Below are 144,179 nucleotides of genomic sequence, written 5' to 3' on the forward strand. Positions count from 1 at the left end.
TGGTAGTGAAATGTTTAAATTCCTTTCTCATTTTTTTGTGTATATTCTATAGCTATTTTATTTGTGATTACCATGGAGATTACATTTATACCCTAAAGTTATAACACTAATTGGAATTTATATTAACTTGACTTCCATAACATACAAAAACTCTGCTCTTTTATAGCACTACCCACACCCTTTTTAGTTGTTGTTACAGAATTACATCTTTATACATTGCATGCCCCAAAACATAAACTAATAATTAATTTAAATGCATTATTTTATTAAATTATGTAGAAAACAAAATATTTTACAGACCATTGCTACAATAATATTAGCTTTTATAATTGCCCAAGTATTTATCTTTATTCAATCTTCATTTTTTTATATAGCTTTGAGTTACTTTTAGTTACTGTATAGTAACCTTTTTCAGGGAATGTCTAGGGTAATAAACTCCTTCAGCTTTTCCTTATATGGGAATGTATTAATTTCTCCCTCACTTTTGAAGGATAGTTTTGCCAGGTGTAGGATTCTTTGTTGACAGTAAATTTCTTTTAGTATTTTGAATATATTGGCTCACTGTCTTCTGGCTTCCAAAGTTTCTAATGAGAAATTTTCTGCTTATTTTATTGAGGATCCCTGGTATGTGATGAGTTACTTCTCTATTGTTCTTTTCAGGATTTATTTTCTCTTTCTCTTTGCCTTTAAAAAGCTTGATTACAATGTGTATTGGTATTTTTTTTTTTTAGTTCATTTTACTTGGAGTTTATTGATCTTCGGGGATGTTCATATTCATGACTTTCATCAAACTTGGGACATTTTCAGCTATTATTCCTTCAAATAATCTTGCTGCCCCATTTTTTTCTCCTTCTGAAACTCCCACAGTGTGTATGTTGTTCTGCTTGCTGGCATCACAGGTCCCTTAGGCTCCGTTCACTTTTCGCCCATAGATTTTTCTTTCTGTTTCTCAGACTTGATAACTTCCTTTGTCCCACCTTCAAGTTCATGGATTCTTTCTTCTGCTCGTTCGAATCTGCCTTTGAATCTCTATGGTAAATTTTTAATTTTAGTTATTGTTCTTTTCAATTCCAGATATTTTTGGTTTCTTTTTGGCTTTTCTATTTCTTTATTTCCATTTGTTCATTCATTATTTTCTTGACTTTCTCCATATCTTCCTTTAGTTCTCTGAGTATCTTTAAGATAGTTGTTTAGTTATTTTAAAGTCTTTGTCTAGGAGATCTTCCATTAGGTCTTTAAATGGTACTTTATATTGACTTTTATTTTCCTTTAAATGGGCCATACTTTTCTGTTTCTATGTATGTATTGTGATTTTTTTTGTTGTTGAAAGCTAGACTTTTGGATCGATAAGTTTACTTTCTCTGCCTTGTATCTCTGGTTGGCCCTAGATCAAAGATAATTTCCTGACAATCAGCTCTTGTACACCTGCATCACTAAGGGGGGATGTCTCCAGTTTTCTATTCTGCCACCAAGCTTTCTTATCAGCACCTGGTAGAGGTCTATGAAAAAATCTTATTAACAAATGCAACCTCTCTCCCTCCCACCCTGGTCTGGACCTCCTAGCTATGCCACACTGTCATGCTAATCCACACTTGGCCTTTACGAATTAAGATTTTAGCTAAATGCTTTTTTTTTTTTTGAGATAGTGGCTCTTTCACCCAGGCTGGAGTGCATTGGCATGATCTTGGTTCACAGCAACCTCTGCCTCCTAGTCTCAAGCCATCCTCTCACCTCAGCCTCCTGAGTAGCTGGGACTACAGGCACACACCACCACACTCAGCTAAATTTTGTATTTTTTGCAGAGATGGGGTTTTGCCATGTTGCCCTGAGCTTAAGCAATCCACCTGCCTGGGCCTCCCAAAGTGTTAGGATTACAGGAATGAGCCACCTTGCCAGGACTTTGCTGAATTCTTACTGATTTATGTGGCAGTTCTCTCCTATGCTCTGCCAAAAGTAAAATCGTTCATGTGTTCTGTTTCTCTTTGTTGGGGTTTGTTCTTCTTTGGAATTCAGTTTGCTTTAATTGCAACCTCTGATCTCTTTTTGGGATAAACAAAAGTTATGTTTTTGTAGATTACCAACTTTTTCCACACTGTTAGTGTAGAAGTGACCTTCTCTTGTGTTTCTGTAGTCTAAGCAATAGTGAAAGTCTCCAGGATTTACTTTTTTTTTTTTTTTCTGAGGTGGAGTCTCGCTCTATCACCCAGGCTGGAGTGCAGTGGCGTGATCTCAGCTCACTGCAACCTCTGCCTCCTGGGTTTTAGTGATTCTCCTGTCTCAACCGCCCGAGTACCTGAGATTATAGGTGCCTGCCACCTTGCCCAGCTATTTTTTTTCTATTTTTAGTAGAGACGGGATTTTACCATGTTGGCCAGGCTAGTCTCGAACACCTGAACTCAGTTGATCAACCTGCCTCGGCCTCCCAAAGTGCTGGGATTACAGGCATGAGCCACCATGCCTGGCCTCCAGCATTTACTTCTAATGCTTCACTCATTCAGGAAATATGATTGAATTTATATTGCTAAGGCAGCAACTGGGGTTAAATGGTGAATAAGAAATAAGTGAATATGATTTGGAGAAAAAATTGACAGGAATTAATGTTCATTTAGATGAAAGGATGAAGAAAGATGAGAGACCAAGAAAGGTGAGAGATGGGAAAGTGGGGCAGGGGGCGGGGTGGCACCCGGGTAGGTCAATGAATAGTAAGAAAGCCGTAGGCCAACTGATTGGTCTGCATGTGGCAGAAGAGTTGTAAAGAGGAGAGCTGTAACAAAATGAGCCGGGAATGACTGGCTGTAGTCCAAGGGAGTAGTATTTGTATTAAGATTTTTTGAAGTGCACAGTTTCTGTTAATGACAATGTCTGGTGTACAGCCATTAGAGTGGGTGGCTGTGGTATTGAGGAAAAAAAGATCATTAGGATGAGAAAGATAAGAAACTTAGAGGCTAGAATGCTTATGGTTTACCCAAGTGGGTGTTGAAATCACCACTGATGATATCAGAAAGAGGATAAGGGAAGAAGACTGTAAGCCATGAGTTAACATTTTTTTCTGAACAAAAGAGTTGAATGGAAGGTTAATAGGGGCAGAGCTGAATGCTTTGGGTGTCAAAGAACAAGAAGTTTGCAAGGGCAGGGAAGGAATGGCCTAGCAGTGACATTTAGGAACAATAATACTTCTCTTTTTTCTGTTAGTGAGGTATGTAGAGCTTTGGAGAAAATAACTGCACTCTTGGGAGGGCTACAGGAGAGGCAGTGTTCTCAGAAGCAGTTGTCAGTTTTCAGTTAGGGCAAAGAGGTAAAAGGAGACATTTTGAAAATGATCTGGCATCCAGGGCAGTCTGTTTTTGTTGTTGTTGTTGTTATAGATGAGTGTATTGTTCTTATGAAAAGTGGGCATTCATAACATTTTAAGTGTTACAGGCATGTTCCTTCCATGGATTAAAATAGTAACCAGAACTCTCTATTTGTATCTCTGATGTCTTTGTAGTCGGGCTTAGGGGAGTCAGGTGGGAGACAGAGAGCCAGTCCTGGACACAGTTCCCTGTTTCTCCTGAAGCAACAACATTTTGTGCAGGCACCATTGTGAGCGTTTCTGTACTAAGCCTTGGGCTCATGGCCACCTGATGGCAAGACAAGCCTCTAACAGCATGGCGGTGACATGGGCTCCAGGTTTTATTGCGGCTGCAAAACCAGGTTGCTAATTAGGCCCAATTGTGAGAGTAGTTTTTGTGATTCGGACACCTGTCCACTAGGAACTGGACTGAGACCACCAACTCATTTCCCACAGGTCACGGAACAGCTGTCAGATGGTATAATTTGGTCGAGTTCATTTGGAGCTGTTTGCAGAAGCTCTCTGAAGCATTATGCTCTACATAATGTGCATGATTAACGCTTGTTTATTTGGATAATCCTGTGTTGTAACTAAAGTGGTGGCCTATTTTATGCCAGTTATAATATACCGTTCCATTCATGAGACGGAGTTCCATTGAGGGTATGAAGTAGAGCAATAATGTTCAATCTATTTACTGGGGAAGCAACTCATTGCAGCCATTCTGCAAGCTGCTTGCTCCATTTGAGTGATGATTCTGTGCTTAACCATTCTGAGGAAGGGATCTGGGCTCATTTCCATTCTGAAGGGTAGGTGGGAAATGAATTTGAAAACAGTGGTCATTTTGACAGCAGGGATGTTTTACTCCAATTGCCTTTTCTAGGAGGAAGAATGCGGCATGTTATCTGTCCCTAGGGAAAAGCCTTGCTGACTTGTCAATCTTCAATCTTATTGCTAGCCAAGTGCATGTTGTTTGCAGTGTTGGAAACCTTGCCTTGTATGCCCCAGAGGCTGTCCCACCACCTCTCCTTTCCTGTCACATACACACAAAGGCTATTTTTTGAAAACAAGAAAGAGCTCTGAACTAGAAATTCTGATTCAAGTTTTGCCTCTGTCTGTAATTGAGTATGACCTTGGACAGATCACCTAGGTTCTTTATTGTGTGTTTTGCAAAATGTTGGAGCTGCATAGGTCCTCTCTTGGGTCCCTTCAGCTGCATTATCCCATGGTTCTGTGGTCATATTCAGTTAGTATTAAATATACATGGTAGCAAGTCCCTGAAAGTTGTTGCTTATTTATTGTCATGTCCCCAGGTGCTTGCTGGTTTAGAGGGAGACAAGTGTATTTGTGATATTTGTAGATATTTTGTTTATCCTAAACACATGTTAGGCAAAAGTATGTTTTTGTCTATTTTGTTTTCAATGTTTGTGCCTCTTCCTTATTATGAGTAATCTTTCTCTTTTACTTTTCTGCCTTCTTCTCTTCTCAGTAAAGTTGCTGATTATCAGAGCTTAGTGAGAATTCGAGTTAGTGCGTTTCTTCTCCTGGTGTTATATATTTACATGTATAAATGTTACACATATTACCTCTGTAATTTATTGAATGCTGACCATATGCCTAATCACTGTGCTAGTCACTTCCATTTGTTACCTGACTTAATTGGTATAGCAATCTTGAGAAGGAGGCACTGTTGTCTTCATTTAATACATTTCTTTATTTATCTACTTATTCTTTTTGGAGACAAGGTCTCATTCTCTCACCCAGGCTGAAGTGCAGTGGTGTGATCTGAGTTCACTACAACCTTCACCTCCCTGGCTCAAGCAACCCTCCGTCTTTGGCCTCCCAAGTAGCTGGGACTGCAGGCACATGCTACTGTGCCTGGCTAATTATTATCATTATTATTATTATTATTATTTGTTTTTCATAAAGACCAGGTTTTGTCATGTTGCCCAGGCTGGTCTCAAACTCCTGCGCTCAAGCAGGACCTCCCATCTCGACCTCCCAAAGTGCTGGGATTATAGGCATGAGCCACCGGGCCTGGCCATTTTATACATTTAGAGGAATTTAAAGCTTAGGTAGTGTAATTAGAACCCAACTCTGTCTGATTCCACATTTCCTATTCTTAATCTCTACAGTAATGCTGATGGTTTTCATTGTTAAGGGGCTTTCAGACCGTGGCCTGCAGTTTTGGTGGGGTCTGTGAAACTCTGGACATCAACTTTATTAACCACTGTCTTCCAAATACTTTTGACTTATGAATCTCTTTCACAGTCACTTATAATCTGGCAAATCTCCTTAAAATTAAAAAAATTTTTTTGTTGTTGTTTTTGCATGGATATTCCACAGAAATGGTTTTAAGCAAAAATGTTTTTATTTAGAAGAGTATATTTTTAAAATTTGGATTATAAAATTCATCTAAGATTCAACCCAAATGGCTTCATATTATAAAGACAAATTTTGACATTTTAAAATATGTATGTACATGCAGATAACTTTATGTGACAAAAAATTATTTATTGGCAAAGTAATAAATATAAAAAGTCTAACTTAATTTTATTATTAATTTTTATTATTTTAGGTTCAGGGGTACATGTGCAGGTTTGTTATATAGGTACATTGTGTGTCATGGGGCAAACTTAATTTTAAAGCATCAAATACATAAAGCTACTTTTATGACTTTCTTTTGTATTTTGTATTTAAAATAACTTAATTTACTTTACCTAATAAGAAAGAATACTTTTGGTTGCTTTCTATAAGCTTTCACATCTAAAGAGCACATTTATAGTATGGTCAGCCTTTATTTATAGTGTGGTCAGCCTTTATTTCTTACAAATGCAAAAACAAATTAGTAAGTACAGTATTTTATCCTTTTGATTTTTTTTAAGTTTTAGAGACACCTTAATGTGCTATTTGAGAATTATAAGCAGATGGTTGCAACTTATTGATTAGGTAAAAAAATCTTCATAGCATTCATTGAACTATTTTTATTATTATGCTCCTCATATTAATTTGCTGTATATAATGGTAGTGTCCCTTATAATTTTTTTAAATTTTTAATTTTTGTGGGTACATAGTAGGTATATATGTTTATGAGGTATATTAGATGTTTTGATACAGGCATGCAATGTATAATAATCATATCATGGAGAATGGGGTATCCATCCCTTCAAGAATTTATCCTTTGTGTTACAAAGAGTCCTATTATACTCTTTTAGTTATTTTAAAATGTACAATTAAATTATCATTGACTATAGTCACCCTGTTGTGCTATCAAAGAGTAGGTCTTATTCATTCGTTGTTTTTTTTTTTAGTTTTGCTCTTGTCACCCAGGCTGGAGTGCAATGGCACCATATCGGCTCACCACAACCTCTGCTTCCTGGGTTCAAGTGATTCTCCTGCCTCAGCCTCCTGAGTAGCTGGGATTACAGGCGCATGCCACTACACCCAGCTAATTTTTGTATTTTTAGTAGAGACGGGTTTCACCATGTTGGCCAGACTGGTCTTTTTTTTTTTTTTCTTTTTTGAGACAGAGTGTCGCTCTGTTGCCCAGGCTGGAGTGCAGTGGCGCGATCTCGGCTCACTGCAAGCTCCCCCTCCTGGGTTCACGCCATTCTCCTGCCTCAGCCTCCCCAGTAGCTGGGACTACAGGCGGCCGCCACCACGCCCAGCTAATGTTTTGTATTTTTAGTACAGACAGGGTTTCACCGTGTTAGCCAAGATGGTCTCAATCTCCTGACCTTGTGATCCGCCCGCCTCAGCCTCCCAAAGTGCTGGGATTACAGGCGTGAGCCACGGCGCCCGGCCCAGACTGGTCTTGAACTCGACCTCAGGTGATCTGCCCGCCTTGGCCTCCCAAAGTGCTGGGATTACAGGCATGAGCCGCCGTGCCAAGCCAGTCTTACTCATTCTTTCATTTTTCTTTTTTACCCATTAACTATCACCATCTCCCACCTACCCCCTCACTGCATTTCCAGTCCCTGGTAATCATCCTTCTACTGTCTCCTTAAGTTCAATTGTTTTGATTCTTAGAGCCCACGAATAAGTGAGAAAATGCGATGTTTGTATTTCTGTGCTTGGCTTATTTCACTTAACATAATGATCTCCAGTTCCATCCATGTTGTTGCATAGGACAGGAGTAGTATTGTGTATTGTGAGTACTATTGCAAAGGACAGGAGTACTCCATTGTGTATATGTACCACATTTTCTTTATTCATTCATCTGTTGATGGAAACAGATTGTTTCCAAATTTTGGCTGTTTTGAACAGCGTGGCAACAAACATAGGAGTGCAGATATCTCTTCGATATACTGATTTTTTTTCTTTTTGTTATATGGCCTGCAGTGGGATTGCTGGATCATATGATAGCTCAATTTTTAGTTTTTTAAGGAACCTCCAAACTGTTCTCCATAGTGGTTGTACTAAATTGCATTCCCACCAACAGTGTGCAAGAATTCTCCTTTCTCCACATCCTCGCTAGCACTTGGTGTTGCCAACTTTTGGATATAAGCCGTTTTAACTGGGATGAGTTGATAACTCATTGTGATTTTGACTTACATTTCTCTAATGATCAATGATATTGAGCACCTTTTCATACGCCTGTTTTCCATTTGTATGTCTTCTTTTGAGAAATGACTATTCAAATCTTTTCCCCAGTTTTGATTGGATTATTAGATATTTTTCTTATAGAGTTGTTTGAGCTCCTTATATATTCTCGTTATTAATCACTTGTCAGATAGGTAGTTTGCAAATATTTTCTCCCATTCCATGGGTTGTCTCTTCACCTTTGTTGATTGTTTCCTTTGCTGTGCAGAAGGAAACCACTTTTTAACTTGATGTGATCCCATTTGTGCATTTTTGCTTTGGTTGCCTGTGCTTGTAGGGTATTACTCAAGAAAGTTTTGCTCAGTTCAATGTCCTAGGGATTTTCTCCAATGTTTTCTTGTAGTAGTTTCGTAGTTTAAGGTCTTTAAGTCTTTAATCCATTTTGGTTTGATTTTTGTATATAGTAAGAGACAGGAGTCTAGTTTCATTCTTTTGCATGTGGATATCCAATTTTACCAGCACCAGTTATTCAGGACTTTGTCTTTTCCCCAGTGTGTGTTCTTGGCACCCTTGTCAAAAATGAGTTCACTGTAGATGTGTGGATTTGTTTCTGGGCTCTCCATTCTGTTCCATTGGTCTATGTGTTTGTTTTTGTGCCAGTACCATACTGTTTCGGTTACTATAGCTCTGTAGTATAATTGAAGTCAGGTAATGTGATTCCTCCAGTTTTGTTCTTTTTGCTTAGGATAGCTTGGGGGGTATTCTGGGACTTGTGTGATTCCATGTATGTTTTAGGATTATTTTTTCTATTTCTGTGAAGAATGTCATTGGTATTTTGATAGAGATTGCATTGCATTTGTAGATTACTTTGGGTAGTATGGACTTTTGATTCTTCAGTCCATGAACATGAAATATATTTTCATTTTTTTGTGTCCTCTTCAATTTCTTTCATCAATGTTTCATAGTTTTCTTTCTTTTTTCATAGTTTTCATTATAGATATCTTTCACTTCTTTGGTTAATTCCTAGGTATTTAATTTTATTTGTGGCTATTGTAAAGGAGATTTCTTTAAAATTTCTTTTTCAGATTGTTCACTGTTGGCATATAGAAGTGCTACCAATTTTTGTATGTTGATTTTGTATCCTGCAACTTTACTGAATTTGTTAATCAGTTCTAATTGTTTTTTGGTGGAGTCTTTAGGTTTTTCCAAATATAAGATCATTTCATCTGCAAACGAGGATAATTTGATTTCTTCTTTTCCAATTTGGATGCTTTTTATTTTTTTCTCTTGTCTGATTGCTGTAGCTGGGACTTCCAGTAGGATGTAGAATAACAGTGATAAAAGTGGGCATCTTTTTCATGTTCCTGATCTTAGAGAAAATGCTTTCAATTTTTTCCCCATTCAGTATAATAGTAGCTGCAGGTCTGTTGAATATGCAGGTATGTTCCTATACCCAGTTTTTGAGGGGTTTTATCATGAAGTGATGGTAAAATTTTCCATCTGATTTTTCAGCCTCTAATGAAATAATCATATGATTTTTATTCATTCTTTTGATATGACATATTACATTGACTGATTTGAATGTGTTGAATCATCTTTGCATCCCAGGGATAAATCCCGCTTGGTCATGATGAATGATCTTTTAAATGCATTGCTGAATTCTGTTTGCTGGTATATTGTTGAGGATTTTTCATCAATATTCATCAGAGATACTGGCCTGTAGTTTTCTTTCTTTGATTTGTTCTTGTCTGGTTTTGGTATTGGGGTAATTCTGGCCTCATATAATTAGTTTGGAAGTATTCCCTCTTCTTCTATTTTTTGGAATAGTTTGAGTGGGACTGCCATTAGTTCTTCTTTAAATGTTTGGTAGAAATCAACAGTGAAGCCACCAGGTCCTGGGCTTTTCTTTGCTGGGAGAGTTTTTATTAGTCCTTCAATCTTGTTACTTGTTATTGGTCTGTTCAGGTTTTGGATTTCTTCATGGTTCAGTTTAGTAGGTTGCATGTATCTAGGAATTTGTCCATGTCTCCTAGATTTTGTAATTTATTGGCAAGTACTGCTCACAGTGGCCAGTAATGATCCTTTGCATTTCTGTGTTATCAGTCATAATGTCTCTTTTTTCATCTCTGATTTTATTTATTTGGATCTTCTCTTGTTTTTTCTCAGTCTGGCTAAAGGTTTGTCAATTTTGTTTAACTTTTCAAAAAAACAACTTTTTGTTTCATTGATCTTTTGTATTTTTTTTTAAATATCAACTTCATTTATTTCTGATCTGATCTTTATTTCTTTTCTTCTACTAACTTTGGGCTTGTTTTGCACTTGCTTTTCTAATTTTTTAATATGCATCATTAGATGATTTATTTGAAATTTTCCTTGTTTTTTGATATAGGTACTTATAGCTATAAACTTTCCTCTTAATACTGCTTTTTGTTGTATCCCATGGGTTTTGGTATATTGTGTTTCCAATATCATTTGCCTCAAGAAAATTTAAAATTTCCTTCTTAATTTCTTCATTGGCTTACTTGTCATTCAGAAGCATATTGTTTAATTCCCATGTATTTGTATAGTTTCCAAAGTTTCTCTTGTTATTAATTCTAGTTTTATTCCATTATGGTCAGAGAAGATACTTGATGTTATTTCAGTTTTTTGAGTGTTTTAAGATGTGTTTTGTGACCTAACGTGTGGTCTATCCTTGAGAATGATCCATGTGCTGAGGGAAAGAATGTGTACTCTGTGGATGAAATGTTCTATAAATATCTATCAGATTCATTTGGTCTATAGTGCAGATTAAGTCTGATGTTTCTTTCGTGATTTTCTTTCTGGAAGATCTGTCCAATGCTGAAAGTGGAGTGTCAAAGCCTCCAGCTATTATTTTACTGGGGTCAGTCTCTGTGTCTCTCTTTAGCTCTAATAATATTTACTTTATATATTTGGGTGCTCCAGTGTTGGTTGCATGTATGTTTAGAGTTGTTATATCCTGTTGATGGATTGACCCCTTTGTTATTATATAGTGACTTTCTTTGTCTCTTCTTATAGTTTTTATGTCAAAATCTATTTTGTCTGATATACATACAGCTACTTCTGCTCTGTTTTTGGTTTCTATTGGCATGGAATATCTCTTTTAATCTTCTTATCTATAGTCTATATGTGTCTTTATAGGTGAAGTGTGTTTTGTATATGCAACAGATAAATTGGTCATGTTTTTTAAATCCATTCAGCCACTCTATGTCTTTGGAGAGTTAGTATGTTTACATTCAGTGTTACTATTGTTAAGTAAGAACTTACTCCTGCCATTTTGTTATTTATTTTCTGGTTGTTTCGTGGTCTTTCTTTCCTTCCTGTCTTTCTCTTAATGAACGCGATTTTCTCTGGTGATATGATTTTGTGCATCCATTGTATGTTTTTTGGTTTGAGGTTACCATGAGGCTTGTAAATACTATGTTATAACCCATTATTTTAAGCTGATAACGGCTTAACATTGTTTGCACAAGCAAGCAAACAAACAAACAAGCAAAATGAAAACCAGTAAAAGCTCTACACCTTAGCTTCATCCCCTGTTTTTTAACTTTTTTTGTTTCCACTTTTTTTGTTCCTAAAGATCACTTTGTTTTATTTCACTGTACTAATTTCTTTAAACAAAAACTTTTATTTTAGATTCAGGGATACATGTGCATGTTTATTATATAAACTTGTATCATGGGGGTTTAATGTACAGATGATTTTGTCACTTAGGTACTAAGCCTAGTACCCAATAGTTATTTTTTTCTGATCCTCTCTGTCCTCCCACCCTCCACCCACAAGTAGGCCCTAGTGTCTTTGTTCCTTTGTGTCTAAGTGTACTCAATATTCAGCTCCCACTTGTAAGTGAGAACATGCAGTATTTGGTTTTCCGTTCCTGTGTTAGTTTGCTAAGGACAATGGCCTCCAGCCCCATCCAGGTTCCTGCAAAAGACATGACCTCATTCTTTTTTATAGCTGCATAGTATTCTGTAGTGTATATATACAACATTTTCTTTATCCGATCTGTCATGATGAGCATTTAGGTTGGTTCCATGTCTTTGCTATTGTGAATAGTGCTGCAGTGAACACTCATGTGCATGTGTTTTTATGGTAGAATGATTTATATTCCTTCAGGTATATACCCAGTAATTGATTGCTCAGTTGAATGATAGTTCTGTTTTTAGCTCTTTGAGGAATTGCCTCACAGCTTTCCACAATAGTTGAACTAATTTACACTTCCACCAACAAGTGTTTCCTTTTCTCTACCACCTTGCCAGCACCTGTTATTTTTCAACTTTTTAATAGTAGCCATTCTAACTGGTGTGAGAAGGTATCGCATTGTAGTTTTAATTTGCATTTCTCTAATGATCAGTGATATTGAGCCCTTTTGCACATGTTCGTTAGCCACATGTATGTCTTCTTTTGAAAAGTATCTGTTCATGTTCTTTGCCCACTTTTTAAAGAGGTTGTTTGCTTTTTTCTTGTAAACTTGTTGAAGTTCCTTAAAGATGATGGACATTAGATTTTTGTCAGATGCATAGTTTGCAAATTTTCTCCCATTCTATAAGTTGTCTGTTTACTCTGTTGATAGTTTCTTTTGCTGTGCAGAAACTGTTTAGTTTAATTAGATTCCATTTGTCAATTTTTGTTTTTGTTGCAATTGCATTTGGTGTCTTTATCGTGAAATGTTTGCCAATTCCTATGTCCAGAATGGTATTTCCTAGGTTGTCTTCCAGGGCTTTTATCATTTGGGGTTTTACACTTAAGTGTTTAATCTATCTTGAGTTGATTTTTGTATATAGTGTAAGGAAGGGTTCTGGTTTCGATTTTCTGCATATGGCTAGCCAATTATCCCAGCACCATTTATTAAATAGAGAGTCCTTTTCACATATGGCTAGCCAATTATCCCAGCACCATTTATTAAATAGTGAGTCCTTTTCACATTGCTTGTTTTTGTCAGCTTTGTCGAAGATCAGATGTTTGTAGGTGTGTGGTGTTATTTCTGGGATCTCCATTCTTTTTGTACCATCTAGGTCTTGAAAAGTTGTTGTAGTTGTTATTTTTGACTGGTTAATTGTTTAGCCTTGCAACCTAGGATAACAGTAGTTTACACACTCTAGATACAGTGTTATAACGTTCTGTGTTTTTCTGTGTACTTAGTATTATTGGTGAGTTTTGCATCTTCAGGTGACTACTTATTGCTCATTAACATCATTTACTTTGTGATTAAAGTACTTTCTTTAGCATTTCTTGCAGGACTGGTCTGGTGTTGATGAAATCTCTCAGCTTTTGTCTGGAAAAGTTTTTATTTCTCCTTCATGTTTGAAGAATATTTTTGCTAAGTATGTTGTTCTAGGGTGTTATGGTTTGGCTCTGTGTCCCCACCCACGTCTCATCTCAAATTGTAATCCACATGTGTTGAGGGAGGGAGCTGGTGGAAGGTGATTTGTTCATGGTGGTGGTTTCTCCCATGCTGTTCTCATGATAGTGAATGAGTTCTCATGAGATCTGATGGTTTTATAAGTGTTTGGAAGTTCTTCCTTTACTCTTCTTTCTCCTGCTTCCTTGTGAAGAAAATGCTTGCTTCCCCTTTGCCTCCTGCCATGACTATAAGTTTCCTGAGGTTTCCTCCACCATGTGGAACTGTGAGTCGATTAAACCTCTTTCCTTTAAAAATTAGATATTTCTCAGATATTTCTTTATAGCAGCTTGCAAACAGACTAATACAATTAATTGGTACCAAGAGTTTGGGGTACTGCTATAAAGATACCTGAAAATGTGGAAGCGACTTTGGAAATGAGTAACAGGCAGAGGTTGGAACAGTTTGGAGGGCTCAAAAGAAGACAGAAAGATGTGGGAAGGTTTCAGACTTCCTAGAGACTTGTTGAATGGTTTTGACCAAAATGCCGATAGTGATATGGACAATGAAGTCCAGGATGAGGTGGTCTCAGATGCAGATGAGGAACATATATTTAAAAGGGATGCAGAGCATAAGATTTGGAAAATTTGCAGCCTGACAATGCAATAGAAAAGGAAAACACATTTTCTGGGTAGAAGTTCAAGCTGGCTGCAGAAATTTGCATGAGTAACAAGGAGATGAATGTTAATCCCCAAAACATAGGGAAAATGTTTCCAGGGCGTGTCAGAGATCTTGGCAGCAGCCCCTCCCATCACAGGCCCAGAGGCGTAGGAGGAAAAAATGGTTTTGTGGGCTGAGCCCAGGACCATGCTCCTGTGTGTATCCTTGGGATTTGGTTCCCTGTGTCCCAGCCACTCCAGCTCCAGCCATGGCTAAAAGGAGCCAAGGTACAGCTTGGGCCATTTCTTTAGAGGGTGCAAGCCCAAAGCCTTGGTGGCTTCCACGTGGTGTTGGGCCTGCAGGTGCACAGAAGTCAAGTATTGAGATTTGGGAATCTCCACCTAGATTTCAAAGGATGTATGGAAATGCCTGGATGTCTAGGCAGAAATCTGTTGCAGGGGCAGAGCCCTCATGGAGAACCTCTGCTAGGGCAGTGCAGAAGGGAAGTCTGGGGTTGAAGCCCCCACACAGTCTCCACCGGGACACTGCCTAGTGAAGCTATGAGGCCACCAGCCTCCAGACCCTAAAATGGTAGACCCACCAACAGTTTGCACTGTACATCTGGAAAAACTGCAAGCACTCAACATCAGCCCATGAAGGAGCTGCCCAAGGCTGTGGGAGCCCACCCCTTGCATCAGCATGCCCTGGATATGAAACATGGATTCAAAGAATATCATTTTGGAGCTTTAAGATTTAATGACTGCCCCCTGGATTTTGGACTTGCATGGGGGCCTGTGCCCCTTTGCAAGAAATTGTTTTGGACAATTTCTTCCATTTGGAATGGGAGCATTTATCCAATGCCTGTACCTCCATTGTGTCTTGGAGATAACTAACTTGCTTTTGATTTTACAGACTCCTAGGTGGAAAGGACTTGCCTTGTCTCAGATGAGTCTTTGGACTTGGACTTTTGCGTTAATGCTGGAATGAGTTAAGATTTTGGGGGACTGTTAGGAAGGCATGATTGTGTTTTGAAATATGAGGACATAAAATTTGTGAGGGACCAGGGGTGGAATTATATGGTTTGGCTCTGTGTTCCCACCCAAATCTCATCTCAAAGTGTAATCCCCAGGTATTGAGGGAGGGAACTGGTGGAAGGTAACTGAATCATGGGAGTGGTTTCCTCCATGTTTTTCTTACGATAGTGAATAAGTTCCCACATGATATGATAACTTGATAAGTGTTTGGAAGTTCCCACTTTGCTTTTCTCTCTCCTGCTGCCTCGTGAAGAAAGTGTTTGCTTTCCCTTCACCTCCTGCCATGATTGTAAGTTTCCTGACGCCTCCCCTGCCATGTGGAACTGTGAGGCAATTAAATCTCTTTCTTTTATAAATTACCCAGTCTTGGGTATTTCTTAACAGCAGCATGAAAATGGACTAATACATAGGGTTAAGGTTTTGTTCCTTCAGCACTTCAAATGTTTCATTCCACCCTCCCCTGGCTTGTTAGGTTTCTGAAAAGCTTGCTGCTAGATGTATTGGAGGTCCATTATATTTGTCTCTTTTCTCTTGCTGCTTTTAGGATCCTTTATCCTTGATCTTTTGGAGTTTGATTATTAAATGCCTTAATGTAGTTTTCTTTGGATTAAATCTGCTTGGTGTTCTATAACTTTCTTGTATTTAGATATTGATATCTTTCTCTAGGTTGGGGAAATTCTCTCTTACTATCCCTTCAAATAAACTTTCTACCCCTATCTCTTTCTCTACCTCCTCTTTAATGCCAGTAACTCTTAGATCTGCCATTTTCAGACTATTTTCTGGGTCCCGTAGACATGATTCATTGTTTTTTATTCTTTTTTATTTTATCTCCTCTGGCTGTGTATTTTCAACCTATCTTCAAGTTCACTAATTCTTTCTTCTGCTTGATCAGTTCTGCTATTAAAAGACTCTGATGCATTATTCAATATGCCCATCGCATTTTTCAGCTCAGAATTTCTGGTTGATTCTTTTTAATTATTTTAATCTCTTAGTTAAATTTGTCTGATAGACTTCTGAATTCCTTCTCTGTGTCCTCTTAAATTTCTGTGTTTCCTCGAAACAGCTATTTTGAGTTCTCTTTCTGAAAGGATACATATCTCTGTCTCTCCAGGATTGATCCCTGGTACCTTATTTAGTTCGTCTAATGAGGTCATACTTTTCTGGATTGTTTTGATACTTGTAGATGTTATTCAGTGTCTGGGCATTGAGGAGTTAAGTATTTATTGTAGTCTTCATAGTCTGGGCTTGTTTGTACTCATCCTTCTTGGGAAAGCTTTCCAGATATTCAGAATAACTTGGCTGTTGTCATGTAAGCTGTATCTGCATTAGGGAGCACCCAGAACCCAGTAACACTGTGGTTCTTGCAGACTCATAGAGGTACTGCCTTGATGGTCTTGGGCAAGATCTGAGAGAATTCTCTGGATTACCAGGCAGAAACTTTTAATTTTCCCTTACTATCTCTCATACAAACAGAATCTCTCTCTGTTTTGAGCCACTTGAACCTGGAGGTGTAGTGACATAAGCATATCCGTGGCCACCACCTATGACTGCACTGGGTCTGACCTGAAGCCACTGCAGCACTGGTTCTTGCCCAAGGCCTGCTGTAACGACTCCTTGGCTACTGCCTATGTTCACTCAAGCTGTGGGGCTCTAAAATCATCAGGTAGTAAAGCCAGCCAGGCCTGTGTCCTTTCCTCCAGGGTAGTGAGTTCCCCAAGACCCCAGGCAAGTCTAGAAGTGTCATCCTGGAGCCAGGGACTATAGTCAAAAACCTTAGAAGCCTACCTAGTGTTCTATTGTACTACAGTTGAGCTGGCACTCAAACCAGAAGATGTAATCCTTCCCACCCTTTCCTCCCCTTTCCAAAGGCAGAGGAGCCTCACTGTATGGGCACCACCACCAAAGGCCGCAGGGAGTACCACCAGACTGCTGCCAATGTTCCCTTAAGGCCCGAGGGCTGTTAGTTCAGCTTGTGGTGAATACTCCTTGGCCTGGTACTCACATTTTGGGGCAGGGGGCTCCCCTCTGGCCCACAGCAGGTCCAGAAATGCTGTTCAAGAGCCAAATCCTAGAATCTGGGACCCCAAGAGCCTGCTTGGTGCTCTAACTCCCATGGCTGGGCTGATACCTAAGATCCAAGACAAAGTCCCCCTTACTTGTCCCTCTGCTTTTCTGAAGCAAAAGGAGTTTTGGCCTGTGGACACTCAGCTGATAATATGCTGTGTCTCACCTGAAGCCAGCAAGTCTCAGAGGCTTACCTCAGCCCCTCGATGTAGTACCTGGGTATTGCTGCTGCTTATTTAGGGTCTGAGGGCTCTTTGGTTAGCAGGTGATGAATGTTGCCAGGACTGGGTCCTTCCCTTCAAGGAGCAGATTCTCTTCCAGCCCAAGCTGTGTCTAGAAATGTCTGGGAGGTAGGGCCTGGAAATGAGGTCTCGTGACTCTGCCCCATGCCGTATTCACCTGCGGCTGAGCTGGTATCCAAGATGTGACCCATTCTTGCCTCTCCTTTCCCCAGGTACGAAGGAAAAGGTGTCTTTTGGAGTTAGGAGATTTGCAGCCTAGGGTTAGCGGAGGGGTGATGCCAGCACTCCCTTAGCTGCCCCAGCTGGTGTCTCAGTAGGTCATGTGCCCCACCAGTCCACTGTCTCTGGGCCTGGTTAAGCCCTAGGATTCACCTAGGTGTTGTAGTCCTTGTGGCCTAGATTGCCTTTCAGATTTATTTAGAGCCCCAGGGCACTTTAGCCTGTGGTGGCGAGGCTTGCAGGTGGTGAGGCTTGTGGGAATTCAAGTTCCAACCACTGGGATCAATGAATGCACCCTGGGTAGAGCTGGTTTAAATACTCTCTCCTTGGGTGGGCATCAGCTGAGTTTGGTCTGGTGTTCCTTTCTGCTATACCAGGACAACACTGAGTTCAGTGTCTCACCACTGCCAGCTCTCCCTTCCTGGCAAACAGAACTGCTCTCCACCCCACACCACTGCTCAGGGAGGGATGGCATTGGTGATTCAAGCCTGTTTTTTTCTATCTCTTCAGTATCTCTTTCACAAAGCTAAAACTAGGTACTGTGAGTGCTCACCTGATTTTTGTTTCTTATGAAACTGTTTTGTCGTGTAGATAGATGTTAGATTGGTGTCCTTGCAGTGGGGGACACAATTGGTGGAGTCTTCCATTCCACCATCTTGTTCCTAATTCTTTTTTTTAATGACTAGTATTTAGTTATAAATTAAATAACACATGACTAAAAATGAAAGCACCCAAAGTTGCATAATAGTCAAATCCTCAAGGTAGCTATTGGTTTTAGCTAAATGATAAATGATGAGGTAACTAGGACTTCAGCAACAGTATTCACTGTTGATCTTGCTCATTTGACATAAACCCCCACACTCACACCATTCAGGTTCACTGGGAAAACGATGTAAATATTTCATGCATTGTTATTCTTGAAAAATAGAAACAGAATTGATGCTATTATTGCCTTTAAACTTTTAGGGATTTGAAAACTGTTGACTGGGAAGCATAGTTGTAGTTGGCATATATTTTACTTATGTATAAGGTAGACTTGCTGTACAGGCTGCTGTAAGATGAAAATTTGGGTATAGGCATGGAGATTTTTCCCATTTTCCAATTCCATTTTTACCTTCCTCATTTTCAATCAGCTTACATCTTCCACAGCAGTAAGGAGGAGACTGGTGAAGTAGGGCCAGTTGTAGTCAGTCTTTTCCTTTCTGCAGCCTAGAAGGCGCAGGCTGCATCCCTGCTGCCCAGGTGTCTGCTGGCCTGGCTTCATCAAGCAGCCCTTTCTTCTGCACATGCTCTCCTAATGGCCTCTTTCTGCTTTCCTGAGTGACAATCAAACTGATTCTGAAGAATATGCTTATGTTCACATTATCACATAAATATGAACAATAGTGAGCAAAGATCCCTCCTTTCTGAGTACAACAGTTTTCTGAGGACAATATTTTAATTTTTTTAAATGGACACATTATAATTGTACATATTTATGGAGTACAATTTGATGTTTTGATACATGTATATGTAGTATAACAATAAAATCAGGGTAGTTAGCATATTCATCATCTCATGCATTTATCAACTCTTTATGCTGAAAACATTCAGAAGCTTATCCTCTAGCTATTTTGCAATATACAATACCTTACTGTTAACCGTAGTTCCTCTACTGTGGAATAGAACCCAGAACTAATTCCTCCTATTTAATGTAACTTTGCACCTATTGATCCACCTCTCGCCATCCTCTTTTCCCCCACATCTTCACAGTCTCTGATAATCACTATTCTACTCTCTATGATTTCAAGATGGTTTTATTATATTCCACATAATAATGAGATCATGCAGTATTTGTCTTTCTGTGTCTGGCTTATTTCACTTAATATGGTGTCTTCCAGTTTCATTCATGTAGTCAAAATGATGGGATTTCATTATGTTTTATGGCTGAATGGTATTCCATTATATATATCATATTATGTGGAATTATATATATATATCAATGGTATACAATTCATTGAATGAAAATACTATATCCATTATATATATGCATTATATATAATGGTATGCTATTAAGCCATAAAGAGAATGAATGGATAAAGAAAATGGTATATAAATATATATCTATTCATTCATTGTAGGAAACTTAGATTGATTCCATATCTTGGCTATTGTAAATAGTGCTGCAATAAACATGGACTGCAGATATCTCTTCAACATACCGATTTCATTCCCTTTGAATACGTATTTAGCAGTGGGATTGCTGGATTATATTGTTCTATGGCCAATTGAGTTTCAACAAACGTGCCAAGAATACATGTTTTATTATTCTTTATTATTCTATTTTTAATTTTTTGAGGAACCTCCATACTGTTTTCCATAATGGCTGTAGTAATTTATAATCCCACCAACAGTGCGTAAGAGTTCCCTTTTCTCCACATCCTTCCCAAAGCTTGTTTTCTTTTGTCTTTTTTTATAGTAACTGTTCTAACTGGAGTGAGAAAATATCTCATTGTGATTTTGATTTACATTTTCCTGATGATTAGTATTGTTGAACTTTTTTTTTTTCATACACGCATCAGGCATTTGTGTATCTTTTTTTTTTTTTTTTGAGACAATGTCTCTCTTGCCCAGGCTGGAGTGCAGTGGCATGAACATGAATGACTGAAGCCTTGACCTCCTGGGCTCAAGTGATCCTCCCACCTCAGTTTATCAAGTAGTCATAGGCACATACGACCACACCTGGCTAATTTTTTAATTTTTTTGTAGAGACTAGGTTTTACTTTGTTGCCCAGGCTGGTGTCAAATTCCTGAGTGCAAGCAGTCTTCCTGCCTTGACCTCCCAAAGTGCTGGGATTACATGTGCGAACCATTGTGCCCAGCCTTGTGCATCTTTTTTATTTCAGAACGTCTGTTACGGTCTTTTGCCCATTTTTAAAGTCAGACCATTGTTATTATTATTGCTATTGAGTTATTTTCTTTTTATTTATTTATTTAGAGGCAAAATCTCACTCTGTTTCCCAGGCTGGAGTGCAGTGGTGCAATCATAGCTCACTGTAGCCTTGAACTCCTGGGCCCAAGTGATCCTCCTGTTTCAGTCTCCTGAGTCACTGGGACTACAGGCACATGCCATAGTGCCTGGATAATTCATTTAGTTTTATTTTTTGTAGAAATGAGGTCTCCCTTTGTTGCCTCCCAAACTGCTGGAATTATAGGCATGAGCCATTGTGCCCAGCCATATTTGAGTTTTAAACATATATTTTGGATATTAGCCTCTTGTCGGAAGCACAGTTTGCAAATGTTTTCTCCCATTCTGTAAGTTGTCTCTTCAGTCTGGTAATTGGTTGCTTTGCTGTGTAGAAGCTTTTTAGTTTGATATAATCCCATTTGTCTATTTTTTGCTTTTGTTGCTGTGCTTTTGAGGCCTTAAGAAATCTTTGCCAAGCCCGATTTCATGAAGCATTTCTCCTGTGTTTCCTTCTAAGAGTTTTGTAGTTTGGGGTTTTACATTTAAGTCTTTAATCCATTTTGAGTTGATTTTTCTATGTGGCGAGAGGTAGAAGTCTAGTCTCATTCTTCTGCATGTAGATATGGAATTTTCCCGGCACTCTTATTGAAGAGACTGTCTTTTCTTCAACATGTATTCTTGGCACGTTTGTTGAAACTCAATTGGCCATAGAAGCATGAAGTTGTTTCTGGGCTTTGTATTCTGTTTCCCTGGTCTATGTGTCTGTTTTTATGCCAGTAGCACATTGTTTTGGTTACCGTAGTTTTATAGTATAATTTGGAGGCAGGTAGTATGATGCCTCTAGCTTTGCTATTTTTACTCAGGATTGCATTGGCTATTTGGGGTCTTTGTGGTTCCACAAGAATTTTACTTTATTTTATTATTTTATTTCATTATTATTATTTTTTGAGATAGAATCTCACTCTGTCTCCCAGGCTGGAGTGCAGTGGCACGATCCTGGTTCACTGCAACCTCCGCCTCCTGGGTTCAAGCAATTCTCCTGCCTCAGCCTCCTGAGTAGCTGGGGATTACAGGCATGCACCACCATGCATAGCTACTATTTTTGTATTTTTAGTAGAGATGGGGTTTCACCATATTGACCAGGCTGGTCTCAAACTCCTGACCTTGTGATCCACCAGCCTTGGCCTCCCAAAGTGCTGGGATTACAGGCGTGAGCCACCGTGCCTGTCCATGAATTTTAGAATTGTTTTTTCTCTTTCTGTGAAGAATGTCATTGGTATTTTAATGGAGATCGCATTAAATCTATAGATTGTCTTGTGTAGTATGGCCATTTAAACCATATTAAGTCTTCTGATCCATGAACACAGGATATCTTTTCATTTTTGTGTCTTCTTCAATATCTTTTATCAATGTTTTATTGTCTTCAGTGTAGAGATCTTTCACCTCCTTGGTTAAGTTTAGTCCTAGATATTTTAGTTTTGTTGGGTCTATTATAAATGAAGTTGTTTCCTTGATTTTTTTTAGATAGCTCACTATTAGCATATGAAAATGGTATTGATTTTTGTATGTTGATATTATATCCTACAATTTTATTAAATTTGCTTATTCTGTTTTTTGGTGGTGTCTTCAGAGTTTTCTGTATAAGATTGTGTTGTGTGCAAACAGTATCAATTTGAGTTCCTCCTTTGCAATTTGGATGCCTTTTATTTCTTTCTTTTGCCTAATTTCTCTGGCTAGGACTTCTAGTGTTGCGTTGAATAGAAGGGGTGAAAGTGGACACATTCTTCCTTTGTTCCTGATCTTAGAGGAAAAGCTTTCAGCTTTTCCCTATTTAATATCATGTTAGCTGCGGGTTTGTAATATATGGCCTTTCTTGTGTTGAGGTACGTACTTTCTGTATCTAATTTGTTGAGAGTTTTTATTATGAAGGAATATTGAATTTTTATTTATTTATTTATTATTTATTTATTTATTTATTTATTTATTAAAATAGAGATGGGATCTCACTATGTTACCTAGGCTGATCTTAAACTCCTGGGCTCAAGCAATCTTCCTGCCTTGGCCCTCCAAAGTGCTGGGATTACAGGTGTGAGCCACCATGCCTGGCCAGGAATGTTGAATTTTGTCAAATGCTTTTCCTTCATCTATCAAAATGATCATGTAAGTTTTGTCTTTCAGTTAATGTTGTGAATCCCATTTATTGATTTACATACATTGAACCATTCTTGCATACCTGGGATGAATCCCACTTAATCATAGTGAATGATTTTTTAATGTGCTGTAGAATTTGATTTGCTAGTATCTTGTCGAGAACTTTTCCATCTATGTTTATCAGCGGTATCTGTCTGTAGTTTTCTTTTTTTGTTGTGGCTTTGTCTTGTTTTGAATTAGGGAAATGCTAGCTTCATAAAATGAATTTGGAACTATTCCTTCCTCTTCAATTTTCTGAAATAGTTTAAGGAGAATTGGTATTATTTATTGATTAAATACTTAGTAGAATTCAGCACTGAAGCCATCAGGTTCTAAATTTTTCTTTGATGGAAGACTTTTTGTTACTAATTAAATTTTCTCACTCATTTTTGGTGTGCTTAGATTTTCTATTTCTTAATAATTTAAACTTGGTAGGTTGCACATGTCCAGAAATTTATCCATTTCTTCCATGTTATCAAATTTGTTGGTATACAGTTGATCATAATAGTGTCACAATCTTTTGTACTCCTGTGGTGTCAGTAGTAACGTCTTCTCTGGTTTTATTTATTTGAGCCCTCTTTGTATTTAGCCTGGCTAAGGTTTATTGATTTTGTTTATCTTTCAAAAAACACGACTCTTCATTTCATTGATCTTTTGAATTGGGTTTTTAGGTCTCTATTTCATTTATTTCTGCTCTAAGCATTATTATTTTCTTCCTTCTACCAACTTTGGGTTTACTTTGTTCTTGTTTATCTAGTTCCTTGGGATACACTGTTAGGTTGTTTATTAGAAATCTTTTTCTCTTTTTTGATGCAGGCCTTTATGCTATAAACTTTCCTCTTAGAATTGATTTTGCTATGTTCCATAGGTTTTGGTATGGTGTGTTTCCATTCTTGTTTGTCTTAAGGAATTTTATAATTTCTCTTTGAATTTCTTCCTTGATCTATTTGTTATTTAGAAACTTTTTTTTTTTTTTTTTGAGACATTGTCTCCCTCTGTTACCCAGGCTGGAGTGCAGTGGCATGATCTTGGCTCCCTGCAACCTCCGCCTCCCAGGGTCAGGCAATTCAGGCGATTCTCCTGCCTCAGCCTTCCAAGTAGCTGGGATTATAGGTACCTGCCACTAGGCCCAGCTAATTTTTGTATTTTTAGTAGAGACGGGGTTTCAGCCTGTTGGCCAGGCTGGTCTCAAACTCCTGACCTCAGGTGATCCGCCCGCCTCGCCCTCCCAAAGTGCTGGGATTATAGGCGTGAGCCATTGCGCCCGGCCAGGAACATGTTTTTAATGTCCATATATTTGTAAAGTTTCCTGAGTTTTTCTTGTTGTTGATTTCTAGTTTTATACCATTGTGTTCAGAAAAGATATTTGATATGCTCTCTACCTTCTTAAATTTTTTAAGAGTTGTTTTGTGACTTAACTAATGATCTATCCTGGAGAATGTTCCATGTGCAATTGAGAAGAATGTATATTTTGCAGCTGTTGGATGGAACATTTTGTAAATGTCTGTTAGGTCCATTTTGTCTATGGTACACTTTAAGTCCAATGTTTCTTAGTTGACTTTCTGTTTAGATATCTACCCATTGTTGAAAGTGGGGTGTTGAAGTCCCCTACTATTATTGTATTGGAGTCTATCTCTCCCTTTAGATCTAATAATATTTACTTTATGTATTTGCATGCTCTGATGTTGAGTGCGTGTATATTTATGATTGTTATATTCCCTTGTTGAATTGATTGATCCCTTTATCATTATCTAATGACCTTCTTTGTCTCTTTTTACAGTTTTTGATTTAAAATCTATTATATCTGATACAAGTATAATTACTTCTCACTTTTGGTTTCTGTTGGCATGGAATATCTTTTCCTATCTCTTCACTTTTAGTCTTCAGTGGTGAGGTGATTTTCTTTAATGGTGCGGTGAGCCTCTCTAGTAGGCAGTAAAATGCAAATGCATTTTGTCCTTTTGAGGACAGTCTTTCCTAGAACTTCTGTACTCTTTTACTCTGTTCCTCAGGCCTCTGTGTAGGTATCTCCTTGATTTTGCTTTCACTGCTATCCTGGGATTGCTTTTATTCTCTCTTAAGTTTTCTCTCTATTTCCTGTATAGTATGTCTTCCTGTTTCTTGGTTCACTCCCTGATTTTGGAGGAGCACATTTTTCAGTAGCTTCCTGAGAAAGTGCATGGGAAGTATATTTTTGGAAACTTGCACATCTGAAAGTGATCCCCCCTCCCCATACTTACTGATAATTTGTCTGGGTGAATCTAGCTTGGGAATGTTTTCCTCTTAGAAACTCAAAGTACTTCTTTATTATTCTTTAATTACTGTTGATAAATCTAATGCCCATCTAATCTTTATTTTTTTTGTCTTCATGCTTATATATCTTTCTGTTTCTAGCGTTGTGAAATTTCTGATTGATGTGGCTTTACTGTGTTTTAAATCACTGTGTCATGTGCTTAGTAGGTCCTTTCAGTCCAGAAACTCTTGTCTTTCAGTTTTGAAAATTTTTCCTAAATTATTTCTTTGATTATTTTCTTCCCCTCCATTTAACATATTTTATCTTTCTGAAACTTCTATTATTTGGAATATTGGATCTCCTGGACTTTAATCAGTTCTTTAATATTTTATTCTTTGACTTTTTATTCTACTTTGTGGGAGATTGTTTTATTTTTGAATCGTAGATGTTCTATGAAAGTTCATTTCTGCTATCATGATATTTAATTTCAAAAATGCTTTACTTGTTTTCTGAATCTTGCTACAGCATCATATTCTTGTTGTGTGAGTACAATATTATATTCTCTTATTTTTTCTGAGAAGATTAAATTAAAGGTTTATTTTATTTTTACATTTATTTATTTATTTATTAATTAGACTTTACGTTCTGGGATACATGCGCAGAATGTGCAGGTTTGTTACATAGGTATACATGTGCCATGGTGGTTTGCTGCACCCATCAACCTGTCATCTACATTAGGTATTTCTCCTAATGTTATCCCTTCCCTTGCCCCCCATCCCCCAACAGCCCCTGGTGTGTGATGTTCCCCTCCCTGTGCCCATATGTTCTCATTGTTCAACCCCTACTTTTGAATGAGAACATGTGGTGTTTCATTTTCTGTTCCTGTGTTAGTTTGCTGAGAATGATGGTTTCCAGCTTCATCCATGTCCCTGCAAAGGACATGAACTCATTCTTTTTTTTGCTGCATAGTATTCCATGATGTATATGTGCCACATTTCCTTTATCCAGTCTATCATTGATGGGCATTTGGGTTGGTTCCAAGTCTTTGCTATTGTGAATAGTGCCGCAACAAACATATGTGTACATGTGTCTTTATAGTAGAATGACTTATGATCCTTTGGGTATATACCCAGTAATGGGATGGCTGGGTCAAATGGTATTTCTAGTTCTAGATCCTTGAGCAATCACCCACTGTCTTCCACAATGGTTGAACTAATTTACACTCCCACTAACAGTGCAAAAGTGTTCCTGTTTCTCCACATCCTCTCCAGCACCTGTTGTTTCCTGACTTTTTATGATTGCCATTCTAACAGGCGTGAGATGGTATCTCATTGTGGTTTTGATTTGCATTTCTGTAATGACCAGTGATGATGAGCTTTTTTTCATAAGTTTGTTGGCCACATAAATGTCTTCTTTTGAGAAGTGTCTGTTTATATCCTTTGCCCACTTTTTGATGGGGTTGTTTGTTTTTTTCTTGTAGATTTGTTTAAGTTCCTTGTAGATTCTGGATATTAGCCCTTTGTCAGATGGATAGATTGCAAAAATTTCCTTCATTATATTTATTAAAAGATATTTCTTTAATGTTGTCACTGTTTCTTCTAAGTTCCTTTGGTTTCTGGTGTTCCTCAATATCGGATGATCCTCAGCAGTCCTCTCATATTTAAAATGTGGGTGCCACATAACTGATTAGAAGATCTGGGTCTGGAGGATAAAGGGCTTGTGAATTTGTGGGCTTAACTTCTAGGTGATTTAGTTCAGCTGTTTTTCAAGGGGAATCTTTATGAGCATCTTTAGGACTTTTCTATTGGATTGGTCTCTGGAGAAGAAGCTTTCAGTCCCCTGTCTAAAGGATACAAACCTAGTTGTCAGAATTCTGGGGGCTGAGTAGAAGAAGGGGCTGGAGACCTCAACTTTCAGTATATAGACTTTTTTTTAGAAGTACTTCTAACCCCAGCTCTGCATGGTGTGCCTCAGAGTAGACTTTCTCTTATTATCTTATCCTACCTTCAACTAGGGTGGGAAAGGGGCAGCCCCCACTCCATGGAATAAGAGGGGGCTCCAAACTCTAACTTCTTCCTGAACTGAATTGAAGTAACTACCCTAGTTTTAGCTTTTTAAAAAATTCCACTTTCATAGGTACCTGCCCCTGTAATTTCCGAGTATGTCTGGAGTTCTATGAGGCAAATCAGTGTACAGCTTTGTTTCCCCCACTGCTGACACAGGTTTCAGCATTCTCCAGTCTGCTGGTTCACTTAGCATTTACCCGTGTACTTTCCAGCTTCCAATATTTTGTTGCTATTTTATCATCTTGTGTTGTCTTTGCTTCATGGGTTTATACTTGAAAATATTCCTTTACTCTCTCATTTTAATGGGGTTTCAGACAGAATAGAGATAAATGTATACATTCAAATCTCCATCTTTAATCAAATGCCTGTGTTTTTTTTAGTATCTTGCAAAATTTCTGAAATATGATGTTTACTTTTATGTGTTTAACATTTTAATATTTAAAGCTGGTTTTATTTTGAAATGAATGAAACAAGTTATCTTGAGTGTCCTTCCAGAAATATTCCTTATGTATACAAGCACATTGGTAGTGTTTTTACATTTAAAATTCCTCTTCAAAAGTGCAAGATTGATGTCTTTTTTCTGGCTAGGGAAAGAAAAGCAACAGCAGGATGAAGACTGATGAAAAAGGAATTAATGAAGAAAGTTGTTGAAGAAGGAATTTCTTATAAATGTATTGGACACTTCTCTGTCTCCCATCTTATCCCAGCTGCTGCTGTGGTGACCAGGTCTGGGCAGGCTTCAGCCAGCCTCGCTCAGTACATCCCGTCGGTGCCTCACCTCAGGCCTGCACTAGGAACTCCGCTTGCTTTTTGTCTGGGGTTTCTGTGACACCTGCAGGTGGAACATTTTATGAAATCCTGTAGTACAGGCAAATGCAACCCTTTTGGGAGCAACCTTGCTGAATGGTGACAGGAGCCAATGAACAACTATCCGATTCTCTCTTGTCCCAGTCAGGTTCTGAGATACCTTCTCAGTCATTCCCTCAGGATTGAGGAAAGCATAGTGGTGGCCAACTATGAACCCCTCCTGGCAGAGTCTTTCCCTCCTATATTAACTACCTTTTCCTTCATTCTGCAACATGGGATCACTTCTCAAATAAACTGCTTGCACTTAAGCCTTTTCTTTAGGTTTTGTTTTCAGAGGGAACCCAGGCTAAGATGATAAATTAAAAAGTCTTTACGATATGACTTTATGATGCATTTTAAATAGAAACCAGTGCAATCCTAGTGTGAGAAAGAAGCAAGGCATGAAGAGCTTGGGGTTCTTTCTCTGATCATGGAGCTCCATGCTAGTTCATTTGCCACTAGTTATCCCAGAGTAGCTTCAAACAAGGTTTTGAATAGGTAATGTATGTACATGGTACAAAGTGTAAAAGTACAAAAGTAAATTTAGTGACAGCAAGATTTCCTTCCCTTCCTCTCTCTCCCAGCCCCTCAGTTTCCTTTGCCAGAGCCAACAACTGCCTCCGGTTTTGTGTGTATCTTTTCAGAGAGATACTCTATGCAAATGAAAATACATATATTCACTGGGCAAGTGTTTATTTATTTATAGAATGAATATATATGTACATATGAATATATGTTATTTTTTTATAGACACGGTTGCATACACTATTCTGCATCTTGCTTTTTTCATTTAAAAATATCACAACTGATGGCCAAACTTCTCTAATGCTAACAGTGATGACAGTCTAAAATAATTACAGCCTTCAGGGAACCTGTACCTTTCTGATACCTTTATCTTACTGGGGGACCCTGAGATCTGGAGGGAGTCTACAGGGGAATACTTTTTGGAAATTAGGTATCAGGTAGGGATTAGATCCCAGTTTCCTTTACGTAGCTAAGTGTACTTTCTGGGATACTCAGACCATAGAGTCTCATTCAGTCTCTCCTCTAGGATTCACCTTACAGGGGACTGAACCCTGAACCCTGGAAGCCCTTCTCTTCTGGAACCCACCCACTCAGAGAGAGTTAGGTAGGGTCAATCGTTCTATCTCCTTTCTTTCACCATCTTCTAGCTGTGTTGTTATTCCTTCAATGTAAGCATATTTGTAAATCAAAAGTTGACACTTGAGACCTGTCTATAAGTAAATACTTTACAAATTTAATGCATTGAATTAGTAAAGTGAATCCAACTGGCTCTTAGACTTCCAATTTTCTAGAACTTATAGAAACTTTAGAGATCATTTGAATCCCCAAATAAGACAGTTCCCTAACATGTATTCTGTTTAGTTAGCAGCAAAATCCAAGACTTGCATTTAGGTTCCACTAGATTGCAAAAAAGGAAAAGGTGTTATTATTTTGACACAGGGTCTTGCTCTGTTGTTGAGCCTGGAGTGCAGTGGTCATCATAGCTCACTGCAGCCTTGAACATCCGGGCTCAAGCAATCTTCCTGCCTCAGCCTCCTGAGTAGCTGGGACTATAGGGGCATAGTACCACACCCTGCTAATTTTTTCATTTTTTGTAGAGACAGGGTCTTGCTATGTTGTCCAGGCTGGTCTCAAACTCCTGGCCTCAAGTGATCCTCCTACCTCAGCCTCCCAAAGTGCTGAAATTATAGGTATGAACCATTGCATCAAGGCAGAAAAAGGTATTCTTAAGGCAGGTGATGTTTTAAAAGAAATATGACAAAATAAATCCATAAACCTGTTAAAATTTATTGGTATAAATAATGTACCATAAATCTTTGAATAAAGATGGTTTCTGTCCTACTACTACTGTCTTAACTCCATTTGAAAGTTTACTATGCCCTTTCACCTTATCTTTAGAAATTACCTTCTATAATAGAGTAGGACAAAAAAAGACATATAGGATTTTATTCTTACTATTATAAAAATAACTTTGTATAGTGCTTTATAGCTTATAAACTGAATGTGAATAATATAATTTAATCCTTATAACAACCTTGTATGGCATGACAGCTTGTAGTTTTCAAAGGTTGAAAACTTCCATGCTCTTCTTATAATTCATATGTTGACATTTCTCCATGAAAAGGTGGGATAGACCTTTGTGACTGCCTACCAATAGAATGTGTGAAAGTGACACAACTTGATTTTCAAGTCTGCATCATAATGCAACTTCCTCCTGGCTTCCTCCCTCAGGCCACACTCCTTTAAGGGCACCACATAAGAAGTCTAGTGACCCTGAAGCTGCCATGCTGGAAAGACCAGAAGGAAAGAGCATACAGAGACGCAGAGAGATGCCTGAGGAGCCATAGTGGTTCCAGCTGCCAGATCTTCCAGTCCTTTCAGCCCAGATGCATAAGTGAAGAAGCCTTTGAGAGGACCCAGGCACAGTCTCCACTCACTGCAACCTCCCAAGGGACCCTGAGTTAGAACTGCTCAGTTGGGCTGCTCCCAAGTTTTTGAGAATTTAAAAATTATCGTTGTTTTAGACCCCTAAGATTTGGAATGATTGTTAAATAGCCATAGTGATAATAACATAATATTATTATTATTTCCACTTAACTGTTAAGAGCCTCAAGATTCAGAGGCTGACTGATCTTCATCAAGTGGCAGGGTTGAGTTGCGCACACATGTCTTTGGTTCTAACTCCCGTGTTACTTCTGCTCCTCTCTGCTGTAGGTTAAAGTATAGTCACATACACAATTTAGATCTCCTTTTTTGATTTTTAAGGATCCAGTTAAATATGCTTGGAGTGATGACTTCTTTCCTTCTAGATTCCTAGGATTCTGGCTCACCCCACCCCTCTACCTGCACAACAGCTTTTGAAGCCACTGTTGCTCTGCTCTGTGAGCACTCATCTCTCAGAGTTTGCTTCTTGCAATATTATCTTTGGCTCACCCATGTCTCTGGCTTTACTCAAGCTTCAGAAGCCATGTAGTGGCACTATTTTAAGGCTGTCATGGGGGAAGGATCTTCCTGAAGGGAAGAGGAACATTTTGTTGTATTATATGAGCTGCTTATTTAAACTCATGATAGCCTGGCACCTGTGTCCTAGTGAAACAATTCAGTGAGCTTGTGAGTGGCAGAGAGCCAGTCTAGCAGATGGTCATGGGAGGAGGGACCATGCACCATATGATCATCAAGTGTGCTTGCCCAGGGCAGGAGCCCCTGCCAGAAAGGTCCAAATGCCTGCCCTTAGAGCTGAAGTCTTATTTTTACAGGAAGCCTAAAATAAAAAAAAAAATGCTGGTGAAAGATGAAACAACAATATTTTCATTTGAGCTGGAAACACAGAGAGAAATTAGCCATGGTAAAGAAGATCTTTTGAGAGTTGAAGAGTGATAAGGCACTCACTGTGGAGTAGTTTTTCCCTGGCTTGAGAACAGTTCTCTATGAAAGAAGAGTGTGGATGTTCACTGTGCATGCACAGAAGTTGTATCCCATAATAGCTATACCAATTACGATGATTCTGGAAGTACCTGAGGCAAGAAGAGGCCAGTGTCTATGGCTCACCTGTTTGAAATCAGGAGCTGCAGCAGATGAGCAGGCAGTTAGCCTGGAAGGCTTGCTGAGACCCTGGTGGTAAACACTGTATTGCCAGATCCCCCTTCCCTTTCCTCTGGCTATCTAGAAGCTCCCTAATTCAGATCTGCCTAACCATCTTCCTCCCAGAAATGCTGACCCCATGTAACATTTTTGGATGTCATATACCTATAATATTGTAGACACTACCAATGGATTTTTCCTTAAAAAAAGTGTTTAGCCTCGTTTAATCAACAGTAGCCATTCATTTGTTCATTCATTTTCCCTGGCAATTATTTGTTTATCTTCTCTCATATTGTAAGATAATGTGTTTCATGGTGGTGGAGATATACAGATGATTAAAATCCAATCTCAGAATTCAAAGGTTTTTCCACTTATTAAGGAAGAAAAATAATGTCAAGGTATATATGAAGCAAGATGCAAAAGTGCTACATGAAAATTAGAAAAAATGTTATAGGGAGTAAGAGGAGAAAAAGAGAAACAGATTACTTGCATTATATTAGTGGCTTCAGCCATACTTGTAGGAATAGACAGTGTTTAAAATAGACAGTGGCTGTTATTGCTATTAAATATTTCCCCTTATGCAGTCCATGTGTACTGGATAACACTGAGAAAATAGAGATAAGCACATAGAATAAAATAAAAATTTCCTTTAACTTCATCATCATCCATAGGCAACCATTCTGCCTGTTTTGATGTCAGGAGTTATCCACATGAGAAGCAGCTGGATCACAAATTGGTAATGGAGAGTGAACGTACTCGTGATGTTTGATTTGGCGCTAATATCTGAAGCCACAGTTTGTTTCTCTCCTCAGGATCCTAATACACAGGACATGTATTCCCCGATCAGATGACATATGAAACTCTATACTTTTGTTAGCTGTTAGAAATAAAAATCTAGGGCTCTCGAAGGAAATTGAATGTGTAACACAGAGTTTATATTTCAAGTAAGTCTGCCTCAAATATGCCCTCAAAATTTAGTAAAGATCCATCTTGCTGTTTTGGTGTGCCACAATAATAGACAAACAGTTTTATTAAAATAAATAAGATAATGATAATGATTAATAAATATTTATTAAAATATTTTCATTAAAATTAAAACATTTTTATTAAAATAATGATAATGATTAATCAATATTAGTAAGTGCCTAATAAATATTAAATTATTTCCCAATGACTATAAAATTCCCTTTCTTCTGATAACATACTTCTGTATCTCCTGCTTAGATTTACTGATTTTCCTGACTGCAGCAGAGTAAAGATATTCAATTCTGGCTGCATTTTTAAAATAAAGACTGAAGAAGTTTCATTCATCTGATTGAAAAATTCTTTTTCATTTCAAGTGGAAAAATAAATTAAACTTTAAGGAAATGAGGCTTATTTTTTCTTTATACACAACTTAAAAATTATTTCATTTGAAAGTTAACACATAGCTTTTCATCTACTTCTTTCTTTTTATGAAAAATTCAGTACTAAACCTTTTATGTGGAGCACAGCAAGAAAGGCATTACAGATGTGGGGCAGGGGCAGCCTTGGGAATTAGAGCCCGGGTAGGGTGGGAAGAGCATCCCCTCAAAGGAAGAGACTGGCACATGATGTCAGAGCCAGATCCAAGTCCTCAGCTTGCCAAATAATTTCAAGAATTTAACTGAGATGATGCAGCCTTGTACTATGTGTGGGACAATATTCCATCTCTATTTTGTGAAGTTCTATGTATTTTTTTGTCCTGAATGAGTGTAACCAATGAATGTTTTCAGTAGAGGACGCCATCCGTGTCGTGCCGTACTTATGTTACTGAGAAAGTTGGCTGCAGTTGAGTTCTTGCCTGCAAAGACTATGTGCAATGGCAGAGCCATGGCACTACCTCATGGATGGCCTAGAGCAGGTGTATTGTGTTCCTCGGGAGGAAAAAGCAAGCCACGGCTGTGAGTCCGGTGAAATAGGCACTGAGCGGAACATATTAGCCAAATCTACGGATGTAAAGTATCTACTATTTGCTTACTGCATGGTGTCAGTAATTCCAATACTATTGAGTATAAAGACCTTAATGGGTGATGCCGTGGCAATAAGGCTGTGATAATTCACCATGAGATGCCGTTTGTTCTTTCCCCAGTTTTAAGAATAGGCCAAATTGGGTTGTTGTACTATTGAGAAATGGAGAAGCAGTGGGGATAGTCACATATTTTCTAAATAGGTCTTGAATAATAGGTTTCAATCTTTGAAGGCCCTGTTTTAATTTATACTGGGCCCTAGTAACTTTTAACCGGAGATAGTGGGCAGGTTCATGGGCCCCATTTTTATCAAGCGTTTCATAAGTGCCAAGAGACTTAATTTAATTTTAGTTTATTACTCATTGGGTCAGAGTTTCCACGCCCATCATGGGATATTTTATAACAGTGGGGGCTATGACTATGTGGAATTAAGATGAAGGTGAGGCATACCTGTTTGTTTTCTAGTTTATGTTCAGTGACTCCCCTAAGATTATAGGAGATAACCTTGTTTAAATTCATTGGATCCCCAGGTAAAACTGTAATTTGAGCTCCAGTGTTGATTAAGGCCATGAAGTTTTGCCACTTGGTACATCTCAGCAGATATTAAAGTTAATTCAGAAACTATATTATGAGGTGCAAAAGCCAGTCAGTCTCCTTTTATTTTCTTGTTGTATAAATTATTTTAATACATTTTGTATTCCCAATTGGGACCAAATTAATTGTAGTGGTTCTAATTGTGGACCTTTATTTCAGGTTTTTGTTTCTCCCACTTGTGTCTCCCTCCCTCCCCTCTCTCTTTTATTACTGGATATAATTTGGTGGGAGAGGTGGATCCCCTCTCCCTGCTTATATTTACTGTATAAGTTTCTTCTTTCAGAGTCTCAAATTAGTTTTCTCAGGATTAGGGGCTGTCCATGGATGTGGTTGCATTTTTGGATTAAGGCCCCTGGATTAAGTTGGGTTCGAATGAACTCTATGACTGTGCTATGGGTACCATGGGTGATTTTCCTGTAACCACGAGGATCAGGATCATTTTAACAATAAAGGCATAGGCAGTAGCAGCATAAAGACATTTTGCAGGGTCCTGGTGAGCCAGCCATGTTTGAAAGTGTGACCTCAGCATGCCTCATGATGACCATTCTTTCTCCACACAGTGAAGATGCAGTGGGCCCATATATTGCACAGGTAATTGGTCTTTTCCTGGAAACCTCTATAGAGTAGGAGACAACAGTGGGTTGAGACACACAACCAAAGGTCACAGAGTAATAGTTGTTTTCCAGAGTCTAATGTCAGTCATGGCTTATGCTGGAATCAAGTCAGAGTATTTAAACTGAGATGTACAGATAAGTGAGGCCAAGACACACGACCCAGGGCAACTCTAATGAGGGCCCTAGTCCCATGCTCTGTTCCCAAATGCCAATTATAGAAATTTCTGTCTTAGATTGGTTGAATCTAGAACAGACTCTGTAGGACTCAGCAAATGCAAGACGAAGCAGCACAGCCAGTTAGCAAGCCAAAGCAAGAGAAGAAAGACACCCTTATGGCAGTGGTCATTACTCATACATGGCTCACAGCACCAATTAATGTTACCCTCCAGAGGTGGGATGGACACCTGCCTTCCCTCTGCCTCTTTGGATGTCAAGAGTGATGACACCACACATGCATCAAGACAGTATGAAAAGATTTATTGCTCATATAATGAAGCTTTTTGGAAGATTAGGGCAGGCTCTTAGGCAGGTCCAAAAATGGCTTGAGAGTGCAGGGAAAGGAGACTGGCTTGTGGTTTATTGTGGTTAAAGTTTAGGGCTGAGGTGAAGGTTCCCACATGTGGGTTGGGGCTTGCGTTGTTTGAACTTCCCACCACTACCAAAAGAGGGAGTTTATCAGCTTACCCAAAAGTAGACTGGAAGGGGAAGAGTGTCTTGGAGCTTGAAAACTCTCTGTAGACAAACATGAAAAATTATAGATACAACCACAATTGGAAAGATAGATTTACAAGGAAACATTACATATGACCCTAAGACAATGATTTTGAAAAACTAGAGAAAATGAATTATTTCCTAGGAAAACACTAGTATTGATTCCCCACAAAATATAAAATCATGATGGACCAATAACTGTAGAAGAGATCAGAAAAGTAAAGATCTATCATTACAAAGGCACCAAGCCCAGACAGTTTTACTACTAAGGACTAGCCAACTTGTAAAGATCAGTTAACTCCTAGATGAAACGAATCTAGAATTATAAGATGATAAAAATTACATAAATGCAAAGTCATTGAAGAAAAGGTTACTACCAAACCTAATCCAGCAGGATAGTAAAAGAACAATCACTTCATAGAGTTTATTTCAGGAATCAAAGAATGGTTCAAGATTAGAAATCTAGCAATAGAAATATCCATACTAATGAATTAAAGGAGAGAAACCATCTAATTATTTCAAGTTACTTCAAATATGATAAAATTTAGTAGTTACTCCTTATAAAAACTCTAGGAGCGGATGAAAATAACTGAAACACAATAGAGATGAATTACCCACAGTCAATAAAAATTACATTAATTGGTGAAATACTTGCGGGCACTTCTATTAGTAATTAAACACTAAATTACTTAGTAATTAGTGCTTGTTTAGAATTCACATTTCCGGTCCCTGCTCCCACCCTTGAGATTCTTAATCAGAAGTTCTCCAAGAGAACAGAGCTCAATTTTCAAGTAACACTATTACATAGCATTGATTTAAAGATACTTTATTCTGTAAATCTGCCACTCACAGTATTCTTTCAAGATTAGACATGAATTGGTAATTATCACAGATGACAGCCACTAATGCTAGGTTCTTAAGTGGGAAAATATGAGATGTTAGGTCTCTCTTTTTTTTTTTTTTTTGAGGCAGGTCTTGCTTTGTCACCCAGACTGTCACGCAGTGGCGTGATCACGGGGTTCACTGCAGCCTCGACCTCCCAGGTTCAAACAAATCCTCCCACCTCAGCCTCCTGAGTAGCACATGCCACCATGCCCAGCTAATTTTATTTTTTGAAGAGATAGGATCTTCCTATATTTCCCAGGCTGGTCTCGAGCTCCTGGGCTCAAGTGATCCTTCTGTCTTGGCCTCCCAAAGTGCTGAGATTACAGGCATGAGCCACTGTGCCTGGCCTGAGATGTTAGGTCTTTATGGGAGAAGCCAAGATGGAGGTGAGATGTGACAGGTCGTGAACAAAGACAGAGCAGGTGGATGCTGTGTAGGGCGCAGGAGAGCTATGGGCCAGGAGGCAAGCGGGAAGGGATGGCTTTGTGTGGACAAAAAGTAGAGAAATGCAAGAAATACGTAGAAGTCCAATTCAAGAGTCAGAATGGTGGATAGATGACAAAAGGTGGTTGGTACAGCTCTTTTTGCTTCAGGAGTGAATGGTTTGACAAACTTCTTTAAAAATCGTAAGTTTATCATAGTCGATGCAAATAGTAAATTCATTGCAGTCCAGGGGCTTCTGCTTGGCAATAAATTCCTCTAAAGTTATTTTTGAAGGGATGAGTCTTTGAGCTGTTGCCAAGGCTAGAAACAGTTTATACTCTTGCTTTGATATCTCTAGTGTGCTGACATTTGAATACAATATTTCAGATGTTTGGAGAATGCAGGAAGGGATGGGGCTGGGTATTGTGGTCACAGGAGTGACTGGATTGGAGCTGATGATACAAATGTGCCACTTCTTTGGGGATTCATGCTTTAGAGCAGTGTTTCTCATGATCCTGCTGTATTAGAACAACCTTAGGTATTTCTTGAAAATTGAGACTTGTTCTGTTGCAGACCGTCTCATTAAGAATCTCAAGGGTAGGAGCAGGGACTGGAAATGTGAATTCTAAACAAGTTTCTCAGGTGTGTCCTAAGCACCCTTAAGCTTGAGATACTAGGAGAGATAAACAGCAGAGCAAATGTGCTCAGAGTGTTTTTTGTTTAAAATTTTCTTGCTCCTTTACATTATCTTTTTATTATGCTTTTATGTGATGTGTCTTTTATTTATAAAACACTTTTTATTTTATTATTATTTTTTAATACAGAGTGTCACCATGTTGCCCAGGCTGGTATCTAACTCCTGAGCTCAAGCTCAGCCTCCCAAAGTGCTGGAATTATAGGCGTGAGCCACCGTGCCCAGCCACAATCTATTTTTGATGATAACAAGGAGTCCAGTTGTGTAATGTTCTTAGTCTGGTATCAAATTTGAAGGGATGACGTGTAAACATTTGGTTACTCGATCCACACTGCCATCTAGTGAAATTTGTGTAAATTACAGCCAGCTATAGCACAAGTACTTTAGCGTTGGGGAGTTTAGGGCTAGGCAATTCATGTATGATGCAAATGAATCCACTTTCTGAATAGATGTCCTTTCACAGTGATTAGGCTCACTGTCAGGGGACCACGGCTATTACATTACAACGTTGCTTTGTAAGTATTTAGAATTTATTTGTTGGCTTTTTTCCCCCTTATATATTTTGTATCTGTCTGTTTGTCCATCCTGGTGGTGGTTAGTTATAATTTGTTCAGAACATTATGAATAAGAACCCTAAGTACTTTCTAAAAATTTTACCTTTAATAAGTATGAGCTTTTATTGAAGTTGAAGACATTTTGTGAATAATTCTTTAAATACTTTTTGTTAATTTAAAGGGAAAAAGGGAAAAAAACCCTCATATTAGGACATTTTTTGAGAGAATACATGCTAGATTTTAATAAAATTGAAGCATATGAATTAATATTAGCATTTACATATTGCATAAGAAACATATACATTTTAATAAAATTTACTATACTCTTACAGTATTAGTACCAATCTGAAAATCTTCTAATATATGTTAGTAGTAAGTTGAATAAGGTATTGAAATATTACAGACCCGTAAACTTAATATTATCTTGTGGTTCATGAGTAAAAATAATTATAGTTATTATTTAAGCTTTGTGAAAATATTCATGTGTATGGTTACATAGGCATATTTATGTATATATAATTATCGTATTACTGTCAAATGAAGTATATGTAATGAAATCACAAGTGTACTTCATTACTCTTAAATAATTGCAGGTTCAGTTACATAGTAACAAAAGTATTTAAGTTTTATAGATAATAAAATATAATACAATGTTTTTCATAAGACATTTGGACCTAATAGAGATTGCTTTAATGATAGCTTATATTAAGATCTGCAGGTGTGATGGCTCAAACCTGTAGCCCCAAAACTTGGGGAGGCCGAGGCCAGTGGATCACTTGAGCCCAGGAGTTCAAGACCAGCTTGGGAAAAATAGTGAAACCTCATCTCTACAAAAAATACAGAAATTAACCAGGTGTGGTGGTGCACGCCTTTAGTCCCAGCTACTAAGGAGGCTGAGGTGGGAGGATTGCTTGAGCCTGGGAGGCCAAGGTTGCAGGGAGTGGCGATTGTACCATTGCACTCCATTCAACCTTGGGCGACATGGTGAGACTTTGTCTCAAAAAAAAAAAATCTGGCTGTGATTAGGTTAATATTTAAAAAAGTTTTGGACAAGAAAAAGGGGTAAAGAGTCTTAACAGGGGTAATGGGATGAATGATTCTCACTTCTTTATTTTCTTGAAATAGTTGAAATCCCAGGAATTGTATTGTTTTTTCTGATTTTAAAAGGATCACACACTGATGACTTTGTTTTGTTCCCTAGGTTTCCTGACACCTAGAAGATCACTTGGCACATTGCATGTGTTTAATAAATATTAGCTGATGAACCTGGGAGGCGGAGGTTGCAGTGAGCCGAGATCGCGCCGCTGCACTCCAGCCAGGGTGACAGAGTGAGACTCCATCTCAAAAATAAATAAATAAATAAATAGTAAAACTATTTAGCTGAATGCATAAATGAATCATAAATGTTCAATATAGAGTAAGACTCCCTAATTTAATACTGTAGAGATAATCACTGTTAATAATTTGCTGTATATTTCTCTACATTTTTAAATGAATACGTTAACCTGTATATTATCTTAGAAAAAAAGACTGCATTCTATATACTTTTGCAACATTATCTTTTGCTTAGCAATATCTATGCCAGTAGTAATACCTGTATTTACCTCATTTATTGGGCATATAGTATTTAATTGTATGAATATGAATAAGTCATCACATATCTAGTCAGCCTTCCTCTGGGATATTTGGTTTACTTCTGGTGTCTTTTATCTCCAAATATAAACTATGGTGTAACAAACATCTGAGTAAATGTAATTCCATGTACAAAAATCTGTGTGTACAGTTGACCATTGAACAATGTGGGAGTCAGGAATGCTGATCGTCGTCCCCAACCCTGGCTCCCCATGCGGTAGAAAATTCATGTATACCTTTTGACTTCCCAAAAACTTAACTAATAGCCTACTGTTGACTGGAAGCTTTGCTGATAACAGAAACAGTCATTAACACATATTTTGCATGTTATAGGTATCATATACTGTACTCTTAAAATAAACTAAAAGGTCTTCATCCTTATTTTCTTCATGGTGAGTAGGCTGAGGAGGAAGAGAAGGAGGAGAAAGAACTGTTGGTCTTGCTGTCTTGGGGTGGCAGAGGTAGAAGAAAATTCCAGTATAGGTTGACCTGTGCAGTTCAAACCTGAGTTGTTCAAGGGTCAACCGTATATATGTGTGTGTTTGTGTGTGTATGTGTGTGTGTAAAGATATATGAACATATATGCTATTGTTCAACTAGAGGACATATTCATGAAAGTGGAATTGCTGAGTCAAAGGGAATGCCCATTAAAATTGCTAAATATTGCTAAACTTCCCTCCAAAAGTATGTAACAGTATGGGAACCCCTTTCCTCCAACACTTTTGCCAAAAGCAAGTATAAATTTATCTTAATTGACATAGAAATGAATGGAATGATTAAGATTATGATTATGATGAATGGCATTTCTAATCTGAATATTCTGTGCTAAGAAAAAAGTATCTGATAAGAAGGTGCTTAGCCTACTTTATAGGGATTTATGAAGACAATTTTTCCATGGTGGACTAACTTTTAAATTTATACTGTGATTAAAGTTCCTTATTATCAAACAGTTTTTGGTTGTTCAAGTTTAAAATAATGTAAGTTTGAAAACTCCAAAATATACAATAATTTGTGGGACTCACATTATTTCAAAGATTACAGTAATTTATTTTGCACATCACTTTTGAAAACCTAAACCTCTCAGTATAAACATAATAATTTTGTAAATAATGTTTAGTTGATCCTTAAGTAGACTATGTAATTTCATGGAGAAAAGTTTTGCATTTCATGAAAATAGAGTAATCATTAAGTAGAAAGGCATCAGTCCCACTTTGCAACCTTATTAAATATCAGTAACAACAGGAACACTTATACTTATTTCTGCTGCTAATTTTTCTAAACATTGGACAAATATATTAAATTGTAAGAAAAAAGGACAGATAAAGTAAGACTTTTTTGGTGTGCTTATTTTCTTGGTCTTGCAGTTTGGTGAGAAGGCAACTCGAATATTTGCATGTTGTATTGCATAATGAGACCAACACAAAATGATTGCAGCTCATGTAAAAGACAGGGTGGCATGTTTTCAGTTTTAATGGGGACACTCAGAAAAGTTCCAATTCTTCCTGACATTTCTTATAGCCAAATAAATGTGGTCTAGGTTGGAGTGTCTATTATGAAAATAAGAGGAGAGCAAGTCAATTATATTTCAATGACTGAATAGCCAGGGGTCCTCATTAAAATGATCAGAAAGATTGCAGTGTTGCTCTCCTCTGTGTAGCCACTGATTAAGTTGTATAAGAATGACATGGCCTTTTGGGGAGCAAGCCAGAGGATGTCGTAGTATCTGGAGCCAGAAATTGTTGACCCTTTTGAGAGAGAAATGTGTGCTACCTTAAAACAGAAAAATATTTTTTCTCTTATTGGACGATGAACTTTGGAATTAGGTATATGAAATTAGTTAAGGCTATTGTATAGAAGCTTTAATTCGTGCTATGCTGTAAGAAAAATGCCCTTGAATAAGATAATGAAGAAGATACATCTCTTTACATTTATCTCAGTCAGTTCGATCTATTTCACTACAGTAATGTCTACAATGCAAGTGAATGAGTGTGTTTAAGAAATAGCTTATGAATTCACTACTATTCTTTTCCTTTTAAAATTTCCACTTATCTGTTTGTGTGTATGTGTGTTGGGGGAGGAGATAAAAGTCTTCTGAGGAAAATTATCATTGTTCTTCCTTTTTGACTCACATGCAAAGAGACAATACAGTTTAATATTGTTTTATATAGCAATACAGCCTAAGAAGAACAAACCCATTGCTTAAGAGAACAGCTTGACTTTCATATTTTTTTAACAGGTGAAAATAACAGCGTCAGATTCTGCAAGGTCTCCGTAGTCAAGATTCCTATGTAAGGAAGATGTACAAGTAGGCATCTTGTACATGTTAAGATTGGAAGGCCCGAGAGCCTTCAGTAAGCAGACTTTTAATACTATATATATATTTTTTAATGAGAAAAGGCTTACAAAATTTACAACTAGGCTCAAGCTCATTTTATAAAGCAATTGAGTTTTTAGTTTTCTCACAGCAATGAAATGAACTATGATTTTGTTTTCTGACATTGTCTATCTTTCTTCAGCCCATCAGTTGTATAAATTGTATTTTAATTGATCACCTATGATTTGTCTAACATTTTAAGAAGAAGATGTCAACATTATAACCACAAACAGCACTAAGACAAAAATATATCAACCTCAGTTGATGTGTTTCAAATAAGTAAAACAAAATTCCATTTAATAGTCGCATTAGTTAAAATAATTATTCCAAGATTTCTTTTTGTGCGTGTGGTTATACAAACTCTTCTTTTCTTTTTTCTAGCTTGACTCTTTAACCGAGTAAAAATACTAAAACCCATTTATTAATCTAGTTGTGGCACAAAAAGGAGAACTGTAGCCAAATTTTATTCTGAATCAGGCTTCATAGCATTATTTATCATTAAGATTACCTAAGATAAATATTCAATATTTAATGTTATGTTATGAATGTCATCATTCCTTATGATGGAGTTGGGGTGGGCAGTTACAGATTTCAAGTGATTTAAATGTTTTTAGATTGATTTTCCTGATACTAGTCAATGAAAGTGCAAGTCAGGACTCTTTAATGTTGTAATGCTATAATTTCACCTTTACTAAATAACCACACTGCAGAGTTGACTGCACTATCAAGCAGGTTTCAAAATAACAGTTTGAGAAAAACAGGGTTATCATGATGTCTTTTTTTTTTTTCCGGTGGCTATTCTGACATGCAATTCACTGTGAAAGAAAGAATATAATGGGTTGCCGCCTGGATTAAAGGAACCCAATTATGTGCCTCTCAAATACACCACAGAGTTTAGCAGTGCCCAGATTTTATAATAGTATCATTCTGCCCTGTAGTTTTCATCTAATTTATGAAAAATAAATTAGATGAAAATTTGCAAAATGTGTATCCTTTCTGTATTCAAAGGGAATAAAATGTCTATATAGAGCATTAAAATAGGTTTTCATTTTTATGTCTGTGTTAAACAGGATCTCACATGGTATGCAACATCATGTGAGTAAAGGTAAGAGACATGATTTAGTGTTAGGCCAGTGCCAGTGTTCGCTAGGAAATGTGAGAACTGCCTGGTGAACATATGAGAGAGAGAGATTGGGGAAGTATGTAGCTCCATCACAAAACAACAGCATTTCAGGGGGATAAAATAATATGATGCAGTAACTGTGAATGCATGCATGTTTAGACACTGTAAATATTGTTATGTTGCATTAGTGATGGTTTGTAATCATTGCTGTCTTGTTTATTGCTCCTTTGAGTCATTTTTCCCTTTCAAGCCCACTGTTAGGGATTCTAGTACTCAAAAGTGTGCTGTGGACATCAAAAGGTTGAGAGGCATTGCTCCATGCTATAATTCATTTTCAAGAATAGAAACCAGTTTGAGGGAGAAGCGTTCTTTCATCAGGGTATAATCAAATAAGCTTTGGAAACAAATAAGTTAACTAGATTTCTGAATTGTGGGATTTCTTAAAGTTTTAAATTTTCTAATGAGCATTTTTATTCTGGCTAAGACATTTAGATTTTCTGAAACGTATTTGGCCTTGGACTCCTTTTCTTTTTCTTTTTTCTTTTTTAAGGAATAAGTAGTTTTTGGTATGCAGTTTGGGCGGTTGAGGTGGGCAGATCACGAGGTCAGGAGTTCGAGGCCAGCTTGACCAACATGGTGAAACCCCATCTCTACTAAAAATACAAAAATTAGCTGGGCGTGGTGGTGTGTGCCTATAATCCCAGCTACTCAGGAGGCTAAGGCAGGAGAATCACTTGAACCTGGGAGGTGGAGGCTGCAGTGAGCCGAGATCACACCACTGCATTCCAGCCTGGGCGACAAAGCGAGACTCCGTCTAAAAAAAAAAAAAAAAGTATAAGTAAGTTTATTATCTCAAGTCTTTTCAAGTATTTTTAACTCTGTCATTCAGTAGCGTGAAGTATATTTACATAGTTGGAAAGCAGATCCCCAGGACTTTTTCATGTTGCAGAACTGAAGCTCTATACCCATTAAAAATCACTCCTCATTCCCTTCTTCCCAGCTTCTGGTGCCTGGGAAGATTTTTAAACAATACATATCCCAGAGCTTCTCACCTCCAGAGATTCTGATTTAAGTTTTCTGAGGATAAATGTTTTTAAAGATCTTCAGGTAATTCTGCTGTACAGCTGAATTTGAGAATGGTTGAATATCATGCTTTTTGTGTGTTTATTTAATCCAACACATTTATTAAGAGCTGGGGGCTGGGGCTAGAGCAATATATGAGCTACAATCCTTGCTGTCTGGGAGCACAGTCCACAGAGGGGACAGACTAGAAGGCAATCAGTATACCTGGTGAGAAGTGCCATGGTGGAGCAGTGAATGGGGACCCCAGGTAGCAATGAGGAGGGAGTGACTATCCAGAACAATTTCTCACTGAGCTAATGTTTTGAATAACCTGGTACTGAATACTGGCAGAGCCTAGAGGTGGAATTTAATATACCAGAGCCACTGTACAATTTTAATTCTGAGATGAAGGAAGGCTATATTTACAAATAGACTGTATTTACAAGTATACTTTGGACACATGTTTTTGACACTAAGTTTTAGACACTCATGGCATTTAGAACTCCTGATACTTTTGTAGGCTTTCTATATATGTGGTTGTTCACTTCTTTCTCAAATTTAAAAACACTTAAATTTTTTTATTATTCTTAATGTATTATTCCAACATATACCAACAAGTTCAATTCCATGCTAAGAAATAAACTATGGATATGGTTACTAAGTTGAGTGAAAACTTACTTGTCTTTGATACAGTTTCTTGAGTTATATAGGTGATGAAACTGGAAAAAAGGAAGTACTCTTCTAACTTAATCTAAAATTTTAATTATCTGTTTTTCCTTTTAATACCTTACTTGGCTTTTAAAGATAATATTATATTTCTCTCCAAATGTTAAAGATTTAAAATTTAGGGATAATTTACAACATATGAAATTATGTCCCAAATGTTCTCACTGGGAAACTAATTTACCATAAAAAGGGGCCATAACTATCTCAAAACAACTCAGTTCCAACAATGAGCGTTCCATCTTGGCTATCCTTAGAATAATTGGCCTTTTAGTTGATTCGACTAACTGACAACTGAGCCACTAATAATTACCTATGGCATGCTTTACTTTTGATTTTATATTAGAACGCTCTCCTAATGAATGAATTTTTATAGTACCTTTATAAAATCACATTTGACTGTATTTGAATGCTTTGCTCTTCATCTAGATAATTCTCTATGGAAATATGTTCACACATCAGTAACTACAGAGGAGACCTTTTAATTTAATTAAAAGAAAAGCAGCACATCCATGAGACCTCTTTATGGTTAAATAATTGTGACTTAAAATAGTATATTAATTTTATCAATTTACCAGGATATCATTTTAACTTTATGACAAGCCTTCAGGTTTACTTAGGGGACAGTCACAATCCATAATATTATACTCTTAATAACTTATGCTTTACAGTGTTCTCTAGTATGCTGGGGATTCTAACCATTGGGAATCTTTTCTTCATTTGAGATAAGTGTTTTTTGTAGTAATGTTTTCTCAAAAATCATTAGATCCAAACTTAGCCTTGTGGTTGGTCTTAGCTCAATAGAAATGTCCTGCAAAGTAATCTATGGACATATAATATTGGCTAAATCAGAAATGAGGTAAGTTGATTTGAAGAAAAGAAGAAAATATTGGGCTATTACTATTTGTAGTGATTTTATTTTATTGTTTTATTTCACCAAATATTATTGTATTTGGGTATTTAATAGCACCTTAATGTTAGTTTGTCACAAGTGATTTTTGTGTTAAGCATGCAATGTTTAAGAAAGGTTGATACCTGGAAAGATATTTTAAATTTTGGTAAATGTATTTTTTAATTGGTTGAGATCTAGTTCCTGACAGACTAACAGTAATGGTAGATATAAGAAGGCAATGATTTTGCAGAAATTCAGATGTTGTAGAGTAGGCAAGTAACAAAAGGTACTATTTGTGAGTAAAAATCACAGAAGGTTCTATATAAATGGCCACCACAATTGTTTTGCCTAGTCTTCCCTCATGAGAGGTCATTTAAAATTTTTTTTGTCAATCATAATGAAGTGTATACTATTTTTAAGTTTTAAGGTTGTTGAACAGATACTAAATGGTCATGTTGTTTAAAGATATTATTTGCTAAGAGTATGCATATATTTACAGATTTGTACAAACGTGATTATATCTATATCTGTATATGTATGTGTATTAATGTGAGCTTAATATTTTTAGTATGTTATTAGCCTGTGCCTTATGACAACAAATTTTAAATATGTTTACCATATCATCTTACTACAAAGTTGTCTTTGAAGGTGTGTATAACTAGAAAAATTATGGCATTCTTTATACTTATCAAATTTTAGAACTTTAGAACGTATAACAATGTTCTCTACATGTATTTTAGTGTATTTTATGGTTCATAGGCTCTTGGAGTTGGAAAGAAATTTCCAATCACCTAATCCAGTGGTTCTCAATTAGGAGTGATTTCCTTCCTCTGGGGGGACATTTGATAATGTCCAGAGACATTTTTGATTGTCGCGTCTGAGGGCATATTACAGGCATCGAGTAGGTAGAGGTCAAGGATGCTGGGAAATAACCTAAAATCTACAGGATAATTCTCATAGCAATTATCCAGCCCAAAATGTCAATTGTGGTGAGATTGAAAAACTCAGACCTAGACTAGCTACCTATCTCTTAAGTAGCTCATCTTTATTATGAAAAAATAAGCTCCAGTATTTAGAAAATCACTATGTCACAGTTACACTAAATACTAGTGGATGTTTATCTGCTTCTTTTCTTACTATTACATATACATATATATATATATGAAAGTGCAAAAATTGTACCATGCATTTGTTTGAGATGGAAAGCAATAAAATGTCCAAGAAAATGATTCCGGATGAATATTGCTTTTCAAGGTAATCATATTAGAGGAATAAAAACCTATTCGAATTATGCAACTATCTCAAAATATTTCTTCATGTGTCTTTAAACAATTATATAAAGAACACAAAATTGATGAAATAAGTTTCAATAGAAAAATTGGCACTGATTCAATAACTTGTTTAATCAAATTTGGTTGTCAAAAATGCATGGCTTTCTTTAACTCAAATCCTCTTTCAAAAGACTGAGATTTGCCATTATCAAGGAAGAAAAAGTATTCCGAATTATTGTTCCAAAATATTTTCTGCAATTGCAAATCGTTGTAACAAATGTAGCATCTTCAGATAATTCTGTGTAATGCTAACAAAATTTGGATTGTGTAGGTTCCCAATATGGCTTTTAAAAATCTAATTTTGTACTTTTCATTTGTTCAAATATTCTTTATATAAATACATAAGGCTATTTGTATTTATGCTCATATCCTGTTTTATACAAACAAATTTAGCGTTGTTTTGTACCTGAAATTTAAAAGCAAGTTTTTTAAAAAAAGTTACAAATTGTGAACTCAATATTTATGATCTTTAAAAAAATGTAATTGTAATGATCTCAAATATTTCATAATTGATGACAGAATTTTTTTTCATGGTCATAATCTTAGTTTTGAGTTTCATATGTTCTAGTCCTTATATAATACACAACAAACAAATATACACAGAAAAAAGAATTTCTTATAGGATACTTGAGAAATATAGATAAAAATAACAGATGTTAATTTTTAAATTAATTTGATTTATGTCTTTATGCTTATTGGCAACTTGAACAATATGTTTCTTAAATCTAAAATTGTTTTAAAACTATGTTATTTACTAAAATAATCAGATTATGATTGCATATACCGGTGTTCAAATATCCAAGAAATAAAAACATCTGAGTCTTCTATCTTATAAACCAAGATATAAATTCTTGAGTTGGGGATGAGTATTAGGAGCATGCCAGTTGTTACACAGTGATCATTGAATTTGGTATCTGAATGTGAATACATTTTTTACTTTTTATTAGTATGTTCTGGCCTTGAATAACAGCTTGTGAGTTTCTTGCTGACTTTCTAGAGGAAAAAATTCTATTATCGTGTTAATAGGAAATTGAATAATTTAAAAATAACATAAGATCAGTATCTGAATATACTGTATGCATGCATGTGTTAAACCTAAACGTGAATGTTATCATCTTATCATAGTCTTCTTGGTTTTACATCTAAAATTCAAAAAATAGTAAAATGATTTTAAGCTCCATTAGTGTATGGTAATTTATATCTAGGATTATCTAAGTATATAGCTTTTAGACTTTAGCACATCTATATATTAAGAATTCTTAACAGGGAAATAAGTATGAAAGAGACATGAAATGAATATACTTTTGTTTACAAAAAATAAGTGCAATAAACACTTCATGAAGTTTAAGTAAAAATGCATATTTTTGTTTCTAATATTTGTTAACAGGGATATATATAGAAATTCTTGGTATTAAACTGTAGTATAGCAGTTTGAAATAAAAATATGAGATATCACAACAAAAATTTTTATGAAAATTGTCTTTGAGATAAAAATACTAATGAATCGGTAATGTAAAATGAAACCATCTGTAAGTGTACAGAATGTCAAACTAAGCAGTTTTTTGATATATTTTCTTAAAATCTCAGGCAGTTTTAACCCTTCCATGGGAATATCAGATATAAAAAATGGTAAATTAGAATGAATGTAGCAGTTTTGATTTTGGTGTGTGAAGTTGTTTTAGGAAAAAAATAGAAAGGTTGATGGAGAGAAAACTGACAAATTATTAAATAAAATGTTAAAATCCCCAGATTATCGTGAACATTGAAAGTCCAAGTGGAAACAGAATTAAATCTCTAGATGGTCAGTTAAATCATTGTCTTGTGGGCCAATAACATATGTGGGATGAGTAGTTTTTTTTTTCCACTGGTTGTAGGTAAATAAGATGAAAGGCAAAAATTGTACCATAATTATTTTCAAGCAACTGAGATATTTGGAGTCAGAATCCAGAATGATCACATTTTTCACTTTACATCAACATGCTTTTTTTCTAGTATAGACACATACATTCTTTGAATGTCTACCGTGACTTACTTTTTTTGTGAAGCCTTGAATTTGGAAAATGAGAGATAATTGTGGAATTATAGAAATATTAACATATGGACTACGCTAACAGTAATCAAGCAAAGCAACTTTGGAAATAACTATTAAAGTGGTATATCAGAAATTGACTTAAAATATTTGTAAGAAAACATAATATATCCACTTCAGCTTTCTTGATTATATTCCATTGGTGTACTAATGATCACTTTCCAAAAGCAGTAGAGAAGCCTTCACTTGCTCCTTTTGTGATAGCCGATCATTTATTTCATTCATCTGTAAATCTACTTAGGTCAATATCTGCAGGTCAGAAGTTGGCTCTCACAGTGTATTAATGTATATTTGTATTTCTAACAACATCATTATATGTGATCATTGTGAAATAAGGAAATGTTATATTTATTCTCCAGATATGTATTATTAATATCAAGGGCTTACAAGAGACAACCATTTTGAGATTTATTCTCTTTCCATAAAACACACACACACACACGATTGAAAATTAAGGTCACTTTTGCATTTCCTAAAAATGAAAAATATCTAGACTTTCAAAACAACAAAAATCCAACTTTTTATATATTTAAAACTACAGAAATCATAGGACAATGTATTTTCAGAGTTTTAAAGAGCCTGATCCAATCCCCTATCTGGTGTTTATATCCCCACAACAACCCTACAAGTGAGAGGTTGTCTGGTCTTTGCTTGAACACTGCTCATGAAAAGGAATTCACAAATTCCTAATTGCAGATCATTTCATTTTGGGGCACTTATTTATAAATTTTTTGGACTGAATCAAATATTATTGAAATATTAAGCATGCACTCTTAAGACATTAACATTTTTTAGGCAAAGGAAGTCCTGAGTGAGTGAATGTGATGTATTTTCACATACGAAAACACCAGGCAGTCAGGGTACCAGTCATAATTTCCATTTCCAGGAGCCCCATGAAGGATTTCTACCTAGACTGAGTTATTTTTCTAAACAGAGTTGTAGAAATAGCATAACATTTTTGTGTACTTCATGCTTCTGCTCTTGTTTGTGAGTTATCTGATAATTTAATAAAAGTTTGTGAACATTAATTTATGATGGATCACATTGTTGCCTTGTTTTCAATGATTTGTATCTTAAACACAACATATAACACATTTGCTCACAATTTTAAACAAAATTCAAATTCCTTGCACGTAGCCTGATAATTTATGTGAGCATTACACAAATTTTCACATTTATACATTTTAATGTAAATGTAGAGAATTTTGAAATACTATCATGAAACATTACTTTTTTTGACCTTTATATCCTCACACCAAGAGATTATTTTATGCTAAATGTATGTCTACTCCCTTAATCGAAATTCATTTTCTATAGTAAAGAGAATTCAGAAATTTGATCTCTGTGTTATTAGATACATCGGAATACCTTGACATATAATTTTATGGGCAAAACTGTATATACAAATGAAATAACATCTGTATGTTCTGTTTACTAGCAGCACTGATTACTGTGAAGAGAAGGAATACATACCTTGAGGAATATAAAGATGCACTAATGCATCTTTATCTACACACTGGCTCTTGCACTGCTATACAGCTGCAACTGCATTGTGGCATAACAAAGGTGTTCAGTGTTGAACATTTTGATTCATCTTTCTCCTTTTTTCCCCTTCACATTTGGTTGTATAAAGCCTTTTGTTTCATGGGTTGATCTAAACCTAATTTGTTACTTAGAGGACAATGAATTTGGCTCTTTATTAAAGAACATCTATATGTGGGTATTATTAGATTCCCTTAGAAAAATTGATCTCTGTTGGGTTAATGTGTTTAGTATACTGTAGCATATGGTGGTATCACAGCAAAACTAAAATTAAAATATCAATACAAAAAATGGTGCAAGAGGCACAGAGATGGATGATTGTATTAAACTTGGGATTCATTATCAAACTGCATCAAAGAATATGTGCATAGCAGTGTGATACCAGCGTAGCATAGGGAAGGCAAACAGTAAAAATTTCAAACCTCAGATTTTTTTCACCGGGTGTATCTAGAAAATGGCAATGAATTTTCATGAATCTCTTCTATTTGTCATTTAAACAAGACAGTTCTTGTAATTCTTGCCATTCTATTTAAGGTAAAGTAAGATTTAAAAAAGGATATAGGCTGGGCGCGTTGGCTCACGCTTGTAATCCCAGCACTTTGGGAGGCCGAGGCGGGCGGATCACGAGGTCAGGAGATCCAGACCATGGTGAAACCCCGTCTCTACTAAAAAAAAAAATACAAAAAATTAGCCGGACGTGGCGGCGGGCGCCTGTAGTCCCAGCTACTCAGAGAGGCTGAGGCAGGAGAATGGCGTGAACCCGGGAGGCGGAGCTTGCAGTGAGCCGAGATCGCGCCACTGCACTCCAGCCTGGGCGACAGAGCGAGACTCCGTCTCAAAAAAAAAAAAAAAAAAAAAGGATATAATATTTTTATTTTACCAACTTTTTTATTTTGAAAAATATCAAATATAAAGAATAGTAGAATGAACACCTGTATTCACCTAAATTTAACAGTTGTTAACATTTTGCCACATTTGAGCACTGTCATTGTCTCCATCTCTGTTTCTTTCTCTTCCCCGACATGTATAAAATATATGTTTACATATAACTTTTTGCTGAACCATTTATAAGTAATAGATATTGTGACATTTGGTCTTTTCAGAATAATAACATTCTCCTGAAGAACCTAAAAATTATACTTAAGAAATGAACAATAATTCCATAAAACAATCTATTTCATATTTTAATTTCTCCAAAATACCTTTTATAGCTATTTTTATTTTCTCCTGATCCAAGGTACAATCAAGACTCATGCATTGCAAGGATAAATTTTTTTTTTTCCCTAAGTGATCTTCATTGGGAGAAGTAAAACCGTTTTATGTGAAACTCTAAGTGAGGTGATACTTTGTTCTCAGATTTTGAACCAATTATACATTTGTATCTTGATTTTTATAATACTGTGTGACCTTTGACAATATACCAAAATTTTACTATTTTTCATAACATCTTTGGACTGAGCACAAAATTACCCAGCAGAAGGGTGACGCATATGGAGCTGATCACAGAACAGTGGCTTAATAGAATTAGTCGTGTGACCTGCCAGAAGTTGACCTCATTTCAGAATTCCATTGGAGCACGATACATCCAATTCCACATAGAATATGGAAAACATGCTAACATTCATGGTAGTTCTCATTTTGACTTTGATTTAAATAATTGGGTATAATGATTCTATACCTTTCTAAATATTTTTGCTGCCATTAATACATGCAAAAAAGAGAAATTGTTAAATATAAGTCTGAAATTGCGTTTATTTTATAATTAACTTTGCTACAATGTTTAGGTACTGTTCTCCCAGGGATATTATGAAAACACCTACACTACCTTCTACGTTCCTAATCTCAGTTGCCTTTGCACCCCACTTTCACAAACAAGCCCTCAGCATGATGGTCGTGAGGAGCACATTAGTGTAAAAGTTTGAATTTCTTTGTGAGAAAGCCATTTTCATCTTTCAAGTCCGTTTCTGCCCCTCAACAACTGTGTTGAATGCTGCTGCTTTCATGACCATGGGTATGGTGTAATTTTGCCTTCCTGTGAACTTGCATAGAACGTGATTTTTATATCTGTTAGGGCCCCATCACATCCTCTCCCAATTATTTCCACAGACATCATCATGCTTTTATCATGTTCCCTGCTCTCATCTCCCACATTGCCTAGTAAGGAATGAAGTCACTGAGTACCTACTGTGAGCTGCTCTCTGCTGGGACTTGTATGCATCGTCTTATTTAATTCTGATAACAGTCTTATGTGATATTATCATCCCCATTTTATAGGTAAAGAAACAGGAATGGAGAGGTGAAGTGGTTTGCTGAAGATGGTATGTAGAGCTGATTAGCGGTGCAAACAATTTGAACCCACATCTCTTTGACCTGACCAACTTTCATATTCTTTCCATCATAAAAATTTGCCTAGGCCAAGGCCTTACCTATAACTGGTGCTCAGAAAAACTGATGGATGTAACTGACAGATGAATTTTCCCTTGACTTTTTTTTTCTGATTGCCTTACTCTGACTCACAGCTAATAAAGCAACTATCTTCAAATCTGAAGACAGGCAGCAAAGGAGACAGGCCTGGCAGGCACTGCTGTCTTGTGTTCCTCACTGGAAGGCATGACTTGTTTTTAGGGCACTGAGAACAAGAAATGCAGTGCTCTTTCTGCCTGCTCTAGATGCCAGGCCTCTGGCAGCCAAGCAACTATTTGCTCAGTAAAGATGGTTTGCAGACCCAGGCCACTAATTCTCTGAACTAATCACTGAACCAAATAGAGCCTTAATAACACCTTCTATTTGTATTTCCCTTGTAGCTGGCAACATACTTTCATACACATTTTCTCTCTGGACCCTCACAACAGCCCTCAATGAGTCAAAAACAGTAGCTAATTAGACTACTTTGTGTTTCTCAATTGATAACGCCTGAGCTCATTAAAAGTTTGTGACTGTCATTATGAGATCATGATTGCTTTATACCCTGCATGTCTTATAGGAGAAAGTTAATAACTTGAAATCACGTAGGACAACAATAACACTGAAAACAACTATAAATCTAGTTTTTGATGTTTCCTTCCCCCAAATAACTAGAATGCTGCTTTGGCCAATTCTTGGATTTTTTTTCCCCTGCTTTTCACTTGCCAAAGATCTGTCTTTACCACTCGTCTAAACTATTACTCAGGCTCTCAGATATTTTGACTGGTTTCCAACTGGACCTGAGCCTATATCCAACATCCAAATATAGTTATCCATTGCTTAATGAAGGGGATACATTCTGGAAAGTTCATCATTAGATTATTTCATCATTGTGTGATAATCATAGAGTGTAACTAACACAAACGTAGATGGTATAGTCTACTATACACCTGGGCTATATGGTCTAGCCTATTGCTGCTAGGCTGCAAACCTATACAGCATGCGGCCTGCTGTACTGAATACTGTAAGCAATTGTAGCCCAGTGGTATTTGTGTGTCTAAACATATCTGAATGTAGAAAAGGTATGGTAAAGATACAGTATTATAATCTCATGAGACCACCATCATATATGTGGTCTGTCATTGACTGAAGCATTGTTAAAGGCACAAGACTGGATCTTTGAAGAGTATTCTTGATGTCCATTTCATCACCTCCATTCTCTCCCTGGACCATACCATTTTGACTTTTGCACCATCACCCACAGAACTCTTTCAGTGTCTACCTGATTTCCAGGACCAATTGTGTCTGCTCTTGCTCTATCCTATTTGAGTATTCCATAGCATTTGACATTTTTGATTACCCTTTGATTCTTAAAACTCTCTTTAGTTTCTGGAACACGACTTACCAGTGTTTCTTTTTGACCATTCTTATTTTTTCACAAGTTCCTTCACTGGCTCCCTTTTTAATCCCTGCACCTGGGAATAGGTGTTGGTATTTCCCAGGATTTTATTCTAGGATTTGGTCTCAATTTTATATCTTTTTTGGAGAACTCTTACTCATACTAATTACTTCAGTTAATACCTATGCTGATTACCTTCAACTATTTATGTATGTGTGTGTATATATATATATATATATATTAGACTCTTTTGTTTATCCTTTAATTTATTTAATCATGAGGATGTTGGTTATTGATATAACTGCTAGGATACAGGAGTAGATAAGATAGACATGGTTTTTCCTTTCACAAATCTTAGTGGGGGGAGATAGTTAAGGAGACAGAAATAATAAATGCTACAAACAAACATATAAGAAATATCTGCTAGTGACAAGTACTGTAAATAGGATATAGTGGAATGATACGATAGAGAGTGACTTAGGCAAATTTACAAAGGTTAGAAAGAGCCTCTTTGAGGAGATGATATTTAATCTGAGACTTGAATTGCAAAAAGGAGCTAGACAGGCAAAAATTGGGGGTAAGAATGTCCAAATTTTAGGAGATGGCTAGTGTAAAACTCTTGAGGCACAAATGACTTGGTGTGTTTAAGGAACAGAACATAAGGCCCGTATGGCTGGAGCATAGTCAGCTAGGAGGAGACAGTAAGGCTGAGGTTGCCAAAGTAGGCAGGGGCTAGATCAAGCTAAGAAGATGAAGTATTGGAGAGTTTCATAGAAATTTGACATTACTGTCATATTTTTATCATAGTTTACAAAAGTATCAGTTATAGTAAATTGCAGAAAAAAAACCCTGATTCTTTAACACAAATATTTCGAGAAGCACTGTTCTAGTAGATGCTTTTTTTTTTGAAATCATTTCTTCATTTGTCTGTATGCTCCACCTGACTGAATTTTGCATTTTTCTTTTTTTTTTAATTATACTTTAAGTTCTAGGGTACATGTGTGCAACGTGCAGCTTTGTTACATATGTATACATGTGCCATGTTGGTGTGCTGCACCCATTAACTCGTCATTTACATTAGGTATATCTCCTAATGCTATCCCTTCCCCCTCCTGCCACCCCATGACAGGCCCTGGTGTGTGATGTTCCCCACCCTGTGTCCAAGTGTTCTCATTGTTCAATTCCCACCTATGAGTGAGAACATACGGTGTTTGGTTTTTTGTCCTTGCGATAGTTTGCTGAGAATGATGGTTTCCAGCTTCATTCATGTCCCTACAAAGGACATGAACTCATCATTTTTTATGGCTGCATAGTATTCCATGGTGTATATGTGCCACATTTTCTTAATCCAGTCTATCATTGTTGGACATTTGGGTTGCTTCCAAGTCTTTGCTATTGTGAATAGTGCCGCAATAAACGTACGTGTGCATGTGTCTTTAAGGCAGCATGATTCATACTCTTTTGGGTATATACCCAGTAATGGGATGGCTGGGTCAAATGGTATTTCTAGTTTTAGATCCCTGAGGAATCGCCACACTGACTTCCACAATGGTTGAACTAGTTTACAGTCCCACCAACAGTGTAAAAGTGTCCCTATTTCTCCACATCCTCTCCAGCACCTGTTGTTTCCTGACTTTTTAATGATCGCCATTCTAACTGGTGTGAGATGGTATCTTCTTGTGGTTTTGATTTGTGTTTCTCTGATCACCAGTGATGATGAGCATTTTTTCATGTATCTGTTGGCTGCATAAATGTTTTCTTTTGAGAAGTGTCTGTTCATATCCTTCGCCTACTTTTTGATGGGGTTGTTTGATTTTTTCGTGTAAATTTGTTTAAGTTCTTTGTAGATTCTGGATATTAGCCCTTTGTCAGATGAGTAGACTGCAAAATCTTTCTCCCATTCTGTAGGTTGCCTGTTCACTCTGATGGTAGTTTCTTTTGCTGTGCAGAAGCTCTTTAGTTTAATTAGATCAGTAGATACTTTTGTTAAGACAAAAGGGCTTCTAAAATATGTAAGAGTATGGTCCTACATCAGCCTGATGTGCCCAGAGTACCAAACATTAGGTTTAGAGGGAGAAACATCCATCTTAAAAAAGACTGTGAATGCACACAATCCTTTTGGCACATGGAGTTGAATGGAATCAAATATATTGAGAACCCACGGTATTTCTGAGATATTTGTATTAGCAAAATCATATTAGTAGTCTCTGGACTAAAAGAAGCCAATACTTTTAGAGATGTGTCCCCAGCATTCTACAAGCAGGATGCTCAGCTGCTCAAAAAGGACATATTCTCCAGTGCCCTACTCAGAATTTTCCAAGGAGGGTATCGAAAAGAATGGACTGTCTGTCAGTGCCATAGAAAACAAAAGACTAAGGAGCCACTCAGAGGCAGAATTGAGTCTAACCGAGAAATATTCTCAACCTTCAAGATAAGTAAACCAGACATTCGCCAAGTGGTATGTCAAAATTTTTCTTGTCTAGTGATTGCTATGTACTTTCTATTCTTCCTGTTTCAAAATGGATGGGAGGATTCATGTGGTATGTAGTTCCTCTATTGTATATAAAGTGTGTGAAAAAGAAAACTTGTCTTTGTAATTCATAGCTCTCCAGAGCAAGAGAAACTGCAACTGACGATGTAAATGTTTATTTTTGAGCCTGATGTTGTAATTTTGATGAAATCTTGGAAGGTCTTGGATGTTGGGGAATGTATTTCTATGTGGGAAGAGCATAAAACACATGCAAAAGAGGTTGGACTTGTTTCCAGTTTTGGTCTATTACAAATAAAACTGCTATGAATATTCACGTGCAAGTCTTTGTATATACTCCTTTTCTCTTGGGTAAATAACCTAGAAGTAAAATTTCTGGATCATATGGAAGGCGGTGTGTAGCTTTTAAAGAAACTGTTTTCCAAAGTGGTTGCACCATTTTACATTCTTGACAGCAGTATATGAAAATTTCCGTGTCCTTTCCAACATTTGACATGGTCTTTTTAATTTTAGCTATTCTAATAGGTACATAGTGATATCTCATGTGGTTTTAATTTGAATTTCCTTCATGTCTAATTTGTTAAACATGAGCTTACTTGCTATCTACATGTCTTTCTTTGGTGAAGTGTTCAAATCTTTTGGCCATTTAAAAATTCAGTTGTTTATATTCTTATTATTAAGTTTGGAGAGTTATTTGTTCTTAATATAAATCATTCATTAGCTATGTATTTTCCAAATATATTCTCCCAGTCTGTAGCTCTTCTTTTCATTCTCTTGACATTTTTTGAAGTTTTTAATTTTGACGAAGTCCAGTTTGTCCATTTTTCTTTTATGGATCATGCTTTTGGTGTTTTATTTAAAAAATGCCTAGACTAAGGTCACATGATTTTTCCCCCTATTTTTTATTTTTAGTAGAAATTTTACAGTTTAAGGTTTCTGTATTTAGGTCTATAATCTGTAAGAGACTTAAGCACCTATATGTTGTGAGGTATGAATAAATATGGATTAAAGTTTATTTTTTGCATGCAGATATCCAATTGTTCTATTACCATTTGTTGAAAGGACTATCCTTTTACCACTGCATTTTTCTGGCATTTTTTTAAAAAATCAATTGTTCACATGGACATAGGTCTATTTTATTTCGTTGGTCTATTTGTCTATCTTTACACTATTTTGGCTATTGTTGTAGTAAGCCTTGAAATTGGTCATATTAGTTCTCCAATGTTGTTCGTTTTCAAAGCTGTTTAGCTAAAACCTGTATTCTATATATTTTGCATGTAATTTGCATAAATTCTGTGTATTTTGCATTTCCATATATATTTTAGATTGAGCTTGTCAATTTCTGCAAAAAAAAGTCCCTCAGATTTTGATTAAGACTATGTTAAATCTACGGATCAATTTGGGAAAAATTGACATCTTAACAACATTGAGTATTTTTAAGATTTAACCCATGAATATGGCTTAAATTCTTCATTTAGGCCTTCTTTAATGTCTCTGAGCAATATTTGTAGTTTTAAATGAACAGGTTTTGCACAACTTTTGTCAGTTTTATCCTTTAATATTTCATATTTTAATGGCTTTGTAAATGGAGGTATATTTTAGTTTAAATTTCTCAATTATTTATTTTGCTAGTACAGGCAAACCTTGGAGATATTGTAGGTTCAGTTCCATACCATCACAATAAAGCCAATATTGCAATAAAGCAAGTCACACAAATTATTTGGTTTGCAAGTGCATATAAAAGTTATGTTTATACTATAGTCTATTAAGTGTGCAATAGCATTATGTTTAAAAACAGTGTACATAGTTTAATTTTGAAATACTTTATTGCTAAGAAATGCTGACACAGAGATATGAAGTGAACACATGCTCTTAAAAAATGTTGATAGACTTGCTCAATGGAGGGTTGCCACAAACCTTCAATTTGTAAAAAAATGCAGTATCTGCGAAGTGCAATAAAGTGCAATAAAACAAGATAAACCTGTGTATATAAAGGCAGTTGATTCTCCTATATTGAACTTGTGATCCCACAACCTTGCTAAATTCATGTATTAGTTCTAATCACTTTTTGGAGATGCCATTTTACATAGACAACACACTATCTACAAATACAGTTTTACTTTTTTTCTTTTTAATCTGGATGCCTTTCCTCCATTCCTCTCTCCTTTCCTTCCTTTTTTTTTTTTTTTTTGGTCTTATTGTACTAGCCAAAACCTCCAGTACAATATTGAATATTGAATAGAAGTGGTGAGAGAAAATGTCTGTTGTTATTCCTATATTAGGGACTAAACATTCAGTATTTTACCATCAAATATAATACAAGCTGTAAGTTTTTTGTGGATGCCCTTATCAGGCTGAGGAGGTGCACTTTTATTTCCAGTTTTCCAATAATCAAGAATGGATGCTTTTTTTTTTTTTTTTTTTGAGACAGAGTCTCTCTCTGTCTCCAGCCTGTGGTGGAGTGGCACGATTTCGGCTCACTGCAAGCTCCACCTCCTGGGTTCAAGCGATTCTCCTGCCTCAGCCTCCCGAATACCTGGAACTACAGGCGCCTGCCACCATGCCCGGCTAATTTTTGTATTTTTAATAGCGATGGGGGGTTTCACCATGTTGGCCAGGATGGTCTCGGTCTCTTGACCTCATGATCTGCCTGCCTCGGCCTCCCAAAGTGCTGGGATTACAGGAATGAGCCACCACTCCTGGCCAAGAATGGATGCTTTATATGTAAATACATACTTACAGCCATGTTTAATTAGTCAATATGCTAAATTTATTGTTTAATTTTTGTATAACCAAGTGTATACATTATATAATACAATGCATAATTGTATAATCAAGTGCGTTCGTATGATAAACTCCATTATGATGTATTATTCTTATTATGTTGTTGGATCCAATTTGCTTAATTTGTTCAGAATTTTTGCATCTAATTTCATGAGGGATATTGGTCTGTAGTTTTCTTTTTTGGTAATGTCTTTGTGGTTTTGATAACAAGGTAATGTTGGTGTTATAGAATGAATTGGAAAGCATTCCTTTAACAATATTTTGGAAGCATTTGTTTATACTTTCTTCTTAAATGTTTCATGGAATTCACATTCAACTCATCTTTTGGGGAAGATTTTAAACTACAAATTATATTTGTTAACAGATAGAGCTATTTAGATTATGTATTTCTTCTTTTAATCTTTTTATTTTCCTCCACCTTTTTTACTGAAATATTACTTGCATACTATAAAATTTACCTTTTTAAAGTGTACAAATTGGTGGATTTATACACACTAAGTTGTACAACAATCATCACTATCTACTTCCAGAACATTTTTATTACCCCAAAAAGACACCCCACATCCATTATCAGTCAGATTCCATTCTTCCTTCCCCTCCAACTTTTGCAGACCACTAATCTATTTTCTGTTTTTATGGATTTACCTGTTCTGGAGAGTTCACATAAATGGAATGATATACTATCTGGCATTTTTCTGCCTGTATTCTTTCATTTAGCATAATGTTTGCAAGGTTTATCCATATTTCAGCCTGTGTCTGTACATCATTCCTTTCTATGACTGAATAATATTTCATTTTATGGATATACTATATTTTGTTTATCCATTCATCACTTGGTATATATTTGGGTGAATGGTATATATTTGGGTTGTTTCTTCTTTATTTGGCCTACTGGTCTGTAAATCTCCATTCATTTTTCTTCATTTTTTTTCTGCTATTCTTTAGATTGGATAATTTCAATTATCCTAGCTTCAAGTTCACTGCTTCTTTTGCCTGTTTAAATCAGCTGTTGAGCTTCTCTGGTGAATTTTTCATTATTGTTATTGTACATTTCAACTCTGGAATTTCTGTTTGGTTCTTTTTCTTAAGAAATAATTTTGGCCGGGTACAGTGGCTCACACCTATAATCCCAGCACTTTGGGAGGCTGAGATGGGCAGATCATGAGGTCAGGAGATTGAGACCGTCGTGGCTAACACGGTGAAACCCCATCTCTACTAAAAATACAAAAAATTAGCTGGGCGTGGTGGCAAGCACTGTAGTCCCAGCTACTTGGAAGGCTGAGGCAGGAGAACGGTGTGAACCTGGGAGGCAGAATTTGCAGTGAGCCAAGATCGCACCACTGCACTCCAGCCTGGGTGACAGAGTGAGACTCCATCTCAAAAAAAAAAAAAAAAAAAAAAAAAGAAAGAATTTCCACTTCTTTACTGATGTCCTGTCTTGATGGTGAGACATTGTTTTTGGACTTCCCTTTAGTTCTTTAGACATGGTTTCATTTAATTCTTTGAACATCTTTCATATAGCTGATTTAAAGTCTTTGTCTAGTAAGTCCAACATCTGGACAGGAATAATTTCTACTCATTGCTTTCCCTCTAGCTCCCTGCTTATAGGCCATAAATTCTTGTTTCTATGAATGTCTTGTACTTTTTGTTGAAAACTATACATTTTAAATAATGAAATGAGGCAATTTGGGAAATTAGATTCTCTTCTCTCACCAGGGCTTGCCGTTATTGCTGCTTGTTTAGTGGTTTTATGAACTAAATCTGAAACGAATTTTATTCTTTGCCAAGTACGTCCCCTGAAATCTCTGCTCAGGTTAATTAGCAACTAATGATCAAACTGTGATTTTAAAAAAATGCCTGGAATCTCTTGTCTTTACTGAGGGATTCTGTGTGCATGTTTGGGCATAGCTTTATCACTCAGCCAGGGAATTTGCAGTTGTGTCTTCATGTTTACTTCTTGTTGTGCAGAATCTCTCTCAAATCTTTCCTGAACATGCACACAGCCCTGGGCATGTGCGCAGCTTTAAACATGTGCATGACATTTTTGATCCTCTGGCATATGGCAAAGCTTTTCAGAGCCCCTTGTGTTGGTTTGCTAAGGCTGCTATAACAAAATGCTACAGACTGGGTGGCTTAAACAACAGAAATTTATTTTCTCACAGTTCTGGAGACTAGGATTCAAGATGAAAGTGTTGGCAGGTTTGGTTTCTCCTTAGGGCCCTCTTCTAGGCTTTCAGACGGCCACCTTCAATAAGTTCTCACATGGCCTTTTTCTCTGTACATGCACATCCCTGATGTCTCTTCTTATAAGAAAACCAGTTACATTGTAACACGGCCCCTACAATGACGACCCTATTTAAAACCAATTTAGTCTGTAAAGGCCCTATCTCCAAATACAGTCACATTCTAAGGTACTGGGGGTTAAGACTTCAACATAAGAATTTGGGGTAAACACAATTCAGTCTCTAACACCCTTTATGGATGTATCAGTCTCCAATTTTTCCTTTTAAGCTTTTTGGCTAGCATATTGTTTGCCCCAGCTATAATCTACCATGTCAGGCAGCCATGATATCAAACAATTGCTGCTCTTTTTTTTATTTTATTTTTATTTTTTGACAAACACCTTGGAGAAAAGGCTGTTTTCAGTAGGTGAGCTTTGAGTCAGGTCAAATAAAGACAAGCCTCATGAGTGAGGTCTCCAGGGTACCACCAGACAGGTAAAATAATAACACTTCTCTGAAAAGAGGGCTTTAGAGAAGCTCCAGGCCTATTTTTTCCCTCAAGTGACTTTGTGATTGTGGCTGTTAGTTTTCAAGACTACAGCAGAACAGGATAGAGGTGGAGGAAAATAGAGTAAGTTTAAATGCTACAAAACTCACTGTTCTTGCTGGTATTCAGCTTTCTTTTGAATACCATAGTCTGAAGACTACGGTAAGTCTTTAGCTAATTTCTAGAGTTCTGAAAAGTTAATTCTGAAATGTAAATTTTTGCCAGTATTCTCATTACTTTTATGGAGGAGAAGATTTTTAGAAGTTCTTATTCCCTCATTGCCATTGACTTCCTATGTATATTTTCTGGAGTGAGATTTTATAGTTTGTGTCTTTCAAATAATATGTAATATGTCCATTTCATCCATGTTGTCAAATTATTGGGATAAAGTTGTTTTATTCTCTTCCCCTATTATCCTTTTATATTAGAATTAGTAGTGATTTTAGCTCTCATTCCCGTCTTTGTTATTTTTGTTACTGTTCAATGTAGCTTGAGGTTTCTCAATTCTTAAAAATATTATATTCTCAAAGAAGCAGCCCTTAGGTTCACAAATTTTCTCTATTCTTTTCTGCTTTATATGCCTTGATTTCTGATGTAATTTGTATTTTTTCTCTTCTTTCACTTAATTAGGGTTTAATTTGCTTCTTCTAGTCTCTTATATTGTAGGTAGTTATTGCTTTAACTTTCCTCCATGTACTACTTTAGCAGCACCCAAAACTTAGATATGTTGTGTTTTCATTTATATTTAGTTTAAAATACTTTCTAATTTCCATTTTAATTTTTTTCTTTGACCCCTGGGTTATTTAGAAGTATGTTATTTAGTTTCCAAATGTTTGAGTATTTTAAAAGACATTTTCTTGCTATTGATTTGTAATTCCATTGTTCTTAAAGAGTATACTTTATCTGATTTGAATCATTTTATATTCTACAAGGCTTACATTATGGCCATTGTATTAGTCCATTTTGTGTTGCTATAGAGGAATGCATGAGGCTGGGTAATTTATTTAAAAAAGATGTTCACTTGGCTCACAGTTCTGTAGGTTAAACAAGAAGGATGGTGCCAGCATTTGCTCCTGGTGAGGACCTCAGGAAACTTTTACTCATGGTAGAAGGTGAAGAAGGAGTAGGCATGTCACATGGTGAGAGTGGGAACAAGAGGGAAGGGAAGAAGTACCAAGCCATTTCTTAACAACCTATTGTGAACTAATAAAGTGAGGACTCACTCACTACCATGAAGGGTGCACCAAGCCACTCATGAGGGATCCACCCTCATGACCCAAACACCTCCCACTAGGCCTCACCTCCAACATTAGGGATGACATTTCAACCTGAGATTTGGAAGGAACAAATATTCAAGCTATATCAGCTCTGACTATGGTTTATCTTAATAAAAGTTCTGAGTGCATTTGCAAAGAATATGTATTCTGCTATTGTTATGTGGGTGTTTTATGAATGCCAATTAGGTGAAGTTTTTTGATAGTGTTGTTTAAAATCTTTTTACCCTTCTTGATTTTCCTGTCTACTTGTTCTGCCAATTATTGAGGGAAGTGTTTTGAAACTCTGACAGATTACAGGGTTGTCTATTTCTTCTTACAGTTTTATCAGTTTTGCTTTACGTATTTTGAAACTATTGTTAGATGCATGAATGTTTAGAATTTGTATATATTCTTGATCAATTGACTGCTTTATGCTTTTTGGTTAGCATATTGTTTACCTCAGCTGTAATCTACTGTGGACCCTCTTTATCTTTGGTAACACTTGTTGTTCTGAAATTTATATTGTTATTATCAAAATAGCCACACTAGATTTATTTCCATTCGAATTACCATGATATATCATTTTCCTTGGTTTTACTTTTTTTAAATTTTATTTTATGTTTGGAAGTACATATGCAGGTTTGTTATACAGGTAGACTTGTGTCATGGGGGTTTGTTGTACCAATTATTTCATCACCTAAGTATTAAGCCCAGTACTGATTTGTTATTCTTCCTAATCCTCTTCCTCCTTCTACCATCCACCTTCTGGTAGGCCCCGTGTTTGTCGTTCCCCTCTTTGTGTCCATGTGTTCTCATCATTAACTCCTACTTGTATGTGAGAACATGAAGTATTTGGTTTTCTGTTCCTGCATTAGTTTGCTAAGGATAATGGCCTCCAGCTCCATCCATGTTCCTGCAAAGACATGATCTTGTTCCTTTTTATGGCTGTGTAGTATTCTATGATGTATATGTACCACATTTTCTGTATCTAGTCTACCATTGGTGGACATTTAGATTGATTTCATGTCTCTGCTATTGTGAATAGTGCTGTAATGAACGTACATGTGCATGTATATTTATGATAGAACAATATATACTCCTTTGGGTATATACCCAGTAATGGGATTGCTAGGTTAAATGGTAGTTCTGTTTTTAGATCTTTAGGAATTACCACGCTGTTTTCCACAATGGTTGAACTAATTAACACTTCTACCAACAATGTATAAGCATTCCTTTTTCTCTGCAACCTCGTCACACCTGTTATTTTTTGACTTTTTAATAATAGACATTCTGAGTGGTGTGAGAAGGTATCCCATTCTGATTTGGATTTGTATTTCTCTAATGATCAGTGATATTGAGCTCTTTTGCCTGTGCTTTCTAGCTGCACGTCTTCTTTTGAAAAATGTCTTTTCATGTCGTTTTCCCACTTTTTAATGGGATTTTTTTCTTTGTAGATTTATTTAAATTCCTTATAGATGCTGTATACTAGATCTTTGTCACATGCATAGTTTGCAAAAATTTTCTCCCACTCTTTAGGTTGTCTGTTTACTCTGCAGAGAGTTTCTTTTGCTGTGCAGAAGCTCCTTAGTTTACTTAGATCCCATTTGTCGACTTTTGTTTTTGTTGCCCATTGCTTTTGGCGTGTTTGTTATGAAATCTTTACTTATTCCTGCATCCAGAATGGTATTGCCTAGGTTGACTTCCATGGGTTTTATAGTTTTGGGTTTTACATTTAAGTCTTTGATCCATCTTGAGTTGATTTTTGTATATGGTGTAAGGAAGGGGTCCAATTTCAATCTTCTGCATATGGCTAGCCAGTTATCCCAGCACCATTTATTGTATAGAGACTCCTTTCCCCATTGCTTGTTTTTGTCAACTTTGTCAAAATCAGATGGTCATAGGTGCATGGCCTTATTCTAGGTTCTCTATTCTGTTCCATTGGTCTATCTGTCTGTTTTTGTACCAGTACCATGCTCTTTTGGTTACTGTAGACCTGTAGTATACTTTGAAGTCATGTAATGCAATGCCTCCAGCTTTGTTTCTTTTGCTTAGGATTGCCATGGCCATTTGGGCCTATTTTTGGTTCCATAAGAATTTTAAAGTAGTTTTTTCTAGTTCTGTTCTCATTGGTTTCAAAGAACTTCTTGATTTCTGCCTTAATTTCATTATTTATCCAGGAGTCATTCAGGAGCAGGTTGTTAACTTCCATGTAATTGGCAGTTTGGTAGGAATTGCACTGAGTTTTTAAACTGCTTTGAGCAGTATGGCCACTTTTATAATACTGATTCTACCTATTCATGAGCATGGAATGTTTTTCCATTTGTTTGTGTCATCTCTGATTTCTCTGAGCAGTGTTTTGTAGTTCTCATTGTAGAGATCTTTTGCCTCCCTGATTAATGTATTCCTAGGTACTTTATTCTTTTTGTGGCAATTGTGAATGAGATTGCATTTGTGAATTGGCTCTTGGCTTGACAATTGTTAGTGTATGGAAATTCTAGTGATTTTTGTATGTTGATTTTGTGTCCTGAAACTTTAGTTTTTTTTAATCAGCTTACAGAGCTTTTGGACCAAGACTATGCAGTTTTCTAGATATAGGATCATGTCATCTGCAAACAGGGATAGTTTGACTTCCTCTCTTCCTATTTGGATGCTCTTTATTTCTTTCTCTTGCCTGGTTGCCCTGGCCAGAACTTCCAATACTATGTTGAATAGGTGCAGTGAGAGAGGGTATCCTTGTCTTGTGCTGATTTTCAAGGGAAATGCTTCCAGCTTCTGCCCATTCAGTATGATATTGGCTGTGGCTCTGTCATATATGGCTCTTATTATTTTGAGGTACGTTCCTTCAATAACTAGTTTATTGACAGTTTGTAACATGAAGGGATGTTGAATTTTATCAAGGGTTTTTTTCTGCATCTATTGAGATAATCATTTGGTTTTTGTCTTTAGTTCTGTTTATGTGATGAATTACATTTATTGATTTGCATATGTTGAACCAACCTTGCTTCCTGGGGATGAAGCCAACTTGATCATGGTGGATAAGCTTTTTGATGTGCTGTTGGATTTGGTTTGCCAACATTTTATTGAGGATTTTTACATCAATATTCATCAGGAATATTGGCCTGAAATTTTCTATTTTTGTTTTACCTCTGCCACATTTTGGCATCAGGATGATGCTGACCTCATAAAATGAGTTAGGAAAGAGTTCCTTCTTTTCAATTGTTTGGAATAGTTTCAGTAGAAATGATAACAGCTCCTCTTTGTACCTCTGATAGAATTCAGCTGTAAATCTGTCTGGTCCTGAGATTGTTTTGGTTGGTAGTTTATTTATTACTGCCTCAATTTCAGAACTCATTATTGGCCTATTCAGAGATTCAAATTCTTCTTGGTTCAGTCTTGGGAGGGTGTATGTGTCCAGGAATGTATCCACTTCTTCTAGATTTTCTATTTTATGTGCATAGAGGTGTTTATAGTATTCTCTGATAGTTGTTTGTATTTCTGTGGAATCAGTGGTAATGACTCCCTTATAATTTTTGATTATGCTGATTTGATTCTTCTCTCTTTTTTATTAGTCTAGCTAGTGGTCTATTTATTTTATTAATTTTTTCAAAAAACCATCTCCTGGATTCGTTGATTTTTTGAAGGGTTTTTCATGTATCTATCTCCTTCAGTTCCACTCTGATCTTGCTAATTTCTTGTCTTCTACCAGCTTTGGGGTTTGTTTGCTCTTGGCTCTCTAGTTCTTTTAGTAGTGATGTTAGGTTGTCAATTTGAGATCTTTCCAACTTTTAGATGTGGGGAGTTAGTGCTATAAATTTCCATTTTAACACTGCTTTAGCTGCAGCCCAGAGATTCTGGTACATTGTCTTTTTGTTCTCATTGGTTTCAAAGAACTTCTTGATTTCTGCCTTAATTTCATTATTTACACAGGAGTCATTCAGGAGCAGGTTGTTAATTTCCATGTAGCTGTGTGGTTTTGAGTGTTTCTTAATCTTGAATTCTAATTTGATTGTGCTGTCTGAGAGACTGTTATGATTTCAGTTCTTTTGCATTTGCTGAGGAATGTTTTACTTCCAACTATATGATCAATTTTAGAGTAAGTGCAATGTGGCAATGAGGAGAATGTATATTCTGTTGTTTTTGGGTGGAGGGTTCTGCTGATATCTATCAGGTCCACTTGATCTAGAGCTGAGTTTAGGTCCTGAATATCTTTGACTTTATCACTGAGACATTTTTGTCTCGATGACCTGTCTAATACTGTCACTGGGGTGTTAAAGTCTTCCACTTTTATTGTGTGAGAGTCTAAATCTCTTTGTAGGTCTCTAAGAACTTGCTTTATGAATCTGGGTGCTCCTGTATGGAGTGCAAGAAGTGCAAGTTCTTCTTGTTGAATGGAACCCTTTACTATTATGTAATGCCCCCCCCACCCCCACCTTTTTTTTTTTTCTTTTTAACCTTTGTGGTTTAAAGTCTGTTTTTTTGGAAACTAGGATTGCAGCCACTGCTTTTTTTTCTGTTTTCCACTTGCTTGGTAAATTTTCCTCCATCCCTTTATTTTGAGCCTATATTTGTCTTTGCAATTGAGATGGGTCTCTTGACGGCAGTGGGGTGCTAGCGGGTGCGGGTGCTGGGGTGTCTGCCCCTGTGCAGGCATTCACAGCACCAGTGGAAGCAGCATGGCCTGGGGTGTTTGGGGGTGCCTGTTGGTGACTGTGTGTGTGGTTACACTGGTGGTGGTGCTAGCACACCTGGCAGGGGCAGGTCTGTGTGTGCCTTTCTCTCTGGTTGCATTTAGCATTCTTTCTTTCATTTAAAGAAATGTAGGAGAGGGTCTGCTCTTCTTCGTGCCTAGTTTCACTGGTGGCAGTGCTGGCTCTGGGGTGGGGCGCTTGTGTGGGTGGGGCTGGCTGGCTCTGTGTCCACCAAGGCTATGACTGCAATGGTGGTATAGCAGGCAAGGGGGAGTGGGGTGCAGTCCCACTGGAAGCAGAGGCAGGGTAGGGTGGACATGCACATGTGCACTGGTGGGGCAGGGAAGGCAAAACCCACCCATGCACACACAGCCCAGCAATGCAATGTGAGAGGTGGCTGTGGACTCAGGGAAGCTGTAGTGTGGGGAGAGAGTGGGTAGGCTGATGTGTGGCCACAGGCACTGGAGCTGGAGCTCTATGCCAGCACAGGAGCTGTGATTTGGACCCTCAGGGCACCAGATGCTGCACTGCAAGCAGGTGTGGCCAGGCTGGGCCCTTGGAAGAGGCCAGCAGACCAAGGGGTGCTCAGGTCAGACTGGCCATGTCTGATGGCCAAGACTGCCCTGCAGAGCTCAGATCGGACAGTTCCCCTGGGGCTACAGTCTCCTATGGGAGCAAGTTGAGCCTTGGGGAATGGGTATCCCTGGTCATGCTCTGCTACAAAGCTCCTGCACCAAACCCTCTGGGCTCTACACTGGCTGGCATGCTGCCCCTACCACTTCTCTGAGCAGTTCTCCCTGCTAGCTCAAGTGTCTGTAATAGTCAAGGAGTCTCCTCCTGCCGGGATTCCAAAGGCCTGTGGTGAGAGTGGGTTGCTCCTTGCCAGTTCAAGTCACCCATCCCCCTGGAGTCACTGGGGGCCAAGAATGAGTCCCATTGCACGGTAGCCCCATGCAGGGTTCCCACTTCAGCTCAGCTCCTGTGTCTTCCCTCCATCCACTCCCCGCCTTCCCTCTGAAGATCTGTTAGGAGTGCACCAGCCGTCCTCTTCCCTCGGTAGCAGCTGTTCCACCTGGCTGCATCTAGTTGTCCATCTTGCCAAATCTCCCTGGTTTTACTTTTAACCTATTTGCGTCTTCATATTTGAAGTTTGTTTCTTTCAGTCAGCATATAGTTCGGTCTTACTGTTTTAAAAATCTAATTTGAAATCTCTGCTTTTAATTGGGATGTAGACTTTTTACGTTTAATGTAATTAAATGTAATTATTGATATGGTTAGGTTTAAATCAATTTCTTTGTGTTTGTTTTCTATTTGTCCCATGTGTTCTTTGTTTCTATTTCCCCTTTTGACGGTCTTCTTTTGGATTAAAATAATATTTTTATATTTAGTTCATTTAGTTCAGATTTTCTGTGTTTTAATAGACAGTTTTAAGTTTTAAACAGAAAGTATATATGCCAAATGTTAGGTTGACAAATTAATTGACCATAATTGTCAAAATTGCTGGTTATTAATTTATTTTTAGTTTTGGTGTGTGAAAATGTAAACCTGCACAAGTGCCATGGTCAATTATAGCATATTTGATGTGACCTAATTAGTACTGTGAGGAATCAACACATGGAAAAGCAAATGGGGACGCATGCTAGGGACAAAACTGAATGTGATGTGAATACTAATTTTGGCTTTTTATTGCTTTATTCATTAAAAATCTTCTTCAGATAAAACAGAACCAGATAGTTGTTGAATGCTTATGTGGCAGGGGCTGTGTAAGGTCCTTTCATGGACATTTATTTAATCCTCATGGGTCTGTGAGGGAGGCATAGTAGCCCCATTTTACAGATAAGGAAACAGCCTCAGCGAAGTTAACCGAACTGGCCAAAGCAATATATCCTATAGGAAACAGCTGGGGTTTAAATTCAGCTTTCTGACTCCAAGGTAACCTCAGTATATATTTTTTGCAATGTTAGTCTTACAAGATAATTAATTCCATTCCCCCACCCCTTTTTTTTTTTTTAAAAAAGGGAATTCTCACAGGAAAGAAAACAAAAGAAAGCATATTTTTAAAGAACTTAGGTATTAGGTAAGATATCATTCACCATTCCTAGATGGGGCATCATGAAAATAAATCAGATTTTTTTTTTGAAAACAAACAAACAAACAAAAAAACCAAAAAACAAAAACGCTTATATTCATTAGAAAGTCTGATATGATTTGGCTGTTTCCTACCCAAATCTCATCTTGAATTGTAGTTCCCATAATCCCCACGTGTCTTGGGAAGGACCAGGTGGAGATAATTGAATCATGAGGGCGGTTTCCCGTATCCTGTTCTGATGGTTTTATAAGGGGCTTTTCTCCCCCTTCACTCTGCACTTCTCCTTCCTCTCGCAATGTGAAGGAAATCTTTGTTTCACCCTCCAACATGATTATAAGTTTCCTGAGGCCTCTTCAGCCATGCTGAACTGTGAGTCAATTAAATCTTTTTCCTTTATAAATTACTTACTGTCAGGTATGTCTTTATTAGCAGTGTGAGAACGGACTAATATAAAGTCTAAAGTTTTTCTCTGAGTGACAAGTCCTAGTATGATACCAATACCACACTTAGCCAAATGATTTCTTGGCAGAGTTGCCTGTTTCGGGTGGGTTGCTGGGCCTTCTGGAGTTAACTTGTCTAGATCCCAGGAAGAAAAAAGCACCTAAAGTACATGGCAGGCTTTGGGTATCTGACAAATTTTGGAGGGCACACAGCGAGGTTAAAAGGTGTTTTTTTTTTTCTTTTTACGGAGCAAGTTGGTTGTGACTAGAGCTTAGATACAACAACAACAACAACAACAAAAACAAAAACCCCAAACCCCCCAAACCCCTGACATCACAGTTTAAAAGATGAAAGAGCAAGAGGAACCCCTCAGATATGGTACCTTAGACTGGAAGAGAATGTTACCTGACCACCCAGGACATTGCCAGTGAGAAAAAACCTGTGTATCGAACATCCAAATCTATCTTCATTTCTTCCTGGCCACATTCTTCTCCTATATCCCCCATGACATTAAAGAAGAAAAGGGCATAAACCTACAAGGGCAAAGAGAAAGGATAACCACAAAACGCTGGATGTTGACAACAGGGACCTCCAGTGAAATGACCCAGATATTTAAATGAGGGCTGTCTCCACATGTTTTAATTTTGTTTTTCAGTGTCTCTCTCTTAAATATGGACATGCAAGAGTCAGAGTCGTTTGAAGAACATATGACAGAGACCAGAACATGTAAAAAGAAAAGAGAAATTCTGAGGAAAAAGAGATAGTGCAGGGAACAGAGTAAACTTAAATTACAATTAATATTTTCAGGTTAATATTTAATATGATATTAAATATAAAATGAAACTAATATTTTCATTTCATCACTGAAATAGGAACAAGAAAAAAGGAAGATTCAGGGAATAAGAAAGAGTTCCTCTTGGGAAAAATATTATATAGAGGTAAAAATTTCACAAGATGGATTGGATGATAAATTTGAGTGTATTTTGGGGTAAGGAAAACAAAAAGACAGAAGGATGGAAAATAGGAGAGAAAAAAACAGTAAAAAAACAAAGCTGGGAATATGTATAGAGAGACAGGCCCAAGAGGACCTCAAATTCCAGTCCCTCAAACACCAATGTGTGCAGAAAGCAGCTGAGTGTTCCAGCCCTACCCTTAACCCCAGAAAGTGCTATGGAAGTGGCCGAGAGTTGATGTCCCTAGTTAAGAGTCATGTGGTTAGAATGGTTGGATGAAGACTGTGTAGCCTGAGGCCTGAAGGTTATACACAAGGGTTGAAGACTTTAGCAAAGATGCAGTGAACAAAGATGCTGTGGCCCAAATCTAATCAGGCCCCTCAGTGGAGGCCAGATAAAGCAGAGGCTGCACAGGGGCCTGTCTTAGTATGGTTAGGCTGCTCTAAAAATACACCACAACTGGGATAGATTATAAACAATGGGAAGTTATTTCTCACATTTCTGGAGGGTGGAAAGTTTATGATCAAGGCAGATTAGGTATCTGTTGAGAGTGTGCTCTCTGGTTTATAATTGATGCCTTCTTGCTGTGTCCTTACATGACTGAAGTGATGAGGGATCTCTTGGCTTCTTTTATACGGGCATTAATCTCATCATGAGGGCTCTACCACCATGACATAATCACCTCCAAAAGCTTCACCTTCTATCATCATCACCTTGTGGGTTATTATTTCAACCTAGGAATTTGGGGGGTACACAAACATTCAGACCATAGCAGAACAACATGCCCCTCCTGCAAACCCTCATGTGGTCATTGCCTGGGAAGCTGCTCCACAACCCAGATGCCAAGAGGGAAAAAAGAAGCAGCAGGAGCCAGGAGCTGAATGGGAGTGGGAAGAAACTTCAGAGTTCAAGTTTACACTGGAAAAGACTGGGTGACTTTGAGTTAGCCAGCATAAATGTTTTTGCTATGAGGTGGTAATGGGCACTTGGGAAATGAGTTAATTTAATGATAGTGGTATGAAGAACGTAACTTTTTGTCTACCCAACTTTTTCTTGAGGGCATACTGATTACATAATCAATAAGCAAAAAAAACATACGGGTATCATACATAGATAATTAATAGAAGGTAATCTTCCTTCTTTCCAATAACAAAGAAACATTAAACATTTTCTTCTAATCAGTATTCTACCTAAATATTTACCAGTTCAGACAATTAATTTTAATATTCAGAATACATGAATACACATACATCATACACCACACATTGCTGATGGTATGGTTTTAATCAAGCAGTTATGTGCATATTACCATGTAGTTACTAAAAATGAAACAAATGGTCCTTGGTTTCAGGAAATTTGTGACCAAGAAGTTAGGCAGTAAATAATTTCTAAACAAGAGTTGCACACAGTATGACTTCAGAGGATGGAGAGAGTTTCATGAGTTTGGATATTCAGAGAAACTGAATACGGGACAGGGTGCTTGAGCAGGACATGGAAGACCAGAGATCTGACAAGGAATGACAAACTGGCTTCAGTAAGCATGGCTGCCTGGAAGTCTCTGTTGACACATTCTGAGGATGTGTCTGGGTTCAGTGGGGAGAGTGCTATGGAGAACCAGTGATGTCCTCTGTGGGCAAGAGAGGGAAGAGGGCCAGGGACAGGATAGGCATTGGCATTGGTCCTTGAGATAGGCAGAGAGGTGAGGGGCAAGCATTCTATGTAGGTGATACTGGAGTGACAAGAGTGCGCAGACCAAAATATGAATGGTGCCTTCTGGATCCACCAGAGGATTTCACGGAGTGGAGTAGCTGATGATAAGTGAGCAGGGGTGGGTCAGGGCCAGATAGAAAGAGCCGCTGAAAGCCGAGTTAAGAAGTTAATCTATTATCTGTAGGTAATGCAGAGTCATTGAGATATTTTTTTAATGCAAAAATGACATGATCAAAATGGGAGCAAGCAGGATGAATGGAGTTTCAAGATCAGAAAATAAGACCTTGAAGTAGTAAGAACATTTAACTTGCACACCAAATAATTGACAAATTTGAGTTCATTTTGTATGTCTTTGAAATCTTTCTTATTGAAGTGTTCAAAGTTCTTTAACACCAATTCACCAGAAGTTCAACTCATACCTCTTAACTATTGAAAACAAATTTCTGCTCTTACCTAACTGTATGGCCTTAAAAAATTGCTTAATTTCTCTGGGGTTTAGGTTTCTTGACTGTAAAATGAGCTGAAAAAATATTATTTCCGAAGTCTCTCTCGGTGTTATATTTTATTTAGTAACATTGGTAACTAACTGGGACTTGGTTTCCTTTCTAACCACTGCTTCAGAAATAGTTATCTCATGAATAAATTTACTCATTGCAATGAAAAAGAGGTAAGTTTATTTAGTTATTAATACATGCACTCATCTCAATTACCATTTGTGATATTTATTAATCGAATCCTTAATGGGACCTAGATCCGAAATGGTAGTAAGCCTATTTGGTGACAATGTTTTGCGTCTATATACACATTACTAATTTCATAATTTCCAAGCAAATTTGAGAAACATGATTTATTAAATCCATGATCAATATTCAAACGCGACTTCATTTCCTGGCACATGCAATGGAGACCAAATTGTTTCCCCTGCTTTCTGTATTCCATTTCCATACCTCTATTACTACAAAAGTGGAACCATTTATTCTGCAAAAGGTTTGCCAGAGAACTAATTATAACATCAAGTGGGGTGGTGTTCAGAACAGTCTGAGTGATAAATAATGAGAAAAAATAATCCAATAATTATTTAAAGTAGTGGGTGTTAGCATCTACTCTGATCTGATGATGGTGGTAGCTGGGAAAGGCTTCAAAGTAACAATACACATCCAGCCATTGATGATATTTTATTCTTCTATTCATAGTTTATTTCATTATAAAAGTCCAGTGGGTTTAGTCTGTTTTTCAATTTCCCTAGCCACTTACTTGCGGGTATTGTGCACGGCTGTTTCACGTGTGCAGCAGGCGCTCTGCACTATTATTCTGGTCAACAAAAGACAATTATTAAATTCTAAAAAAGCTTTAGATGGGACTGCCACGACAATAGGCATAGGTAATCAGAGGTATAATCACATTCTGCTGGAAATTGGTGCCCATAGAATGAACAGGAACATAGCGCAGTCTTTGAAGTCCATTTTCATGTAAACATCAAATGGTGCTGTGAGGTTTTTCGCCACAGGTTTAAAGTGTAAATATGCGTCATCAGCTCAGGGTCAAGAAATGACTTGCGGTTCTCAGTTTTAGTGTGAATATGTTTGCAAAATACATCATTTTCCAGTTTTAGGGCCAAATCTATTAAGGATATTGGAATATTACGCCTTTTCTGTTTGTATAATAGAAACACATCATGATATTCCTTGTGACACAGGTGGGTTTAATATGAATTGAATCATATGCTCAGTAAAAGAACTACTCAGAAAAATAGCCAGATAATAGACTGGAGCTAGAGGCAGGTGCTGGTCCTGTGTCCTACCATGAGGTGCTGCAAAAGGCTTGTGTCACTCTGTTTCTGAGGAAAAATATTTTAGAAGCAGCCGTGCTGTGGTATTGTCAATGGCTAGGATGACTCTTGTTTTCAGTGAGAGTTTGGGGCTATGAGGTAATTCAAAGGTGATTTTTTCATACTGAAAAGTAACAGTGGCAGATTTTAGACTATGCCATTGTTGCTGGGAGTTACAATAGTCCTAAATAAGTATGCACTGAAGAATGCCATAAACCTCAACTGCCTCAAAATATTTCCTTTTACTAGCCTTCCACAGAGTCTTTTATCTTCACTGTCTGAGCCATTTCTTTAAGGCAGAGTTTCTCAGCCTCGCCACTACTGACAATCCGGGCTAGATAAGATAATTCTTCATTGTGGGGGACTGTTCTGTGCATTGTAGGATGTTTAGCAGCGTCCTTGGTGTCTACCCACTAGATGCCAGTTGCATTTCCCCATCCTTTAGTGGCCAACCAGAAATGTCTCCAAATGTTAAATGTCTCCAAATGTTAAATGTCTCCTAAGAGCAAAATCTGCCTGGTTATGATCCACTGCTTTACGAGACTTTTAGGTACTCTAAAGAATTCCTGTTAAAATGCAAACTGTTACTGTGTAGGGAAACATACGGTTCCAGGAATACCTTACCATTTGCTGTCCACTTTTCTAGCATAAGAGCAAGGCCAGGAATGGGATATGAGTCCAACTGATGACTGGAATTAGGAAAGTCCAGGGCCTGGAGAAGTGTCCAGGATGAGAAAAGTATTGGTGGTAGAACACTGTATCAGTGAACTTTGTGCAGCTTAGGTATTCAGCCAGGTGCAGTGGCTCACACCTGTAATTCCAGCACGTTGGGAGGCCGAGACCAGGAGTTCAAGAGCAGCCTGGCCAACATGGCAAAACCCCGTCTCTACTAAAAATACAAAAATTAGCCAGGCGTGGTGGTATGCATCTGTAATCCCAGCTACTTGGGAAGCTGAAGCAGGAGAATCACTTGAACCTGGGAGGTGGAGGTTGCAGTGAGCTGAGATCGTGCCACTGCATTCCAGTCTGGGCGACAGAGCAAGGCTGTCTCAAAAAAAAAGAAAAGAAAAGAAAAGAAAAGAAAAAAAATTCCATGAGGGTGCCAAAGCAAGAGAAGCAAGATGGCAAACGTGGGGAGAATAGCATGACAAGAAGGGAAGAGTCATTCAGGATGCCAAGGGGCACTTTTGTACTGGAAGCCCTGTATAAGAAAGCAAACCAATGTTGGTCAGTTTGTAGAGTTAATTTTGCTGTAACTGAGCAGACATGTTTAAGATGATGTCTGTCAGAGGAAGGGAGAGCTGAGAGAGTGGAGCAGGCTGCAGTTTGCTCTGGGTGAGAGGTAGGAGGCATGGTTTAATTCATGGTGTCGAAGAAAGGAGGTGTGTTGACATGGAGTCCTTTCCTCTAGAGGATGTAGAAGCCTGGGGTCCAAGTGAGGGCAGGCAGCCGACTTTCACGCAAAAACATGTGTCTGCGTGCTGTGGGTGGCCTGAGCCTGTGGTGAGCACAGTGGGAACAGATTCGTCCTTTCTGGTGTGCTGATTAAAATCCTGGTATTTGAAAGTTTGCCACACATGCACACAAGAAAGAATGAGAACCACTGGGAAAGAGGCTCCAAAGCAAAAACTGAGTATTTCAAAACATCACCTTACTAGACGTGCATGGGAAATAGATTAACTCAGGATTTTAATGAGAACAACCAAGAAATAATGGATTTTCCCCTTCATTTCTCCTCCTTCTTACCTCAATTATTCTCATTTTTAAACTCTATTTTAGAGATACGGGCTTGCTCTGTTGCCCTGGAGTGCAGTGGCATGATCATAGCTCACTGCATCCTTGAACTCCTGTCTTCAAGAGATCCTCTTGCCTCGGTCTCCCAACATTCTGGGATTACAGGTGTGAGTCACTGTGCTCAGCCTAGTTTTTTTTTTTTTTTTGCTTTATTTTCAATGTCTTCCCCATATCAATCTCACTATTTGGATTATTTCAGAAAAGGTAGAAACAAAAAATTAAAATTAAAAGTAGGTAGTACTGTTCTGGCCTATTCTGTTCCTGCTCCCCGCCACCACTCTCTCCAGCCTCCTTTTTATTCACTTTTCCCTTCCACTCCCATCTCCTTTATGACCTTCTTAAAATCCTGCCCTGGGATCTGCTTGTTAATGGCCTTTGTAATTACAAACAAGCAGATCCCAGGGCAAGATTCACGTTCTCCTACTGTCTCTGTTTCTCTACTTTTCCAGACTTGTAAGTATGGAAAATGTATGTCTTCATATGTATGTCTTCATATGTATGATATCCTGATGGCTCAGGTTTTGGGGACAGTCTCAAGTTCAAATATCGTATTACTCCCATGACTACCTTTGTTCTTGTCAACCTCGAGTCATAGTTTTCTTTTTGGGATATGCCATCATTGTGTCCATCTGAAATGTAAAATACAAGGGAGAGTGATTGCAAAGTGGCATGAGGGGGCGTTTCTGAAGTGGCACCCTTCAGAAATGATGGAAATGGTCAAAACTCATCAAATATACCCTTAAAATTGGTGAATTTTATTCTATGTAAATTATACTTTTAAAAAAGTGACTAAAAATATAAAATGACAGACATTATGCTGCTGCCCATGCTCTTTCCCTGGCCACCTTCCCACTGGAGTTGTGTGGAGTGTTTGTCCTTCGCTCATTCTCGTCCTCTCAGTCTTTTACTTCCCGTCTCCTCTGGGAACCAGTGTGCTGTCCTGTGGTGTCCTCATTTCATTCCCACCAGCCCAGGGAGCAGAGCCCAGAGCACCTGCTCTCAAGAAAAACCAGGGTGCCTGCCTCAAAGTGGCAAAGGATAAAGTCCTGCACAAAACAAAAATGCAATGATTTCTGACCAAGCCCTTGTACATAATATGTCTTTTTAACAAAAGTATCCATCAAAGTGATATAAATATCCTCAATAATCTTGATCTTTTCAATGCAGTTCAACCAGCTGCTGAAAGGCTGTGGTGGCTCCCAGACAGATTCTGTAATAGAAGATTCTGGGATCCCCTCTATCTCTTGCTCTGGGGCCAGCCACAGCCCTGGTGCTCAGGCCACAGAGCTGTCTCTCTTCCCACCTGCAGGGGGGAAACTGGGAGAGTCCCCTCCCATCATTAAGGCTGTGGGCACGTACAAACCCATTCATGCGTTTTGAGGGACAAGTGAACCATATTAAAGGAGAAAAGAGGGAGGGGTGATTTAGCATGTTTCTATCCCTTTCCACAGCCAGCTGCCCTTCTTTGGGTCTCTCTTTTTCACCCCCTTTGGGACTGAACTTATATATTGCCATGAATAAGCAGATCCCAGGACAGGATTTTAAGGTCATTGCCCAATATCATTCGTTAATTTGATACTTATATATTACTAATGAGATATGACTGTAAGAAGTATGCCAATCACATTGTAAATAAAAATTTTCTTTTGATTATGAAAGCAAATCAGTCTCCTTCAAGAGAATTTGGATGTTAAAAAAAAAGTGCAAAAAGATGATGAAAATCACCATCTAGAAATAATCAATATCAATATGTTGCTATCTTTCCATGTTATGTGTATGTGTAATTTTTATAAAAATTAGATAAAATTAATTTTGTATTTTTATGCTGAGCATTAAAAAGTATTTAATTATATTATTTTAATGCTTTATATTTTATTATTCTACTGTATAAACATATTATAATTTATTTAATCATTTTCCTATTTTTAGACACTTAAATTGTATCCATTTAAAGTACATAAATATATTAATAGAGTTTTTGTTGATATATTTTCTTTTTATTCATCTAGTTGAATATTTGGTATTTTTCTAAGTACTACATTTTAATGTCTACCTTAATAATATACTTCCATAAATTATTATATAATGTCCCCTTGATTTCAGGATACATGTATTTTGTTCTTTTCAACATACAAAATGAGAATAGTGCAGGGAACAGAGACAGGTAATACTAACAAAGATTATTTAGTTATTATCAGAGTTCCACCTACTGGTGTATTTTAAAATGGCATAACACAGACCTTTTGATTAGCATCAGTGAAATTATTTAAAATATCCCTGTTGCTTAAATTATTTTAGTCAGCATTAGGATAATTGATAACAAGAAAAATGTCATGGCTTTAGATTTTCTTTGTTAACTTCCTAAATCAATAGAAATCCCAATATTCATAGTATTTCAACAGGTTAAGAAATGGAAAACCTCATTGTTAACTGTATATAAATAAAATAGAATAAATAGACTAACAAGGAAATAATACATTAAAAACATATTGAAAAGCTAGTAAGATATTTATGGTGAATGAAGCCACCAAGCTCAGACAATTTTATGAATAAGTTCTAACAAATCTTTAAGAAACAGGTAATTTTGGCTGGGCACGATGGCTCATGCCTGTAACTGCAGCACTTTGGGAGGCCAAGGCAGGTGGATTACTTGAGGCCAGGAGTTCAAAACCAGCCTGACCAACATGGTGAACCCCTGTCTCTACTAAAAACACAAAAAGTAGCTGGGCTTGGTGGCAGGCACCTGTAATCACAGCTATCTGGGAGGCTGAGGCAGGAGAATTGCTTGAACCCGGGAGGCAGAGGTTGCAGTGAGCTGAGATTGGGCCACTGCACTCCAGCCTGGGTGACAGAATGAAACTCCATCTCAAAAAAACAAAAAAACAAAAAACAAAACAAAAAAGAAATAGGTAACTTTATGCTGCTTAAACACTTTTATAGAATAGAAGAAGTTGGATATTATCGCTCTGATTTTATAAGTCTAATAAAATATAATATCGAACTAAACAAACATGTATCACAAGAAAGAAAACTCTGTGTCAACCTAATTTAGGACATAGTTCTAAAATTTTAAATAAAACATTGATATATGGAATGCCCAGAGGGCCAGGCTGAGGCAACCTCAAAACCACTCCAAGAGAAACACCTGAATGGGGTAAACACCCTCATGCAAGATAAGAGCACAGAGCAAAATTTCTAAGCACACAAAGAAATCCATGGTCATCAGAGGTTACCATGGCAGTAATTTTTCTTGGGGATAGATTTCCTTCTGCTGATATCCTAAAAGTATTTATTTACTTCTTATTCAACAAATATTACTTATTTAAAAAGCATCCATGTGTTCCAAGTACAAGTTGTTCTAGTGACTGGGAACAAATGGTGAACAAAGCACACAAAAGTCCTTCTCTTCATGGAGTTTATATTTTGTTGAGGGAGAGATGAGGAAAGAAACATTTTGGGAGTAACCTGCATAGAGTGTAGCTAGTTAGGCAGATGACAGATGGATGATGGCTGAGACATAGATTCTCAAACCCCTGAATCCTGACCTGTTCCAGCTGTCCATTCTCTCACGAAGTCCCAAACACCAATCATTTTTCCTTTTTTATTGAACCACACAAATAAAATGAAAATGAAATGAAATTTAAGAGAAAGTGTGCTTTGTCTTCTCATCTTTGTTAAAAAGAACAAGCTGGCAGGACAAAGAGCCCCGAGAAAACATGATTCATGTTACATAAGGAGAGTAAAGGGCTTTCCAGGTAGGCCAGAGAAGAACACAAATTAATAATTATTCAGGAAGTATAGTGATTAAACAAAATTGGGGGATTAGCATCTAGTTTTTGTTTGGTTGTCTTTTTTTTAAATTTTAACTTTTATTTTAGATTCGGGGGTACATGTGCAGGTTTGTTACATGGGTATATTTTGTGACAGCATCTATTTTTTTAGTCGGTTTTGTAGCATCTGCACATTTTTGTAGTTTTTAAAATAAAATATACATAGGCTCTTCTTTTATAAAGACAGCTCAACTTGTGCTCATGAGATTTCCATTTCATTTATGCTCAGTCCAGGTGTGTACTGGGCAGTCACGTTTTCCTTTTCTAATTATATCTGAACTTGAAGACCATCTGATCTTTGACAAACCTGACAAAAACAGGAAATGGGGAAACGATTCCCTATTTAATAAATGGTGCTGGGAAAACTGGCTAGCCATATGTAGAAAGCTGAAACTGGATCCCTTTTTTATACCTTATACAAAAATTAATTCAAGATGGATTAAAGACTTAAACATTATACCTAAAACCATAAAAACCCTAGAAGAAAGCCTAGGCAATACCATTCAGGACATAGGCATGGGCAAGGACTTCATGTCTAAAACACCAAAAGCAATGGCAACAAAAGCCAAAATTGACAAATGGGATCTAATTAAGCTAAAGAGCTTCTGCACAGCAAAAGAAACTACCATCAGAGTGAACAGGCAACCTACAGAATGGGAGAAAATTTTTGCAATCTACTCATCTGACAAAGGGCTAATATTCAGAATCTACAATGAACTCAAACAAATTTACAAGAAAAAAACAAACAACCCCATCGAAAAGTGGGTGAAGGACATGAACAGACACTTCTCAAAAGAAGACATTTATGCAGCCAACAGACACATGAAAAAATGCTCAACGTCACTGGCCATCAGAGAAATGCAAATCAAAACCACAATGAGATACCATCTCACACCAGTTAGAATGGCCATCATTAAAAAGTCAGGAAACAACAGGTGCTGGAGAGGATGTAGACAAATAGGAACACTTTTACACTGTTGGTAGGACCGTAAACTAGTTCAACCACTGTGGAAGTCAGTGTGGCGATTCCTCAGGGATCTAGAACTAGAAATACCATTTGACCCAGCCATCCCATTACTGGGTATATACCCAAAGGATTATGAATCATGCTGCTATAAAGACACATGCACATGTATGTTTATTGCAGCACTATTCACAATAGCAAACACTTGGAGGTAGTTTGCTACACCTATATAGTATTGCTACACTCACAGGTAGGAATTGAACAATTAGAACACATGGACACAGGAAGGGGAACATCGCACACCAGGGCCTGTTGTGGGGTGGGGGGAAGGGGGCGGGATATCATTTGGAGATATACCTAATGTTAAATGATGAGTTACTGGGTGTAGCACACCAACATGGCACATGTATACATATGTAACTAACCTGCACGTTGTGCACATTTACCCTAAAACTTAAAGTATAATAACAAAGAAAGAAGAAGATGGGTAGAGAGAAGTTGGTCCCAATGGCAGGAAGCTTCTGTGCCTGCTTTCTCTTTCCTTGTTATCATCTTGCTCTAAACCTTTTCCATTGGAGAAATCACAGTTTAATTATTGCATAGAATTATTTTTTTAGAGGAAAATAATTGAACTTTTTTGACTATCATTACTACTCTCTCCTGTTTCTCCTCCTATGGCTTAATCTTAGATGGACAGCTCTTAATCTTTTTTTGAGTGTCAAATACCCTATTTTGAGACTTTGATTACATCTATGAATTCACAAAATACATACATGCATATAATTATACATATTTATGCATACAATTTTTATTGCATTCTACCTAATGAAATACATCCTTGGGAGATAGAAAATGAATCTCTGTCTTAGGTAGTTTCTCTTTCTTTGGTCACATCTTTTAACACTGAGTGTCACTGACTGTATCTTTTTATTCTAGGCCCTCACAAATACTCACACAGTGATAAAACATTAAAAAGGAGGACTGCCCAGGAGAGACAAAAATGGGAAGAGAATGGAAGGATGTTCTAGGCTTAAAGAGGTCAGGAGGATCAAAATCATAAAAGGCCTTGACTACCAAGATAAAGAATTTGCCTGCATTATAAAAGTCATGGGACACCACTAAGGATTTTCTACTCTCAATGCTTTTAACTATCTCCTGTAATATAGAAGACGCACAGACAAACATTTCTAGCCCTAACACCTTCTCTACGCTTAAAGCCCTATATTCACTGCTGAATGAGCATTCCTACCTGGCAATCCTAGTGTGTAGCCTAATGAAATACATCTGTTTTTTCCCTACCTCCAAAGTAACGCAAACTGGAAAGTTGGACGTTAGTATTGATTCTCTTTGCTAACCCTGTCTGACCAATCACCAAATAATTTTGATTGTAACCCATGCATATCTCTTCATCCACTCCTTTCCCTTCTTTTCTACTGTTATTGCCTTAGTTCAAGTCCTCAGCCTCTTTTCTGAATTATGGCATTCAGCCCCCAAATAGTCTTTCTGATCCTAGTTCAGCCCTGCTTCCAGTTTTCCTTCCACACTACTGCTAGAGTTGTCTCTAAAATGCGAATCCCATCATGTTACCCCCCTACAGAAAATCCTTAGTGGTGTACCATAACTTATGAACATAATGAAGGCAAGTTCTTCATCTTGGTAGGCATGGCCTTTTATGATTTAGCTCCTCCTGACCTCTTTAAGCCCACAACATCCTTTCGTTCTCTTCCCATCCTTGTTTCTCTTGGGCAGTCCTCCTTCCCGATGTTTCATCACTGTGTGTGTATTCGTAGCCCCCTAAACAGGCTGAGCTCTCTCACACATTTGGGCTTTTACATGTCCTGTTCTCTTTGTCTGGAATTCTAGTCCCCCCTCTATACTTACTCATTTTGCAACTTCTTTTTTAACTTTTGGGGTTCAGCTTAATCTCCTCTGAGACCCTTTCCCTCTCTCAGGTGGAGCCAGATGCCTCTCACCTCTGCTGGCTTCAATACTGCACATAGCTCTTTAATTTTACACGTACTGTGTTGTAATTATTTCCTCACACAATGTCTGCCCCATGAGACTGACAACCTCTTGAAGGCAGAGACTGTGTCCGCCCAACATTTTAATTCCCCAGGACCTGGCACTGTGCCTGGCATATAATAAGAGTTTGGTAAATATGAAATTGAATTAAACAGCCATCACTATAAGATACAAGCTTCATGGAATGTTCTTTATAGAATGTCAGGGTTCTGCTCACTTCCTCCGTAAGCTTCCATGAGAGCAAAATCGGTTTCTCTGTAGCCCTATCAATGCTTGTATATGAACAAATAGCAGAATAGACTCATTCATTCACTCCAATCAACATCTCTGTGTTTTGCTGACAGGACAACCTGCCCCTTCTTGTTTCACTTCCGGGTGTTGTCAATAGCTAAACATTATGTAGTTCAGGAGCAATCACTTCAAATAGGTGGAGAGATAAGGCTTGATAATTTTTGTGAAGGATTTATTATTTGAACTATACAAAACTACTATGAAATGTTAGCAAATAACTGAGCCTCAGGGAGTAATAATTACTTTCATTCTATGATTGCAGATGACGTAAAATAAAAACAACATAAGTTGAAGTTTTAGATACTAGTATAACATAAATAGGCAGCAGGATTAGAATAAAGTCAGCCAAACCATTTTCTGTCCTCAAAAGCTAACAGGGGGTGATATAATATTTTGGACCCTTTTGCCTCAGATGTGATCTCTAATTTCATTAGAGCCAATGACTTTTGGCATATCTACTGAACAAATTCCCCAGCAGAGCATACTGCTGAAGTTTATCAACCTTTCAATCTATGCTCGTAAACCCATCTCTGAGAGTTTTCTTAAACACTGTATGAATGATTTGATATAAAATGTTACTGTCTCAGTTGTGATTGATTCTGTCTTACCCTCCATCTTGTTTGTTATGTGTAGCTGTACTGTTTCAGTCAAGAGCACCATAGACTGAGTGGCTTATAAACAACAGAAATTTATGTCCCATAGTTCTGGAGGTTGGAAGTCTGAGATCAAGGTCCTAACACAGTTGGGTTCTGGTTAGCCCTCTTCTGACTTGCAGACTGCCAACTTCTTGTATCCCCATAAGATGGAAAGAAGGACAGAGCTCTCTGGGTGTAAAGGCACTGATCCCACCATGAGGGCTTCACTCACGTGACTGAATCACTTCCTAAGGGCCTCAACCCTAATGCTATCACATTGGGGGTTAGAATTTCAACATATCAATTTTTAGAGCAGACATAAACATTCAGTCCATTGCATATACTAAGTATTCTGGAGATTTCACAGTGTTCTTTTAACAATTTTCACAGATGCAAAGTCTTTTTGGATTTAATAATGAGCTTTTCCTTCTATGTCACACTGGTAGTAAATGAAAGCAAAGATAGGCTAAAAGTGAGTGGAAATCAATGTCTTACAGAGTTTAAACTCTTTCCTTTAGACACTTTTTTAGTGAAAAAGGCAGGGAGGAAAGCTAAATATTTTATATTCTTAGTGACAGAGATGGTATAAGCTCTTGATAGTTTTTACCCACACATAAGAGGATTTATGTTTCTCTCCTCTCCTGTCCTGTGACACGTTCAGGCCTCAAGACCCAAGAAAGAACACTTTGCTCCTGCTAACTCACCTTTGCCTCAGATGTGATCTCTAATTTCATTTCTTCTTTGGAAAATCACGAGTATTTTCTGGATAATTTTTCTTTAGGAACTACTGATTTTCATGGTCATTTTATTGGATTTGAGTGATTTTGCATCTATGTGGGCAATTTTAAGTGGGTACCAGACATTGTGAATCTTGTTTTTGCATGCTGAAGTTTTTTGCATTACTTAAAATATTTTTGGCCTTTGTTCTGAGATGGAGTTAAGTTACTTAGAAACAATTGGATCCTTCGAAGCCTGCGTGTAAGGTTTTTAGAACAGCCTTTCATCGGGGCATATTTTGGCCCCACTGCTGAGGTAGTACCTGTTGGAGGAATACTTGATGCTCATGTCTTAGGAGGTCTTTCCTCTCTGGCTGCGGTAGGGGAGATGTAACTATTTCCAGCCCTGTGGGATTTTGGGGAATCGTTCTGCGTCTTCCTTTTGAGTGGTTGTGTCTTGGCTTTTGGGAGTTTCCTCACACACATGCACTGATCACTACTTAGTTGAAGATTCTAGGGGAACCCTCTGAGGAGATTCCAGGGAGACCCTCTGATAATCCCAGAGTTCTCTTCTGTCTGGTACACAGCCCCATGAATTGTGGACACCTCGGCCTCCCCGAAGTTTGCACTCCGTCTCCTCAGCTCAGGGAGACGGCCGGTCTCTGTTTGGGAGCCTCGCCCTGAGCTGCAGTCTGGAAACTCTGCAGGCAGTGAGCTGTGGCAATTGTTCGGTTAACCTCATATGTTTTCGTTCTTTCTGGGATCACTGTTGTGTGTTGTCTTTTGTCCAGTGTCTCATGTCCATTGTTTCATACATTTTGTCTGTTTTCAAAGTTGTTTAGGGTGTGAGGGTAAATGTCCCAATTACTCTATTATGACCTGAAATGAAACTTATCCAAGTGGGAAATTTTGCATTAGGAGTTCTTATTGAAAAAGTACAGTGTCGTGGTCAAGAATATCAGATCTTTTATCAAGCTATCTGTATTCAAATCTTGATTCTTTCCCATTGGCTTGGCCAAATTATATAACCTCTCTTTGCCTTACTACCATTGCTAAAAATATTTTCCACTTCTTGTTGTCATTGACATTGCTTTTAGGGATGTGACACATTTATTATCTCATTTTCTTCATCTGAAATGAGATTTATTTTATCTGAAAATGAGATAATAAATATATCACATCCCTAAAAGTAATAGCAATGACAACAAGAAATGGAAAATGTTTTTAGTAATGGTAGTGTAGTTGGAACAAGCATGTAAACTTCCCAGATCTTTGAAAGATAATAATCATTTAGATATTTAAATTTTGAAAAATTTGTATATTACAAATGGAGTATTCCTTATCCAAAATGATTGGGATCAGAAATTGTTTTGATTTTGGATTTTATAATATTTGCATTATTAATCACTTGAGCATCCCTAATCAAAAAAACCCAAATCTGAGATGCTCCAATGAGCATTTCCTTTGAGAGTCATGTTAGTGCTCAAAATTTTTAGATTTTGGAGAATTTTGGATATTGGATTTTCAGATTATGGATGCTCAGCCTGTATTTCCTATGTCAAATCTTGTATACTTGTTGAGAAAATAAAATTTTACTTTAAAGGACGGTCTATTTTCTCACTGAGGGTCACAAAACCCATCATTTTGAATTTTAGTAACTGGATAAGGATGAATAATTTTTTGCTTTCAAAAACTTTCAGTGAGACAACCAACTATTACGGAACCTGCTGCATTGGGTTATAAGGTTTGTAAACATAGGAATGATAATATTTCATTTTTGCTGTGTAATAACCTCACAATCTCAATAATAAATCTTTGTATCCATGATCATGGGTCTGCCATTTGGATGAGGACTGGTTGATCTAGGTTTGGCTTGGCTGGGCCAGGCTGGACTTCAAGTTCAGGTGTGTTACCTGTGTTTTCTTTATGAGGTCCAGGTGGAAGAGGCAGCAACAACTTGGGGTTTGCCCTCATCATGATGGATCCCAGGATGGCAAGAGAGCAAACCAAACCAGGTAAACAGATTTAAAGCCTCTGCTCTTGTCTGCCTGCAGTCATTGGTTTAAAAAAGTCACATGGTTAAACCCATTGTTGATAGATAGTGGAATAATAGGCTGCCAACAGTAGGAGGCACATGGCAAAGAAAGCAGAGGTATAATCTACTGGAGGTAGTAAAAATTGGAGAATAGTAATTCATTGTAACAGTAATTTTTAGAAAAATATTTTAGAAAAATATTTATTTCAAGATGGTATACTTGATTAGTTTAGTGTCTATTTTATTTTATTTTATTTTATTTTTTTGAGATGGAGTCTCGCTCTGTTGCCCAGGCTGGAGTGCGGTGGCGCGATCTCGGCTCACTGCAAGCTCCACCTCCCGGGTTCATGCCATTCTGCTGCCTCAGCCTCCCGAGTAGCTGGGACTACAGGCGCCCGCCACCATGCCCCGCTAATTTTTTGTATTTTTAGTAGAGACGGGGTTTCACCGTGTTAGCCAGGATGGTCTCCATCTCCTGACCTCGTGATCTGCCTGCCTCGGCCTCCCAAAGTGCTGGGATTACAGGCATGAGCCACCGCGCCTGGCCGTTTAGTGTCTAATTTAATCTGGAAAGTACTCATTGTGGATTTTCAAGTGTTGAATGTGGCTGAAACAATGCTATGTTTTTCATCAAACCTATTTCTTTTTCCTTTTGGGCATTTAGATAAACTGCGTTTTTCAGCCTTCCCTGTAGGTAAGTGGGACTGTGGAACTGAGTTCTGGCAAATGGAATGTGAGCAGGAGTGATGTACACTCCTTGTAGGCCTGTTTGGCCCCTATACATTTCATGAGATCCTCCACATTTCCCTCTTCCCTTGTCTTCTAGTTAGACGCTGAGGATTTAGGGGATGACTTTAAGATGCTAGAAGAAAGTGCTGAAGCCACCAGAGGGAAGCAGCCCGAGTCCCTGAATCACCACATGGCAGGTTTCCTGTCGGACAACTGTGTGAACTGTGACATAAGAAAGAAATCAATTGTCTAAGCCACTGAGATTTGGGGATTGTTTGTTACAGGGCTTAGTCTACACAACTTAAAGATCATGAGGTCTTGAGTTGAATCAGAAAGGTTCATAAATCCTTTAGGCTATGGATAGGGACAGGGTCTTAATTATTTTTTATTTTTTATATTCAGCATTCATTATATTTAAGAAATTTATTGCATTTTGCCTCATCAAGGCAACCCTTAAAACCAACTAATTTCATGGAGAAAGTGTCATTTCTGCATCTCTTGAAACTTCACAGAGTGTAGAAATGGCTGCACCATATTTCTCCCAGATAATGACCATAAATCTGAAAAAATCTCAATCCAGCTTTAGCCCTTCCCTACCTTTTGGTCACGGGAATTATACTTTCAGAATCAGGAAGAGAACTTGTCCATGGGAATAACAGAATATTTGGAATCTGGATTGTCTTGAAGAATCACCATATGTTTAGCAAGGTCTTTAGTTTAGCTTCATACCTCCAATAGATATTAGGGATCATTGCTGTGGCAGTCTTTGAATTTCTGTTGGGACAATTGATAAAATGAGCCAATGTCTACAGATTCATTATTAGTCATTAAAAACAAATATTTTTAATTCCAAGAATAAGGTAACTTCATCAACTCATGCAAAACTTTACCAGGACTGGCTGTAGGTAAAATTATAAGATGGACTTAATTTGTCTTTGGTATCCTTCTACATTCCCTTTAAGCATCTTTCTCCCTTTCCTAACAATCCTAAGAAGCAGGCTATTCATGCGTATATACCAAACGATTAGATTATACCTCATAGAGACTCTTCAGGCATTTTTTTTTTTTTTAAGAGTTGGGGTCTCGCTCTGTCACCCATGCTGGAGTGCAATGACATAACCATAACTCACTGCAGCCTTGAACTTCTGAGCTCAAGAGAGATTCCCATCTCAGTCTCTTAAGTAGCTAGGATTACAGGCATGCACCACCACACCTGGCTAATTTTAAAAACATTATTATTATTATTATTATTTTTTGTAGAGACGGGGTCTCCCTGTGTTGTATAGGCTGGTCTTGAACTCCTGGGCTCAACTGATTCTCCCTCCTCAGACTCCCAAAGAGTTGGAATCACAGGTGTGAACCACCATGCCCAGCCTAAATTACCTTTATATCTTGCTAAATTATTTATTTAACAAACTCTGTTAATGTTTAAACTATAATAAGTTTCCTTATCAATTTTAATATTTGAAAGCTCTTAATAGTTCTAAAATTAGCAGCCTACTCAATTATCATTAATTATTTCAGGAGTTTTCCAGTAATAAATATACACTTGGAAGTCAACTCCCTGGTATAATTTTGACATATAAAGCACATAAAGAGATTTTTACTTTGATCTCTATCTAAAAGGCTTATCTATACTTGAAAGTAAATATATAGACAATAATTATAAATCAGAATGGCATGACTTGCAGCAATTACTGATGTTGTCGTGCTGACTAGACATATTGACCTATGTCATCTTATGATCGTTCACCAGGCACAAATTCAGGGATAACTGAAATGATGCTCAAGTGGGCATTTAGCTTTTTAAACTTCAAAAATCTGAAGCCAAGACTGAAGCCAAGAATTAGATTTTTGGCCAGCTATCAAGGATGATCAATGCATCTTTACAGATTACAAATCATCTACAGTAAATCCTTACTTAATGTCATTTATAGGTTGTTGAAAACTGGGACTTTCAGCGAAACAACTTACAACGAAACCAATGTTGCTATAGGCTAAATTGACAAAAACAAGAATTACTTTCCTATGGCCTATTTATGGTCACAGAAATATCACCAAACTTCTAAATAATGACCAAAACACTTCTAATATTAAACATTGAAATAAATGTGAGCTATAAAGACTAACAAGAAAGACTAACAAAAACAAGATAATTATTTACCTGCTTATTCCAGTCAGAGTCACTGGTGGCCCAAGCCTATTTCAGCAGCACAAATGCAAAGGGGAAACCTGCCCTGGGGAGGGCGCCCTCCCATGGTGGGGTGCACTCACACATACGCCACACACGCACACGGTGGAGACACACCAATGAGCCGCATGTATAGATCTTTGGAATGTGGGACAGAACCAGAGTAGTTGGAGATAAGCCCATGAAGACCTGGGGAAAATGTGTAAACTCCACGCAGACATTTGCCTGTTCAGGAGTTGACTTTTCTTCTTCCATCAACGTTACAATGAAATGACGTTAAACCAAACAATCTGATTCAAAGACCTGCTGTATCTGAATCAGGTAGTTCAGCATGAAATACTGATCATGCCTTTGTTGAGTCAGCCAGAAATAATTTTCATTTTCTCAGGGATAAAGAGGTAGAACAATCTGTTCCCTAAAGAAAACTCTTGGAATAGTTCCTGGGCTAGTATTGCTTGGATTTAAATGCAATGGTAAAGTTTAAAGATTAAGTGCTTTAACTGGGCTCCTTTGACTGCTAGGCATAATTAAATGCAATGACACTCTGAAGACTGGGGTGGGAGAATCACTTGAGGCCAGGTATTTGAGACTGACCTAAGCAACATAGTGAGACCCTCCCATCTATAAAAAAACAAAATAAAAAATAAATAAGTAAACAATTAAATGCAAAAAGATTTTTAAGAGCTGGTATTATCCCTTCCACAACCTGAAGTTTAAAATAATTTTTAGTCTGAAAACTTAACGTGGCTTTAAGATCTGAGTTACCACAGTTAGATACATGGTCTCCTTGTTATTGAGAAAATTGCCTTTAAGGACGTAAATATTTATCTCAGTAAAGGCTCACTATTATGAAATCTTAGAATTATTTATTAAAATGTGATTGATTTAGTAACATTTTTCTGTTATCATTACAACCAGCATGTGGACATAAGTGACAAAGGAGCAATGACAAATAAAAGTAATTGATTTTATTTTGCTTTTCTAGCCACAGAATTTAGACAGTGCTATAGTTATTATGCATAATAAAGAGTTAAAAAATAAATTGACCATGTGACACGTTTTTGTTAGGTCTTTAACAAATATCAAGTTGATAAATCTGACTGGGATGAGAGTGTCAAATGATCTTTGAAACTGCTTTTCATTTTATAAAGGCCTGGCCCACAGAATAGCAATTCCCACTTACTAGCTGGTAACAAAATTGATATATTTAAGGGCAAAGTCTGGATAAAAACCTATGGAAAAATTTGTGATTGAAGTTATTTAGTCATGAAATAGAGTTATTAAAGGGGATTGTACATATTTTTAAATTTTGCTTTAGTAAAGATCATAAATGCATAAAATAAAACAACTATGGCCTTATTCCTCAAATCATTTTGGCTTGAATAGCCGCCTTGAATAAAAATAGTAAAACTCTATTTTTATCTATGAATATAGATGAAACTGGAAAAAACCCCTTAATGTCTAACAATCAGGTGTGGCATATAAGGTCAGCTGTTCGCCAAAAGTTAGCCTCTTCATTGGTATTATAGAATTGACTCTGGTGGTCCATTCAGGGACTGATGTACCCAGTCTCTCTTGCATTAGAATATTTTCATGTGAGTGGTTCTTGCTAATGGCATAGAGTGGAACTGATGGGTGTTAACTTCTTAGACGAGGCTGATGAAGTTGGTGTGACTTCTCCAAACTCTCTTTCTCTCCTGTTGACTGTGTGCATAGGGCTTCTTGGCCTGGTCAATAGGGAGTGTTGTATTGTAAATGGGAGAGTGTATGATCTTGCTAAGGACCAGCTGCTACTTACTTGAGCCCATTGTTGCCATGTGAGTTTGTAGGACCAGTGGAGCAGATTTTGGCATTATTCAAGAGAAGCTGAAAATACAGATTTTTATTTGAAATGCTCCTATTTACATGCCAAACAAAACAATCAGTGGGCCATCAGTTTGCAATCTCTTATTTAATAACTTGAGCCCTCTGTAGATTAACTGTAATCATACATTACATGCTATAAAGGTATTATAAAGTGCTTTCACACACATTGTTTCTTTAACCTGTAAGAAAGCTTAATTTGGTAAATCTTACTATCTTCATTTAAAAGATAAGAGAACCAAGTTTCAGAAACTTGTACTCTTAGGACTTCATCAGAGCCGTATGCTGTAGTTCTATCTTTACCTCCATTTCTATCTCTTCATGCCTGCTATGCTCAGCTAAACTACCCGTGTTCCCTTGAACTTGTCACTGTGTTCTTGCTACACTGCTCTTGCTGTGGAACCCCCTTCTTTGAATCCCTTCCTCTGTACAGATTTCCCTACTTTATTATTTATTCTCTACTTTCTACCCATGCTTCAAGACTAAACTTAAACATCTCTTCCACATGAATTTCTCAGCTAGCTTTGTGCTTCCTTCTCTGTTGGTAGTTCATAGATCATATGTTGCTGGAATTGTAGCTGCATACATGTGTCTTCCTAATTAGATTATAAACCTTTGAGATCATGGAGCAAGTCTTATTTCTCTTTACAATATCCTATGACATCCTCATAAATCCCTGAACAACATGGGCATCCAAGAATATTCACTGAATCAAAATTTCCACCTATTCTCAATAGCACAACAAGATTATACATTTATTGTACAGTCCATGATGTGAGTAAAGCCTTAATTTAGATTTAAACCCTCTGAATCAGCATAATAGGGAAACATATTCTCATCTACAGAAAGAGTAAAGGTTCATCCTTTGAGCTGGAGGACAGCTGCAGTTGAGTCTCAGATCTGGTGTAGGTCAGCAACGAATGATGGCTAGATCACATCTCTTTCACAAATAGCTGGCTAGTGATTACCATTAACAGACGTTGCTATGGCTTAGTTTCTTCCTTCAAATGTAAATCAAGATTTTCAAAGAGTTTCTTAAACAATTTCTTAAGGAGTATACCTTAATGTTGCAAAGAGGCCTCAGCCAATGGAGCATTTTATTTAAGCTCTTGAAAAGATAAAGAGGTAAAATGCAGTTAGATATTTTCATGCCACTAGTGAATCAGAAAAAAGAAGTCACTGTCCCTCTAACAGTGAGATGAAAGCAGGTTCGTCTATTAACTGGGGCTAAAGTACGGTGCAGTATTCATTCCCATCAATTCTCATTGAGAATGAGCACAGAGAATGTTCAGAGTTGCATTTCCTAGTTATTGCTTTCTTCTTATTTTCAAACTGCTTCTATTCATTTCTGTATGGCTAGATATGAGATACTTTAGGCATGCTAATTTACTGTTTTTTCCCCAATCTATTTGATGTCTGCAAAGAACTATAGATGTATTTTGCATTATGTTATTAACTTGAACTAGTCAGGAGTTAATGAAGAAAGCTGTAAAAAAGCTAGTGTTTTTGTTTTGAACCAATTCATGTTAATTTATGTGCTTCTGACCAGGTTAAAAGCCCTTAGCACATGTATCATTAAAATAAAAATTCATGAACCCCATACAACCTGGACAGAGGGCTGAATTGAGAGGAGAGGTGGTGGGAAAGTTGCAGATGTTTATTATAATCAATTTAATATTCTGAGTTGTGAGATAATTTCTTAACAAGTCAATTATTATAGATTAGATTATAAAGATTTATCCTTTGATCATCAGCTGTCTTCTGCCTTAGACTGTGTTCAGCATCTCAGTGGGAATCAGGGAATTCTTGGTAGAACAAAACAAACATCTCTCCAGCTATGAGCTTCATTAGCAGCACAAGCTGGCTTTGAAATTAGCTTCCAAGCATAAAGAAAGCCTACTTTCAGGGTTTAACTTAAAGTAAATATATCTAATATAGTCTAACATGGCAATTTACAGGAGCCAGACTGGATAAATTAGTAGGAAACCTAATAATTTTGGGTCAATGTACATTCATTAAAAAGTAGTAAATAAAGAAAACAGTCTATTGCATTTAACTAAAGGTTTGACTATAATCAGTTTTTAAAAATAACTATTTCCCCCTCCAGACTTGTGAGGCTGACAGACTGGGATTGGGATCCCTTTCTGTTCCCACCTGCTAAAGGAGTCAGTGCAAATTACTGTTCACATTTTCATTTCCTTCCATGTAAAATGGTGCCACTAAGACCCCAGCGTTCTCAGCAGTAGCACTGAACCTGGCATACTGGATACACTTCACAAATAATAGCTATTAATATTATTATTACGTTGTTACATACAAAATATAAATAAGACATGATAAAAGTAAAACTAAATGTAATCCCACACAGTGGTATAAGCACTAGAGAGATTTTGGTGTATTTCCTTCTGACCCTTTTTTCTATACGTATTTGCACAAAAATGAGATGGTATTGTACATGTTGCTTTTTTCTCACTTAAAATATTAGTAGTATCTTTTGATGCCACTATATACAATAGACAAAGTTTTTTAGAGGAATTTTATTCATTATAAGTTTTTGTGAGTAAGTTTGGGATAACATGTCAGGGTTTTAGAACTTTCATCCTCTTGGGTAACAAAAAATTCTACCTGTAGGAATAACTAGGTAGGAGCTGTCACTGATGGCTGCAGCCCAGTCAACAATATCTACTTCTTTTCATCAACAAGCAGTTACAAAAAATATGGGGTGATGGTGGTCATTCTTGAGAACAAGGAACATTTTTTTTCTGTACCTTGAAAACTAGTTTTTATAAATAGCCAAATGCCAATGAAAATCTAAAATACTGGGTTTTTCCTAACCTGAGACACAAAATTATACTGAAAAGGCTAAGGTGGATGTTAAAGATGAGCACAATGTTGCCCTTTATATCTGATCCAATCCCAGGACACCTCTTCTATTTCCAGTAAGGCCAATTATCTCATTTGCCTTCATTCCCTTTCCTGTGCTGCTTTTGCAGAGGAGGATGCACTTGTTTTAGTGAAATAAGACAATTGCATTAGAGACTCTCTCTGTAAGCAGGGGAAACAATGTTAATCATATGAGACCCTTTTAAAATGTGGACCATGCTGGTTTATTGCTACTGTACTTTAACCCCACTCTTTTATATTCCGCTTTATGATGCTGGGCTGAGTCCCTGCAAACTTCTCTCCTGTGCTAGCCTCTGTTACATACTGGCACAGGGGGCCACTCAAAGAGTCTGAAAGTAGGGACCTGCTTCTTCCTGTTCCTTTCAGTGTCACCACAGTGATGGTTCTTCATACTGGCCTTGACTGTTGTTCCATTACAGCAGTACTTTCAGAACCAGCCTAAACACCTGTCCCCACCCTCTCCTGCCCCGAGATGCCAGCTTTCCCTCCTCAGAGATCTGCATGCCAGCTCCTTGAGGGTCCCTCCTTCAAGCTTCTACATTTTCATAATTCCAGTCCATTCCCTTTGTTCCCACAGTCCTTGGGGTAGTAGCTGCTCATTGTAGTTACTATCTCTGTGATACCTCAGTATGGCCCCCTTTTCATTTCCAATTCTCCAATACCTGGTTAACTATTCTTTATGTCAAATTCTCCCTGCTAAACTCTCTGGTGTATTTCTGTCTCCTGATGGCCCTGGCTAATGCAAGGACCAATACCAGACTGACTTTGCCATTTCTTTCATACTTTCAGAGTATGTGGCTGTTCTGCTTCTCCAGTGCTTCCCAACTAGTGGTAGGTGACTACTGGTGAGATGCTAGGTTAGTGTAACATGTACTTAGAATTTAAAATGGAATTTACTCCCAACAAGATTTCAGCAATTTGTATTTCTGTGAATTGTATTGTATATGAATATGTAATAATACAATATCTATAAATGTAAATGCCTTAGAAATAGCAGACTTTTGTTTCCTATTTAGTGAAAACTCCATATAAATATACAAATGTTGCTTTCCAAAGGACATGAAATCCATGTTTTATTTATGTATTTATAAAAAATTTAAAGAGCCTCTTGCCCAATTTTATATGGAAAACAACAAACAAGCCATCTTCAAACAAACAGTTATGTTTCCTCATGGGATTTAAAATAGGACATCCTGTCCAACAGGCTTCTTCAACCTAAAGTTACCTAAAAATGCTAAATAAGCTTCTTCAAAAAATAAGCTTATTTCACTTAGGAAATGGCTCTCCTTGAGTACAGAATTGTTGGACATGAAAAAAGCTTCTAATTACTCCTGAAAGAATCTCTGAAGAGCTAAGATCAATGAATTGGATGAGAATTCTATCTGCCACGTGTCTTCTATTTTTCACAGGAAAAATGAAAGTAGTTTTTTTTTCCCTTTTTTTCCCAAGCACTCTCGATCTCTGAGTCCTTCCCTCCCTCTCTTCCCCAATCCCTTGATTCTACAGCAGGTTCTGTATTTAGAAAGAATCCATGGACTAAGGACAAAGCAAGTTTGGTATTCATTTCTACCAGTTCTATTGGTAAATGTGGGTTATGGCTCCAGCAGCCTGAAATGACTCCTGTGCCTCTCTTCCCATCTTCTCTAGGAATTTCTGAAGTGTGCCCTCTTTCAGATGCTTGGTAAACTGGGTTTGTTGTTTCCTGACAGCTGGGTTGGAGTGGGGAATGTTACGGATTGTCAGAGAACATGGATGGACAACGGTGCTGGAATGGACACTGCAGAGAGAGGAGGGGAAGCATGGGGTTAGGAAGGGAAGGCAGAGAGGCAAGGGGCAAAAGCAGGCTTGCCCCTTGTCTTTTGATCACTTCAAACCATTCTTTCTTCCTGGTAGAGCTATGGATAGTGAGAGTGTATGCCCAGCTTGAGGGACATGTGTGTAATTCAGAGGCACACCCAACTCCAAAGGGACACACTGCTGTTTACAGAGAGTCAAGGCTTTCAGATGAGTTGTCCTTTTTCTAAGGTTCTAAGACATCAATAAAAAAAAAAAAGTGCCTTTGTGCTGTTTTCATAGCAGCTCAGGCATGTTATTTTCTTCTCTAAAATGAGGTTGTTAGCACTGAATGGATCCCAAGATTGTGATCTTTATTTAGTGAAAGGTCATGGACCAACATCTGGATTGTTTCTACCATTTTGTTTCAATTTATATGTTCTGATAGTTTTCTTTTTATTCTGATTCAAGGTTTAGCCTTTTTTTTTTTCAACGATCATATTCTCATGACTGCTCTTTTAGGGTTTTATTGGTGCTGATGATGCCTGAATTTGTCTCTAGTTCTGAAATCTTTCCTGGGCACAACTCTTTAACTCCTTTGGTGACCTGAACATGTTTGCTTGCACATCCCAGCACTGCTTTCAACTGAGCACATGTAGGATAGCTCTTCAGTAAGACCGGTCTCTCCCTAAAGTCCATGTTTCTGCAAACAGCACCACAATCACCAAGGTCAGGCTGACCTTTCTCTTCACTCACTTGTTCAACTGGTCACTCAGTCCTTGTACATCTGCCTTGATTGTTTCCAGGTTCCTTTTCTCTGTTCTCCCCAGGGCTCGCTCATTACCTGGATTGTCCTAATGCCTTCTTACCTGGTCTCTCTATTTCTGGTCTCTTTCTTCAAATAGTTCTGCTTTTTATTTCAAATCAATCTTCTAAAACATCACTTTCATTGTTTCTTGCCTCAATTTTAAAAATGCCTGTTCCACCTTTTTTCTGCAAGACCCCTCATCTAGATTTTAAGTTCCTTCACAGGCCATCAAGTTTTTCAAATTTACTTCTAACCACTCACTCCTCAATATGAAGGGTCTATCCATTTAGAAGAATAGAATCAAGCTAAAAAGCTGGGGGGAAGTTCAGATGTGATTGAGAGTTTGATGAAAGATTTTGTGTGTGTGTGTGTGCACGTGTGTGTGTGTATTCATTCCCTTTGGGTGTTCCTAAATCTCCTGAAGCTTGTATTGAGAAGCCCATTCTAGGATGTTTTACATTTGAGTCCCTGAGCATGGCTTGTTGTTCTTATCTTCTTCCCTCCCCTCTGAGATTATTTCTGTTAATTGTATCACCAACCTCCTCATCATCCAGCTAGAAACCAAGCCATCCTCTTTAACTTGTCCGTGTCTCTTACCTGTCACCTCAACCACTTGTTGCATCCTGGTTTCTTCTATTATGCAACATCTCTCACATACGTTGCCTCCTGTCTGTTCATTTGTGCTGTCTTTCACAACCTTCCATTTTTCTACTATAATCTTTTTCTGCTAGATTTCTAGCTTATCCTGTATCTATAGATAAATTTGTTCCCCACTCTTGCTTTCTGTACCATACCCTATCTTCAGATTTATTTTCATAAAACTTCTACTCAGACCCCATTGCTTGCTCTTCAGGGAATTCTCACTGCCTGAAGAATAAAATCCAAACTTCTGGGATTAAAGTTCTCCCACAGCCCGAGCTTGTTACCAGTGGTGAATCTGACAGGTCTGCCACACACTTGACCCTTGCCTCCTTGGAGGAAAGAATTTGCCTGAGGAGCAGAAGTAGGTTTCAGGTAGAGGGAGAGACCTAGGCAAATTTTAGAGCAGGAGTGAGTTTATCAAAAAGTTTTAGAGCAGGAACAAAAGGAAGTAAAGTACACTTGGAAGAGGGTCAAGAAGGTGACTTAAGAGATGCAAGTGTTCTGTCTGGCCCTTGACTTGGGGTTTTGTACATTGGCATGGTTCCAGGGTTTATGTTTCTTCTCCCTTGATTCTTTCCTTGGAGCGAGCTGTCTGCATGTGCAGTGGCCTGCCAGCACTTGGGAGGGGCCACATGCACAGTGTGCTTACTGAAGCTGTACAGCGCATTTTAGGTGTTTTTTATCTTACCAGTCTAGTGTTCCTAAAGGAGGGTCATGTACTGGTTAAATGCTGCCATTTTGCCTCTTAGCGTACATGCTTGAGCCCACTCGTCCAGCTCCTGAGATCTTAACAGGAAGCTGCTGATCACCAACTTCAGGTGTTTACTACCTACTGGGAGACGGTCTTTCCCTGGTGCTGGTCGTGACCAATTATTATTTAACAGTGGTTGTTTAACAGCCACCTGACCATCACCTGATGGTTGCCTAACATTCCTGGGAGTGGGGCCTCTCCTGCCTTGCTCGTCTGCCTAATTACCTGCTCTAAGAAGCCTGCCCTAACATTCCTGTCCTATCTCCCATGACATTCCTGACCTAACTAAGAAATGGGCATAATTTCTTGAACATGTCCTATATGTTTGCATGCGCTATTTCCTCTGCTTGGATTTTCCTTTTTGCCTTCTGTGCCTGACAGAATGCTACCCATTTTGGGCCCAGCTCAAATATCACCTCCTCCCTAATACTTTCCATCACCTCTTCCTCTGTTTGAATATTTAACTGTTTGAATACTAACACTCTCTTAACTGTGGCAAGTATAGCATTTTCCATATTCAACAGTTGTAAGGATTTTATATAGACGTTATCTGAGCTAGACTTACAAAGCTACCACAGGACAGAGACCTACCTTAACCATCTGAACATCCCCAGGTCCTGGCATAATTCCTTGCAGGTAATCACTGGATATGTGAACATGCTCCTGCCTTGACAGCCTTCCTCTTGCTGATCCATTTTCCTGGAACTCTTCCTTTTAACCTCTCTAGGTCTGTAAATACTTAAAGACTTTAAAGTATCAATTATAATTCTTTGTTTCAGACAATTTCTTCTTAACTAGTAATCTTATCTGTGAATATGTATATTCATTGTTGTATTACTCTCTTAGAACTTAACGAATTGCTCCTTTGTATTATTAAAAATGTTTATTTTGGGTATGATGGGCAGGGAGTGAGGAGGGAGGTCACAGTTTGAATTCAAATGCAATTCAGCTATGTTCATGCAAATCCAGTGGGAATTAGGGGCGGATATGATCATACCAGAGGTCTATTATCATAAGAACTCCTGTTTATCTTGGGTGATAACCTATTCTAAGTAAAAAGTCGTGCTGAGCTTGACCCAGGAAAAAAACTTTAGTTGTCAAGGGCATGAACTTGATTACAGCTTGGGTATTATTTCAAATCACTAAGTGGTATGTGAGGATTTCACTTTGTCTTTGGAGGTATTCATGGAAGCAGTGGAGTTCTGCAGGAATAGACACATTGTGAGCATATGCAAACCACTCCTTGGCAACTCCTGGAATAATGAAGGGACACTTTACTGTGGGCAGTGGTCTTGTCTGAACAGGATGAGAAACCTGTGAAATTTGAGATATTATACTTTGCATGACCTTTACATGATAAAGCCTGAGAAACTCAGGTTGTGTTTTGTGTTGTGTTTTGTTATTCCACCAACACAGTAAGCTTCCTCAAAAGCAACATCCCATCTAATCCCTCCTTTCTTTCCCATTGATGTGGCTCTAATTTTGGCTTCCACCATTTCTCATCTGGATGATCACAAGAGCTACTGTTTTCCAGCCTCTGTTCCTACATTCCACGAATTCATTCTCCTCAATACTGCCAGAGGTTTCTTTCAAAATGAAAATCAACTACTCCCAGTTCAAATCAGCAGACAGAGGCTGCATTTATCTTTTCTTTCCCCCAAATTACCTTTGAAGTGATGGAAGAAATACACAACTAAAACATAAACCCATCACAGCAATGATAATGTAGTCTGAAAATCTATGTCCCTCCAAAGTTTATGTGTTGAAATCTACCCCACAATATGTTTATATTAAGAGGTATTGCCTTTGAGAAGTGACTAGGTCATTGAAATGGTTTGGCTGTGTGTCCCACCCAGATCTTATCTTAAATTGTAATCTCCATGTGTCAACAGAGGGACCTGGTGGGGGGGTGATTGGATCATGGGGGTGGTTACTCCCATGCTGTTCTTGTGATAGTGAGGGAGTTCTCATGAGATCTGGTGGTTTAAAAGTGTTTGGCAGTTCCCTCCTCACTCTCCTTCTCTCCTGCTGCCAAGTAAGACATGCCTTACATTCTCTTCACCTTCTACCATGATTGTAAGTTTCCTGAGGCCTCCCCAGCCATGTGGAACTGAGAATCAATTAAACCTTTTTCTTCCATAAATTATCAAGTCTCTGGAAGTTCTATATAGCAGTGTGAAAATGGATGAACACAGTCATGAATGGGATGAGTGCCCTTATAAAAGAGGCCCAGGTGAGCTTGCCCTGACTTCCACCATGTGAGGATGCTGCAATAAGGTGAGAGGGCAACTCTCGCCAGACACCAAATCTGCTGGTGCCTTTGATCTTAGACTTCCTAGCTTTCACAACCTTTGAGCAATACATTTCTTTTGTTTATAAATTACTCAATATAATGTATTTTGTCATAGCTCCCAGAACGGGCTGACTGTTGATCTGACTAATGATAACAGAAAGGGTGTCACAAGAAGAGAAGAAATATTGATGAATTTCTGGAATGTACAAGGCAATCCATTCAAGACTGTGATATTTATGACACAACAAAGCAAAGAAAGAAACTTCTGAAAAACTGTCCAATTGTAATAGATGATAAATTATCTTAAAATGTATTTTTTTGATAAAAAGTAAAAGTCACATTGAATATGCTTGATTTAGAAGGTGCTGTTTTTGAAAAAAAAAAAAAGTGAATCAGATAATTTTGTACTGGTCATCATAACCTGACCACATAAAATATTTTGATTCCTAGAAGTATCTAAACTTTGTCTTCCTAAGCAAACACAGCAGTTGATTATAATAATCAAGCCCCTATTTTTCTGAGTGGATCTTAGAAGTAAATGCATCAATAAAAAGTTAGCTTCCATTCTGATGCAGAGCTTGGAGGGAGGCACCTGCCAGGGGTGGCCCTGCTCTGGTAGACTGTGGGAAGGGCAAAGGAACCCTGGAGAAGGACTGAATTCTCATGTAGGGTGAAACTACAGTGGCAGTTGGTGCCTTGGGGTTCAACCCAACCCCTTAGCCTTTTCTCGGTGGAGCAGAGAGATGTCTGGCTCTGGAGGTGTCCTGCCCTGGGTGACCAAAGTCTGGAAGGGAGGGTTAAGATATGCCACTTTAGTTTTAATCTTCCATACTTTATGAAAAGCTCCCTTCAACTTTTTTTAATGGTGAAAAATATTTGATGACATGAGTAGGAGTTAAAATTAAGTGAATCAAGAATAGTACAAAGGGCATAGTCAGTATAATCTTAAGGCATACAATTTCACCTATATAGTTGAGTTTATAACTGTAAATGTATTATTGCACTGTGCTTTGTTTACTTAACCTTTGATCATATGCATTTCCCTAGATCACTGTGTATTTGTAGTTTGACATACATAACACCATTCTTGCCCATATGCACACCCAAATATGGGTTAGGGGACAGAGCCATATAGAAGGTCATGATAATATTGGTGATTTTATTTTTCATACTATGTACTTTTCTGTATTTTCTAAATGTTTTTTCTAATCAGGGATCAATGCAAAGTAACTTTTAAGATAAAATAATCAACCTTTTCTGGGAATTTGAGTGATATTTTTTCTTCTACATTCCTGCATTCACATTTTTTTCTAAAACAACAGGTACTACTTTTGTCATGAAAAAATACTTTTTAAAGAAGAGAATAAACTAAAAGCAAAAATTGTTGTTATGTTAAAAGTTCATTCTTAGGAATATAGGTGATTTTGTCCCCCTCACCTTTTTAATTGAAAGAACAGACACCTATCAAAAGAAGACATTTATGCAGCCAACAGACACATGAAAAAATGCTCATCATCACTGGCCATCAGAGAAACGCAAATCAAAACCACAATGAGATACCATCTCACACCAGTTAGAATGGCGATCATTAAAAAGTCAGGAAACAACAGGTGCTGGAGAGGATGTGGAGAAATAGGAACACTTTTACACTGTTGGTGGGACTGTAAACTAGTTCAACCATTGTGGAAGACAGCGTGGCTATTCCTCAACGATCTAGAACAGAAATACCATTTGACCCAGCCATCCCATTACTGGGTATATACCCAAAGGATTATAAATCATGCTGCTATAAAGACACATGCACACGTACGTTTATTGTGTCACTATTCACAATAGCAAAGACTTGGAACCAACCCAAATGTCCATCAATGATAGACTGGATTAAGAAAATGTGGCACATTTACACCATGGAATACTATGCAGCCATAAAAAAGGATGAGTTCATGTCCTTTGTAGGGACATAGGTGAAGCTGGAAACCTCATTCTCAGCAAACTATCGCAAGGACAAAAAAACAAACACCGCATGTTCTCACTCATAGGTGGGGATTGAGCAATGAGAACACATGGACACAGGAAGGGGAACATCACATACTGGGGCCTGTCGTGGGGTGGGGGGAGGGGGGAGGGATAGCATTAGGAGATATACCTAATGTAAATTACATTTAGTCAAGTCTTCTTGGGCTCCTACTTGGCTGTAATGGTTTCTCAGACTTATTTCTTTTGATGACCTTGACAGTTTTGAGGAGTACTAATTAGGTATTTTGTCAAAAGTCCCTCAATTGAGATTTTTCTGATGTTTTTCTCATAATTAGACTGGAATTATGGGTATTTGGGAGGAAGACCTTCATTAAATCATATCTGGAGTACATTCTACCTATAAGACAGTACTGTTAATGTTACCCTTAATCACGTGCCTTGAGGTAGTGTTTGTAGGCTTCACAGTATGAAAGTACTCCTTTTTCCCTCTTTCCATGCTGCACTCCTTGGAAGGAAAACACTTTGCACAGTCCACATTTAAGCAGTAGAGATTTGTGCACTCCTCAAGTGTGAACTTAAAAGAGTGTCTACAGTCCTTTGGTTTTTCATTGTGTTTATCTCTCTATTTTATTTGAGGAAAGAATATATAGGCTTAACATTATGAATGTTTAAGTTGGGAAATCAAGGGGCATGTGTAGAGGTCAGCAAGACACTCTTGAGTATTTACATTGTTGTAACCATGAGAGTGAAATGAGTCAACAATACAGAGTTTGGACAAGTAGAACAGAGAGTATATAGGAGATTGAATTGTGTGTGCCCCACTCTCGTGGTCTGTCACTCTCTCTCTGTGAACACACACACACACACACTCTCTCTCTCTCCTCTTTGTCTCTCTCTCCAAATTGTTTTGAGGCCCAGTTGCAGAAATACATCTCCTTTATACCCTTAAAATATTTTAATGCTTATATCCTAAGAACAAGGACAATCTCTTATATAACCACAATACAATAATCAAAATCAGGAAATGAACATTGATATAGTGCTATTATCTGTTCTACAAATCTTATTCAAATTTGGACAATTGTCCTACTTATGTTTTTCACAGCAAAAGAAAAAATTTCTGGTCTGGGATTCATAGCAGGATTACTTGTTTCATTTAATTGTACCTCACTCTTTTAGAAAAAATTTTTGTAGAGACAGGGTCTCACTACGTTGCCCAGGCTAGTCTTAAACTCCTGGCCTCAAGCAATCCTCCTGCCTTGGCCTCTCAAAGTGATGGACTTACAGGTGTAATTGCCTGGCCAATTATATCTCTTTAGTTTTCTTTAAAGAAGAAAAGTTCCTTAGTTTATCTTCTATGTACCTCAGATTGGTTTGTGTGTTGCTTCCTCATGATTAGATTCAGGGTAGATGTCCAATTGACTAAAATCTTTTATTAAAAAATTAATATTTTCCTCATTTGTTTGAAATGCCAGATTTTTCGTCTACTTAATTCTCATATGCATGCAGGAGCCTGTAGGTATTGTTTTCATTCAGCAATAAATGTTTCAGCTCAATGCTCTGCATTTCATTTGCACAAAGGCTTCCCATGAAAGTAAAATGTCAAATATTTTATGTTTCTCAATCACTAAACTCAGATTCTAATACTTGTTTAACTGGTCTATTGCACGAGCTGAATTCGGCGAAGTACAAATAGAACTCCTCCTCCTGGCCGGGCGCGGTGGCTCACGCTTGTAATCCCAGCACTCTGGGAGGCCGAGGCGGGCGAATCACGAGGTCAGGAGATCGAGACCATGGTGAAACCCCGTCTCTACTAAAAATATATAAAAAAAAATTAGCCGGGCGTGGTGGCGGGCGCCTGTAGTCCCAGCTACTCGGAGAGGCTGAGGCAGGAGAATGGCGTGAACCCGGGAGGCGGAGCTTGCAGTGAGCCCAGATTGCGCCACTGAACTCCAGCCTGGGCGACAGAGCGAGACTCTGTCTCAAAAAAAAAAAAAAACAAAACAAAAAAGAAAAAGAACTCCTCCTCCTCCTCCTCCTCCTTCTTCTTCTTCTTCCTCCTTCTTTCTTCTTCTTCCTCTTCCTCGTCCTCTTCCTCCTCCTCTCCTCCTCCTCTCCTCCTCCTACTTTTCCTCCTCCTCCTCCTTCTTCTTCTTCCCCTTCCTCCTCCTCTTCCCCCTCCCCTCCTCCCCCTCCCCCTCCTCCTCCCCGTCCCCCTCCTCCTCCCCCCCTCCCCCTCCTCCCTCCCCCCCTCCCCCTCCTCCTCCCCCCCTCCTCCTCCCCCCTCCCCCCTTCCTCCTCTCCTCTCTTCCTCCTCCTCCTCCTCCTCTTCTTCTTCTTCTTTTTCTTCTTCTTCTAATTACTCTTCTTTTTGGGTAATGTATTGGGCAGATTCCATAGCTTTTCAGATATTAGGAAGTCTAGTCCATTCTGATAGGGATGCTTCTCACATTTCCCAACTCAAGCCTGATTCAGATTCAGAAACCTGGAACAGTTTTTTGGGGAAAAGAGCATGGTGATGGCAGGCATGATGGTTCATTTTTGGTGTCAACTTGACCAGATTAAGGAACCGGTTATTTATAGATGTGTCCTTGAGGACATTTCTATAGGAGATTGGTATGTGAGTTGGTGGACTGAGTGGGGAAGATACACTTTCAGTGTAGATGTGTACCATCCTCCAATCAGTTGGGGCCCAGATAGAACAAAAGGCAGAGGAAAGGCAAATTCTCTCTCTCTTTCTCCTAGAGCTGGGACACCCTTCTTCTCCTGCCCCTGAACATCAGAATTCTATGCTCTTTGGCCTTTGGATTCCAGGACTTATATCAGCAGGGTTCTCACAGAATTATACTACAGGCTTCTCTGCTTCCAGGACTTTCCAACTTAGACTAGGCCATGCTACTGGCAACCCAGGATTTGCAGCTTACAGACAGCCTATTGTGGGACTTCTCAGTCTCCACAATCCTCTGAGCCAGTTCTCCTAATGAGCCATCTCTTCTATAGCTACGTATCTATATCTATATCTTTTTTTTTTTTTTGAGACAGATTCTTGTTCTGTTGCCCAGGCTGGAGTTCAGTGGCACAATCTTGGCTCACTGTAACCTCCGCCTCCTGGGTTCAAGGGATTCTCCTGCCTCAGCCTCCCAAGCAGCTGGGACTACAGACGCGTACCACCATGCTTGGCTATTTTTTGTATTTTTAGCAGAGATGGGGTTTCACCATGTTGCCCATCCTGGTCTCAAATTCCTGACCTCAGGTGATCTGCCCACCTCCGCCTCCCAAAGTGCTGGGTTTACAGGCATGAGCCACTGTGCCTGGCCTGTATCTATATCTATCATCTGTCTATCTATATAATCTACATCTATCTGCCTCTCTGTCTCTCTGTCTCTCTGAAGATTGGTTCTGTCCCTCTGAAGAACCATAATGCAGCTGGTTTCTTAACTTTTTCTCTACCTCACTCTTCCATTAGCAGGTGGCCCTCTGCCTCCTCTAGGGCTGGACAAAGTGAATGGAAGGGGGATGTGTTACTTGCTCGGTGTAATTGGAGTCCAGTTCTTCAGCTATGGCAGGTGCTTCTTTGGCTCTGGCACGTGCTCTTTTGCTTGTGAGGCACTGGAACCTCCTGCTGCCCGATTCTTGAGAGCATGATGTACCCTCCAAATGAACACTTTTTTGCTTCTACTGAATCCAGGTTGCCTTCTTGAACAGGGTCTTTTCCAGTCTCACTCTGGCTGACTACTTATTCTGTGATCCACTTATTTGGTGGAGAAAGTGCAGTGTCCTGCTCCCGGCTGTGGGTGGAAGCACAGCCTGGCCCGCTGTACCCATTCCATTCTGTCCGCCACCAGAACTGTTCTCTAGGTGAGAGTCAGACACATCAGATTCTCCTCGAAGCTCTGGACCCTGCACACTTTCCAGAGCCAGACGCTCTCCCACTGCACCAACGAGTATGTTAGGAATAAGAAAGAACTGTAATCGTGACAGAAAAGGGGTTTTAAAAAAACACTTTATATAGTTTCAAATGAAAACAAGTCGAATATCTATATCTACCACATTATAATTTTTTAAGAAAATTATAATTTTATGAATGTTAACTAAAGAAGTATAAAACAGAATTCTATTTGTTCTACAAACCATTGGAAAAAAATGAAAAAGTCCAATATCAGATTTAATCCTGTATTTTTATAGCGCTGAAGATCCACCCATCCTTGAAGGAACATGAAATTCCTATGACTTGTCAACTGCACTAGGGCATAGAGAAAAAGATGGAAAGATTCTTAGTACATCCTCTGAGATCCCCATACCCTGATGTCAGTAGTGAAGCACAAGACAGCTGCCAAATCAATGTCACTTATAAATAAAGATGTAAGAATCCCAAGTAAATCATTAGCAACTTGGGTCCAGCATTGTATTATAAAAACTAACATCATTATGCAGGATTTATTTCAAGAAGTTCTGTTCAATTTAGGGAATATATATTCTATTATTACTCTATAAATAGGTGAAAGAAAACTATAACGTCATTTTGAGAGATTGCTATTATACAAAAGAATTAGGCAAGATTCACCACCACTTTTATACCACTTCTTTGTTTAAAAGTTTTATTAGCTTGAATTTTTGTGATGGAAAACCTATAAAATTTTTTAAAAAGAAAATTTCATCTGATTATATTATGTAATGTACAGATGATAATTTTTTTTTTACTCCTAGTATTTCCCTTCTGTCCTTTCAAGTAGGCAGTAGCACATTCTCAGGGTAGAAAGAAGAAAATATATTTTCCTGTCTGGCTGTTGTTTGCAAATACCAAGCCCATTGAGGGGAGAGGGAGGTCTTCATGGGAATATCTAAGAGAAGGGATAAGTTTTCATCTTGGCTACACATTGGAAGCTTTTGGAGACTTATAAAATAATTGTCCCAGCCACACTGCACACCAGTTAGGTCGGTATGTTTGCAGACGGTAATTGGGAATATGAATTTTTTTTCTTTTTTTTTTTACAGATCTCCCAGTGACTCTGTAAGGAACATGATTGTGCTTTGGTTAAGGATAGGCTGAGGTAGGATGTTTACATCCTGCATGACTCAGCGAGTTTAGAGGGCAGGCATATAACTCCACTTGTTATTACAGCTATGTAGCCATAACATGGGAACGTCACCACTTGGCCCTTAGCCACTATTGTCTGTAAAAGGTATAATTGCCCTGTTGACACTGTGCAGGCACTGGTGCCCAGAGAAAGTGAGAGAGCCAGAGCTGTCCATCTTTGCAGATGAACAGTAGGGAGCCAGGACACAGTTCGGCTCGCTCGTGGCCAGAGAGAAAGAGTTAAGCATCTGACCCTGAAGGCAAGGGAGAGCCGGCCACTCAGCTGTGTGTGGGGGCCGCTGGACTAAGCAGCCGAGACAGGGCAGGCAGTATGAGAAAGCTGTTGATGAGAGTTGCTGCTAATAAAACCATTTACCTGTCTACGGCCACCTGAGTGTTCTTTCTGCTCATCTGCCCACTCCCTCCAGACCTCAACATGGCCTTTGGTGTAGTCATGAACCTGACAGACTCTGATGCATGGCTAAGGTTGCTGACTATTATTCTAAGAAAAATAAGAAGGGAGAAGCATTTTTACCTGACTTAACAGTAAGATTCTGCAGGGCTGAAAAGAGAGAAGAGAGAGAGGGCTATGCTTTCCAGAGAAACGGAATTCGGCCATGCTTCTGGCTACATCCCAGCGAGGATGGCTGCATGTTAACCTTCTAGGGAAGTAAGAGTCAACGGGCTTTGGGAGGTTTCAGCTTCATAAACAATTCCTGTATCTCACACTTGGTTTGGAAGCAGTAGGGACTGTGTCCGGAATTGGTGGGTTCTTGGTCTCACTGACTTCAAGAATGAAGCCACGGACCCTTGCGGTGAGTGTTACAGTTTTTTTTTTTTTTTTTTTTTTTTTTTGAGTTGGAGTCTTGCTCTGTCACCCAGGCTGGAGTGCAGTGGCGCAATCTCGGCTCACTGCAAGCTCCTCCTCCCGGGTTCACGCCATTCTCCTGCCTCAGCCTCTCCGAGTAGCTGGGACTACAGGCGCCCGCCACCATGCCTGGCTAATTTTTTGTATTTTTAGTAGAAACGGGATTTCACCGTGATCTCGATCTCCTGACCTCGTGATCTGCCCGCCTCGGCCTCCCAAAGTGCTGGGATTACAAGCATGAGCCACTGCGCCCGGTCAAACTGTTACAGCTCTTAAGGCGGCATGTCCGGAGTTTGTTCCTTCTGATGTTTGGATGTGTTCGGAATTTCTTCCTTCTGGTGGGTTCGTGGTCTCGCTGGCTCAGGAGTGAAGCTGCGGACCTTCGCAGTGAGTGTTACAGCTCTTAAGGCTGCACGTCTGGAGTTGTTCGTTCCTCCCGGTGGGCTCGTGGTCTCGCTGGCTTCAGGAGTGAAGCTGCAGACCTTCGCGGTGAGTGTTACAGCTCATAAAAGCAGTGTGGACCCAAAGAGTGAGCAGTAGCAAGATTTATTGCAAAGAGCGAAAGAACAAAGCTTCCACAGTGTGGAAGGGGACCCGAGCGGGTTGCCACTGCTGGCTCGGGCAGCCTGCTTTTAGTCTTTTATCTGGCCCCACCCACGTCCTGCTGATTGGTAGAGCCGAGTGGTCTGTTCTGACAGGGCGCTGATTAGTGCGTTTACCATCTCTGAGCTAGACATAAAAGTCCTCCACGTCCCCATCAGATCAGTTAGATACAGAGTATGGACACAAAAGTTCTCCAAGGCCCCACCAGAGCAGCCAGACACAGAGTGTCGATTGGTGCATCCACAAACCTCGAGCTAGACACAGGGTCCTGATTGGTGTGTTTACAATCCCTGAGCTAGACATAAAGGTTCTCCATATCTCCACCAGACTCAGGAGCCCAGCTGGCTTCATCCAGTGGATCCCGCACCGGGGCTGCAGGTGGAGCTGCCTGCCAGTCCCGTGCCGGGCGCTCGCACTCCTCAGCCCTTGGGTGGTCGATGGGACTGGGCACCGTGGAGCAGGGGGTGGCGCTCGTCAGGGAGGCTCGGGCAGCTCAGGAACCCATGGAGGGGGTGGGAGGCTCAGGCATGGCGGGCTGCAGGTCCCGAGCCCTGCCCCGCGGGAAGGCAGCTAAGGTCCGGTGAGAAATGAAGCGCAGTGCGGGTGGGTCGGCACTGCTGGGGGACCCAGTACACCCTCCGCAGCCGCTGGCCTGGGTGCTAAGCCCCTCATTGCCCAGGGCCGGCAGGGCCGGCAGGCTGCTCCCAGTTGGGGGGGCCGCCAAGTCCACGCCCACCCGGAACTCCAGCCGGCCTGCAAGCGCTGCGCGCAGCCCCGGTTCCCGCTCACGCCTCTTCCTCCACACCTCCCTGCAAGCTGAGGGAGCCGGCTCCCACCTTGGCTAGCCCAGAAAGGGGCTCGCACAGTGCAGTGGTGGGCTGAAGGGCTCCTCAAGTGCCACCAAAGTGGGAGCCCAGGCAGAGGAGGTGCCGAGAGCGGGCGAGGGCTGTGAGGACTGCCAGCCTGCTGTCACCTCTCAGGACGACATACATCTTGATAACTCAGCCACGCAGGTAACCAATGACAAGTTGCATATTCTCCCTTCCATGTTTTCTCTTCCTTCAAAACTGCATATGCCCCAGAACCTTTACAGGACCCTGAATTGGGGGGTTAAAGAAGCCCTACTTAGGCCGGGCGTGGTGGCTCACTCCTGTAATCCCAGCACTTTGGGAGGCTGAGGCGGGCAGATCACGAGGTCCAGAGATGGAGACCATCCTGGCTAACACAGTGAAACCCCTTCTCTACTAAAAATAGAAAAGAAATTAGCCAGGCGTGGTGGCGAGCGCCTGTAGTCCCAGCTACTGGGGAGGCTGAGGCAGGAGAATGGCGTGAACCCGGGAGGCGGAGCTTGCAGTGAGCCGAGATTGCGCCACTGCACTCCAACCTGGGGGACAGAGTAAGACTCCATTGCAATAAATAAATAAATAAATAAATATAAAAAAAAAATCCCTACTTATTACTAAATTCCCTTCCAGTCTGATGAGATGGTGGCCAAATCAATGGTAGGTTGATTTGTAGAGAACAAACAGATATGATATTTCTTGCAACACATGTAGATCTTACTGTTTATAGACAGAATGAATCAAAGCGCCGTATTCACACACCTGAGGAGAACGCAAAGGCAATACATCAAATATTATCTCTAATTCCAAGAAAACTTATTTTAATTTTCCTGCCATTTAGTTGTAGAAACATAGTTCCTGGATACTTCCATGCAAAACACGGGATGTGCTAATCCTAACAATGACAGCAATTCAGTGTGATCCACAAAAACGGAATGCAACTCTTATGCAGGCCAACAAAGCAGGACTCAGAATGATTGCTGAATTAGCAAAGGGCTCCATCTGCTGATGGTTTATGCACATAAGAGCTTGACAGGGGTTCATGTTGGTATTTGTTTTAGGCAACATTCCTGAAATAATGGTTATGGCATTTCTTGTCCCGTCCTCAGGGAAGACTAGGACAGCTCAAGTAGGTCACCAAAATGTGGTGAAATGAGGAAGACGTGGAGGTCTGTAAGTTATTAGGAGCAGTGTTTCTTTCTTACTCTGTGAAAAGTTTCCTATAAAAAGGCTTTGGGCACTCACTATCGCCGAGGTAGGGGCAGGTGCTGAGAATTCCAGTTTGCAAAGCCTCTTATCAAGAGGCTTATTGTGAGGAAAATGGGATGCTTCATTCGCCCTTTCAGTGGGAGGTTCTTCCTCTGGGTGAGTCTAATTTGCTGAAAGAACAAATCGTGTCCTTCAGATTGTATTATATGTGTTCAGTGGTTCTTCACTTTTTCATCCCAGTTTAGGAGAGTTCATCTATCATACTAAAGATTATTTATGGTATAATTAGCCCCTTGTCCAATTTTTCAAATTTTCTCAAATGGTTTTCAGTTAGAAAAGTTAGATAAGCTTGAGATAACCAGATTGAATTGATATAAGCAAAGCAAAGCAAAACAAACAAAAAGCAAAACAAAACAAATTTTTTAAAAATTAAGGTTTACCTAGCCTGTGAAATGTTATTGAGAATTAAATATATTATTTATATTTGATCTAATAGGTTTGCCTTTATTAGAACCTAATGAAGCATTTTTACAATTTATATAATTGAAACATTATATACTAAAATATGTGATACCAAGGGAATTTTTATTTAATTTGTAGCTATGTCATCAAAGTTCCAAACACCATAACCATGGTGTTTTATATTTCTTTATTAAGGCATATAAATGGCATTGAATAATTATTTTCCAAAAATGTCGGCTAAGACCTATAGATGCAAGAAATAACTTGATCCTAATTTCTTAAATTTCTAGGTAGCTGCCTCAATTTCAGTTTTTGTCCAATTGTTAATGACTAGCCCTCTAGGATTTTGTTGATGACATGTGCAGTCTAATGATTTCTGTTCAAGTTTGTTTCCTGCTAGGCACAATTCCAGTGCACCTGTGAGAGACCCTTTATTTTGATAAACCCAAATGTACTTAAAAGTTGGAAAGCTATACAATTGTAATTTGAAGAAGTGTTCTATGCTTGAAGGGCTGTTGTAAAGAAGTGAACATTCCATGAGAGAGGCAATTTAGGAAGCAATTGATTTTGATATTCTTTAAGGCAAGACAAAACACTAAGCGGGTTATTTTTCTTCTTAGAAAAAGGTATTGAATGATACCATTCATATGTGAAATTTGAAAATACCTGCTAATAAGCCTTTTGATTTCTTACTCAATAGACATTGGAAAAAATAATTTCTACTTGCTCCTTCTTGGTTCAGTGTTTCATTAATGTAAAATAATTCAAGTGACATTGATCCATCAATGCTATTCAATGTAAGATCAAAGGTTAAAGTTCAATTGGAAATTGTGCTAAGCAGTTTAGAACCATTTTGAAGAAGTGAATGAGCCTTATTTTAATGTGTAATTAGTGGATTTATCACAGTCCAGATGCTAATCTAGTTTCAAAAGTAAATAAACTATTCATTCAATACAAATAGTTGTATTTTAGCACTTTTCTACCATGTCCTAGTGAGGACAAAAAAACCTTTAATTTTAATTTCAGTTACTCATGAATATTACCAAAATGTTAACCTCTGAACGATGCCTGCTGTTGGCATGCTAAGAAATAACATGGAGCTGTGACAATCTCTATGTCTGACAATTTCAGTTTTGATTGAAAAACCTGAAGGCAAGGCCTACAGTGAGGCCATTTCTGTATGTTTAGCTACAGTGATAGTTAGTTTATATGGGTATAGGACTAAAATGTTTCCTCAGCAAAACTCGTATAAGAGATGTACATACAGATCCTTATCGATTTGGAAATCAATCCAATTTAGAAAAATGTTGCCTTTGGTATAAATCTTTATATATACATATACACATACATACATATATGAACATAATTTATATATAAGTTTAATATATATGCATACATGCATATATAAAATAATATATGCATATATTTAACAATATGGCATGTTTTATCTGAAATGCCAGTAGATTTCTGTTTCAATGAGATTTGAAAAAGAAATATGTATATATGAATGGTAAGTGGTCTTTCTTTCCTTCTACAACTTCTTTTCTATTCCTCCATACTCCCCAAAGGAGGTGCTAATCTGACCAGATTTTAGGACTTAGACTGGGTCATATTTACCGGAGGCATGCCGTGTTGAAAGAGAATGTGTCCCTGTTCAGCCTTACCTTCTCTTCCTATTGCCTTCAGACCAAGGACCCCTTTGGCCCTGGCTATTCCTGCTCTTTTTCCTCTTTCAAAAAAAATTTACTATTTAATTTATTTTTTGAGACAGGGTCTCCCTCTGTCTCCCAGGCTGAGTGCAGTGGCTCAATCATGACTCATTGTATCCTCGAACTCCCGGGCTCAAGTTATCCTCCCACCTCAGCCTTCTTAGTAGCTGGGACTACTAGCATGTGCCACCACATCTGACTAATTGTTTTTTTTTTTTTAGAAGGAGTCTCGCCCTGTTGCCCAGGCTGGAGTGCAGTGGCCCAAACTCGGTTCACTGCAACCTCCACCTTCTGGATTCAAGTGATTCTCCTGCCTCGGCCTCCCGAGTAGCTGGGACTACAGGTGCGTGCCACCATGCCCAGCTAATTTTTGTATTTTTAGTAGAGATGGGGTTTCACCATGTTAGCCAGGATGATCTCAATCTCCTGACCTTGTGATCTGCCCACCTCTGCCTCCCAAAGTGCTGGGATTACAGGCGTGAGCCACCGTGCCCAGCCACCTGAGTAATTTTTGTATTTTTTACAGAGATGAGTCCTTGCTTTGTTACCCAAGATGGTCTCGAACTCCTGGATTCAAGCGATCCTCCTGCCTTGACCTTCCAAAGTGTTGGGATTATAGGCATAAGCCACCACGCCTTGCCTGCAAAAATACTTAGGTGCTTGGGAATTCTTGCTGCTTCAGGCTGTGGTTGATGATAATATTGATATTTAATAGGGAGAGGGAAGCCCTGATTTGGCTCAATGCCTAAACCAGGCACTTCAGCCCAGAATTATTATAGATCCCTGTGCTGGGAGACCTCCCCACTCAGCTAACTAATAAGAGAGTGACAATTCAATTTTCCATGAACCTGGGATAAGAAGGATTGTGTCAGCCAAGGCAGGATTGATTTCCATCCTTGGAATATAATACTGTTGCGGCCTCGCTTATGCTTTCAGATGAGCAAATTAATATTGTGATTTTGTTAAAATAAAATTCTAAGACTTTTTTTGTGAAAATACGTTTCTTTGCTTCTAGATTATCATCATAGCTTAAATTAAATATCTCAGATAGATACTAAGTAGCACTAAATACTAAACCTTATGGACTTAAGTACTGGAGCAGATGTATTCTGATTAATCCCTTGATTTTGAACAATTATTATTTTTTTAATCTTGATGTTGCAGATGTCTGGGATACTGTGCCACAGGGATGGATTTTCATGGATGCTGTCTGCAATATAGTTTCCTATGACTTTATTATTTGTATCAGTGGGTATTGTAAAAGGGTGAATAACTTCCAATTCTGGCAATATAATGGAATAGTCAAAAAAATTCTTGAAATGCTGCAAAATGCTGGATAAACATAAAAAATATAATTTGAATTCATGGCTGAGATAGCAAAAATTTGAGGGGAACCTGAGAGCAAAAGCTTGAATTCAAAGAAGTAAATAGGCTGGGCATGGTGGCTCATTCCTGTAATCTCAGCACGTTGGGAGGCTGAGGCTGGAGGATCACTTGAGGCTAAGAGTTTGAGATCAGCCTGGGCAACATGGCAAGACACCGTCTCTACAAAACAAATAATAGGTTAGCCTGGCCAACTTGGTGATGTGAGTCTGTGGTCCCAGCTACTCTGGCTAGAAGTTGAAGAGGGAAGACCACTTGAACCTGAGAGGTCAAGGCTGTTCTGAGCCGTGATTGCATCACTGCACTCAAGTCTGGGCGACAGTGAGGCCCTGTCTCAAAAATAAAAAAACAAAAAAACAAAGGAAAGAGAAAGAAAGAAAAGAAAGGACAGAAAAGAAAGAAAGAAAGAGAGAAAAGAAAAGAAAGAAAAAGTGATGTTGCTCTAAGGGCACTTGCTGATTCTGAATGGGCACTGGCTTTGATTTAGCAGGCAGCTGAAGCCAGAGGCAAATCGGGGGCTCAGGTCCTGCAGGGAGATGCCTAGTCCTACTCTGCACCTTCTTCTTCTCCCTGTCTGTTCTCTTCATAGGCAGGGTGATCATGCACTGTTTCTAGAATATTAGCCTTCAAAATATTTTGAAGATCATGCATTTCACCTAAGTCTTTTGTTGTGTGGAAGAGGACAGTGGGGCTCATAAAATGTCAATGGCTTATTAATGGCAGAACCAGGACAATAATCCAATTTTCTTTTTCTAAGTTCAGAGTCCATTCTGCTCCACTACCTTGCCTTTCTCTATGAGTGTTTTCATCCAAAAATGAAATGATGGACATGTGTATGTGAGTGTGCATGCAGGTGAGTCTTTTGGGACAGAGGCTCAAAGAGATGATATAGTACACATTTAACAGGTTTTGAGATCGAAGTTGATGTGAGACACAGAAGAGGGCTTTAGGACCTTCCTGGGATGCTGAGGCTGTTACTTCCCCCTCTAATTCTCCCATGTCTATGGAAGATGCTCCTTCAGCTGATCCCTTGGAGCTACAGATTGGAGGAGTTGGTGCTGCTCCTTTTGTCAGCGTGCTTTTGGCAAATAGAGTTTTTGGCATTTATTTCGAGTTCTCTAACCATCATGAGATCACAGGGCCGAAGCACTGTGGTCTCCTCTTCCCAGGACCACCCTTTTAATTGTGAGGGCCTGCGTTAAATATGACAAGAGTCCTAGTGGCACACTAGCCATCACAGTGAGCCAAAGGGCTTCCCAGTCTCAATTCCCTTCTGAAGTTTGGGTGCTCTGACGTGGGTCAAGCAGGGCTGGGAAGAGACATTGGGCCTTTTGGGCAGGCTATAATTTAATGTCCTTTCCAACTGAGATCTAAAAAAGTAATTCAATATCTATTGAGTGGGGGGGGGGGTAAGAAAAAGCAGATTTTTCTATTTAAAAATGTATCAGTAACAGACTCACCTATTAATTTATTTCTACTGACCAAAGCAGAGTCAATATTGTTAAAATATTCAGTCAAACGTTTGCTCTTTCTTTCTTTTTCTTTCCAGTTTTCTGTTGCAGTTTTCTGAATGGGACAACTTTTGGGGAAACATAGTAATAGATTCCAATTCAAAATAAATAGGCTACCTGTTCCTGATAAGTAGTAGCACAATAACATGCAAATATTTACTTTGAAATTTTTACCTGAATGCTGACTATGAGTAAACTGTGACTCTTTTTACAAAACTACCCAACAGAGATAGCTTGATCCAGGATGGTCTTCTTTTATTTTTAATTTTAAATATACATTTCAATTATTTTTCCTCATTTGTTGGTGCTGGCTACTTTTTGGGGGTAACCAGTGCAAAGTAATAGAAGAAGAAGAAAGTGATAATGAAGAGAAAAGGGGTTTAAGAACTGTCCATAGAGGGTATTTTGAGGAGTGATTGGTCTAGAATATTCAAGGGTCCAGCCAGGTGGCTCATATCCAGGTGAGACCTGAGGTATGAGAAGATTTAAGAAACCAGGGGAGATCTATCAGGCAAATCAGAAAGAATACCAGGATAAATTACATGTATTTTTTTTAGACGCAAACTTCTTCCTGACAGTAAAATTTAAAAGAAATAGGTCCTTTTACAGGGAAAGTGAAGATAATATTTTAAAAATACAATGAATAACATAAAGCTTTTATAATAGTGTTGGAACAAATTCAGAAATTTCTTTCACATAGCCATTTATTGTATTACCCAGATAAAAATTGAGAGCATAGGATTAGGATGTAGTTGATTGAAAATGTTTCTTGTGGGGAACAAATTTAGAAGCTCCATGTGTAGAGCTCAACAGTAATGTAAGTGGTAATGAAGATAGTTATAGAGAAATGGATAAAAAATCCCTTAGATTCTTTTCCTTGAATATCACTGGCTTTGAACAGGAGCTGGATATTAAACAGTAAAATTTCGTCTTTCTAGGGTGATTTTGGAGCACCAGTGTTCCTAGGTGACTGCTGTCGTTTAAATGTGTCTCCTCAAGTTTGTTGTTGGAAACCTAATTCCCCAATGCAATAGTGTTAAGAGGTGGGATCTTCATGAGGTGATTAGATCATGAGAGCTCTGCCCTCATGAATGGATTTTATGCCATTATCTCCAGAGTGGGTTAGTTATCAAGGGAGTGGGTTCCTGATAAAAGGGATTAATTTGGCTCCCTTTCTGTCTCATGCATTTTTTCTTGCCCTTCTGCCATGGGATGACACAGCATGAAGGACCTCATCAGATGCTGGTGGCACACTCTTAAACTTACCACCCTCCAGAATTGTAAGCCAAATAAATTTATGTTCACTATAAATTACCCAGTCTGTGGTATCCTGTTTTAGCACAGAAAAAGGACTAAGACAGTGTGTATTGAAGAATATCCATTTATTTTGTAAACCAAATGATCAGATAGAGTACATTCCACTGAGAAATCTTCATTCTTACCTGGATGACTCCAGGTCTGCAAAACAATGTTCACAGAGGTGTTCCTTCCTTCTCAAGAAACAGCTTTCAATCTACTTGTAGGAACGCTTAATTTGTCCCAAAATATTATGCCAATGAATACAGCCTACATTATTTTAGGCTGTAAAACCATAGGGTATTAAACTCCAGAAAATATTCTTATTGTACATTTATTTATTTATTTATTTTTATTTTTATTTATTTATTTATTTTTGAGACAAGGTCTCATTCTGTCACCCAGGCTGGAGTGCAGTGGCATGATCTCGCCTCACTGCAACCTCTGCCCCCTGGGTTGAAGCGATTCTCGTGCCTCAGCCTCTCAAGTAGCTGGGATTACAGGTGCATGCTACCATGCCCGGCTCGTTTTTTTTTTTTTTTTGGTATTTTTATCCTAGCCACTAGACCACCAGGGAGGCACACTTTTTTGGCATTTTTAGTAGAGACAGGGTTTCACCATGTTGGCCAGGCTGCTCTGGAACTCCTGACCTCAAATGATTCTCCCATCTCAACCTCCCAAAGTTCTGGGATTACAGGCGTGACCCACCATGCTCGGCCTTATTTATTTATTTAGAGACAGATTCTCCCTGTGTCACCCAGGTTGGAGTGCAGTGGCGCTATCTCGGCTCACTGCAACTTCTGCTTCTCAGGCTCAAGTGATCCTCCCACCTGTTTCCTGAGTAGCTGGGACTACAGGTACCTGCCACCATGCCAGACTAAGTTTTGTATTTTTGTAGAGAAGGGGTTTTGCCTGTTGCCCAGGCCAGTCTTAAACTCCTGCACTCAAGCGATCAGCCTGCCTCAGCCTTCCAAAGTGCTGAGGTGTAAACCACCATACCCAGGCTTGTAGTACATTTATTTGACTTGCATGAATCACATTACCAAACTTGTATGTGACATATAAATATTTAAGAAGTTACTAATTTGGAATTTGGGATACTTTTTAAAAAGATAGGGCTAACTGTTATCTGAAATGGTATAATCTAATAATATTAAAAGTGATGAATACTTTAAATATTAAGAAAATAAATGTCAATTACCTCAGAAGTTTATATACCTACATTTCATACCAATAATTGACATACCTTCCTCTTACCTCCTCCTTGAAAGTGAACCATGTACAAATCAAAAGTAAATGGCTAATATAAAAATGACACAGGGCTGGGTGCGGTGGCTCACGCCTGTAATCCCAGCACTTTGGGAGGCCGAGGTGGGCGGATCACAAGGTCAGGAGATCGAGATCATCCTGGCTAACACGGTGAAACCCCATCTGTACTAAAAATACAAAAAATTAGCCGGGTGTGGTGGCACGCGCCTGTAGTCCCAGCTACCCGGGAGGCTGAGGCAGGAGAATAGCTTGAATCTGGGAGGTGGAGGTTGCAGTGAGCCGAGATTGTGCCACTGCACTCCAGCCTGGGTGACAGAGTGAGACTCCATCCCCCCCCAAAAAAAAAAAATTACCCGTTTGCCTTATCTTTTCATTAAACAGGTTCTCAGTAGACCTCTAGCAAGCAACATCTTGGATGGAGGTATTTTCTTAAACTAGTGAATGTCAATACTTTGGAGTACAAAAATTGATGTTTTGAAAAAATATGCAATTTGGAATTTTTACTTTTTCTCATAGGTATTTTCTTAGTTAACAAAAATTCATCTTATCAGTACTTTAGCTCTATCCTAGAAAAACTGTCCAAATTCTTAGAATAGCCTCCTAGCTAATCTCTCTGACTCCACTCTCCATCCCAATGTAATTTATTGCTCACAAAATTTTTCTTAGATTACTTCAAAATTTGTCTTGTTTTACAGCCTTATTGAAAAATGATGGAAGTACAATTAGCTACACATATTTAAAATGTGCAATTTGATGAGTTATAACATATGTGCACACCTATCCATTACCCTCCAAAGATTCCTCATACCCTTTTGTCATCTCTCTCTTCTACCCTCTCCAATCCTTGCACCCCCCATATCACTCTTACCTTCCAGGCAACCACTGATCTACTTTCTGTCTTCTGTCACTATAGATTAGTTTATATTCTCTAGATCTTATAAAAATGGAATCATATAATATGTACTTTTTTGGGGTCCATATTCTTTCACTCAGCATAATTAATTTGAGATTAATTTATGTCATTGCCTGTATCAACAGGTCATTCCTTTTTATGGTGAATAGTATTCAATTGTATGGATATGCCACCATTTGTTTATTCAGCCACCTGTTGATGAAGATTTGTGTTGTTTCCAATTTTTGGCTATTATATATAAAGCTGCTATCAACATTCATGAACATGTATTTTCTTCCTTTCCTCTATTTTATTTTGTTCCCACTCCACCTCTAAACAAAGGGTATACAGCTAGAAAAACTCTTTGACCAGTAATTTATTCTGTTGTTGGAATTAACTAACTGATGGAAATGGACTGTTTAATTGGTATCGAGTAGACATAGGGACAAAAAGACTAAGCTGCTGAGTTCCAACGGCCAACTTTGTGAAATTCTTGAGCAACGTTCTTATCCGCAAACACAGAAAATTTATTTTCTTCCCTTTTTCACAGAACCTACCCATATCTTTCTTTTTTATAAATCTTTTACTTAACTGGTACATCCAAATGACCTCTGTGATGGTTTATTTTATGTGACGACTTGACTGGGCTAAGGGATAGCTGGTAAAACATTATTATTGGGTGTGTCTGTAAGGAGGTTCTGGAAGAGATTAGCATTTGAGTTGGTAGACTAAAAAAAAAAAGATCATCCTTATCAATGCAGAGGGCATCATCCAATCCCTTGAGGGTCTAAATAGAACAAAAAGGTGGAGGAAGAGCGAATTTGCTCTTTGTTTGAGCTGGAACGTCCATCTTCTTCCCTCAGACGTTGGCACTCTTGATTCTAGGACCTTTGGGCTTTAACTGGGACTTCCACCATTAACTCCCCTGCTTGTCAGGACTTCAGGCTTGAGCTGGAATTACACTATCTGCTTTCCTGGGCCTCCAGCTTGCAGACAGCACTGCATGGGACTTCTCAGTCTCTACAATTGTGTGAGCTAATCCCTCATAATAAATCTCTTTCTATGTATCTGTAAATATTCTATTGGTTCAATTTCTCTGGAAAACGGTGACTAATACAACCTTTCATCAGGAAAAGCTTTTACATGCAAAGTATTTTTTTTTTTAACTTAAAGAAATATGTTGGCCAGGCATGGTGGCTCATGCCTGTAATCCCGACACTTTGGGAGGCCAAGGTGGGAGGATCACTTGAGCCCAGAAACTCAAGACCAGCCCGGGCAACATGACGAAACTCTGTCATTGTCATTACCAAAACCAAAACCAAAAACCCCCAAAATTAGCCACGCATGGCACATACCTGTAGTCCCAGCTACTCAGGACTGAGGTAGGGGAATCACTTGAGCCCAGGAGGCGGAGGCTGCTGTGAGCCAATTTCACAGCACTGCACTCCAGCCTGAGTGCCAGAGGGCCAGACCCTATCTTAAAAAAAAAAAAAAAGCAATAGCAAACAGTACAGAATTTCTAACATTGATTTTGCTAATGCATATTTAAAAAATGTCTTCAATCTCTTAGGTAATGTTAAACCTCAACCTTTACTCATATTTCACAGGGGAATAATGCTTTATGTATTATGCCTACATAAAGAATGTCTGGCAAAATAGTTGAGCACATGTTTTTCAGCTAATAGCAATTGTATTTGGGCCTTTTAAGATAGCTTTTGAATTCAAGTACTGTGTAATTAAATTAATAATTATAAAACCTACAAAATTTATATGTAAAATGAATTTAATTCTAAATTTCATTTGTGATTCTACAAAATTTGAATTGCCAAGAAGAAAAAAATCAAGCCAACTGGCAAAATAGTCTATTTCAAAATATTTTTAAAATGTGATTTCTAATATTGTGCAAATATAAATGGAGAGAGGAGATAAACATTGATTCAGTCTATCGATCTATCCTGTCCCTCTATTCTCATTTTAACTCTTTCCTCCTGAGACTTTGTCTTAGCCTCTTCCTTTATTCTGCACAACTCTCTACTCATTTCTTTCACAGCATTTTTTCAATTTGCAATTACATATTTATTAATTTGTTGCTTTATTTATTAGATAAAATCTCACCCTTGGGTTTGGGACGTGAAATAGGCAAGATTTACCAATTAATCTAATTAACTGGCGTCCAGAGTGGATGGGGCCAAATTAGACATATGCATAAGAAAGAGCGTTTGGGATCAAATGGTGGACGAGATCAGGGCTCTTGACACAGCTGAGGTCTTTGACATTGTAGGTACTGCTGATTACTTGGAAGAAGGACTGTACAACTAATACACAAGCCTGTTCTTTTCTCTTGTTTTTCCCTCTTTTTTGAAGGCATTTGGAAATAGAATAAATTTGATACGAAAGTTAATATGCTACTTTATCCTTTTTCTCAGTTAGGACTGCAACATCAGGCCTTTAACTGCAAAACAGCTGAATTCCTTGTGTCTGAGCAAACACTGTTATGTGAAATAGTTCAGCTTTAGGCATAGGCATAGATAGCAAGGCATGGGTAGGCAGCACTGATTGCCTATCCCAGATTTTTCCATTTTATTGTAGTTTAAATGAATCCCAGGCCAAAGAGGAACTTGGATTTTGATCTGTCCAAAGCCTTCTGGAGTCACCTCACCCTTTCACCTCATATGTTTTCATATTGGCTCTGAACTAGAATACTATCTGTGTTGTGGATTTCAGGGACTCACACAATGGATTTGATCATTGAGAGTTATTGGAATTTTATTAATGAAGAGGGAGAGACACAGAGAGAGAAATGGGGAGCCTTATTATAAAGAAAAGATATCATATTGTTGTGATAGAAAAAAATCTCAAAGAATTTTACAAACCATAGAGTTGAGGTGGAAATTTGAAAGATCTGTGCTGAAAATATTGTCTACCAGAGTCAAGTTTATTCAGAGGCAGTGGAGACAATGGTACACTTATAAAGAAATAACTTTAAGTCTTGCATCAAGAAAAAGTGGAAGATGACAGAAGAAAGGTACATTGATTGCAAAACAATGAAGAAGAGAGGGACAATCTCATGAGAAGGATTGCAACCTTGGAGGGCAAGGTAATCACAGATGAAAACTCCAACGACCAACTTTGTGTGCATATAAAAATGTTCTTAATGTTAGAACTAAACAAGGAGTTCTTGTTGTCTTTATATCAGTGAGTCTGGACTAGAGCTCAATGAGATTTAACTAGAAAGGATGCAAGATTCTAGAGAATAAAATAGGAGGACTCCCCGCTGAGGCGGCCCAGATATAAGAAACTATTGAAAGCCACTCTTGAAAGCTATAGGGAGGGAGTCAATAATAAGAAAAATGGGAGAGCTCACCCTTGATAATTGGGAGAGCCTCTAGAGGTTATACAAGATTTGGAATATTTGATATTGGAAGCCTGGGAAAGTAAGCATAAATGACTTCAGTCATTAGTAAGGGAGTGTTAAAGCGTTGTGGTTAGTACAGGTGGTGAGGCAGGTTCTCTCATGCCATAGGGGAAAATGATTGGGAAATTTATGGTGATAGGACTCTTGGAGAAAGATCCAATGATAAGTATTTAATGGGAGTCAGACAGCATTCCAAAACATTGAGTTCAGACATGGATTAGGAATGAGACTGATGGATGGTTTACTTCTATGTGGGAATTAGCCTGTTCAGGGAAGGGGAAGATTGGCAGGATTTGTTGTGGCAGATATGGAACCTATTCATCTCATCTCACTTTCTATAAGTAATTGAAACAGGTAGAATCTGGAGGTAGACATTAGGAAAAAAACAACTCCTGGGCCAGAAAGCAAAGATTACAGAGAAGAATGAAAGGAAGGCATTGTAACTTAGCAAACAATAATAGTTCTACACAAACCAAGAAAAAATATGCCAACAGCTGGTTTAAAAAATCTCAAAGCATTTGAGTTTTTTTTTTTCTCAAAGTTTAAAAGTCAGCTAGGTGTTCCTGAACTGACTTTGAGAACAACTGAAGAAAAAGGGACACAACATGGAAGTAAGAGAATTGGTAGAAGGCAATTAAAGGCAATGCAGCCATTGAGAGTGTGTGTGGTATTCAGGGGTTGGAAGATTTGAAACTGGCAGGATGATCTCGCTGTCTTTACTGGATCCTAGAAGCCCAGGTGATGGGAGCAAAGATAGTCACATTGTTGGTTCAGAAATATGTTGGATGTTGTGATAGTTACCTGTGGCTGACAAAACAAATGACCACAAACTAGGTAGCTTAAAGTAACAGAAATGTATTCTTCCTGATTCCGGAGGCTACAACTTAGCTTAATAACATCTGCAAAAACCTGATCTCCAAATAAGGTAACATTCAGTAGTTCCTACATTAGGAAGCAGATATAACTTTTGGGGAGCTACCATTTAATTCACTACAGGAATGATTAGGATTCTGTTTCCTGAATCTAGGTGGTAGGCTTTTCTTCTTGTCACTGCTTTCTCTAGTGCAGTAAGGACATCTGATCAGAATCTGTATTCTAGAAGTAGATTCAGCTATTCTCCAATCTTTTTATTTTGATTTCTTTATCCTTGACCCTTTATAAATCAGGTCAGCTTTTGTCCCTCTAAAGTGATCATCTTGGATTTGGAGGAAGACAGTAGGAAGCCTCTGCTGGGACACCATTCTACATGGGTCTCTCATTTGTCTGAACATTTTGTGAGAGGAGCACTGACTATAATTCAAGGATTTTGTAAGCTGGAAAGCCTTGGAACATAAAGATAGTGTCTCCCTCTGGAGCAGAGGAAATGTTTATTTGTTGTTTGGTGTAATAAAGATGTCTTCCTCTGGGGCAAAGTTTGGGCAGGTTTGCTTGCAGTTGTTATGAAAGATTGGGGTCCCCTAAGCTTGAGTTTCCTCAGCTGTGACATAACCCACTGTGTGAGTAGCATTCACCTGGCTGATTTATGTTGCCCCACAGGACTTGGGGACAAGGGGAACTATGAAGCTCATGCTGTTTGCTATGCAGTGAAACAGTAAATTCAGGATACGAGAGTCTTGTATCTTCTGCCAGAATCCATGAAACTGTAGCAGACAAACTTCTTAGCTTGCAGCTAGGGTAAAACCTCAGATCATTACGTTTTTAACAGTCTCTTTTAAGCCTCCTACTGTAAGCTGAATTCACTAACTTGGTTTTTATCAGAGGAACCAGGTATTGAGTGCTTATTCAATGATGAAAATAGTCAGTTCTGGTTCTCATTTGACTATCACTGCTATGTGTTTGCTTTTTCTATCAGAACTCCAGGGAAGGAGGGGTTAGTGGCAGGGTTTTGGATAGGACATCTGCCATATGGGAGAGTGGGCAAAAAATTTACTGTAGCAGGTTTAAGGCTGAATAGGGAATCTGTGCAACACAAAAGTGTGAGTAAGTGAAGACATATGTACCACTGGGTTTATTGCAATATGGTTATAATAGTGAAAATCTGGAATCGTCATGAATGTCGATCAAGAGGGTTGAATAAAATATAGTACACTCATGCTATGGAATATTATGCAGCTATTAAAAAAGCAGGGAAATCTGTATATTTGGTCTCAGAAGATATCCTCAACACCCTCCTGAAATGAAAAAGAGAAGTTATAGTATAACAAACATGGCCTGTTCCTTTTAAGGACTCTGTATATTTCTATTTATATTTATATACACAAAACAAGAACTTTAGGAAGATGTAGGGTAAATTGTTACAGTTAGCATTTGTTACTTTTCTAGTCAAATTATTGAAATAGAAAAGTATAGGAGAAAAGCATTAATAGGTTTTGCATGAGTGAGGCTGTTATTTAGAGAGCTTGGCCATGGAAGGAAGGAAACAGGGGTGTGTACTTAGGGAAATACAGAGTTCAGTGAAGTTGGTGATTTTAGTTTTTTAAAGATGGGAGAGAGAGTGTATTTATGGGGAAGTAGCCACTAGAAGAGAAACCCACTTTTCCATCTGTTCTATCCTTATCCTTTCCCCATCTTTTATCCCATCCCTCTTTGCATTCATCCTTCCTCCCTTCCTCCCATGGCAATTAAGAAGGGTGAAAGGTGTAGGGTATATAGCAATAATAAAAAAAAAACACCAGGTGTCTGCTTTTGTGAAGTTGCATTTTAGGGGGAGACAGGAAATGAACAAGTTACAAGAAAACAACATAATTGCAGGTAGTGCCCAGGGTTGTGAAGTGACAATGAAGCACAGTGAGGAGCAGATGATGATAGCGGGGGTCGTGTGGGGAGACTTGAGAAAGTCTCAGGGTGGCTGAGAAAGGCCTTTCTGAGGCCTTTTTGAGGAGCTAACATTTCAGCAGAGGCTAAATGACATGATTTTGTAAAATCTGCAAATTTGATGGAGGGTTCCTGGCAGAGTGTTCAGCAAGTGTAAGGTCTGAGAACAAGCTTGTCATGGAACGATGGTGCAGGGAATGTCGCAGAGGTAGGCAGGGGCCACTTTTGGAGTAGGGGAGTGCTAGGTTATGCTATGGAGCTCTTTCCCCAGGGATGGAATGAAGTGAGGAGGGAAAACTTCACTTTTTAACACAGCGTAGTCAGCACTGCTTACTCATTCCGTGGAAGTCTTTTGTTAACAGGTGATCAAGTTCTGGAAATGGGTTAGAAGTACATCCTATTTCCACAGCATATTCTCTCTACATGGTGACAAAGGTTCTTTGCTGGGCCAAACTTTAGTTAGGCTTCTGAACCTTCTCCTAGGCCTATCTGTGTGCTGCTGGTAAAATCTACTTTTAGCAAAGAACCCTGCTAAGTCAGTTTGGCAAGAACCCTCCCCTCCCATCTAGACATCGGATTGGGTTTCTCATCCTCCACCATTGCCCAGGTAATCATGCCCCAGTTCCAATCACCCTGGACTGGCTTCAGCAAGAATCCTGCTAGGTTGGTTTAGCCAGAATTCCCTTAACCCCTGATGCTTTCTCTTAGTAATTTTCCATCCACTGACCCTCATGCTGTTCCTTAGCTGTAAATTCCCACTTGTACATGCTGTATTCTGAGTTGAGCCCAATCTCTCTTCCCAGCTACAAGAACTCATTGCAGTGGTCCCTATACCTATCGTGCTGGCCCTGAATAAAGTCTCCCTCACTATGCTTCAAGAAGTATCATTGAATATTTTTATCTTTAACAGTGATTAAAGTAAACATTCTGCCTTGGCAGCTTTTGTTTTTCTTTTGCTCCATGTGTCTTGAAAGCAAACTGTATAAATAATATTGTGTCAATTTTATTTTGGTCATCTGATCAGAATTGTCTTTTTTCCCCACAGTGTAATTGATATGAAAAGCATGTACTGTAATTTAAATGCAAATATCTCCTTGGGTCCAGATACATTTCCCAAAGTTTGAAAGTGGAAATTGCTTCCCAAACAAAGCCAAAAATGTATTTAGGATTAATGTGCACATGTGGAGCTTATACAACTGTATGAGCATCATTGTTTTCAGCTTCATTAAAAATGGATTAATATTCCATGGTGTCTGAGATTAGTTTCTATTGAAGGTCTGCATGCTTCACAGTGTTATGCACTCACCTTTGAAAAATCTTATTGTTTCTTTCTAAAAAATTGGGATTTCTAGGTGGTCCTCACTAGAACAGTGCCATAGAATGCGTAGGGGCTTCCACAGGGCTCCTTGTAAACAGGGGTTCTTGTTGAAAGGTGGGATGCTTCACAGTGTGTCCGGCAGCCAGGAATGATACGCAGCATGGGGGATGCATGATACAATCCTTACATTCAAATATTGAGAGCATGAAGAATAATCTCACCCAACGATGCCTGCGGGAATGTTACAGACCTTCCAGGTGGCTGGCTGTCAGGATTTTTTTTTTTTTTTTTCTCTGAGGTGCTGGTGCTGTGGATAGGTAGCTTTGAGAAGTATCTACTATTATCTATAACATTTTTTCAAGCATCCTTATTTGAAGTGTTCTTGTAACAAAGCACCTGACTTATGATGAGACTTGACTTTAAGATGGGCTCTGGTTTTCATGCTTTTCCAGAGAAATAATCCCAAGTGCATTATCAATACAATGCTGTTTGGACTTACAACATTCCAGATGCTGCCACTGAAGATAACATTTGCAATTATCCTGCTTTTTGAGTATGACTTATATAAGACTAATTAATTATGCATTTTCTTTTCTTTCTTCTTCAAATGCAATCACACTCTTTTTACTACCTGATACCACCTGCTTTATAGCTCCAGGGGGGAAAAGTTAAATTCCATTTGAAGTAAGCCTACAAAGCTTCATATTATCATGTAAAGGCCTCAGCTGCATAGCAGCCTAAGCATAGGGTCTCTGTGACACCTGGGGGTGCTCTAGGCAGGCACAGTGTTTACTAGAGTAAAACAGACATTTTGTAGAGTCTGGAGAGAACCCAGCCAAGAAGCTGCCCTTTCCTTTCAACAACCCAGAATTCTACGACTTTTGCACTGAAGCAAAATAGAGATCAGAGAACCCACAAAATAGGAGTACTGAGTCCAGCTCAGCACACCCAGAGGCAGCATCTTGAAGTATCAGGAGGTGCAGCAGATGTTTTATAGATCTCTGCAGCAGAAAATATAGGACTACAGAACCACTTTGAACTTAAAGTATTGACTTTGAACAGATGCAAGTGCAGAGACAGTGTTTATATATGAATTCTTATAAAGACAAAAATTCTTATATGAATTCTTATTCATAATAATTGCTGAGATATCTATACATAAAGAAGTGCTCATAGCATTGCAAATCATAGCCCACAGGAACAAAAGAGTATCAGTGGGAAATGCACAATTGGAATGGTAAAGGAAGTGAAACTCGGGACAAGAATGAAGCAGGAACACTTTCCTCAGGTATCTGGTTGAGTTGTACAAATTCGTGTTGTGTGGTTTGTTATATGTGTAAATGTGCTAAAGAGAACTCTTTAGTACACTACTGTATCGCATTCTTCCATAGTGTGTACTTAGACATTTTCAAAGTACCCCTTTGCTGTCTTCATAAAGTGTCAAGTTAATGAAACTTTTTTAGGTGTGTAAAGAATCTGAATTGGGTAGATTCGGGTTCAGGTGCTCAGAGTGGGTGTATATCTCTAGGTTAATTAGCTGAAAGTGAGTTCATTGAAATTAATTACTCGGAAATTGGTTTGCCAAAAGACATTTCACCAAATGGTTAATTGGCAAGGAAGGCATGTCAATGGTGGTATAAAAGAGGGTTTTTTTTTTTTTCATTTGTTTTCAATCCGGTCTATTCTCCATCTCTCAATTCACATATTGTCAGCTACTTTAATCAAATTAATGCTTTGTATATGTTTCCGTATCTTAAAATTGCTCACTTGTCTGACATGGCAATAATGCACATAGCTGCTATTTCATAGGCCTCCACAGCTCCTGGCCTGGGTGCCCAGGTGGTGGTGACATCAACGGTTCAGGGAAGCTGAGAAGAGAAGGTTGGTGGGGGAGATTCAGGAGTTTCATTCATGGGGTGATGAATTTGGGTTTGGGCAGAATGATGAAATTTGTTTTCTCTTATCGCTGTGTAGGGCTTTTCATTTTATTTTGTGTTGAGGAAACACACAGATGTAATTTTCACAATCTTTTGTAATTTGATATAACATTCCTTTTGTATAGATGGGAAGGAAATTACATTTTTCTCTTTTTTGGAACTCTTGAAATTTATCATTTTTTTTTCTCTTTTTTCTCACACAAAGATACATAAATTTTAATAAGGAGTAACCCAAATGTATATAACATTGCATTGTTATCTCCTTTTCTCTGAAATGTTGGTGTATATTCTCATTTCTTTCTGTTTGTATTTAACGTATTTATGTGAATGTGCTAGGTAAGGTAAAGTATGATACAAATGTGGCCTTTAATTACCTTAGACGTTACTCACATTTAACAATTATCAGCCAATCAGATAATAACAAGCATTTACTGAATTCTTTCAAAGTTCAAAACATTTTATTAGGTAGTTGGGGCTACATATAGAGGAACAGACATAGCTCAAGACCTCAAAAAACCCTTTGGAATTGAGAAGCACAATACACAAACTTGTAATCAAAATAAATTATTTTTTGTCCAGCGAGGCTTGAGATAATTTAAGCCGTGAGTTATGGTCACCAGGTAAGTCATTTACATAGAACTCAGTAGAGTTTGGGGAGCACTCTTTCTCCTTTTAACATTCAGAGAGAAATATTCAGTTGCAAAACAACAGCTGGAGGCACACTGAAGTTGGATACCTGTGGGGCAGTTTGGCTGGATTGGAATTAAAATTCTGTTAGACCCCAAGGATGATAATGGTAATCCCACTGACGTTGCAGTACAGACACTGATCTTTAAATCCCATTTGCAGACAAATTTTGCTCGCAGCCACCAGATGCAGGTATTAGAATGATCAGATATCTATTGCTAAAAATAAAGAGCCCAAAGACCATATTAAATTTGCTGTCTGTCCAGGTGATCAATGCAAAGCCTCCAAAATCATACAACAACACAATACAATGGCCATTATTACCCTTATAAAAACAGTCACATGCTCTGTGGATCACTTTGGAGGATCTTTAGGGGACCTCAAGCAAGTGTTTTCTAGTAAGTTATTTATTTATTTGAGTTGAGCATCCACTATGTGTCAGATACTGTGCTAGGTAGTGGGTTTTTAGGATGAATATGATGCACTCCTGCTGCTGAAAGTTTAAAGTCTTTGGGGGACAATCACTAATGAAAATAAGTCAATGCAAGGTAAGCAGGGCCATCACAGGGACATGGATGCAAGGATATGGGACAGTGGAAACTGGGGAAACTGCCTGGGAGAGTTGGGAAGTCAGTGATGAAATGATTTTAAAAACACAAAGTTCTAATAATTTGCTTAACCATTTTTCTTTTGTTTCCACATTTGAGTTGTTTCTGAGGTGTGATATAAATATTTCAAGGAACATATTTATGCATATACCTTTTATGTGTGCTTTAGATTATTTCCTTTGAATAATCTGCAGACATAAAAAGACCAGGTTAAAAGGTTACGAAAAAAAATTAAGTATCTTGTACACATTTTCAAAATGTTTTTCAAAAGGGCTCTATCAATTATCACTCCCACTCAGTTATGTAGGAGAATGCACATTTTAATAAATTCTTACCAACATTGGGTAGTATAAATTTCAAGCTTTGCCAATTTAATAGGCAAAACTTTTAGTTCCATATTATTATTAATTAATTTTTTAAAATTTTATTATTATTATACTTTAAGTTTTAGGATACATGTGCACAATGTGCAGGTTTGTTACATGTGTATACATGTGCCATGTTGGTGTGCTGCACCCATTAACTTGTCATTTAGCATTAGGTATATCTCCTAATGCTATCCCTCCCCCCTCCCCCCACCCCACAACAGTCCCCGGCGTGTGATGTTCCCCTTCCTGTGTCCATGTGTTCTCACTGTTCAATTCCCACCTATGAGTGAGAACATGCTGTGTTTGGTTTTTTGTCCTTGAGATAGTTTACTGAGAATGATGGTTTCTCGTTTCATCCATTTCCCTACAAAGGACATGAACTCATCATTTTTTGTGGCTGCATAGTATTCCGTGGTGTATATGTGCCACATTTTCTTAATCCAGTCTATCATTGTTGGACATTTGGGTTGGTTCCAAGTCTTTGCTATTGTGAATAGTGCTGCAATAAACATACGTGTGCATGTGTCTTTATAGTAGCATGATTTATAATCCTTTGGGTATATACCCAGTAATGGGATGGCTGGGTCAAATGGTATTTCTAGTTCTAGATCCCTGAGGAATCGCCACACTGACTTCCACAATGGTTGAACTAGTTTACAGTCCCACCAACAGTGTAAAAGTGTTTCTATTTCTCCACATCCTCTCCAGCACCTGTTGTTTCCTGACTTTTTAATGATCGCCATTCTAGCTGGCGTGAGATGGTATCTCATTGTGGTTTTGATGTGCATTTCTCTGTTGGCCAGTGATGATGAGCATTTTTTCATGTGTTCTTTTTTATTTTTATTTTTGAGACGGAGTTTCTCTCTTGTTGCCCAAGCTGGAGTGCAATGGCACGATCTCAGCTTACCACGACCTCTGCCTCCCAGTTTCAAGCGATTCTCCTGACTCAGCCTCCTGAGTAGCTGGGATTACAGGCATGTGCTACCACACCCGGCTAATTTTGTATTTTTAGTAGAGACAGGGTTTCTCTATGTAGGTCAGGCTGGTTTCGACTCCTGACCTCAGGTGATCCTCCAGCCTTGGCCTCCCAAAGTGCTGGGATTACAAGTGTGAGCCACTGGGCCCGGCCTCAATATTATTTTTAAAGTGTTTCTTTAAAGTTTGGGTGCATAAGTATTTTCAATATCTTTATTAAAGTCTGATTTTCATATAAAAAGCTCACCCAATTTGTGCAGACTAGAAAATGTACAATGGAAAATGTATACAGTCATATAACAACGAACACAGACTTAAAACACTCCTGTTACTCCCAAAAGTTTCTTTGTGTCCTTTTGAAGACAGCCTGCCCTTTGTTTCTGGTTCCACAAAACTACTGGTCTCTTTTCTGTCACTGTACTTTTGCCATTTCTAAAATTTCATATAAATGGGATCATATTGTATATAGTCTTATGTGCCTGCTTCTTTCACTTAGCATACTGTTTTTGAGCCAGTATTGTTTTATTGCAAATTTTAAAATTATTTTTGGAGTTAAATACTTCTTCACGTACTTTTCAATCAGTTGTTTGGAGGAGGTAATATTTGGTATTAAAGAAGGATCTAGAATTTCCCAAGTGAAACTGGGGAAGATAATTAAAGATTGTAAAAACTATATCATATAAAAGTAAGCCTCATAAAAGGCTTGACAATTCCAGGGAATGGTAAAAAGTTCAGCCTCCAGGAGTTTAGAGCATGTTTCTTGGGAGGATTGGAAGAGGAGGTTACACCAATGGGGATAGATTGTAAAGGGCATTAAGATGATGCCCCCTTTTCCCCTATAGGCAGTTGGGATTTCACAGAACCTTTAAGGAGGTCATTGACTGTTTTCCTTGGTTTGAATATCATTCTAGTGACAACAAAGGTAGAAATGAATAGGGAGAAACTTGAATCATACAGAACAAGTTGGAGGCTATGCAGAAGACGCATTATTTGAGGAACACTTAGGAAATGGAATCAGCAATTTGGAAATAAAATCAATGTATAAGGATAGGAAGAGAGACAAATTAGGAATGATATTGAATTATCTAGTTTGGCAGACTGGTTGCATAGTTAATTTATTACTTGTGTCAAAAATATTGGATGTGGACCACATGTAGGAGAAAAGATAACTAGTTCTATTTATATGTTGAGTTTGCAGAGTCTGCAGTAGTTGGCACTTTGAATTTTGAGTCTAAAGCTAGGACTACAGTTGTGGGCTAGAGATATAAATTTGAGAGTCACTGGTTATTAGCAGGAAAAGATATAGAATCATGCAATCTGAGTAGAGTGAAAATAGAAGCAACAGAGGATAGAATCTTGGGCAACTTCATCACTGAAGAGCCTTACTGATTTAGTGCAACCTATTACTTGCTGAGAGGTCCTGATTTTGTGTTCCAAGACAGCCTCCCCCATATTTATCCCTAAGGATAAATATGGAGCAGTCTAAGCTCCTCTTGATAGTTTCATTCCCCTTATCAGTGACTGTATTAGGGTAGGGCATTTGGCCCAGTTCTGGCCAATGACACATGAAAGGTAATAGGAAGGAATAGATCTTTGTCTGCTAGATACTGTTCTGTGTGGACTTGATGACTAGAATAGTAGCAGTTATCTTGTGATCATGAGGGAAGAGCAGAGACACAGCTGACAAGCAAAGCATGCCAAGCAGAAAGATGAGAAGAACCTGTGTGTTTTATGACGTCACTTGCATCAACCAATTCTGGAGCTGTCCAGCCTAGGACCTGTTATGTGAGACAATTGATTTTCCTTTTTATTTAAGCCAGTTGAGTTGGAATTTATATTATATGATGTTGAAAGTTGATTTTCCTTTCTATTTAAGCCAATTCAGATGGGATTTATATTATATGAGGTAGAAAACATCCAAAATGATACATCATTCTAGGTAATTACCTATGTATCATGTCTGTAAAAATCTATACTGTTAATGTACAGTGTTCAAAACATATGGAAATGTCTTGCAAGTAAGATTATACCATGAAACATCAGGGCCAGGGGTAAATTAAGGCATATTATTGACATCTTTACTAAAATTACATATAGAAAGTTATTTTATCATTGCATTTTAACTTTAATGGCACCATCTACATGTATGAAATTAACTGCAATTCTTAATAGAAGAAGTGATTTCTGTGGATAGATTTTCATTATTAAGGAAAAGGAATGAAACCATTCACTGATGTATCATTATAATTCTTATTTCGTTCCTCTGTTGAGGTACTCTCAAGAATGGGGAATGGGTATTATCACTTGACTCAAATGTAATACCCTATAGGCACTTCATCGGCACTTCATTCCTGTTAGGTGAAATCAGAATCTCTTGGATGAACAGATAGCATCATTTTTCTTGAGGAAGACTCTAGATTGTGCACCCAGGACCTTCCTAAAGAAGTTTCCTAGGTGATATGAAATAAATAATGAAGTGCAGTGAGGAACATTCTATTAACAGCAGTTGTGACCTAAAATTAAGTGAGCAAAGCAGTTCTGTAAATCCTTGTCGAATAGACTAATAGAGGTACACTTGATACTTCTATAAATATGGCTGCTGCCACAAAGACTGAACTTGCTCAGTAAGCACAAAAGTTTCTGTAGATATGAGCACCTGTCAATACATCTATGTCAATGTACTTTTACCAGGCACTTTCCTACTTCGTAGAAATCAAATCAGAGAGATTTTAGGACATCAAAGCAGCTCACCACTCCAGATGGTTGATAAAGTCTGAATGCAGTCCTTTTCACCCTGTAGTGCCATTTTCTGCAACTAGCCCTAACTCAACAGCTGTACATGATCAAAGCAACAGAAGGGAATACTTGACATATTTATAAACAGAAAATATTTCTGAATGCCCAGGGGCACAAGTGAGCATCTGAAAATTAGTATGATATCAGATACCAGGACAAGAGTGAGTGCAAGGCATTATATTGGACATTTTTATTCTTATACACACAGCGTGTCTTATAACTTACAGTAATTTTTAACCAATGATATGCTCCAAAGGTAATGAGTTTACTTACATTATCAGCAGAGGTGAGATGCCGATTTTTGACTGTGTATACACTCTCTGGACTGATCTTACTGATTGCTATAGTTTAGATATGTAACTCTTCAAACTTCATGTTGAAATTTGATCCCCAGTGTTGGAGGTGGGGCTGAATTGGAGGTGTTTGGATCATGGAGGCTTGGTGCCATCCTCGCGGTAATGAGTGAATTCCTACTTCATTAGTTCTCCTGAGAATCCTTCCTCTCTCTGCCTCCCAGAGCTGGTTGTTTTAAGGAGCCTGGCATCTCCCTTCTCTCTCTTTCTCTTTCACTGTCTCTATAACCATGTGATCTGCACACACTGGCTCCACTTGCCTTCTGCTGTGAGTGGAAGATTCCTGAGGCCCTCATTAGAAGCAGATGTTTGCGCTCCTTATACAGTCTGTAGAACCACGAGCAAAATAAACCTATTTTCTTTATACATTATCCAGCCTTCGGCATTTTTTTTTAGCAACACAAATGGACTAAGACACTGGTGGTGGTATAAATACTTAGAGGCCACCCTGGGCATCTTCTCTGTCATCTTCCTCTTTGCTATTCAGATCACTAATGCCACTAGCTGTCAAACAAAGGGCTCTGAAGAAAGTCCTATATAGAAATCAGTTTTCTCAGACTTCCATGCAGAAGTGGCTAGACAATTTCTGCCCAGATGCAAAACATAACTTCAGTGTATTAAAAATGATGATGATTGTTAGTTCACACTGGAGTTGATTTCTTGGACAGATTGGAATAAATACCCCTAGGAGGAAACTGGGACATAAAGAGCTTGGAGCAGATGGGGAGGAGCAAACCAGGCTCAGAGAAATGTGACAAAGTGAAGGTGACTGTGGGAAGGACATACACAGGAAAGAGCAAGAACTTCCCTTGGACTGGTTGCTAAAATGTCAGCATTGGCATCTCATTCTCTTACTACATTTTTTTTTCTGTCTTTCCAGCTCATTCCCTCTAGGACTCCAACGCCAACAATTCTTTTAAAAAATTATAACAGTTCCTCCCATCCATTGATTCTATGGTGTGCTGGTAAATGTTTAACAACCTGCATCTTGATAAAAATAAAAGCACCCAAATTTGGAACATTTGCTGATTTCTGTCATGTAAATCCTCCTGCCATGGCCAATTTCAACTATCCTCCTGAAGGCTTTGAAGACAGTGTTGGGTAGAGATATGGCTCTCCTGAGTAGGTGTGAGTCAGCTCCAGAACATTTCTGCAAATGAACCCATTACGTTTTCAGTGTCTCACCTCCCTTACCCACGCCCTTCACCCCCACACTCTTCCACTCCCAGCTTAGCCCTCATTGCCTTCCTCACCTAGGTTAAATTTAGTGGGTCATCAACATAATCATGCCCTTGCATACCTTAATTCCGTGAAGCATTGCATATTCTTCTTTATTGAACAGAGCTCATTGTGCTTCAGTTGTTTAAGTCTCTGTTTTTCCATTAGACAATAAATTTTGAAGAATGCATCTTTTAATTTTTGAGGTCTTATTGCTTACCATATTGCTGAGCTTATAGCAATTGCTCATTGTATGTTTCATAAATGAATAAATGACTAAATTAGAAAGGCAGCTTAGGAGGAAAATATGCTCAAAAAATGAAAACCAGGCAGTAAAATAAAAAAAAATAATTTGGAGATAAAAAGAATATAAACATGGAGAAAGAGAGAGAGAGAGAGAAGGTTAGAAATCCTGACTGTACAAGAGATGAAAGGGTGCTCACATAACTACTTGAAAATTTTTCTCTCTCTCTTTCTTTCTTTCTTTCTCTTTCTTTCTTTCTTTCTTTCTTTCTTTCTTTCTTTCTTTCTTTCTTTTCTTTTCTTTCTTTTCCTTCCTTCCTTCCTTCCTTCCTTCCTTCCTTCCTTCCTTCCTTCCTTCCTTCCTTCTCTCTCTCTCTTTTTCTTTCTTTCTTGAGAAGAGGTCTCACTATGTTGCCCAGGCTGGTCTCACACTACCCAGCTCAAGCGATCCTCCCACCTTGGTCTCCAAAGTGTTAGGGTTACAGACACAAGCCACTGTGCCCAGCCTTGACTAATTGAAAATTTCATGATATGGACTTGTAGGAGCACTAAGAACCTGAAAAAAAGGCACACTTACGTTGTTTGAGGTGGAAAATATACTTTTAAGAAATGATAAAAATAGCAGTGGAACATCCCATTTTTAATTTGCATCCCATTTTAAATTTGCCCCCATATTATCTCTCAGTAATTCAGCATTTTTTTTTTAAGAGGCAGTGCTTTGCTCTGTCACCCAGACTGGAGTGCAATGGTGCTCACTGCAGCCTCTAAGTCCTGGGCTCAAACAGTCCTCCAGCCTTAGCCTTCCAAGTAGCTGTGACTACAGACACATGTTCCACCAACCCCAAGCCCAGCTAATTTTTGTATTTTTTTTTTTTTTTTTTTTTTTGTGGAGACGGGGTCTGGCTATGTTGCTCACACTAGACTTCAACTGATGGCCTCAAGTGATCCTCCTGTCTCAGCCTCCCATAGTGCTGTGACTACAAGTGGGAGCCACCACATCCTGGTCCAATTCAGCATTTTAAAAGGACTTTGTTGACGATGTCTTATGATGATTAAGTTTGCAGATGATATATAGAGAGAATGGATGGAATATTGAAGGATAGTATTCTAAAGGGATTTCAACAAGTTTGGAGAATGACTTGATCGAAATAACAAGATATTTAACATGACATTTGTGAAGTCCTAGACTTAGAAGTAATAGCTAACTACACAAGGATAGAATAGCTTAAACAGCAGCATATGTTACCAACAAAAAAGGAAGATTAGTTAGCCTTCCAGTATGAACCAACAGTATAATCTGGATACCTAAAAAAGTCGTTGCAATCTGGAGTTACATTGGTAAGTGTTAGTCATTTCTGCTTGGCTATTTCTAGCTTATTGTATTCCATTATGGTTGTCACATTTTAAAAAGGATACTGAGAGAAGAAACCAGCAGGATGAAGGGACTCAAGCATGTCATGAAAAGTTAAGCTGAAATAATGGCTTGGGGCACAAAAACATTTAGTGGACATATTGGGTCTCTTCATTAATATCATGGGCTGACATATTGAAGACGCATGACCCTTATTCTTCCAGGAAGAAGCTTATAACGAAAGGGGTTTCAACTTAATGTAAAGGCTGACCTAATATTGAGCTGTGTGAAGATGCACCTTCACTCAACTGCTCTGGAAGGCAGTAGATATTCTTTGCTCTAAAGGGAGTTTAGAGGTTGGACAATCACTTAGTGGAGGTTCTACAGAGGGACACCAAGCTCTGCAAGGGGAGTTTAACTAGAAATTCTAAATGAGACTCTCCACTACCCCTCCCAGCCTCTGGTAATCATCAGTCTACTCCCTCTCCCACCCTGCTGCCTCCTGCTACCACTGAAAGTGTGCTCATGTCTCAGATGGATCCCCACTTCACGTTGGTCCTGTGAGGCATGTAGCACTCTTCTTACGGCATCTGGAAGTAACAAAAGACCTCTGTTGGCATTCAGGAAGATGGCTGAATAGGAACAGTTCCAGTCTGCAGCCCCTCTGGGACGAAGCTTCCAGAGGAAGGAGCAGGCAGCAGTCCTGTTCTGCAGCATCTGCTGGTGACACCCAGGCAAACAGGGTCTGGAGTGGACCTCCAGCAAACTCCAGCAGACCTGCAAAAGAGAGGCCTGACTGTTAGAAGGAAAACTAACAGAAAGCAATAACATCAACATCAACAATAAAGACACCTACAGAAAAACCCCATCCAAAGGTCATCAGCATCAAAGATCAAAGGTAGATAAATCCACGAAAATGAGGAATAACCAGTGAAAAAATGCTGAAAATTCCAAAAACCAGAGTGCCTCTTCTGCAAAGGATCACAACTCCTCGCCAGCAAGGGAACAAAACTGGAGAATGAGCTTGACGAATTGACAGAAGTAGGCTTCAGAAGGTGGGTAATAACAAACTCCTCTGAGCTAAAGGAGCATGTTCTAACCAAATGCAAGAAAGCTAAGAACCCTGATAAAAGTTTACAGGAAATGCTAACTAGAATAACCAGCTTAGAGAAGAACATAAATGACCTGATGGAGCTGAAAAACACAGCACGAGACTTCGTGAGGCATACATAAGCATCAATAGCCATATTGATCAAGCGGAAGAAAGGATATCAGAGACTGAAGATCAACTTGGTGAAATAAACTGTGAAGAAAAGATCAGAGAAAAAAGAATGAAAAGGAACAAACAAAGCCTCAAGAAATATGGGACTATGTGAAAAGACTAAACCCATAATTGATTGGTGTACCTGAAAGTGATGGGGAGAATGGAACCAAGTTGGAAAACACACTTTAGGATATTATCCAGGAGAACTTCCCCAATCTAGCAAGACAGGCCAACGTTCAAATTCAGGAAATACAGAGAACACCACAGGATACTCCTCAAGAAGAGCAACCCCAAGACACTTAATCATCAGATTCACTAAGGTTGAAATGAAGAAAAAAATGTTAAGGGCAGCCAGAGAGACAGATCGGGCTACCCACAAAGGGAAGCCCATCAGACTAACAGTGGATCTCTCTGCAGAAACCCTACAAGCCAGAAGAGAGTGGGGGCCAATATTCAACATTCTTAAAGAAAAGAATTTTCAACTCAGAACTTCATATCCAGCCAAACTAAGCTTCATAAGTGAAGGAGAAATAAAATCCTTTATAGACAAGCAAATGCTGAGGGATTTTTGTCGCCACCAGGACTGCCTTACAAGAGCTCCTGAAGGAAGCACTGAATAGGGAAAGGAAAAACTGGTACAAGCTACTGCGAAAACACACCAAAATATAAAGACCAATGACACTACGAAGAAACTGCATCAATTAATGTGCAAAATAACCAGCTAGCATCATGATGACAGGATCAAATTCACACATAACAATATTAACCTTAAATGTAAATGGGCTAAATGCCCTAATTAAAAGACACAGACTGGCAAATTGGATAAAGAGTCAAGACCCATCGGTGTGCTGTATTCAGGAAACCCATCTCATGTGCAGAGACACAAATAGGCTCAAAATAAAGGGATGGAGAAGTATTTACTAAGCAAATGGAAAGCCAAAAAAACAAAGAAACAAACAACAACAACAAAAACCAAAAACCAAACAAAACAAAAACAAAAAAGCAGGGGTTGCAATCCTAGCCTCTGATAAAACAGAATTTAAACCAACAAAAATCAAAAAAGGCAAAGAAGTGTGTTACATAATAGTAAAGGAATCAATGCAACAAGCAGAGCTAATTATCTTAAATATGTATGCACCGAATACAAGAGCACCCAGATTCATAAAGGAAGTTCTTAGAGACCTACAAAGAGACTTAGACTCCCACACAATAATAGTGGGAGACTTTAACACCACATTGTCAATATCAGATCAATGAGACAGAAAATTAAAAAGGATATTCAGGACTTGAACTCAGCTCTGGACCAAGCAGACCTAAGAGACATCTACAGAACTCTCCACCCCAAATCAACAGAATATACATTCTTCTCAGCACCACATACCACTTATTCTAAAATTGACCACATAATTTGAAGTAAAACACTCCTCAGCAAATGCAAAAGAATGGAAATCATAACAAACAGTCTCTCAGACCACAGTGCAAACAAATTAGAACTCAGGATTAAGAAACTCACTGAAAACCACATAGCTACATGGAAACTGAACAACCTGCTCCTGAATGACTATTGGGTAAATAAGAAAATTAAGGCAGAAATAAAGATGTTCTTTGAAACCAATGAGAACAAATACACAATGTACCAGACTTTCTGGGACACAGCTAAAGCAGTGTGTAGAGGGAAATTTACAGCACTAAATGCCCATGGGAGAAAGTAGGAAAGATCTAAAATCAACATTCTAACATTACAATTAAAAGAACTAGAGAAGAAGGAGCAAATAAATTCCAAAGCTAGCAGAAGACAAGAAACAACTAAAATCAGAGCAGACCAGAAGGAGATAGAGACATGAAAAACCCTTCAAAAAAATCAATGAATCCAGGAGCTGGTTTTTTTTGACAAGAATAGCAAAATAGATAGACCACTATCCTGAGTAATAAATGACAAAAGAGAGAAGAATAAAATAGACACAATAAAAAAATGATAAAGGGGATATCACCACTGATCCCACAGAAATACAAACTACCATCAGAGAATACTATAAACACCTCCAAGCAAATAAACTAGAAAATCTAGAAGAAATGGATATATTCCTGGACACATACACCCTCCCAAGACTAAGCCAGGAAGAAATCGAATCCCTGAATAGACCAATAACAAGTTCTGAATTGAGGCAGTAATTAATAGCCTACCAACCAAAAAAAGCCCAGGACCAGACGGATTCACAGCCGAATTCTACCAGAGGTACAAAGAGGAATTGGTATCATTTCTTCTGAAACTATTTCAAACAATAGAAAAAGAGAGACTCCTCCATAACTCATTTTATGAGGTCAGCATCATCCTGATACCAAAACCTGGCAGAGACACAACAAAAAAAGAAAATTTCAGGCCAATATCCCTGATGAACATCGATGCAAAAATCCTCAATAAAATACTTGCAAACCAAATCCAGCAGCACATCAAAAAGCTTATACACCACGATCAAGTCGGCTTCATCCCTGGGATGCAAAGCTGGTTCAAAGTATGCAAATCAATACATGTAATCCATCCCATAAACAGAACCAATGACAAAAAGCACACGATTATCTCAATAGATGCAGAAAGGCCTTCGATAAAATTCAACACCCCTTCATGCTAAAAACTCTCAATAGACTAGGTATTGATGGAATGTAGCTCAAAATCCACAGCCAATATCATACTGAAAGACCAAAAGCTGGAAGCATTCCCTTTGAAAACCAGCACAAGACAAGGAGGCCCTCTCTCAACACTCTTATTCAACATAGTATTGGAAGTTCTGGCCAAATAAATCAGACAACAGAAAGAAATAAAGGGCATTCAAATAAGAAGAGAGGAAGTCAAATTGTCTCTGCTTGCAGATGACATGATTATATATTTAGAAAAACCCATCATCTCAGCCCCAAATCTCCTTAAGCTGGTAAGCAACTTCAGCAAAGTCTCAGGATACAAAATCAATGTGCAAAAATCACAAGCATTCCTATACACCAATAATAGACAGAGAGCGAAATCATGGGTAAACTTTCATTCACAATTGATACAAAGAGAATAAAATACCTTGGAGTCCAACTTACAAGGGATGTGAAGGACCTCTTCAAGGAGAACTACAAACCACTGTTCAAGGAAATGAGAGGACACAAACAAATGGAAAAACATTCCGTGCTCATGGATAGGAACAGTCAATATCGTGAAAATGGCCATACTTTCCAAAGTAATTTATAGATTCAATGCTATTCCCATCAAGCTACCATTGACTTTCTTCAGAGAATTAGAAAAAACTACTTTAAATTTCATATGGAACCAAAAAAGAGCCCACATAGCCAAGACAATCCTAAGCAAAAAGAACAAAGCTGGAGGCATCACGCTACCTACTTCAAACTATACTACAAGGCTACAGTAAACAAAACACCACGGTACTGGTACCAAAACAGAGATATAGACCAATGGAACGGAACAGAGGCCTCAGAAATAACACCACACATCTACAACCATCTGATCTGTGACAAACCTGACAAAAACAAGCAATGGGGAAAGGATTCCCTATTTAATAAATGGTGTTGGGAAAACTGGCTAGCCACATGCAGAAAACTGAAACTGGACCCCTTCCTTACACCTTATACAAAAATTAACTCAAGATGGATTAAAGACTTAAACATAAGACCTAAAACCATAAAAACCCTAGAAGAAAACCTAGGCAATACCATTCAGGACTAGCATTTGATCTATTTTGTTAACCTTTTCAAAAAACCATCTCCTGGATTCATTGATTTTTTGAAGGGTTTTTCATGTCTCTATCTCATTCCTTCCTGCTCTGATCTTAGTTATTTCTTGTCTTCTGCTAGCTTGTGAATTCGTTTGCTCTTGCTTCTCTAGTTATTTTAATTGTGATGTTAGGGTGTTGATTTTAGATCTTTCCCACTTTCTCCTGTGGGCATTTAGTGCTATAAATTGCCCTCTACGCACTGCTTTAGCTGTGTCCCAGAGATTCTGATATGTTGTGTCTTTGTTCTCACTGGTTTCAAAGAACTTATTTATTTCTGCCTTAATTTACTTATATACCCAATAGTTGAGCAGGTTGTTCAGTTTCCAAGTAGTTGTGAGGTTTTGAGTA

The sequence above is a fragment of the Nomascus leucogenys genome, chromosome 3, assembly GCF_006542625.1.
Source record: "Nomascus leucogenys isolate Asia chromosome 3, Asia_NLE_v1, whole genome shotgun sequence".
Classification (NCBI taxonomy): domain Eukaryota; kingdom Metazoa; phylum Chordata; class Mammalia; order Primates; family Hylobatidae; genus Nomascus; species Nomascus leucogenys.